Source organism: Lissotriton helveticus, chromosome 1_1, assembly GCF_964261635.1.
Source record: "Lissotriton helveticus chromosome 1_1, aLisHel1.1, whole genome shotgun sequence".
Taxonomy (NCBI): domain Eukaryota; kingdom Metazoa; phylum Chordata; class Amphibia; order Caudata; family Salamandridae; genus Lissotriton; species Lissotriton helveticus.
Genome location: NC_136057.1, coordinates 618,755,335 through 618,899,513, shown reverse-complemented (window position 1 = coordinate 618,899,513; position 144,179 = coordinate 618,755,335).

Here is a 144,179-nt window from a genome sequence, read left to right as displayed (position 1 = left end):
CCTTCCCTCTGCCCCGTGAAGCCCAAAAGACCCATAATAGGAGTAAGCCCTATTCACAATGCGGACTCCTTCTGTGTGGCTGATGTATGTTTTGTCGGGTGTGAATGCATGTGTAAGTGAATAATGTCTCACGCCGTTATTTGATTCACGCTATTATTGCTGTGAGGAGCCGAGCCACGCACATCTAAACGTTGGGTGCTGTCGACTGTTGAAATAACGGCTTATTGACCACAGAGCACGCCAATATTGATATAGTATGCGTGTTCCAGCCTCAGGCAGGCTTTTTATATTTCACATTAAGTGTGGACACCATCATTACGAATCGAATGATGTGTAGTCTTACACACCACTACCGTTTGTAATATCTTCTGAATGGGATGTACAGTAAGCAAGCAGACACGTGAGAATCAGCACGGCACGACGTTACAGGCTTGTAACATGTATATTCGTGACCTTTTTCCTTTTCTTCCACAGGTCTTTTTGCTTTTCTCACCCCAACCTGGGCGTGAAGATTTGACTACGACATATTTTTGTCTGTAGCCTAAAGGAACTTTGGACTGGCAGGTCGTTAGTGTGTCCTGACCACCCACCTTCCTACTTTTGGTCCTGATGAAAACCCGGTACTCCCACACTACGGGTTGAAACATGTAGACCCCACACATAGTGATACACATGGTCATAATATACCTTCTCTTGTATCCACACACTTGATTTTAATATTGTCCAGTAACTTGCCAATAAAAATTTTTTCACACAAGTATACAGGACAATTTTTAACACTTTTTTTAACTTCTCACACACGAATACCCGCTCCACTGTAATTCAGGTGTCGCAGCACACCCTGATGGCACTCGGCTATCAGGGTGGACCCCGATGATGAAGCATGTCACCAACTAGGTTGGTGAGTGAGGGGTTTTTAAACAAAAGAAGGACTCTCTTCTTGTTGTAGTCATCCCACTCAGACTGTTGTCTTTAAACAGCTTCTGATGGTACTCCTCTTATGTTTTTGAAAACTTTGGACCTAGGGGACCAGGAGTACACTCCTTTCGCCTTGGCGAATTGATCCCTTACTCTCTCTTTGTTTATTTATATTTGATCAATAAATGGGATCATGGCTCCCTCCTCATATAGGTCTCCTATGTTCGCCAACCCCTGTTCCGCCCAAGTCCCCAACCTCTGCCAGGTACCTCCATGGGGTAGGGCTCTGTACATAAGTAAGGGGATGTCCGGTGCATATTGGGCATCTAGTGTTTGTCCACCGCAGATATCTGTTCCAGCATTTGTGTGCTGTACTAAGTTGACACCCTGTTGCACCCCTGAATAGTGCATGGGTGCACATGTGGTGTCTGCCACATGTGCACCCATGCACTATTCAGGGGTGCAACAGGGTGTCAATGTGACACCCTGCCACACTTGTAAGTCTTCCCCCTTTTACCGATTCGGTAATTCTCATTCATTCCTATAGGCCTCCAGGCCCATAGGAATGAATGGGAATTACCAAATCGGTAATTACCGAATTTTACAGATTCAGTAATATATACCGAATTATTTTCCTACAAAGCATTTACCGATTCTTAAATACCAAATCGGTAAAATTTGGTATTTTAGAATCGGTAAATGTAGATTACCTACATATGGCCCTATGTTACCATTAAGGAAGTCATCCTGACTATGGTATATGTCGTCCAGTTTACATTCAGTCCTGCGACTCTACTGAGGGCTTGAAGTAAGTTTTTCGACCCTCTAAGTTCCGCTCCCGAATCAGCTAAAAAAAGCAGCAGGTCATCAGCATACAGTGCTATGTGGTGACTCTGTCCATGGAAATTGAGCCCCCAGTATGCTCTCCCCAACCTGGCTCACCTTGCCAATGGCTCCATCGCCAGAGCAAACAGCAGTGGGGAGAGGGGCCACCCCTGTCGGGTTCCTCTACTCACACTGCAGGCATCTGAAATGAGTCCACCAGTTTTAATTCTAGCAGTGGGGTCAGCATACAGGAGAGCAAACCAACTCACAAAATCCTTACCCAACCCCATTGTCCGCATCACATGGAATAGGAAAGCCCACTCCAGGCTGTCAAACGCTCTTTCTATAACCACAGCAAATATCGTTGCAACATCAGTGCGATAAGAGTCAGCTTCTAGGACTCGCAGTAGTCGCTGTACATTCAGTGCTGTGTTTCCAGTGGGGATAAACCCAGATTGGTCTCCGTGTATCAGGGTAGTCATATGGGTGAGTAGGCGGGTAGCCAGGATTTTACTGAGTATTTTATAGTCTAAATTGGGCATGGACAGTGGGTGATATGCAGTTTTATCCCATGCCTACTTCCCCGATTTGAGCAAAGGGGTGATAATTGCTTCTCTGGTCGAGACCAGTAGTTTGCCTATTCATTTAGCATTGCTGTACAGCTGCACTAATTTTGGATTCAGTAGATCAATGTATGTAAGATTGAATTCTATCGATAGACCATCAGAGTCTGGGGTTTAGTTTTGGCCAAGTTCTTGATAGCCCCCCACACCTCTCTAACTTCAATCTCTCACCCCACGGTGATTGCTGTGTCCTCATCTAGGGCTGGCAGTTCTACACCCTGCGTGAGCTCATGTAGGTCCTCCTCCGTTGGGGACAGCTGACTTCGGTAGAGGTCAGTGTAGTATGAGAAAAAGAGATCATTGATTCCCTGATGGTCATGCCTCGGTACCCCATTCTGATCTCTTAACTCCAAGATCACGAGCCTCATCTGGCCGGGTTGGTCAGACAAGCAAGAAGGCCCCTGATTTATCCCTTTCAGAATGCGCTTGGGCTATGTATTTTTTTTAATCAAAACAGCGTAGCCGCTCAACTTGTGTTGCTATTGCTCCCCTGGTCTCTAGGATCACGTTCAGACTCCTCACCCACGCACACAAGGCTCTCCACGACATGGGCCCCAAATACCTCAACAGCCGCCTCACATTTTGAACACCCACCCGCCAGCTCCGATCCGCCAGCCTCGCCCTCGCCACCGCCCCACGAATTCGCAAAACCACTGCCGGAGGAAGATCCTTCTCCTACCTGGCAGCCAAGACATGGAACTCCCTCCCCACCCGCCTACGGCTGACCCAGGACCATCTCTCCTTCAGGAAACAACTCAAGACCGGGCTGTAGCGACTCCCCCTCCTCCCAGCGCCTTGAGACCCTAGCGGGTGAGTAGCGCGCTATACAAATTTGTTGATTGATTGATTGATAGTAACTCCTGTTGCTTAGCTGGGTGTTCAGGTCTATCTGTTTCAAGGGTAAGCAGTTGTCAGTCATCCCCCTCTATGTGTAGAAGGATTGTTTTCCGCCCAGACATCTTTGATATGCAAATCCCCCTAACGATTGCCTTAAATGTGTCCCATTCTACTAGGGAGGATGTGGCAGTGCATTTGTTAATTTGAAAGTAGGAAATGATAACTTAACCTATTGCTGCGCGAAATACTTGGTCATCTAAAGCATCGGGGTGCAGGCGCAAGGTGGGGATCTTGGGGCGCGAGCGGGACCATTGCAATTGTACCAGCACAGGGTTGTGATCAGAAATCGTCCTGGTGAGGTATTCACTGTTACTGATCCCCTTGTGGACTTCTGGGAAACACAAAATGTCGTCCAGCCTAACATGTAATTCATGAGGTACTGAGAAGAAGGAGTAATCTTGAGCCTATGGGTGCTGTGCCCTCCAGGAATCCACTAAGCCCCATTTCTGTTGCCAGCTGCGACGTGCCTCTGCCAGCTTGTGTACGGGTGCGTCAGGGAGTGGGGGGGTGTGAGAGGTTCAGATTAACATCGGGCGTGCAATTGAAGTCGCCCCCCAGGAAGATCGGACCTGTGAGGATGGTCACCAGTCTTCCAGAGAGATGGCTGATCCGAGTTGGGTGCATATATACTAACTAGCGTAAGGTTTCTACCATCCAGCCGCCCGGTCACTACCACATATCTGCCCTCTGGGTCGATCAACTGTGAGAAGTTGGCCTGGTATATGCTGTCCACTAGTTACAGTGAGCACCGTGCACCAGTCCAAACGACCCTTACAGATGATTAGGTTAAAGACAATCTTTATTGAAAGCTATCCTAGTGGTAGCTATGGAGAGCAGCCTTCAGGCTTAGAATCGAAGGAATGTAAAGCAGCTTGGTTTACCAGAGTATAACCTCCTGAATCACCAAATGAAAGGAGAACCACACAAGGTATATTTAAAATATATGTATTTATTACTAAACACTCTCTACTAACCTCTTTATGAGATTAGAGAGCAAGGCACACAATATTACTGTACTAGAACGACAGTAAATAGCACAATACACAGCGGGCTCCAGGGGGGACCGAATCATATACTAAGAAAGTGGTATAACAACCACGACTTGACTAGACACAGTGCCTAGAGCACGTAGAATCACTGGGACCCCAAGGAACCACCCAAGGTAGTGACACAGGGGACCCACGGGTACATGTGCAGTGTGAGAACACAGCCGCGAGCTCCATCCAACTCTATGGGAAAGTTGAGGTTTGAATTTTAAAGATTAAGTACACTTAGGAGAGGACTTTGAGCAAACCCTTTCAAAGATAGAAGGTTCTAAGGCCAGCACCCATGTGAGCACCGGAGTACTCATGTTACCTAAACCAGGGAAGCCGGGTGCATAGGTGTCAAATGGTGTCGGGAATCATCATCGTTTTCAATGGCGTGATGCTGAAAATTGCTGCTGCCAGGAAGATGAAAAGTGTCTGGTGTGATTCAAGCCTGGATCGAAGCTGAGAAGAAACTGAAAGCAGAGGGGACAGAGTCTGGGTCACTTCAGGGTGACCAAGGGCAAGCTAGACGAATGCCCACCGATATCGGGTGTTTCAGGTGAGAAGAGGCGAAGCTTGACTCTGCAGCCAGGGGGACCAGGAGACATCGAGGATGACCAAAGTCTGCAGGTGAGCTGTCCCACGGAGGATGTCGACTGCTGGGGTTCAGTGTCCGGATTGGAGACCAACAAGCCTTGGCAACTGCAACCCACGCGGTCAGAGAAAAGATGCTTCGGTGAAAACCCGCAAGGTTCTGGGGACTTCCCAAGCGATGGAGAGTCAAGGCACATCTGGAGCAACCAGAAAAGCACACTGAAAGTTAAAGTTCCCTTCTCAGGGACCAACAGGTCGACGGACCAGGGATCGCGAAGGGACCTCGAGAGGAATCACAAAATACCAGCCCACGGAACACTTGTGGAGTGTAGGCCGGTAATCTTCTGTGGAAACACTGCTCAGGGTCAGGACTACAAGTAGCCCAAGGCACAGGCTCAGGGGTCGCCAAAAATCATATGCTGCTGCAAATGTACACGGTGCCCAGGGGTTCGGGTTGCATGGTCCCCACAAGGGATGCGGATCTCAGAATTCCTGGGAGCATGGATCAACCTCAGAGACCACGGGAACCCCCCTCCTGTGTTGCAGAAATCTTCAGAGTCCTTCAGGAGCTGAGTAGATGCAAACTGGTCAGATGCGTTTCAGGTGCCTGCCTTGCAGGGGAGTAACTCCTTTACTCCAAGGGAGATTCTTCAGTCATCCAGCATAGTATAGATTGTCGAAGTACTTGGTTTCTGTAGCAGAGTTTAGTCCAGGTAGAATCTAAAGTCTTGTAGTCAGGGGTTCCTACTTTATACCCAAGGAAGGGATGGGACAAACTCTGGGGACCTACCTATGGGAGGGTCAGGACAGAGGGGTGGCTACACCCATGTCCTTTGTCCAATTTTGCACCGGAGAAGGAGCAAATGGCTCCTGCACCCGGTTTGAGCTAGGCTATGCACAGGGACCACAAATGTGCCCGCAGTGCAGACCTCCCTGTGACAGCAAATCTATTGTCCAGCCATCCCCTGCCAGAGTTTCGTCCAGCAGCAGGAGGGAAGACTCGTGTCTGTGGCTGGCAGCATCCATCTTGTGATGCCAGGGTTGAGAAAGCTGGTACTGGGTGTACCGGGGTTGTCATATTTCTCCCTCAAAGAGGGTGGAATCATACCTCCCCTGCCAGTTACTGGCGGGGAGGCATGATTCCAAGCTGTTTGACACCAAACATGAAATTGTTACTTGCAGCTGTTTGAAAGTTAGCATTTACCACGAGGTTATAATGCACTTAAGAGTATATGGTTGGCTGCATCACAGAACAACGCCGTAGAATAGATTCCGAAGGCTGCAGATGGGCTCTGCTCATGCATGGGCACCCTCTCACACAAAACCCAGCACCCTGCCTTCAGGATTGGTAAGGCCTGCCATAGGGGTAACTGATAGGTTTATATACATTTTTCCTCTGATGCTCAGGAGATGCACTAATCCTATGGAGTTTCGGAGAGCCTTGAAGACCTGGCTATTCAAGCAAGCTTCTGGATAGGTTAACTGCTTTCAATGTCCCTCACTGTCAGCGCCATGAAACCCTTGGGTGCCCGTGCGCTTAAAAAGTTTAGACTAACATAACATATATGCAGTGATATAAGGTAGATATGGTGAACCTATATCTAAGTAAGGGGTGCATGCGCCACCTTACACAGGCTGCAGTAGCAGACCTGTTGTGTTATTTTGAATTTTCTCCCAGGGGTGGCATAATACATGCTGCAGCCCCTGAGAGGCCTCTGGGGTACCTAAGCCCTGGGTATATACTATACCATATACTAGGGACTTACAAGGGTACCCCAGAATCCAATCTGGAGTGTACCTAAAGTACATGAACAACAAAATTAGGGAGAAAGCAGATAGACTGGGTTCCTGATTAGCAGGATCCCAGTCAAACTAAATAAAAAAACAGCAAAACACCAGGAAACAAGCATTGGCATAGCCAATAGGTCTCGCCTTTGGGACCTTATAAGTATTTAGTTATGCAGCAGGTCCCAAAGGTGAGACGTATTGGCTATGCCAATGCTTGTTATTTTTGAGAGGGAGAGTACCTGCACTTCTCAAGAGAGATGTAATACTTTTAATTGGAGAGTACCAACACTTCTCAGAAACAAGTACCTGCACTTATGTTTTTCCATTTCAAGCCCTGCATAATATTATTGGACGTCAGTAATAAAAAGTCAATATTTTGAGAAAACCCCCTTGTACAGCTCGAGACCAGAGCAGGGGGACCATCCTGTGCTGGTGGCCATACTGCTGTGTCCTAAGGAGGTAGGTTCTCTCTTCTACCGACCACTGTCGCCTCTGTAATGTTAGCATAATGTTTAATGTACTTTGCCACTGGAACGTTATCTAAAAGTAGTACAAAGTAGTGCTTGTGCTATTTTGCATTAAGGATCGTTCTGTGAGTGGTGCAACTGAGGGTTTTCTACGAAAGCCCTATCTAATAATAATGGTATACATGTGTGCTAAGTGGAAACATTTTTTAAGTTAGTCTAGGCATAGTGTTTTTTACTGGAAGCCGGATTGTGCGCCACCGCTTGGAAAAAGAGCAGCAGCACCAGATCTCAGTAAGCATGAGCGCAAAATCCGCTAGGCTCGCGGATTTTGCGAATTTTCGGTAAATCCGCGATCCGCGAACTCTCGCGAATTTACCGGAAATTCGCAATCCGCGAGCGGCGGATTTCGAGGCCAAAAGTTCAAGCCTTCCTGGCCTGTTGTTGTAAGTGATTTACGATGGCGCCGGCAAGCTGCCAGCGCCATCGTAAAATAGTAACTAAATTAGCTTCAACAGGAAGCACTAATAGATAAAATCAAGTAGGCACTCGTGCATCTGCTTTATTTTATCTATTCGAGCTTCCTGTTGAAGCTAATTTAGTTACTATTTTAGGATGGCGCTGGCAGCTTGCCGGCGCCATCGTAAAATAGTTCACAGGCCAGGCAGCTGTGCCCTCTTCCCAAATATACCATCGAAAATCAGGCAAAGGAGATTATCCCCGTCTTCTTGAATAAATATGAAGGGCAGGGTTCATTCTGGCACTGATCGGTCTCTGACCTTTTCTACACACAAGAGGCATGTGCACTCGCATGGAAGCCTCTTCCGTTTGGCCCCGCCCACACACTCGTGGTGTGCACCGTCTTCCCGCCATTTACCCACTATAATAGCTCACTCAAGGGACCCCTGCGCCCTTCGGCTCGATTGCATAGTAACACACACCTGGTCGCTGTAGACAACTCTCTGGCACTTTAGGCAGCTGTAGTGTAGTAAAAGCACTATACATTTACCCAACGAGGTAGCACTTACTGATTATACAGTAGAAAGTACTCCAGTTGAGTAGAGGTATGACACAAAACGGTGGCGTCTTCTTGAATAAATATCAAGGGCAGGGTACTTTCTGGCACTGATCGGTCTCTGACCTTTTCTACACACAAGAGGCATGTGCACTCGCATGGAAGCCCCGCCCCAAATCCGCCAATCCGCAAATACGCAAAATCCGCGGATTTTGCAGATCCACGATCCGTGAATACGCAAATCCGCGAATCGTGGATCCGCAAAATCCGCCCATGCTTAGATCTCAGTGGACCTGGCACTGACCTCCTCTCTCCCCCACTCACCAGGGCAGTTATTAGTAAATCTGCCCCTGCGTTTGAGGGATCGGAGCCACCCACATTCTGCGGAGGTGCTCCTGCACCAGGAATCGTTCCAGGACTAGAATATTCTCCCGCCACTTTTGTAGGATAGTGAAGTCATAAAATGCCAACAGAAAGGACTCCTGTGTCACCCCATGAATGACAGTGAGAGGCCACAAGAAGGGATCTGGGGTCACAGGGCTGGCTATATGCAGAACACGGAACCTCCAGGAGGCGCCTATTTTACCTTGTTGTCTGTCATTGCTGGGGAACGATGAGAGTCCTCAAAATGCGGTGAATGCGTTGAGGCACTCCGTGAAGCCTGGGGTCAATGGTGCACAGTCCAGAGAGGTCTGTGGGAGGAATGTACAGACCTGTCCTTAGTCTCGAGCCCAGACCTCCCTGAGTGCTGTTGTGGCGAGGCCCCAGCGGGCAGATGTGGGTGGCAGTCACCCAGCCGGTTCTTGGATTCCTTGTGAACAGATTGGGAGCATACCACTGTCAGGTGTCAGTAGCGCCAACGATACTAAGCCACTAACCTCTAGAACAGCCAGCAGGAACGATGCCGTGAAGAGTAGTTCCCAATGTCCCCTAAACACTACACACACCACAATGTATCCACTCACTGCGGGTAGTGAAGCATTCGAGGGAAAAGGGGAATGGGACAAAATAATAAAGAAGCCTGTTCCGTCACAGGAAGAGAAGACCTTTTCTATCCTCCCTCTGGGACCCCTGCATAGGAGAACAAGAACAGAAATTAATAGCACCGCAATCACTCCCCCCTATGCACAGTAAGACACACTCCGTCTACACTTACGGTAAATGGTACTAGCTGAGAGTCTTGTGAGGGCGTGGGGCGAGAAGAACTCTGACATCCGCCTTCTCCTTCTCTCCAGTTGCTCCTATCTCCGGAGCGACGTCACCAGAAAGAGGGGCTTGCCAGGTCCTGGGTTTCCCCAGCAAATGCGGAAGTAAAGTAAATAAAAAACCCTTTACAGTCAGTTTAGTAGTCCCTCGGTTCGGTTCCAGAACCGGGACAAGGGATGGATGTGCTTCCGTGTAAACACGGGTCTGCTCGTCGGGAGGTTAAACAACACGCTCCCAACCAGCGCGAAAGTGTCTGCGTCCCCTGTTCTGTTCCTAGGAACAGTGACACGGCTCTCCTTTTGTTCCGCGGAAATAACCGCGAACGAGGAAAAACTGCCTTCAAGTCCATCAAGGTGACGCGTCCTTCAACTCCGGGTAGTAACAGCCGGTCCCTCGGGAAACGTAGCACAACAACGGGAAACCAGGTACTAGCTCCGCTGGCAGTTTGTCAAGCGCCGTTTTCTCCGGAGGCGGGACTTAAATAGGAGTGTGCTCCTTCCTGTCGGCATGCTCCTTGTCCCTTGGCCTTATGGGAGATGTAGTCCCTGCTACTTTCACACGTGTCAGGCGCAACCTGGAAAGGTGAGGGTTGGGGGCTGTATGCTGCCTCGTGATCATGACAACCACTCCATGTGAGGGAGACGCGAGATGGGCTGTAATTGGTGCAAGTGTCAAGGCCAGCGTTTGACATCTTGAAAAATGCGTTCAGCACGTCCGGGGATGTCTAATACGTCCCCCGTGGCTAGGGTCAGGCGAGTGGTTGTGCCTGGTGTTTTAAACGGCAAACTAAAGGGATTCAAGTGGACTGCAAACTATAGTTAAAGAGAAATGGGAATTCAGGTGAAAAGACGCAACGTAAGCCGGATAGGGGGTCGTGTGTAACATGGGATAAATGTGATGGGAGGAGATTAAGTGATGGTAAAATAAACAAGCATTGGCTGCGCGGCCGTAAAAGTAAAGCCGCGCGGCCGGGAAATGAAATTTAAAAAAAACTCAAGTGGTGACACGAGTGGTGCGCGCGCGTATCACCGCAAGTGCTACCTTGCCGGCCACCAGCTTGCTATTACGCGCATGCGCGCTCTCTTGTTCACGTGATAGTAAGCTGGTCGCCGCAAAAGTAGCACTTTTCAAAGCAGCTACTGAATGTCTCAGCCAGACCAGGGCATGCGCTTGATCAGGCCGAGACCTAAAAAGTGGGGGTAAACATGCAGTCAGATTCCACCTTCCTACATCAACTGTGTTGTGCATTGAAATGGGAGACCAGCCCTTATCCACATTAACATTTCGCTCACAAAAGCGGAGTACATGGTGAAATAGGCTTGGCCCCTCTGGCGGCGTTGCAGCGCCATCCCCTCCTTCCCCAATAGATGGGTTTCCTGAAGAAATGCAATCTGAATGCCTCTGTGGACCAGACAGGAGTGTATATTATGACGCCGGATCATGGAGTGCAAGCCCCTCTCATTCCACAAGAGACAGTTCAAGCCTAGTGGACACACCTGGTTCCCCATACCTTTTCTCACCTGAAAAAACATCCCCAACTCCCCTTCCCCAGGACAGGTATTGAGAAAAGAGTCCCCATCCAAGCAGGACAACAACGTAACATTATCTAGTGATAGTGGTAAGGGTGATCACCTGACAACTACTATGCTGACTTTCCCGCAATGCCGCCTCCCCAGTAACTGACCTAGGCGGCTATCCACAGAGCTTTTAAACATTACCCATAGTGCAGTGGGGGAGAACATCTCCTTTGCGGAAAGTCCGCCGATATCATAGACTTCCTAGAAGTGTATTAATTTGATTTAAGAGTGTACACTGTGAGAATTTTTTGTGTTTTCTTAGGGTATATATGTTTTATGTATGTATTGTATATATTGTACATGTGATGTATATATTTTGTATATTGTACTGTATATAGAGATGAATGCAATCTAGGGTGTTTCATTGTTGTATAGTCCTTAGTATATATGTATTAATTTTTATATATTTTTTTCTGTGCCTCACCTTGTCACTTGACACGTATATATGTTGTTGTGATCTGTGAATATAAATGACCTAAATACCTTTTTGAACATCAGGGTAATTAGTTATACCCTGTATGTAAATAAATATTGAATTGATCCCTCTGTACTATTTTTTGTTTATACACATCGTTTGATGTACCTTGCTCATGTATAGGAGGGTGATTTGGGCATAACCCCTGTTTTTTTCTAAAGATATCATAGAGACAGCAGGCCCCTGGAATCAGCTGTAGCTGCCACTGCAGGCGGGCCCTCATATGAGATCATCGGCCATTTGGGTTGTAACTTGAGGCAAGACTGTTCCCAAGCTATCAGTGTCACGGTGGTCCGGAGAGGTTTCCGATCTGTCAGTGTGACGTCCACTCCTACTCGGAGAAGGGCTGGAATTCGTTCGGCTACGCGTCACCACGGCCTGTAGCGCTTTGCGGCATTCAAGGCTAAGTTCCGTGGGAGAAGGGGAATTAGATCCAGGTTTACAGCTGCAGGGGCTCAGCTGCGGGGAGCTCAGAACGGAGGCACGAAGTTCCTTCGATCCCCGTTCTTCAAGCCAGTTCCAAGGTGCTTGTGGCGTGAGGAAGAAGCGAGTTCCCACTGGGTCCACCACTTGCAGCCGCGTGGGGACATCACATTGCGTAAGGCAAGTGTAATTGTCATAATTTGACCTTGACAGCGGTAAAGGACGCTATGTTCCATTGGACATCCCTCGTAAAGTTTGGGAATATCATAATGGTATTATTATCAATGTGGAGATCCTCTTGTTAGCGGACTCTTTGCAAAATGTGGTCCCGGTCCCGAGAGTGCAACAGGCATGCCACAATCTGTCGGGGAGAAGCCCCTGGTTTTGCAGGATTAGCTGCGACCCTGTGCACCCCCTCCAGGGCATAAAAGGGCAAAAGGCCCATTGGGGCCACCACAGATCTGATCCAGTCCTCCAGGAAGCGTACCATGTTCGTTCCTTCTGCTTTTTCTGGGACTGGATAACGCGGATATTGTTCCTACGTGATCTCCCTTCACTGTCCTCAGACCTCATTTCCAGAGTTTTTATTTTAGCCTCAAGGTCCGTGAGGGATCAACGCATCTCATGCACTGTCTTCGGGAGACCTTTCAAGTTTTTTTTTATTAGTGGACTCTCGGTCTTTGAGTTACAATGTTCGTCTTCAGTAGGCCCAGGTTAGTGCCAATGGCGTCAATTTTCCCCTCCAACCCCTCTCTGGAAGCCGTAATCGCCTGCATCAAATGGAACAAAGTGGGTTTTCGAGGGGTCGAGTCCCGGCCTGTCTACAGTACTTCATCTTCCTCTTCTGATTGGGGACCAGAGGTGTCCACTCTGAAGACAGTGAACCCTCTTTCCTTCTGCGTTCTCCCCATCGTGGCGAAGCTATGCTTTAGTGGCTGATCACCTTTGGCATACGTCTCACATCTAGGGGCCTGTGTCCTCAAGATGGGTCAATCCTTTAGGATGATCACTATGTCCCACCAGTCAGCGATGATCTTCCAGCCCCCAAGGAATCAACGGCTGCACAGAACAATTACCCCCGTAGAGCCACAATTAGGTGTCACTCTTCGTGGTAGTCCACACTCCATCTGAGATGTATGAGGTCCGCTGCCACCCTTGGTTCCAGAGCCTCAGCTTAAGGGCAAGGGGCCACAGCCGGCGATGGCATCAAGCCTGGCTTGGCAGTCGGGATGGACTGTTCCCATGAGGCACGAGGTCAAGACTGATTTGCATATAGCTGGATCTGAACTGAGGCGGCGAAGGGAGCTAAAGAATGATGATGGATCCAACCCAGACCAGTGAATTGGGGTGAGTTTTTGAAATGTTTCAGCACTCCGTCCATCATCTCCTTGTGTTTGCTTTGTTCGCACTAAGTTGGCGGGGTATGCCCAGACATAGGTACCTTGCTCACTTTGCCACTGGATTCAAGTTAGCCTGGCAGATGAAGGGTGTTACCCAGAAACCAGTCCCAGGATGCTTGTTTCCGGTTCAGGAAAGACCTGGCTTGGCAGTTCGGGCTGGACTGTTTCCATGAGGCACAGGGTCGAGACTGATTTAAATATAGTGGGTCTGAACTGAGGTGTCGAAGTGAGCTAAAGAATGATGATGGATCCAACCCAGATTTGTGACTGGGGGCGAGTTTCTGAAAAGTTTCAGCACACTTGTGTTTGCATCGAGCTTTCAGGGACACCCGGGAAATGACTAGTCCTTCCTCTCTTTTCTTGGCAGGCGGGGTAGCAGAAGGATTCAGCACCACTGGCCCAGCAAGGGAAACAGCCGCGATCCAGGATGTGTATGAGGGGGCAGGTGCAGCCTCCCCCCTCAAGCTTCAGTGTTCCCAACAGTCTATTGGCCGCTATCACCGCATTGGAAGGAGCTTATGCAAAGCGCAAACTACTTTACTGTTCAACGATTCAGAAAAGGGGGTGGTGATGAACAGAGTGTCTGAATTAAGCAGACCACTCTTACCCAGTCCAAAGATCAGGGCTTGATCCATCACCGTTATTTATCTCACTGCCCCATCCCAGCTCAGAACCTGGCTATATGAAAATTAGTCTGTCCCTGGCCCAGTGCATCATGGGAACAGGGCAGACCAAACTACCAAGCCAATTCTTCACCAGAAAGGAGACAAGCTACCGGGGACCGGTTTCTGGCATTTCAGCCTCTTCGGCCCGGCTTGCTTGAATCCTGATGGAGCAGTGAGAAAGGGACTCATGTCTGAGTATACCCTGCCACACCTATAGTGGCCAAAAACGATTCAGAAAAGGGGGTGGTGATGAACAGAGTGTCTGAATTAAACAGACCACTCTTACCCAGTCCAAAGATCAGGGCTTGATCCATCACCGTTATTTATCTCACTGCCCCATCCCAGCTCAGAACCTGGCTATATGCAATTTAGTCTGTCCCTGGCCCAGTGCATCATGGGAACAGGGCAGACCAAACTACCAAGCCAATTCTTCACCAGAAAGGAGACAAGCTACCGGGGACCGGTTTCTGGCATTTCAGCCTCTTCGGCCCGGCTTGCTTGAATCCTGATGGAGCAGTGAGAAAGGGACTCATGTCTGAGTATACCCTGCCACACCTATAGTGGCCAAAAACGATTCAGAAAAGGGGGTGGTGATGAACAGAGTGTCTGAATTAAGCAGACCACTCTTACCCAGTCCAAAGATCAGGGCTTGATCCATCACCGTTATTTATCTCACTGCCCCATCCCAGCTCAGAACCTGGCTATATGCAAATTAGTCTGTCCCTGGCCCAGTGCATCATGGGAACAGGGCAGACCAAACTACCAAGCCAATTCTTCACCAGAAAGGAGACAAGCTACCGGGGACCGGTTTCTGGCATTTCAGCCTCTTCGGCCCGGCTTGCTTGAATCCTGATGGAGCAGTGAGAAAGGGACTCATGTCTGAGTATACCCTGCCACACCTATAGTGGCCAAAAACGATTCAGAAAAGGGGGTGGTGATGAACAGAGTGTCTGAATTAAGCAGACCACTCTTACCCAGTCCAAAGATCAGGGCTTGATCCATCACCGTTATTTATCTCACTGCCCCATCCCAGCTCAGAACCTGGCTATATGCAAATTAGTCTGTCCCTGGCCCAGTGCATCATGGGAACAGGGCAGACCAAACTACCAAGCCAATTCTTCACCAGAAAGGAGACAAGCTACCGGGGACCGGTTTCTGGCATTTCAGCCTCTTCGGCCCGGCTTGCTTGAATCCTGATGGAGCAGTGAGAAAGGGACTCATGTCTGAGTATACCCTGCCACACCTATAGTGGCCAAAAACGATTCAGAAAAGGGGGTGGTGATGAACAGAGTGTCTGAATTAAGCAGACCAATCTTACCCAGTCCAAAGATCAGGGCTTGATCCATCACCGTTATTTATCTCACTGCCCCATCCCAGCTCAGAACCTGGCTATATGCAAATTAGTCTGTCCCTGGCCCAGTGCATCATGGGAACAGGGCAGAACAAACTACCAAGCCAATTCTTCACCAGAAAGGAGACAAGCTACCGGGGACCGGTTTCTGGCATTTCAGCCTCTTCGGCCCAGCTTGCTTGAATCCTGATGGAGCAGTGAGAAAGGGACTCATGTCTGAGTATACCCTGCCACACCTATAGTGGCCAAAAACGATTCAGAAAAGGGGGTGGTGATGAACAGAGTGTCTGAATTAAGCAGACCACTCTTACCCAGTCCAAAGATCAGGGCTTGATCCATCACCGTTATTTATCTCACTGCCCCATCCCAGCTCAGAACCTGGATATATGCAAATTAGTCTGTCCCTGGCCCAGTGCATCATGGGAACAGGGCAGACCAAACTACCAAGCCAATTCTTCACCAGAAAGGAGACAAGCTACCGGGGACCGGTTTCTGGCATTTCAGCCTCTTCGGCCCGGCTTGCTTGAATCTTGATGGAGCAGTGAGAAAGGGACTCATGTCTGAGTATACCCTGCCACACCTATAGTGGCCAAAAACGATTCAGAAAAGGGGGTGGTGATGAACAGAGTGTCTGAATTAAGCAGACCACTCTTACCCAGTCCAAAGATCAGGGCTTGATCCATCACCGTTATTTATCTCACTGCCCGATCCCAGCTCAGAACCTGGCTATATGCAAATTAGTCTGTCCCTGGCCCAGTGCATCATGGGAACAGGGCAGACCAAACTACCAAGCCAATTCTTCACCAGAAAGGAGACAAGCTACCGGGGACCGGTTTCTGGCATTTCAGCCTCTTCGGCCCGGCTTGCTTGAATCCTGATGGAGCAGTGAGAAAGGGACTCATGTCTGAGTATACCCTGCCACACCTATAGTGGCCAAAAATGATTCAGAAAGGGGGTGGTGATGAACAGAGTGTCTGAATTAAGCAGACCACTCTTACCCAGTCCAAAGATCAGGGCTTGATCCATCACCGTTATTTATCTCACTGCCCCATCCCAGCTCAGAACCTGGCTATATGCAAATTAGTCTGTCCCTGGCCCAGTGCATCATGGGAACAGGGCAGACCAAACTACCAAGCCAATTCTTCACCAGAAAGGAGACAAGCTACCGGGGACCGGTTTCTGGCATTTCAGCCTCTTCGGCCCGGCTTGCTTGAATCCTGATGGAGCAGTGAGAAAGGGACTCATGTCTGAGTATACCCTGCCACACCTATAGTGGCCAAAAACGATTCAGAAAGGGGGTGGTGATGAACAGAGTGTCTGAATTAAGCAGACCACTCTTACCCAGTCCAAAGATCAGGGCTTGATCCATCACCGTTATTTATCTCACTGCCCCATACCAGCTCAGAACCTGGCTATATGCAAATTAGTCTGTCCCTGGCCCAGTGCATCATGGGAACAGGGCAGACCAAACTACCAAGCCAATTCTTCACCAGAAAGGAGACAAGCTACCGGGGACCGGTTTCTGGCATTTCAGCCTCTTCGGCCCGGCTTGCTTGAATCCTGATGGAGCAGTGAGAAAGGGACTCATGTCTGAGTATACCCTGCCACACCTATAGTGGCCAAAAACGATTCAGAAAAGGGGGTGGTGATGAACAGAGTGTCTGAATTAAGCAGACCACTCTTACCCAGTCCAAAGATCAGGGCTTGATCCATCACCGTTATTTATCTCACTGCCCCATCCCAGCTCAGAACCTGGCTATATGCAAATTAGTCTGTCCCTGGCCCAGTGCATCATGGGAACAGGGCAGACCAAACTACCAAGCCAATTCTTCACCAGAAAGGAGACAAGCTACCGGGGACCGGTTTCTGGCATTTCAGCCTCTTCGGCCCGGCTTGCTTGAATCCTGATGGAGCAGTGAGAAAGGGACTCATGTCTGAGTATACCCTGCCACACCTATAGTGGCCAAAAACGATTCAGAAAAGGGGTTGGTGATGAACAGAGTGTCTGAATTAAGCAGACCACTCTTACCCAGTCCAAAGATCAGGGCTTGATCCATCACCGTTATTTATCTCACTGACCCATCCCAGCTCAGAACCTGGCTATATGCAAATTAGTCTGTCCCTGGCCCAGTGCATCATGGGAACAGGGCAGACCAAACTACCAAGCCAATTCTTCACCAGAAAGGAGACAAGCTACCGGGGACCGGTTTCTGGCATTTCAGCCTCTTCGGCCCGGCTTGCTTGAATCCTGATGGAGCAGTGAGAAAGGGACTCATGTCTGAGTATACCCTGCCACACCTATAGTGGCCAAAAACGATTCAGAAAGTAAGAATTGGCTTTTGTAGTCTGGTCTGCCCTGTTCCCATGATGCACCGGGCCAGGGACAGACTAATTTGCATACAGCCAGGTTCTGAAACTGGGATGGTGCAATGAGCTAAAAAACGGTGTTGGATTTAGCCCTGATCTCTTGACTGGGTGAGAGTATTCTGCTTAATTCAGAGACTCTGTCCATCACCACCCCTTGTTGTAAATATTTTTGTCCACCCTAAGCGTGGAAGGGTATACTCAGATGTGAGTCCCTTGCTCATTGCACCATCAGGATTCAAGCAAGCCGGGCCGAAGACGGCTGTAATGCCAGAAACCGGTCCCCGGAAGCTTGTTTCCTTCCCAGTGTAAGAATTGGCTTTTGTAGTCTGGTCTGCCCTGTTCCCATGATGCACTGGGCCAGGGACAGACTAATTTGCATACAGCCAGGTTCTGAAACTGGGATGGTGCAATGAGCTAAAAAACGGTGTTGGATTTAGCCCTGATCTCTTGACTGGGTGAGAGTATTCTGCTTAATTCAGAGACTCTGTCCATCACCACCCCTTGTTGTAAATATTTTTGTCCACCCTAAGCGTGGAAGGGTATACTCAGATGTGAGTCCCTTGCTCATTGCACCATCAGGATTCAAGCAAGCCGGGCCGAAGACGGCTGTAATGCCAGAAACCGGTCCCCGGAAGCTTGTTTCCTTCCCAGTGTAAGAATTGGCTTTTGTAGTCTGGTCTGCCCTGTTCCCATGATGCACTGGGCCAGGCACAGACTAATTTGCATACAGCCAGGTTCTGAAACTGGGATGGTGCAATGAGCTAAAAAACGGTGTTGGATTTAGCCCTGATCTCTTGACTGGGTGAGAGTATTCTGCTTAATTCAGAGACTCTGTCCATCACCACCCCTTGTTGTAAATATTTTTGTCCACCCTAAGCGTGGAAGGGTATACTCAGATGTGAGTCCCTTGCTCATTGCACCATCAGGATTCAAGCAAGCCGGGCCGAAGACAGCTGTAATGCCAGAAACCGGTCCCCGGAAGCTTGTTTCCTTCCCAGTGTAAGAATTGGCTTTTGTAGTCTGGTCTGCCCTGTTCCCATGATGCACTGGGCCAGGGACAGACTAATTTGCATACAGCCAGGTTCTGAAACTGGGATGGTGCAATGAGCTAAAAAACGGTGTTGGATTTAGCCCTGATCTCTTGACTGGGTGAGAGTATTCTGCTTAATTCAGAGACTCTGTCCATCACCACCCCTTGTTGTAAATATTTTTGTCCAACCTAAGCGTGGAAGGGTATACTCAGATGTGAGTCCCTTGCTCATTGCACCATCAGGATTCAAGCAAGCCGGGCCGAAGACGGCTGTAATGCCAGAAACCGGTCCCCGGAAGCTTGTTTCCTTCCCAGTGTAAGAATTGGCTTTTGTAGTCTGGTCTGCCCTGTTCCCATGATGCACTGGGCCAGGGACAGACTAATTTGCATACAGCCAGGTTCTGAAACTGGGATGGTGCAATGAGCTAAAAAACGGTGTTGGATTTAGCCCTGATCTCTTGACTGGGTGAGAGTATTCTGCTTAATTCAGAGACTCTGTCCATCACCACCCCTTGTTGTAAATATTTTTGTCCACCCTAAGCGTGGAAGGGTATACTCAGATGTGAGTCCCTTGCTCATTGCACCATCAGGATTCAAGCAAGCCGGGCCGAAGACGGCTGTAATGCCAGAAACCGGTCCCCGGAAGCTTGTTTCCTTCCCAGTGTAAGAATTGGCTTTTGTAGTCTGGTCTGCCCTGTTCCCATGATGCACTGGGCCAGGGACAGACTAATTTGAATACAGCCAGGTTCTGAAACTGGGATGGTGCAATGAGCTAAAAAACGGTGTTGGATTTAGCCCTGATCTCTTGACTGGGTGAGAGTATTCTGCTTAATTCAGAGACTCTGTCCATCACCACCCCTTGTTGTAAATATTTTTGTCCACCCTAAGCGTGGAAGGGTATACTCAGATGTGAGTCCCTTGCTCATTGCACCATCAGGATTCAAGCAAGCCGGGCCGAAGACGGCTGTAATGCCAGAAACCGGTCCCCGGAAGCTTGTTTCCTTCCCAGTGTAAGAATTGGCTTTTGTAGTCTGGTCTGCCCTGTTCCCATGATGCACTGGGCCAGGGACAGACTAATTTGCATACAGCCAGGTTCTGAAACTGGGATGGTGCAATGAGCTAAAAAACGGTGTTGGATTTAGCCCTGATCTCTTGACTGGGTGAGAGTATTCTGCTTAACTCAGAGACTCTGTCCATCACCACCCCTTGTTGTAAATATTTTTGTCCACCCTAAGCGTGGAAGGGTATACTCAGATGTGAGTCCCTTGCTCATTGCACCATCAGGATTCAAGCAAGCCGGGCCGAAGACTGCTGTCATGCCAGAAACCGGTCCCCGGAAGCTTGTTTCCTTCCCAGTGTAAGAATCGGCTTTTGTAGTCTGGTCTGCCCTGTTCCCATGATGCACTGGGCCAGGGACAGACTAATTTGCATGCAGCCAGGTTCTGAAACTGGGATGGTGCAATGAGCTAAAAAACGGTGTTGGATTTAGCCCTGATCTCTTGACTGGGTGAGAGTATTCTGCTTAATTCAGAGACTCTGTCCATCACCACCCCTTGTTGTAAATATTTTTGTCCACCCTAAGCGTGGAAGGGTATACTCAGATGTGAGTCCCTTGCTCATTGCACCATCAGGATTCAAGCAAGCCGGGCCGAAGACGGCTGTAATGCCAGAAACCGGTCCCCGGAAGCTTGTTTCCTTCCCAGTGTAAGAATTGGCTTTTGTAGTCTGGTCTGCCCTGTTCCCATGATGCACTGGGCCAGGGACAGACTAATTTGCATACAGCCAGGTTCTGAAACTGGGATGGTGCAATGAGCTAAAAAACGGTGTTGGATTTAGCCCTGATCTCTTGACTGGGTGAGAGTATTCTGCTTAATTCAGAGACTCTGTCCATCACCACCCCTTGTTGTAAATATTTTTGTCCACCCTAAGCGTGGAAGGGTATACTCAGATGTGAGTCCCTTGCTCATTGCACCATCAGGATTCAAGCAAGCCGGGCCGAAGACGGCTGTAATGCCAGAAACCGGTCCCCGGAAGCTTGTTTCCTTCCCAGTGTAAGAATTGGCTTTTGTAGTCTAGTCTGGTCTGCCCTGTTCCCATGATGCACTGGGCCAGGGACAGACTAATTTGCATACAGCCAGGTTCTGAAACTGGGATGGTGCAATGAGCTAAAAAACGGTGTTGGATTTAGCCCTGATCTCTTGACTGGGTGAGAGTATTCTGCTTAATTCAGAGACTCTGTCCATCACCACCCCTTGTTGTAAATATTTTTGTCCCCCCTAAGCGTGGAAGGGTATACTCAGATGTGAGTCCCTTGCTCATTGCACCATCAGGATTCAAGCAAGCCGGGCCGAAGACGGCTGTAATGCCAGAAACCGGTCCCCGGAAGCTTGTTTCCTTCCCAGTGTAAGAATTGGCTTTTGTAGTCTGGTCTGCCCTGTTCCCATGATGCACTGGGCCAGGGACAGACTAATTTGCATACAGCCAGGTTCTGAAACTGGGATGGTGCAATGAGCTGAAAAACGGTGTTGGATTTAGCCCTGATCTCTTGACTGGGTGAGAGTATTCTGCTTAATTCAGAGACTCTGTCCATCACCACCCCTTGTTGTAAATATTTTTGTCCACCCTAAGCGTGGAAGGGTATACTCAGATGTGAGTCCCTTGCTCATTGCACCATCAGGATTCAAGCAAGCCGGGCCGAAGACGACTGTAATGCCAGAAACCGGTCCCCGGAAGCTTGTTTCCTTCCCAGTGTAAGAATTGGCTTTTGTAGTCTGGTCTGCCCTGTTCCCATGATGCACTGGGCCAGGGACAGACTAATTTGCATACAGCCAGGTTCTGAAACTGGGATGGTGCAATGAGCTAAAAAACGGTGTTGGATTTAGCCCTGATCTCTTGACTGGGTGAGAGTATTCTGCTTAATTCAGAGACTCTGTCCATCACCACCCCTTGTTGTAAATACTTTACTGTTCAGCCACTCCGTTTTACTCCCCACCACGCTAGCAGCCTTGCTGGGGATAGGCCGCCGCGCCAGAGGAGAGGAGCGGGTGCAGGGGTTGTCAGTTGTCAGTGGGGCTGTTCACAGAGACAGCCCCATGTCCAGGGTAACTTCAGAGGAGGACAATGTAGCCGACTTCGGCGAGATCTTCTCCTCTTGGCAAGGCTTGGTCACACAATGCAGGGCCCCCTTCTGCGTGGGTCATCTCCTGGCCGCTCACCCCATGACTCCCAGCCTCTGTGGCCGCTGCCAGGTGCCAGCCGATTCTGCTTAGGCAGCGCAGGCACTCACCCTTCGCCGGCGTCCCCTCAATGCTCACTGTGATTTACGGAGTCTCGGAGACCCTCAGGGAGTCAAGGCCGCTCAGCTGCTGCGGAAGCCATTTTGCAACTTCCAGAGCGCAGGCGCCATTTTGTGGCCTCTCCAGCAGCATCGAGCGATCCACTCAACTGCCCCGTAAGAGTTTCCTCGGCAGTCCCTTTACAGTGCCATGGTGCTCGTACTCCCCATGGTGCATTATGAGCACTGCCGCTGGGCCCAGCGCTGTCAGCTGTGCGATGAGGTGAGCTTACCAGGCCAGCTCCGACATGGGCGCCATCTTGTCTTTTGGCCTCGCGGAATCCGACCACAACAGTTTCAGCACTTTCCGGTGTTTCCCAGTTGCTCCACTGCTTCCACCTCACTGCTGACAATATCGGGTGCCATCCGGCTAAAAAATCAGCTTCCCCAGGCGAGCCAGAGGGTCAGGATGAGTGATTAATGGGGAGCGGCGGTCAGAGCTCCTCAGCTCGTGTCTGACTTCATCGGCTGCAGGCCATGCCCCCCATTTTTGCCGACATTGTTGTTGCTGGCTGTAGTACTCTGTGCTCTTTACCACAGATCACCAGTGCTAAATACTTGTGCACTTTTCCTAAAACCTGGTAGAATTGGGTAACACCCAATTGGTCTCTTTAATTTATTTGCAATTCCCTAGTAAAGTGGTACTACATGTAGGAGAGTAGGATCTGCTTACTATGGTTACCCCCACTGTTTGCTGGTGTTTCACTGTTTTTCGACTTTAGTCTGTCTGGGGCCCTGCTATCCAGGACCCCAGCCTGGATGCTTCCTCTCTAAATTGATTGCATGTACATTAGGTACACTCCAGATTGGTTACTGGGTTACCTTTGTGAGTCCCTAATATATGGTACCTTAGGTACTATGGGCAAAGGTATCCCAGAGGCCTACCGGGGGCTGAAGCATGTATAATGCCACCCCGGAAGCCTTCCAACATGGCACCACAGGACTGCTACTGCAGCCCTTGGTATGGTGGTGCTTGCACCCCTTACTAAAATATAGGTTACCTATAGCTACCTTAAATCACTGACACATATAAGCCTATCAGTCACTCCTATTGCAGGCCTTATCATTCCTGAAGGCAGAGTGCTTGGTTTTGTGTGAGAGGGTGCCCATGCATGAGCAGGACCCCTCTGCAGCTTTCGGAGCCTATTCTCTTAGGCTGTTCGGTGATGCAGACAGACCATATTGTCTTAAGTGCATTATAATCTCGCGGTTATGCTAACTTTGGAATGGCGCACCATACCGCACATGATCGTGGCGGTTCACAGACAAGTTATCCTGCCAGAGATTTTCATGCCTCAAGATCCTGAGCGCACACAATTTCTTTGTGTGACCCGGACACCCTCTGCTCCGGCGATGTCCTCCTGGACAAGGCACTCTTCCAATTCTTCACGAGACTTCGAGCGTCCTTCCTTTATTGTGATCCTTCCAATTCACTGCCGTCCTCCTGAACAGGACAGCCCAACCAGTCCTTTCCTTTCAGCACCGTTTAATCCTTTCAACCCGGTCCTGAAGATTATCCTAAATTATTGGATCAAAACGTCGATGACCTGTCAGCGCAATTGATGGCGCACCCATGTTGTGGTTCAATAGAAACTACTATCAAATTGTCAAATAAGATTGTAAATTATTGACTGGAACCACCATATTCACTGTACATATGGTTTCACCTTGCTCCTTGCGCCATTCCTTGCTGATAACACATTGTCACATGCGTTGCCTCCACTTGTGTCACATACACAATCAAGTCCAATTCGGGTTGCTTTTTGCACGTCTTGCCTACAGTGCTGTTACAACTGTTTATCTTCTTATAAGTTGTACTTCATTATATGATGCCATGTTCACATTCTAAAAAACTGACCGTGAGTCTCCCGTTCTTTCATGTAATGTATTGCACATGTGTGTCTAACTGTCCTTTCTAATGAGATTTGAGAGTTGAGATATTGCTACTGCTTTCACGTACCTACCCTGATCTCAACGTGGTTTATGGGTTTCACTCCTGTTGTTTAACAAAACTTTGGAATGGCTGCCTAGAAACATGTCGTGTTGGGTGTCAAACACTTTGGTATCCTACCCCCCCCTCCACCCCGCCAGTCCTGGCGGCGAGGGCAGAATTCAACCCTTCTAGAGGGAAAAGACATGTACACATTGGTCTGCCTGGTAATAGTTTGAACGAGCCCCAGCAACTCAAAATGTATGCTCCAGCCACAGACACGAGCCTGGCCTCTTGCTGTTGACCGAAACTCCGGTAGGGGAGGCCTGGACAATAGGTTTCCTGTCACAGGGAGGGCTGGGTGGGTGCACTCTCAGAGTGCTTTGATGTCCGCACTGGGGGCACATTTGGTGTCCCTGTGCATTGCCCAGTTCATATCGGTTGCAGGGGCTACCAGCCCCTGCTCTGGCATGAAACTGGACAAAGGAAATGGGTGTAGCCACCCCTCTTTTCAAACCCTCCCATTGGTGTGTCCCCAGAGTATGTCCAACCCCTTTTCATTGTGTAAATATGGGATCCCTGGTAACAGGACTTTAGAATACACCTGGACGAAACTCTGACACTGAATCCTGGAACTTTGACACTCTACACAAGACTAGAGGACAGAAGAATCTCCCTTGAGGTCAAGAAGTGACTCCCCTGTTCAAACATGCACCAATAAAGCATCTTGCCGGTCTGCATTTCCGAAGCTCCAGCCAAACTCCGAAGTATTTGCGACACAGGACATGGACTTCCAGACTTCTCAGAGGCCGACATGAGATCCTAACAAAGATGAGACCCACAGCCCTCACGAGTGACATGGGACTGGAACTCCTGGACACAGTGCACATCTGCTAGTGCATCAACTTCCCAAGCTTTCCCGAAGTTGTACATTGGGTTACTTGTAACCCACACCCGAGCACCATCTGCACTGAAGATTGTGGGCCTACACTCCACGAGTGTTCTGTGGGCCTGCTTCTAGCATTTCAGCTTGAGGCTCCTTCGCGATCACTGGTCCGTTGACTGGTGGGTCCCCTCAAAGGTAACTCTACTTTTCCATGGGCTTCCCTGGTTGCTCCAGACGTGCCCTGACTCCCCACCAAAGGGTGAGTCCTCCAGACCTTGCTGGTCTGCACCAAACCCAATCTCTGCTTTCTGCATGGGTTGCTGTTGCTAAGGCTTGGTGGGTCCAATCCGGGCACTAAGCATGAGCGAAAAATCCGCTCCGATCGCGAATTTTGCGGATTTTCGGTAAATCCGCGATCCGCGAACTCTCGCGAATTTACCGAAAATCCGCAATTCGCGAGCGGCGGATTCCTCGGTCAAAAGTTCACGCCTTGCTGGTCTGTAACTAATTTACGATGGCGCCGGCAAGCTGCCAGCGCCATCCTAAAGTTACTTAATTAGCTTCAGCAGGAAGCTCTAATAGATAAGATAAAGCAGGGGCTCGAGCGCCTGCTTTATGTTACCAATTAGAGCTTCCTGTTGAAGCTAATTTAGTAACTATTTTAGGATGGCGCTGGCAGCTTGCCGGCGCCATCGTAAATTAGTTACAACAGGCACGAAACGGTGGTGTCTTCTTGAATAAATATGAAGGGCAGGGTTCATTCTGGCACGACGGTCCTGGCACAAAAATTACACCTCAACAGGAAGCACTTACAGATATCAATACAGCATGTGCCCTAGTTGAAGCTTTAATTCAGTGACTCATTCATCAGCCCAAAAACAATCCTGAGCGTTGTGGAGGCTGGGCAGGTGTGCCTTCTTCCCAAATATACCGTCGAACATCAGCTGTGACGCTGGATACAGGCCTTTGCATCTTTGACCTTCACGAGCGCAATCCCCGTGCTGTTCTGTGACCAGGAGCTTCTGTCTCTACATCTGTTGCTCTGATCTGTCTCTGACCTTTTATACACACAAGAGGCATGTGCACTCGCATGGAAGCCCCGTCCGTTTGGCCCCGCCCACACACTCGAGGTGTGCACCGTCTTCCCGCCATTTACCCAGTATGATAGGTCACTCAAGGGACCCCTGCGCCCTTCGGCGCGATTGCATAGTAACACACACCTGGTCGCTGTTGACAACTCTCGGGCACTTTAGGTAGCTGTAGTGTAGTAAAAGCACTATACATTTACCCAACGAGGTAGCACTTACTGATTATCCATTAGAAAGTACTCCAGTTGAGTAGAGGTATGGCACAAAACGGTGGTGTCTTCTTGAATAAATATGAAGGGCAGGGTTCAATCTGGCACGATGGTCCTGGCATGGAAGCCCCGCCCCCAAATCCGCCGATCCGCAAAATCCGCGGATTTTGCGGATCCACGATCCGTGAATACGCAAATTCGTGAATCGTGGATCCGCAAAATCCGCCCATGCTTACCGGGCACCGACACTGGAGAATTTGACATCCTTTGTGGGACAGCTCGTATCCAGTGCCTGGTCATCATCAACACCTTCTGGTCCTCGTGGCTGAAGAGTCAAGCTCACCTTCTTCACCTGCAAGCACCCGACATCTGTGGGCATTCGACTATTGTGCCCCTGGTCACTGGCTAGTGACCCAGACTCTGTCCCCTCTTCTTTCAGGTTCTTTTCATGTTCGATCCATGCTTGGATCACTGCGGACACTTTCCACTTGGTCGCCAGCAGTACTTTTGCAGCAGATCGCCATTGAAATCAACAACGAAACCCGACATCAAAAGACACCTATGCATCTGGCTTCCCTGGGTGAGGTAACTCAAGTACTCCGGTGCTCATTTGGGTGTTGACTCTAGAACCTCCTAGTTCTAAAGGGGTTTGCTCCTAGTCCTCTTTTTAGTGTCCTTTATCCTTAAAATTCCAATCGCGACTTTCCCCCTAGAAGTTAATGGTGATTCACAGCTGTGTTTAGACACTGCACGCGTCCCCCGTGGGTCCCCTGTGTCACTACCTTGGGTGGTTCCTGGTGGTCCCAGCGGTTCTGAAGGCTCTAGGCCTTATATCTATGCAAGTCGTGGTTCTTATACCACTTTATTGATAAATGGTTTGGTACGCCCCTAGGGCTCAACGTATATTGTGCTAATTTACTGTGTGCTAATAAGTTTGTTGAATGTACTTTTGCCTCTAGCCTCATAAAGAGACTAGTGGGATGTGTTTAGAATAAATACATATATTTTATATATATACCTGGCGTGGTTCTTCTTTCATTTGATAATTCATGAGATTATAGACTGGTAAAACAAGCTGCTTCACATTCCTCCAAGACTTAGCCTGAGGGCTGCTCTCCACCGCTACCACTAGGATAGCTTTTTATAAAGGTTGTCTTTCATCTACTCTCAATAAAGGTCATTCGGACTGGTGCAAGGGGCCCACTAGAATAGTGGACAGCATATGCCAGGCCAACTTCTCACACTACATATACTCAGTTGTGCAAATTAAATACTTCTTGCGGGCCTGAAGTGCTGATTGTGCCACCCATGTAAGTAGCCCACTAAACATGTCTCAGGTCTGCCATTGCAGCCTGCGTCTGCAGTTTGAATATGCCATGTCGACCTAGCAAAATAAGGACAGGGTGAAAGGCTATGCCTGACACCTCACGGGATAGAAACCTTTAGACGTTTTAAAGTGGACACCAGGTTTGAATATTGGACCCTTAGACCCAACTCTTGAGTAAATTTCTGGACCCATGGACTTTTCCAGGAAGAAGGACAGATGTATGGCTGAAAGAGCTGCCACTCTGCTGGACTTTTGCCCTGCTATGCTGGCCTGCTGCCCTGCTACCTTCTTGCCTGGGTAAGAAGGACTAGAACTGCATCTTTAAACCAAGGACCCCAGAGTGACTCCAAGCAACAGTAGCTGGCTCACCTCCTGATCAGAAGCCTCAGGGACAAAACAGGCTTCCAACAACATTGAACCCATCACCTGGACTCTGCCATCTGTGAGTCCTGCCCTCCCAAGTAGTGCCACCCCAGTCCTGGTCCCTTGGAAAGGGGTCTGAAGGTGATCTCCCTGCCCATTTTTGCATTCTGAAGACCTGATTCATCCCCTCCACGGAACATTTCCTGCAGAATCACAGCATCACCTCTGCTGCTCATTGCATTGCCCTTGGAACCAATGCATCGCCTCTGCTGAGGTGATGTTCCTGATGCAAGGACTTTGCATCACCCATTACAGCCCCTCGGAACTGCTGCTACCCAATGCATCGCCACACAAGCATCACATTTCGTATCTCCCTGGACCCGCCGCTGCACGACAAAACTCCTAGTTCGAACCTTGCATCGCCTCTGCTGCACAATGCATACTCAGTTCGGACCTGCATCTGTTTGTAACCAGGACTAAGGTGCTGTGTTCAGCAGACCTAAGTGGGTCCTGTAGGAAAGTGCCATTTTTGACATGGCCACTGCCCCCTTTTAGCCTGGTAACTGATGCAATCTTTACAGAAGTGCCCTGGGTTCCTGCTAACCATGTCGCCAGTGCCTGATCTCTTTCCCTACACACTGTACAATAGTTGCCCAATTGCCAATACCTTTAGCACCCCATTTAAGAGTCTAGTAAATGGTACCCCTCGTACCTAGGGCATGAGGTACTAAAGAGGGTCGCTGAGGGCTGCAGCATATATTGTGCCACCCTAAGAGACCCCTCAGCACCAACATGCAAACTTCCATCGCAAGATGCGTGCCATGATGCAGAAAAAAGTGAAGACATGACATGGCACACCCTCTGTGTGCCGCGCTTGCAGACAATGCAGGCTGTAAAGGTAAGTCACCCTTACAGCATGCCTTATAGCCCTAAGGCAGGGTGCTCTATACTACATGTGTGAACATATCTGCATAAGCAGATATGCCACTGTGGATTCTTAGATATTACAAGTGAACAGGGGCGACAAATTTGAGTACATGTGCTGGACACTGGTAAATACGAGTTCCCCAGCTACTTGATGACTTCACTGAATCCAGAGATATTTGGTATCAAACATCTCATATTAATAAACCCACACTGATTCCAGTGATAGATTTATTAGTATATGCACCTTAGAGGTGCCTTCTGAAAACTTACAGACTACTAGTATGCTGGCAGACTGATGTAGACCAGCCTGCCAGAACAGGCAGGGTTCTGACCCTCTGCAGATGAGAGCCCATGCTCTCTGAGGGCAGAAACAATGCCTCCTCCGGCAGGAGTAGTTTTAACCTCCTCCAAAGCAGATGGCAAAGTGATCAGCATATCAAGGCAGGAGTCTTCAAATCATCTGCTGCCTATGATATGCGGCCCCAGGCTTCACCGGACAGGGGAAATGCCACCACCTGCCAGTTGGGCCCATTTGGCACCAGGACAGTTAAGACAATTAGCTAGTCAGGGGCATTTCCCCTTCTCAGGCTAGTGCAACCCCTAAGGTGGCCTACCTAAAGTAGACATGACTTTTAGAATACTGCTATCTTACTTTTGGCAGAATTAGGCTTTCTGGGTCAGGGTTATGCCCACTTCCCAAAGGATGCAGTCTTATAGAGTGTGTAGAAACCCTAAAGGTAAGTAGTCAATTGGCTACCACCTGTCATTCCCTGTAACACCTCTAAATTGAGTAAAATTAGATGGCACCCCATACACTAGGAACTCAGATTTGATGGACCAAAAGAAGAAGTGGACTGAGAAGTTTGCTGACCAGAGAACAGAGGAGCACAACTGGCATTGGGACAACTCTGCCAGACTGTCCGCTGCACCGGACCCTCGTGGTGAAACCAACTCATCCTGTCACTGTGCAGATTCCAAGAATCTGGAGGGCTGCCAGTTCTTCACAAATCATCAGAGAAGTCCCTTGGAGTGGAGGAGTTACTCCCCTGCAGCCAAAGGCACCAAAAGAAACATGGACCTGCTCACCAACCTACTACTTACCAGGACATTCAACACTGCAGCCACCAAGGAAGAAGTAGCCATGCTCTCCTAGGACAGATCATCCTCCCTCCAAGGTGGGGACGCCAGGACTGGCCAGAGCTGCATAGGATTCATCCCTGGGGTATTGGACCCCTTGCAGCAGCCAAGGCTTGTTGTGTCAAGTCTGGACACCAACGCCAAGAAAAACCAGCCTGCACGCTGAGGGACTTCAGAGACATGAGACCAATATCAAGAGTGGACCAGCTGTCCTGTTTGCCCCTCTTGATCAGAAACCAGGACAAAGAGAGAGCCTCCAACCGCTGCTACCCAACTCCTTAAAGTAACTCTGCACCAGCTCCCCACAGCCCGAGCTCGAGGGGGAGGTGATGGTGTGAATGGGGTCCCCAGAACCTCTAAGGCTGAACCCATGTTTCGGTTTGCAAAGACTGAACTTCCAGTCATCGCCTGCAGCCTCTTTCTGCAGGCCCCCTCCAACCGCAAGTGACTCCAGCACCAGTCCCGATGCCAAGAGACACCACTGCACCCGAGACCCACAGTCCAAAGAGAAGTGTACCAATGGCGTTCCTACATGCCCGATCATCTCAAGAGTTGAGCACACCTGTGGGTTCTCCTGGACTGGTCCCCCAGTCCCAGCTTGCAGCCTCTTTCTGAGCAGACAGTTCCCCATTGAAATGAATCGAGCACCCAACGCCATAACACATCTCTGCACCCGTACATTCCAGAGCTTCCAGAGGTGACCTGTTGGAGTCCCCTTGGACCTTGCACCATTGTAGTGTAGTTCCTATATCCCTAACAGGCTCTGCATATTGGAATAATATACACTATAGTTTTGACATTGGACTGAGGTCAGTATGTCTCTATCGAGTACATTAAACTTAATTACTTGTGTGTGCCAGCTAACTCAGAGGTCACTAGAAACACGACAACTTTGTTTCCCTTAGATTCAAACAATATCTTCAGAGTCATGGGATCAATAGATAACCATTTCACTCAGTCAATCGTGCATGCTTCGTTTCTACAGAGTTGCATAGAAATAGAGGGACGGGCATTAAAAAAAAAGGTTTATTGAACAGTCTTATTTCTCATGCAAGAGATAGGAGCAGCTACAAACGTAAGACAGAATGCAAAGTATAATGTGTACAGCATATAATAACTAACAGCCCGCCCCGACCTTGTCCGGGAGCAATCAGGCTTCCCTGACCCCCGTCCGCCCCGACATAGCTGCCCGGGCCCCGCCCGCCCCGGCCTTGTGCAGCAGCCCGACCCCCCGCCCGCCCCGACATTGTCAAGCAGCCCGGGCCCCCGCCTGCCCTATCCCCCGCCTGCCCCGACCCCTGCCTGCCCCGGCCCCCGCCTGCCCCGACCCCCGCCTGCCCAGAGCCTTACCTCATCCGCCGCTCCTCCCCACGCTCCTCATTTCACCGCTCCGCCGCTCCTCGCCGCTTACCGCTCCTCCCGCCTGTCCGCCGGTCCTCACCGCCATTCCGCCGCTCGTCACCGCTCCTCCTCCACGCCATCTCCGCCGCTCCTCCTCGCGTTCCTGGACGCTGCTCCTCCCCGCGCTCCTGACGTCAGCACGCAGGTCGCGGCCGGTGCTACTTCGAAGGGACTACTTTTTTTTTATGTTAATTTTTTAAATAACGCATATTTTTATACTTTATATAGCCTATGTCCATCTGCACACCCTGATGATTAAAATGATGTATCGGGTGTGTGGATTGGCGCTGTGGTTCCTGAGTTTACCCGCCTCAAAGGTGCAAAGTTCTTCCTTTATAATAGTAGTATAGATACTGTAATATTATGGTCTGTAGCTATGACATATATAAAAATACATACATAAATAACACAGGCTAAAATACTCAACTAGTGCTTCTAAAATAATCCTACCCCCACTGTACCTAACCTAAGTCTAGTACAAAGGAAGAAGTAGGTGCTGTTTTAGCTATAGTTTAGTTTAGTCAAGAGTTCTCTATAGTTTAGTTTAACTATAGTTGCCAAGAGTCCCTCTAGGTTCTAATCAGCTCCATACCTTAGAATGAGAGAAGTTGGTATCTCTTTCCGGGACTCAATCTCTAACACCCCGCTAGGGGAGTCAGAAACACTGGAGCTGGATTCTCGGCGAGGAGGATGACAGCGTCTGGTCAGTGCATCTGTTGCGAACTGGCTTCCTTCAGGACTTGCTGTTGCCAGCCACGTGCAAGTAGGTAGTCGAACAGCACCGTGCCTTGCCATAGCAAGTGAAGGTATATTTATACCTAGAAGGTGTTTAGAAATGCCGGTATTGACGTAAAAGTCGGGCATGTGAACGTCATGGATAAACCCCTAAGGAAGAGATGTGCATGCAAAATAAATGAGTTCTTGGAGAAATCAATATTCAAGCAGGGGGAAAGTCCCAACGGCTTAAGAGTCTAGTTTTCCTAGAACTCGATGTGACGTAGATGAACAGATGTAAGTAGCCATGCCTGTATTTGGGTAGCATGGATTATGCCTAAATAAGGGCTGGATTTCTATGCCTATATAAGGGCAATGTGAATTGTACCTATATAAGGGCATAAATCGGGAAATGAATTCGGAATCTAAATCGTAATACAACACAAACTCCACTTTCATATGTATGACGTTACTAAACATGTTTAAACATATCTAAAATAAATCTACACATGAAGTGCTAAAACCCATCCAAAATACATAAAAAATGCATTAGAACTGGTTGTAAGCATAAACATGCATAGGTGCTGTACACATTAAAGCAATGTTTCATTCTAAGCATATGTTGACATTTGAAATGCAAAGTGAATGAATCATAAAACATACATTTATGAAATGGCTGGTAAATACAGAAGAAAAAGGCCAAAACCATTTCATGTCAGATTACATAAAAATTACATAAAAATGTTTTTCTGTGGACAAGGTCATATATTGTCCCTTGGAAGTATTCAAAGAATTCTTGTTCTCTATGAATAGTTCTACTATAAGCAGATTACTTATACCAAAAAAAAAAAAAATACAAATTTGGAGAAAAAAAATTAATCATAGGAAAAAGTTTTCATAAAAATTAAGGTCAAATTCAAAGTCTCTCAGAATACTGCGTGCCAAAATCAAAAGCCAGTGTTCGGGCCTGGAGAAAACATGAAATCTTCTATGTATGTAGACAAAAATCGTCTGTCATTGTAGGTGAAAGTTGGATTACCTTGTGTAGAAGATTAACCGCAGATAGATGTGAATCATCGCCTTCAGCATTGTTCGCATTAGCAATGTTCATATCGGATGTTACCTGCGTGCCTTTTGTTTCCTCTCATACTTCAGCAGTAGCTGTGAGATCTCAATGAAGGCCGTCATCAGAATTGGTAGCTGCTGGGGACAAAACAGAGCATGGGCTATTACCGGTTCAAGCACAGTATCGATATCCGTAGGCATGACTGACGGGAGTGTTAGACAGATGTCTAGCACGTATTCTTCACCGCATAGCAGGCAGCGTAGAACAGGTAAGATGCAATCTTGCCAGATTGCAAGATTGGTCTGAATGACAGAAACCATGTGATATTTAATTCTAGTAGACAAGGTAAACCCAGAATTTGAACGATGCGCTCATGGCACTTCATCTCCAATAGAGCTCTCTCTATGGTGCTTGGATTGACGCTGGTGATTTGGCTTGCCATATCGCAGCAGTAGGAGCCAAAATAGTATCCCTGCAATGAGTCCCAAAAGGAGGGGCAGGCCGCCAAACACAGAGTGCACGAAGTTTGGAAATATTCTGAGGACTGCTTGAAAAGATGCTAACAGTCCAGAACATACGTTCTTAAATAGATGTACAATACCGCTCGTATCAGACATGTCTAAGATACAACTTAACTTTTCTGAGAAATGTATAGGGCCGTTTGTAGTCAAAAGGGCATATATCTCGGCAGAAGTCCTTGTGACTTGTAGATCATAGGTTTCTTTGGCCGAGGTCAGTGGCACAGTTTTTTGCAAAAGAATGGCTTTCATTCTGCTTAGAATATCAATTCGTATAGAAGAGATGTTCAATGAAGGCAATAAAGGCAACTCCCTGTCTATCTTGGTCTGTCGAAACAATACTTGCATACAGCAAGTGAACCTGGATGAAACAGTGACTAGCTATGGAATACCTGGCAACATGCCACAGCAGCTGTGATCGTTCAACACAAGGTAACTCCCATTTGAAAGTTGTCCAAAAATTGGATCAATCACCGCAGCTGGTGAACCTTGCAGGCCCTGTGTAAATTAATTCCCTGAGAAAGAAGAGAACCGCTTAGTGCGTTTTCACAGTTTGGACCGCTAAGAAACACTTCAAGTCCCCCACTCCAACATCTGTGTATGTATGGTAAATTCCAGGATGTCTTGATGTATTCTTTACCCAACCTTTTATATTTGCCTGCTGATAAGTGTTTTAGGCATTACTGAAAATGGAAAATTGTAACATACTATTGTTCCATGTATTATCCATTTAGTAGCTGGTATTTCCGTGACTGTTAAATGGCAATCTTTCCAATTTTACAATGCTCAGCACCATGTAGTCTGCTCTCTTCTATGCCAATTTGATCTGTTTATCAGTGAGATTGAATTCTGAAAACAGTGACGTAGTATTGATTAAACGCCTAGGCACATTGCCTGAACGCGGGTTTTGGAGCGTCCAGCCCTATAGCATGATAGAACATAGCTGAGACTAACCATGTTGCTGCATGACCAAGTCTTGTTCCATGATGTCTATGGCAGAAGACACAATGCTGTCCAATGAATATATTCTGGACGACAGAGTCGTTAACCCATTGTCAACTACAGAAAGAGATTTCTCTAAATTAATATGATCAATTTCTCGTATTCGTTCTGCAGTCTCTGCATGCGTAATCTTCCATATTTCGTTATATGCAGCATACATACCGGCATATATGAAACGTTTTTGACGTGGTTTTCTTGGTCCTAGCAAGAATTCCCTATGGTCTGCACCATCTTTAAGTAAAGATAAGTGTTGTTTTACATCCTGTAGTGTAGCTTTCTGTAGCCAATCAAGGCATAGCTTCTCTACACTTTATGTTGTTATTACCCCAGTATGCTGTCTTTGAACATATCTCGGCTGTGGCCTATTGCCTTTGAAACATTGTGTTTTGTTCAGGAATCGATCTTGACAGTTATTTGTGTCTAGGGGCCAGAGCAACCATTTGTGCCAATCTGGATCTGATCTGTTGTGATGCAAAATAGTATGTACGTCGATATCCCTGTGTAGTGCTATTACTCGTAAGTGTAGGTGTGGTCGGTGTTTTCAAGTCCTTGATCTTGGCTAACCCAAGGCAAGAAGTTAGTTGGATAGTGTCATCCAAAAACATAATTTGCTAAGGGATAAACATAGCTTCTACACCCTGCACTTGTCAATCTTTTGAAACCCAGACAGTTTTTGTCCCAATATTGTCTTTCCAAAAGTCGAAACCTTGACTAGACAGTTGGGCATAAAAGGCTGTAGAATAAATCTGTTTAGTATTTGTTAACATAGTTTTCATTCCTGTTCTGTTCACATTTTTTAGTAAAATGATTCAGAATTGGATACATTCAACCCTGAAAAATATGGAAACGTCATAGCAAAAGTTTTTGAGCTACCCTTTGGAGATGTAGGACAATGTTCCCATTGGTTATACATATGTACATTGCTAGGCATTGTAGATTTGTGCAAGAAATGATGACCATAATGGTTATAACAATACATTTGTTCAGAGTCTGATGAACCTTCTAAATATTCATGGTTTGTGAATACTGCTGACATTTCTAGATCAGACATCATGTTATTAACAGTCTTGAATTCCCAATCATCAGAAAAGGGTACTAGAGGTAATAAAGTTACTTAATGAAATCTTGAATAAGTGTGGAATCTTCAACAGCTCCGACGGGCCAAAAATGTCATATTCTGTTTTGTCCCAAGCTATACCACCAGGTATGGGAATGGCTGTGATGTTTACTGCTGACAAATCTCTTTGTTCACAATGGGATGATTTGTGTGGCTTCAGGAGTAAGTTCACTTGTGCACTTGCATCCATTTTTACATATCTTCCATTTATCAGCATACCCAGAGTTATTACTAGAGCTAACCAAAGTAGAAGAAAAAAATATTCCCAAAACAATCCATAGTTCAATCCATGGTGAAACCAGATAAGTCTTTTTCAGGTGATGAAAAAAGTCTGTTGCTTGTTATTTGAATGTTCTTTTTGCTGGCGTTGTTTCAGGTTTGCTAGGATCCTCAGAAAACTTATCAAAGGTAATGAAATAGCCAGAGGCAGTTCTGACAATGGTTGGAATTACATCTGGATTTGTAGAAATCGCTGGAACCACTTGATCACTTGTTACTTCGTTGTAGACTTGTGCATCAGGACGAACTGTTATTTGGGTCTCAAGAGGAACGAGTTTCATAGCTTTGTTGCATAGTCCTTCTTTTCTCACTGCAGATTCTTCAATGGTGATGAGTCTCTCAGTTTGAACCTCTTGGATTGTAGCTAGAGGAGTATGTCTGCTACATTGTCGAAGCCCACTTGGCCTACTGCTTAGTATCTGCCACATAGTGTGGTTTGACCAGGTCGATGGACATGAACCTGTTCTCCTTTTTACCAGCAAGGGCCGGCAGTAAAACTGTTCTTGATCCGTGGATTGCAAGGACAGGTACTGGTTGTCTGTAAGAAGGCCCAAATTCCTTCTTGTCCACGATCTTTTCTCTGACTAGATCACCAAGCTTTGGGATCCAAACAGGTCTTGCTGGGACGGTTGGTTTTTCCCCAGTGGTGGTTGGCTTCAGGAACACGTTGCTTTGCTTCGTTCTTAGTTCATTTAAGTCCTGTAAAACAGCCCAACGATCTTTGATATCATATTTTTTTCGTTTCCACCACTGCTGTTTGACAATCAAATTCCGGGATCAACATTCTTGTCCCAAATAGGACCTCATATGGAGTGATACCCCCTAGAGAAATTCTTGGCAAGTTATTAAGACTACGTTGGACACTTATTAGATGTCTGACCCACTCGTCACCCAAACCTAATACCCTAGTTGTTATACACTGCGTTATGTCCCGTTTTTTTCTTTCCACTACAGAATTTCCCTCAGGATGGAATGGACTAGAGTAACACAATTCAAAGCCTAACTGGCCATGGCTTCTTTGTAAGCTCGAGAGCTAAACGCAGGGCCCTGGTCAGAATGTAGTGTGTCCATTGCATATGTGCCGATAAAGACTCGCAAATCTTTTATAACAGTTCGAGAGTCATCCGAGCGCTGACGCCACATCCAAATGAATCTTGATTTAGTGTTTGTGCGACTGCATTCGTCCATAAGGACGCCTGCATGTAGATAGTCTAATGCTGTCTAACAATGGTGTCTGTACTGGGCTGGCTACGCTGTAGTCAGGTATCTGGCGGTGTTCTGTGCTGCGATCTCTATGAGTTTGGGGATTTCTCGATCCGTATTTTCAAGTGCCATTATGAATGCTTGTTGTTCAGCTCAATGAGCTGTACAATCTCCTAGAGATTGCATTTTAGTGACCATAGGTCTGAATTTTACATCACGCATACAACCTTTAACGATCTCGCATGCTGCACTATAGGCTTGTTTACCCCCGTAGAGGGTTGTGCTGATCCATCAGTATAAATTATACATTCATACTTTTATAGAGGTAGAATTTCACTAGGCAGAGGACATTCTTTTTTTTTTAAATGTATTTATTTGCATTGTCTCAATCACATTACAAGACCACAGCAAATATACAAAACATTGTGTTTCAATTTTCTTTACAGATATAGCTAAGTTGTACGATATTAGCACATAAATATTCAACAGCACCGGCAGTTGTCTATCAACGGAATCCCCCATCTCTCCTCCCCCCTCCCCACATATTGTAAGTGTCAAACCATAGTAGGTTAGCCATGGCTTCCATATTTTCCAAAATTTCTTCGGGCACCCCTTCGCTTGGTATGTTGTTTTCTCTCCCAGCATATACATGTCCATCCCTTCCCGCCAGTCCTCCAGTGTCGGATTAGTGATCGCTCCCCAAGCCTTTGCCATATCTCTTTTGGCTACAAGCAGACCAAGATGATGAAAAGTCAGTTTTGTTTTGGGGAGGTCAATCTCTGTGGGAATACCCAACAGAATGAATATGGGTTCTGGGGGTATTGGTGCATTCAGTAAAAGTTCTAGTTTCTTCAGGAGTTTGCCCCTATATAACGGAGCATTGCACATTCCCATACCGTATGGAAGAAGGTCCCCTCCATAGCTTTACATTTCAAACATTTGGGGGATTCCAATCTGTCCATCTTATTGAATCGAGCTCTATCATAGTACATTCTGTGTAGATACTTAAATTGGATCAACCTCAGCCTAGATTTAATGGCCACCTCCCTGGGGTGCATCTAGGCCATTTTCCAGTCCAGATCTTCTAAGTCCCCCAGATCCGCCTCCCAGTGTAGTCTCAATTTTAGCAGTGGGTCAGGTGTGTTGTTCATAATTGTCTTGTAGGTCCATGACACTGCTTTCCTACCTATGTTGCCCATAAAGAATCTCCCTTCTAATGGAGCATATTCCGGGAGGCCTTCCATATCAATATGTTGTGCACGGCAGGCATGTCTCAGTCGCAGATACTTAAAATATTGTGTAATGGTCATATCGTATTCTAGTTGTAGGTGCTAGAACGTCACCAACTCCTTTCGAAATACTATATTCTTAAGCTGGGAGATACCCACCAGAACCCATTTCTGAAAAGCTTGAGAAATTCCTTAAGTCGTGTTCCCACCCAAAGCGGGGTCTCCTTAGTCACCCGGTCTTCCCACTTCATGCGCCTTTCTGCCTTTTTCCATGCCATTATCACTATTTGTGTGGTCGGTAGCATTTTGCAACCCCCTTCCCTCTTTAAAGGTAGTGTGTATATGGCCTGTGCAGAAACTGTGTGTGTTCAAGCGCATAGGCAGGATGGTCCCTCTCCCCAAAGGCCAATTCATTAATTACTATAAGGTGAGCCGCCCAATAATAAGCCCGTAGATCTGGTACTGATTACATTGCAGCTTCCCCAGTTCTACCCTGGGGGGCTTCCCTCCCCAAAGAAATTTCCCTAGAATATTGTCAGTTTTACTAAACACTTCTTCTGGAATCGGATGATAGGTATTTTGCATGGCATCTAAGAACTTAGGGAGGGCTACCATTTTGAAGGGCGCAGCTTTCCATAGCAGCGTCAGAGGTAAGGAGGCCCAGCGGTCTGCGCCTGAATGAAATTCCCCCAATACTCTATACGAATTTCGTTCAAGCACCAGTTGTCTGTCTAGCGTAATGTGGATACCTAGGTATTTTATCCCATTTGTTGCCACCTGTAGTTGGTTAGGATAAATACTGTGTTCGACCTCGCGACATAACGGGTACACACTTGACTTCTCCCAGTTAATTCTGTACCCCGCATGTCTGCCATATTCCTCGCAACTCTCTATAATACTGGGAAACGTTGTTGCCGGGTGTGTGACATACAGCAGTATGTTGTCGGTATACAGCGAAATGCATTCATCTGGGTCATCCCTGTCATTGACCCGAAAACCGCTTATGTGTGGGTGTGCACGTATGACACATGCCAGGGGTTTCAGGACTATTGCGAATAAGAGAGGGGACAGGGGGCAACCCTGTCTTGTACCCCGCTCGATCCCGAACTTCTGGGACATCACCCCATTAACTCTGACCCTGGACAGTGGTTTTTCGCACAGAGGAGCTATCCATCTTCTGAACTCTGGACCAAATCCCAGTCTCTCTAGTACTGCCATAAGAAACGGCCAGTGGACCGTGTCGAATGCCTTTTCGGCATCTAGAGATAATATTAGGTGGGGATCAGTCCTATGTTGCACTCGCTCCAACTAATTGGTGACCGGTCTAAGATTGAGTCTCGTCGACCTGCCGGGCATAAAACCCTATTGGTCCCTATGAATAAGTTCTCTTATGGCCGTGGTCAGTATGTTGGCCAGAATTCTGACCAAGATCTTCGTCTCCATATTTATTAGGGAAATGGGCCTATACAAACCACACTTCTGTAGAGGTAGCCCCTCCTTGGGTATCACTACGATAGTGGCAGTCCTCAAATCTTCTGGAAGTGCACCCCTGTCCCTCGCTTCGAGATACATCTGCAGGTGATGCGTGCTAAAAAATGTCCCATGCTGTTTAAAGAACTCCGGCGGGAGCCCATTAGGACCCGCAGATTTCCCTGTTTTCAACTGCCTGATGGCTTCTACTATCTCTTCTTTTGTCAATTTTGCGTCCATCGCTTGCACGTCCTTTGATTCTAGTCGGGTAAGTTACATAGACTGTATGTATGTGTGTATCTGGTTGGAACTCTCTAGGGGTCGCTTTGCATAAAAAGCTTTGTAGAATCCTGAGAAAACCTGCGCTATTGCGTCTGGGTTCTTGTGGACCTGGTCCCCTCCCGTTTCTATTTGGGCTACCCATCTGCTTTCTATCTTTTTCCAGCAGAGCCATGCAAGCAATCTACCTGTTTGGTGGCTGGCCTCATAAAGTCACCTATGCATGGCTTGTATCGCGAACTGCATGTCTTTTTTGGCGAGCGAGAGATACTCGTGCTGCAAAAGTTTAAGCTGTCTTAACCTGGTGACATCACCACCTGTGCTGGTTTGTGACTCGGCCCACAGGAGCTGCTTTTCCACTGTCTCTATCTCCTCTGTCTCCTTACATTTCTTATGCGTGATAATGTTTTGTGCCCTGTCCCGGAGGACTGCTTTATAGGCTTCCCATAGAGTAATGGCAGAGTCTACCGATCCTACATTTTCCTGGAAGTATAACTTTGTATCTACTCATTCAACTTCCAGTCTCTATGCTGGTGTCGTGACTGTGCACCAACCGTTAGCCACAGAGACGAGTGGTCATTAAGACCACTTGCTAGATAGTCAATCTTCTGTATTTCCCCTACGTCTCCAGCTAGGGTGAATATGTAGTCTATCCTTGAGAATGCCCTGTGAGTCCCTGAATACAAGGAGTATGCGTTGGTCTGGGGGTGCTATTTCCGCCACAGATCAGTAAGCGTCAGTGTGCCTACGAATCTTTTAAGTCAGGTTTCCCTAGTCCTCCCTTGGTGGGTCATTGTGCGGTCTTGTGCAGGATCCATCACATCATTAAAATCACCCCCTATGATATGGGTGTGGGAACCTGCTTCTGGGAGAACGTCTGCCAGATTATCCATTGTCTGCTCCTGTAGCCGGGTGGGGGGGCATATACGCTGATAAGCGTAATATGTCTCCTGCCCCGGAGACCTTGCACCGCCACATATGTCCCGTTAGGGTCACCCCAGGTGCGTTCTGTCCTGAATGGCAGGTTCTTCTTCATTAATATCGCCGCCCCTCTTGCTGCTATGGAGAAGCCTGCATGCGCCAGCATGGTATATGGTCTGCGTACCAGAAAGTTACATCTTGTGCCCTTTAAGTGTGTTTCCTGTAGGAGTATTACATCAGGTTTCAATCGTTTGCAGTATGCGGCTACAAGTCCACGTTTTACCTTGTTTCCCATCCCGGTGACATTCCATGATAGAACCGAGTAGGAGTCGTGATTAACAGTCATTCTTGCACTGTCTGTTTTCCTCCCACACCTCTTCCCACTGCGTGCCCTCTCTTCTAACCGCCTTGAATGGCCTCAATCGGTACATGCTCACGTAAAACATTCCTCTGTTTTGTCCCCACCCCAAACACCCAAAAACAACCCCCCAAATGAGCTCCCCCTTCCCTCCCTTCCTCCCCCCCACCCCACACTCCACCCCCACCCAATTGACTCCCCTGTGGGCCAACGTGACCAACTGTGTCGCTGGGAGCAGGAGAGGTCTATCGCCCACCCTCTTCAACTGTTAAACCTACAGATTAAATTGCTCTCGAATACAGAACACCCAAAAAAAGGAAAAACAATAAAACCCTTTCCCCCGTAAAAGAAAAAGTAAAATTGGGAAAAGGATATACAGCACTCGCGGGGCGGCGTGCAAAGCAATGTCTTAAACTGTCTGTGTGCCACTCCGGGCGGGTTTCTGCACATCATTCTTCCACGCCTGCTTGAGCAGTCCCGGTATCTACTGTGGTCTCAGTGTCTGTCTCCATCTCAGCCTCCAGGAGGTTGATGTTCTGCAGCAGTGGGTGTTCCCCCTGCGAGTCTGTCGTAATATCCTGATCAGTACATTCCGTTGAGCGCCGACGTGCCGTGTCCCCGATCCGTGATGACCCCTGTGGTTCTCCGCATGGTGCAAACTCTCAGAGTCTGATGCCCGGGTCGCTGATCCTGGTATTATTCTACTGCGATACGGCATCGCTCTCAGCATTCCACTATTGGGCATCTCTGTGTCCCTGCCTTTGAGATGCCGTTGTTGGGGCTTAGTATTGTCTCTTGGCGGGAGTCTCCTCGAAAGAGCCACTGCGCCACTCAATGTTCTCGGCAAGGGGCACTCCTCCAGCCAGTGCCAGGCCTCCTCTGGAGTGTTAAACAATAGGGTCTTACTTTGGTAGATCACTTTAAGTTTGGCGGGGAACAGAAGCATATACGTAATCTGCATTTGGCATAGCTTGTCTTTTTCAGAGTCATTTGTTTTTTAACCTCGCGGGAGTAGTCCAGGAACACCATGATCTTTGTATTGTCCAAATGAATGCCTCTTTTTGCCTAACCTCCCTGAGGATAAGGTCCCTATCCTGGTAGTTCAGACATTTTGCGATCAGTGGTCTTGGCAGGGCCCGGCGGTGGCCGTGCTCCTGGTATTCTATGCGATCTATCGATAATGAAGCATTGCGAGAAGCGGGCATCAGGGAAAGTGTCCCTCAACCATCCCTGCAGGTAGGCCCCGGCATTCGTCCCTTCGATGGCCTCTGGAAATCCAAGAAAGCAGAGCTTATTTCTGTGGGCCCGATTTTCTGCATCGTCAACCCTCCAGAGCACGTCTTTCATGGCCACCGACAGGGCAGTGACTTCATTTCTGAGGCCGGTCGTCGTGTCTTCCACCTCTGACATACGACGTTCCGCTTGTGTCACCTTTTCCGACACTTTACGTAGGTCCTGACGGAGTGGGTTAACGTCAATTTTGATCTCATCGACTTTGCCCTCCAGTGCCTCCCTGGAGGATTGGATTGCCTGAAGGAGGACGTTGTTGTCCAGTGGGCCCGTCGAGACGCAGGGTAGGGGATCTCTAGCCATTAGCGGTTTAGTGAACTTATCCATCGTCCCCTGTTTCTGTGTCTTGGAGACTATGACGTGCCATTTGGAGCTGCCACCCACATGGGCCGACCAAGCGTATCCCGCAAGAACCACTGGGCGCTTCCGGACACCGCCTGCCGCCCACCGCCCTCTATGGTCAATAGGCCGCCGCCTCTCTCAATGGGTGCACACCCCCGACTGCAGGTCTTGGTGCCCACTTCTTGGCACTCAGTGGGTGTGGGGCAGCAGAAAGGGCGAGCGTTGGTTACCCACGGCTGTTTTCCCCAACAGGCGATTGTCTCACCATGGGTCCCGGGAACGCAACAGCCCCCTGCTCCTCCATGTATTCCTCCTCTGGTGCCACCTTCCTCAGATTGAATCTCTCGCCTTGCGCGGGGTCTCAGGTGCAGATGTGGTCACTGGGCGAATGTCCAATATCTCGCCCCCAGCCGCAGCCTAGTGCCCCACCAACTGAGAAGTGGGGAGGGATCCACCCCACTACAGTGCTCTTTCTTCTCACAAGTAACAGGGGTGTTGTGTTATGGAGGACCCACTACCAGTTCTTCCCACTTAATGGCTCACTGGCATCTATTCACTTCATTCAATGTTCCCCCGATGGGGCCGATTCTGGGAGGGGGGAGGGAGGACTCTCCTCCCCACGTGCTCCCTCGTCGCTGGGAGTCCTGCCAACCCCTGCACTACCCTCTGCGTTGGCCCACTGGGTTCTCCGTTGTTGTCCCCAGCGTTGCTGCGCTCTCCCTTCCTCCAAACAGCTGCGTCTTCCGGGCCGTCACTACACCAGTGGCGGAGTCAGGATCCCTACTGCCCCAAACCCACATCCGGGCAGGCACGCATCGGTGTCCGCGACGTAGGCTGGCACCCCACTAAGACGTCTCCACTGCCCACCGCGGGACTCCGTCTCACTGCAGCGCACCCGTCGCGGACGGGGAGGGAGGCACCAGAGCCACGGCTGAACGATGGAGAAACACCCTCCGCTACTCACAGCTTCCCGCTCCCCACCACACTTGTCGCCGCCTTCCAGCCGCGAGTCTTCCGGTGGGCTATCCCCTGCAGCGGTTACTGGTTTCACGGCTTTATTGAGTTTGCCGCCATTTTATCCTCAACCCGGCCTTCAATCCCAATCGGGCTTCACTGCAATTTTGGAGGATTTCAGCAGGTTGGAGGTAGTCGGAACACGGATCTTGTGTTCTGACACGTTGTTATTCTCGCAGAGTGCAGATTTGCATGCCAGAATAGCCGGGATCAGTGTAGAGGACATTCTTGTTTGTATTGCAGGAATGCTTGTGTTTTCAAATAAGGATCAAAAACGAATTCAACATCAGTTGCAGCAAGAGAATTAACCCATTGTATCCATCTCGGAAGTCAAACTTTTGCATTTGGAATGCTAGCCTTTGTAACTGCCTCTAAGGCAGGTACAGGAGTAACGACCATTATGCATTCCCCTGTGCTAGGGCGCTTTCTTTTGCTACAGCGGTTTGAACTGCTGTCAGAATTTTTTCTGTAGAAGTGAATTTCATTTCTGTTTCTGTGTACAAATGTGATTTGTATGCGATTGGTACTTTTTCACCTTTGTTAAAAGTTAAGTAGGTGAATCTGCATTGACCCGGAATGATTAGGATCACTAAGTTACGTACGTTTATGCGTGTTTGTAAATGTTTTGTTGCTAACATGTCTATTTGGAGTGAACGCAAAATTTCTGTGTGTTTTTGTGTCCAATTTACTGTTTTAAAATCAGGTTTGATTAATTTGAAGAGAGGTTTAACCCTTTCTGCATAGTTTAGAATTTAAGTTCTTCCAAAATTCGGAAATTCCGAAGACTGAGGTGGCGCTAGAGAGCAGCGTGAGCGGTCGAGCAGTTGAGTTGTGTCCAGGAGACCTCGGAGCTGAGCTGAGCTGGGCCGGGCTGCGGTGGCTAGCAGAGGAGATTCACGACTGACGGCGGCGGCGCCAGCGCCCTTCAGCATACCGCGCTTGAGCGATACCGTGCAATACCTCGCCTTGTCTTGCATAGTGACTCTGTGTGACCCTGTATCCCAGTACTAGTACCGGTACTGGTCCTGGCCCATCGCCCCCCCACGCGACTTCTCAAAGCTCTCACAGCTGACGGCTCCGGTGCAGACAAGAGATAGGGGTAGAAGGTGGGAGAGGTGGGAGCTGAGGAAGAAAACCCCAGGGCCCGGCCCCGGCCGGCCTCCCCTCGCCGCCCCTCTCTGTCCATCCCCGCTGGAAAAGCTCGAAAACGGGGCTCAGCAGAAGAGCGGGAGAGTGGAATGGAGCTGAGCTGAGGAGTGAGCCGACTTACGGACTTGCGGAGCTCAGCGGAAAAGACCCGAGTCTTGACAGTAGCTGTGGAGTGTGGAATGAGTCCTGGCTGCAGCATACCAGCAGACCTGCCCTTCCCTGTATAGGAGTGGAGGAAGCGGAGCAGCGAGGGTGAGTCTTGATTCGCGAGTGCTAAGCCCCTTTAGGAGCTCCCCCCATGGAAAAGATCATAAAGGGAAAGGGAATAAAAGGGAATAAAAGGACTTGGAATACCCATAGGAGGTAAAGAGACAACTTGAGTTTGACTATCTTGACTGTGTTCCTTTGCCAGGTTAACTGCATCGCACCTAAAGCCCTCCGCTATCAGTCTCCGACGGCAGGTGTTTTATACCCTTGAAATAGCCCTTATGGCCCTGGAGCTGAGTGATTTGCCAACTTGCCAACTTGCCTATCTACCAACTGAATGTTACACGGCTCCTTGTTTCATTCTGTGCTGAGCTGTGTTGACATTGGCAACGATTCTGTTCAGCCTGGTGATATGGCACTAGCAACGTCAGTACTGCAGTAGGCTGCGGCAATAAATTGTGTGACGGGATCTGGGCGTTGGGCTTTGAGCCCATAGAGGAAACAAGCATACAGGCTGGAGCAAGTGGAGGGAACTTATTGAGGGTGTGTTACGACGGTGCCACGGCAGAGTGGGCCCAGAGGGAAACAGGAACCAATTGTGGAACTACACCCTTTGGACAACTCCCTCTCAGGCTCAAATTGAATAAACGGGACATTGGTCATGAAACTAGCACAAGTGAGAGGTTAAAGAGTTACCACTATTATAAAAACGGTTTTCATTGAAACAATCATCTTGTGTTGACACATCAACTATTACATCAGCGGTGTAGAATTCTTTGCCAAGCATAATAATAAAAAGATAACTGAGGATGCGTTCTGTGAAGGAAAGAACAATAGGTCCCCTGACAAAGCGGATGCGGAAAACTCAAGCACCTAAGGTACAAAAAAAGGTAAAAGCACAGTTAAAAGGATTAAACCAAACCCTAATCTCACCAATTGCTCGGATGTTCGAAAGATCGACAAAAATACCACAGAAATTTGACTTCCTGGTAGATCCGGCCGGAGTACTCAAGTCAATGGAATCAGATACAACCAAAAACCGATTACAGACCCCAATTGAACCAATAAATACCTTAGAAGGGAAAAAAAGTGAAATATTAGAAATCAGCGATGAAAAGAATATCATAAGTAATATAAAACAAAAGGACTCATTATGTGAAATCATGGACCTAAGAAGGGAACTACTAGATCATTCCCCATCGCAGCCAATACAAGTAGAAGGAACGAATATGGATAAAAGTGAGATGGAAGAGATAACACAAAACTTGCAACTACAAGAAAATTTTTCAGGAACATTAACTAGGGATATTCCAATACCCAAGCAAGTTAAAATTGAGATAACAAAAAAGCGGAAACTAGTAGATGCAATTAATACTGACACAACGTATGCGGTAGTAGTGGAATCCACACCATTGGAAAAACTTGGAAAAAGCAATGAACTAATAGACGGAAATCAAGAATGTCTCATCCCAAAACTTTTCAATTTCACGGAAAAAAAATGGGGACGTAAACTACGTAAAAGCAGATCATACCATCTCAAAGAGAACAAATGTTGAAAGTGGAGGCCAATGTGAACACACTGCATATGGTTTAGGTAATTATGATCACTTAACTAAAAAGAAAAAGTCGGAAGGAGATCATCACATTGATGAAATGGATAATAAAAACCATCCTACTAAGATAAATTGTGATCAAAACACAAAAAATACAATAAGTCAGGATCTAGGAGCCACATGGGATATATTTTATCAAACATCAACCTTAACATTAGAGGCATTGACATATCAGTCAAACAAAATGGATACACAAATTGAAATACTTGGAGTAATGGCCAATGCAGTCAGTGGAATAGACCGAAAATTATCAGAGTTAAACAACTTAATTAACAAAGCCCAAAAAAATGCAGCTTTCAACTACCTTGAATGCGCTTGTGAACCAATCATAAACAAACTTTCAACTATCCCAGAAGTAGTAAACACCATACTGGAAGACGTCAAAGACCTGGGGCTAGATGTAGGTAATTCCGATTTCCCTACTCTTAAATACCGAATTTTACCGATTCGGTATTTAAGAGTGGGTAAATAGGAAGGAGGCAGATGTAGGTAATTTTAAATTCAGAATTACCGAATCTGTAACATTCGGTATTTACCGATTCTGTAAATACAGAATCGGTATTTCCCATTGATTCCTATGGGCTTTGAAGGCCATAGGAATCAATGGGAAATACCGATTCTGTATTTACAGAATCGGTAAATACCGAATCCTGCAAGGGTGCAGGGGGTATCACTTTGACACCCTCTAGCACCCCAGGTACAGGCTTGTGTGACATGTACAAAAGGGGTAGGTGATGGACGGAGCATCTGAACCAATCAAACACTCACACCAAGTCAAAAGATCTGGGTTGGATCCATCACCGGTCTTTAGTCCACTCTGCCACCCCAGTTCAGACATGGCTTTATGCAAATCAGTCTGACCCTGTGCCTCATGGGAACAGTCCAGCCCGAACTGCCAAGCCATGCCTTCCCTGGACCGGAAACAAGCTTCCGAGGACCGGTTTCTGGCATTCCAGCCGTTTTCAGCCCGGCTTGCTTGAATCCAGTGGCAAAGTGAGCAAGGGACTCACGTCTGAGCATACCCTGCCACACTTATGGCGGCCAAAGCGGTACAAAAGGGGGTGGTGATGGACGGAGCATCTGAACCAATCAAACACTCACACCCAGTCAAAAGATCTGGGTTTGATCCATCACCGTTCTTTAGCCCACTCTGCCACCCCAGTTCAGACATGGCTATATACAAATCAGTCTGACCCTGTGCCTCATGGGAACAGTCCAGCCCAAACTGCCAAGCCATGCCTTCCCTGGACCGGAAACAAGCTTCCAAGGACCGGTTTCTGGCATTCCAGCTGTCTTCAGCCCGGCTTGCTTGAATCCAGTGGCAAAGTGAGCAAGGGACTCACGTCTGAGCATACCCTGCCACACTTATGGCGGCCAAAGCGGTACAAAAGGGGGTGGTGATGGACGGAGCATCTGAACCAATCAAACGCTCACACCCAGTCAAAAGATCTGGGTTTGATCCATCACCGTTCTTTAGCCCACTCTGCCACCCCAGTTCAGACATGGCTATATGCAAATCAGTCTGACCCTGTGCCTCATGGGAATAGTCCAGCCCGAATTGCCAAGCCATGCCTTCCCTGGACCGGAAACAAGCTTCCGAGGACCGGTTTCTGGCATTCCAGCCGTCTTCAGCCCGACTTGCTTGAATCCAGTGGCAAAGTGAGCAAGGGACTCACGTCTGAGCATACCCTGCCACAGTTATGGCGGCCAAAGCAGTACAAAAGGGGGTAGTGATGGACGGATTATCTGAAACAATCAAACACTCACACCCAGTCAAAAGATCTGGGTTTGATCCATCACCGTTCTTTAGCCCACCCTGCCACCCCAGTTCAGACATGGCTATATGCAAATCAGTCTGACCCTGTGCCTCATGGGAACAGTCCAGCCCGAACTGCCAAGCCATGCCTTCCGTGGACCGGAAACAAGCTTCCGAGGACCGGTTTCTGGCATTCCAGCCGTCTTCAGCCCGGCTTGCTTGAATCCAGTGGCAAAGTGAGCAAGGGACTCACGTCTGAGCATACCCTGCCACACTTATGGCGGCCAAAGCGGTACAGAAGGGCGTGGTGATGGACGGAGCATCTGAACCAATCAAACACTCACACCCAGTCAAAAGATCTGGGTTTGATCCATCCCTGTTCTTTAGCCCCCTCTGCCACCCCAGTTCAGACATAGCTATATGCAAAACAGTCTGACCCTGTGCCTCATGGAAACAGTCCAGCCCGAACTGCCAAGCCATGCCTTCCCTGGACCAGAAACAAGCTTCCGAGGACCGGTTTATGGCATTCCAGCCGTCTTCAGCCCAGCTTGCTTGAATCCAGTGGCAAAGTGAGCAAGGGACTCACGTTTGAGCATACCCTGCCACACTTATGGCGGCCAAAGCGGTACAAAAGGGGGTGGTGATGGACGGAGCATCTGAACCAATCAAACACTCACACCCAGTCAAAAGATCTGGGTTTGATCCATCACCATTCTTTAGCCCACTCTGCCACCCCAGTTCAGACATGGCTATATGCAAATCAGTCTGACCCTGTGCCTCATGGGAACAGTCCAGCCCGAACTGCCAAGCCATGCCTTCCGTGGACCGGAAACAAGCTTCCGAGGACCGGTTTCTGGCATTCCAGCCGTCTTCAGCCCGGCTTGCTTGAATCCAGTGGCAAAGTGAGCAAGGGACTCACGTCTAAGCATACCCTGCCACACTTATGGCGGCCAAAGTGGTACAAAAGGGCGTGGTGATGGACGGAGCATCTGAACCAATCAAACACTCACACCCAGTCAAAAGATCTGGGTTTGATCCATCACTGTTCTTTAGCCCACTCTGCCACCCCAGTTCAGACATGGCTATATGCAATTCAGTCTGACCCTGTGCCTCATGGGAACAGTCCAGCCCGAACTGCCAAGCCATGCCTTCCCTGGACCGGAAACAAGCTTCCAAGGACCGGTTTCTGGCATTCCAGCCGTCTTCAGCCCGGCTTGCTTGAATCCAGTGGCAAAGTGAGCAAGGAACTTACGTCTGAGCATACCCTGCCACACTTATGGCGGCCAAAGCGGTACAGAAGGGGGTGGTGATGGACGGAGCATCTGAACCAATCAAACACTCACACCCAGTCAAAAGATCTGGGTTTGATCCATCCCCGTTCTTTAGCCCACTCTGCCACCCCAGTTCAGACATGGCTATATGCAAATCAGTCTGACCCTGTGCCTCATGGGAACAGTCCAGCTCGAACTGCCAAGCCATGCCTTCCCTGGACCAGAAACAAGCTTCCGAGGACCGGTTTCTGGCATTCCAGCAGTCTTCAGCCCAGCTTGCTTGAATCCAGTGGCAAAGTGAGCAAGCGACTCATGTTTGAGCATACCCTGCCACACTTATGGCGGCCAAAGCTTTACAAAAGGGGGTGGTGATGGACGGAGCATCTGAACCAATCAAACACTCACACCCAGTCAAAAGATCTGGGTTTGATCCATCCCTGTTCTTTAGCCCCCTCTGCCACCCCAGTTCAGACATAGCAATATGCAAATCAGTCTGACCCTGTGCCTCATGGAAACAGTCCAGCCCGAACTGCCAAGCCATGCCTTCCCTGGACCAGAAACAAGCTTCCGAGGACCGGTTTATGGCATTCCAGCCGTCTTCAGCCCAGCTTGCTTGAATCCAGTGGCAAAGTGAGCAAGGGACTCACGTTTGAGCATACCCTGCCACACTTATGGCGGCCAAAGCGGTACAAAAGGGGGTGGTGATGGACGGAGCATCTGAACCAATCAAACACTCACACCCAGTCAAAAGATCTGGGTTTGATCCATCACCGTTCTTTAGCCCACTCTGCCACCCCAGTTCAGACATGGCTATATGCAAATCAGTCTGACCCTGTGCCTCATGGGAACAGTCCAGCCCGAACTGCCAAGCCATGCCTTCCGTGGACCGGAAACAAGCTTCCGAGGACCGGTTTCTGGCATTCCAGCCGTCTTCAGCCCGGCTTGCTTGAATCCAGTGGATAAGTGAGCAAGGGACTCACGTCTAAGCATACCCTGCCACACTTATGGCGGCCAAAGTGGTACAAAAGGGCGTGGTGATGGACGGAGCATCTGAACCAATCAAACACTCACACCCAGTCAAAAGATCTGGGTTTGATCCATCACTGTTCTTTAGCCCACTCTGCCACCCCAGTTCAGACATGGCTATATGCAATTCAGTCTGACCCTGTGCCTCATGGGAACAGTCCAGCCCGAACTGCCAAGCCATGCCTTCCCTGGACCGGAAACAAGCTTCCAAGGACCGGTTTCTGGCATTCCAGCCGTCTTCAGCCCGGCTTGCTTGAATCCAGTGGCAAAGTGAGCAAGGAACTTACGTCTGAGCATACCCTGCCACACTTATGGCGGCCAAAGCGGTACAGAAGGGGGTGGTGATGGACGGAGCATCTGAACCAATCAAACACTCACACCCAGTCAAAAGATCTGGGTTTGATCCATCCCCGTTCTTTAGCCCATCTGCCACCCCAGTTCAGACATGGCTATATGCAAATCAGTCTGACCCTGTGCCTCATGGGAGCAGTCCAGCTCGAACAGGCAAGCCATGCCTTCCCTGGACCAGAAACAAGCTTCCGAGGACCGGTTTCTGGCATTCCAGCAGTCTTCAGCCCAGCTTGCTTGAATCCAGTGGCAAAGTGAGCAAGCGACTCATGTTTGAGCATACCCTGCCACACTTATGGCGGCCAAAGCTTTACAAAAGGGGGTGGTGATGGACGGAGCATCTGAACCAATCAAACACTCACACCCAGTCAAAAGATCTGGGTTTGATCCATCACCGTTCTTTATCCCACTCTGCCACCCCAGTTCAGACATGGCTATATGCAAATCAGTCTGACCCTGTGCCTCATGGAATAGTCCAGCCCGAATTGCCAAGCCATGCTTCCCTGGACCGGAAACAAGCTTCCGAGGACTTGTTTCTGGCATTCCAGCCGTCTTCAGCCCGACTTGCTTGAATCCAGTGGCAAAGTGAGCAAGGGACTCACGTCTGAGCATACCCTGCCACAGTTATGGCGGCCAAAGCAGTACAAAAGGGGGTAGTGATGGACGGATTATCTGAACCAATCAAACACTCACACCCAGTCAAAAGATCTGGGTTTGATCCATCACCGTTCTTTAGCCCACTCTGCCACCCTAGTTCAGATATGGCTATATGCAAATCAGTCTGACCCTGTGCCTCATGGGAACAGTCCAGCCCGAACTGCCAAGCCATGCCTTTCGTGGACCGGAAACAAGCTTCCGAGGACCGGTTTCTGGCATTCCAGCCGTCTTCAGCCAGGCTTGCTTGAATCCAGTGGCAAAGTGAGCAAGGGACTCACGTCTGAGCATACCCTGCCACACTTATGGCGGCCAAAGTGGTACAAAAGGGCGTGGTGATGCACGGAGCTCCTGAACCAATCAAACACTCACACCCAGTCAAAAGATCTGGGTTTGATCCATCCCCGTTCTTTAGCCCACTCTGCCACCCCAGTTCAGACATAGCTATATGCAAATCAGTCTGACCCTGTGCCTCATGGGAACAGTCCAGCCCGAACTGCCAAGCCATGCCTTCCGTGGACCGGAAACAAGCTTCCGAGGACCGGTTTCTGGCATTCCAGCCGTCTTCAGCCCGGCTTGCTTGAATCCAGTGGCAAAGTGAGCAAGGGACTCACGTCTGAGCATACCCTGCCACACTTATGGCGGCCAAAGTGGTACAAAAGGGCGTGGTGATGGACGGAGCATCTGAACCAATCAAACACTCACACCCAGTCAAAAGATCTGGGTTTGATCCATCACCGTTTTTTAGCCCACTCTGCCACCCCAGTTCAGACATGGCTATATGCAATTCAGTCTGACCCTGTGCCTCATGGGAACAGTCCAGCCCGAACTGCCAAGCCATGCCTTCCCTGGACCGGAAACAAGCTTCCGAGGACCGGTTTCTTGCATTCCAGCCGTCTTCAGCCCGGCTTGCTTGAATCCAGTGGCAAAGTGAGCAAGGAACTCACGTCCGAGCATACCCTGCCACACTTATGGAGGCCAAAGCGGTACAGAAGGGGGTGGTGATGGACGGAGCATCTGAACCAATCAAACACTCACACCCAGTCAAAAGATCTGGGTTTGATCCATCCCCGTTCTTTAGCCCACTCTGCCACCCCAGTTCAGACATGGCTATATGCAAATCAGTCTGACCCTGTGCCTCATGGGAACAGTCCTGCCCGAACTGCCAAGCCATGCCTTCCCTGGACCAGAAACAAGCTTCCGAGGGCCGGTTTCTGGCATTCCAGCCGTCTTCAGCCCAGCTTGCTTGAATCCAGTGGCAAAGTGAGCAAGGGACTCACGTTTGAGCATACCCTGCCACACTTATGGCGGCCAAAGCAGTACAAAAGGGGGTAGTGATGGACGGATTATCTGAACCAATCAAACACTCACACCCAGTCAAAAGATCTGGGTTAGATCCATCACCGTTCTTTAGCCCACTCTGCCACCCCAGTTCAGATAAGGCTATATGCAAATCAGTCTGACCCAGTGCCTCATGGGAACAGTCCAGCCCGAACTGCCAAGCCATGCCTTTCGTGGACCGGAAACAGGCTTCCGAGGACCAGTTTCTGGCATTCCAGCCGTCTTCAGCCCGGCTTGCTTGAATCCAGTGGCAAAGTGAGCAAGGGACTCACGTCTGAGCATACCCTGCCACACTTATGGCGGCCAAAGTGGTACAAAAGGGCGTGGTGATGCACGGAGCATCTGAACCAATCAAACACTCACACCCAGTCAAAAGATCTGGGCTTGATCCATCACCGTTCTTTAGCCCACTCTGCCACCCCAGTTCAGACATGGCTATATGCAATTCAGTCTGACCCTGTGCCTCATGGGAACAGTCCAGCCCGAACTGCCAAGCCATGCCTTCCCTGGACCGGAAACAAGCTTCCGAGTACCGGTTTCTGGCATTCCAGCCGTCTTCAGCCCGGCTTGCTTGAATCCAGTGGCAAAGTGAGCAAGGAACTCACGTCCGAGCATACCCTGCCACACTTATGGCGGCCAAAGCGGTACAGAAGGGGGTCGTGATGGACGGAGCATCTGAACCAATCAAACACTCACACCCAGTCAAAAGATCTGGGTTTGATCCATCCCCGTTCTTTAGCCCACTCTGCCACCCCAGTTCAGACATGGCTATATGCAAATCAGTCTGACCCTGTGCCTCATGGGAACAGTCCAGCCCGAACTGCCAAGCCATGCCTTCCCTGGACCAGAAACAAGCTTCCGAGGACCGGTTTCTGGCATTCCAGCCGTCTTCAGCCCAGCTTGCTTGAATCCAGTGGCAAAGTGAGCAAGGGACTCAAGTTTGAGCATACCCTGCCACACTTATGGCGGCCAAAGCTTTACAAAAGGGGGTGGTGATGGACGGAGCATCTGAACCAATCAAACACTCACACCCAGTCAAAAGATCTGGGTTTGATCCATCACCGTTCTTTAGCCCACTCTGCCACCCCAGTTCAGACATGGCTATATGCAAATCAGTCTGACCCTGTGCCTCATGGGAATAGTCCAGCCTGAATTGCCAAGCCATGCCTTCCCTGGACCGGAGACAAGCTTCCGAGGACCGGTTTCTGGCATTCCAGCCGTCTTCAGCCCGACTTGCTTGAATCCAGTGGCAAAGTGAGCAAGGGACTCACATCTGAGCATACCCTGCCACAGTTATGGCGGCCAAAGCAGTACAAAAGGGGGTATTGATGGACGGATTATCTGAACCAATCAAACACTCACACCCAGTCAAAAGATCTGGGTTTGATCCATCACCGTTCTTTAGCCCACTCTGCCACCCCAGTTCAGACATGGCTATATGCAAATCAGTCTGACCCTGTGCCTCATGGGAACAGTCCAGCCCGAACTGCCAAGCCATGCCTTCCGTGGACCGGAAACAAGCTTCCGAGGACCGGTTTCTGGCATTCCAGCCGTCTTCAGCCCAGCTTGCTTGAATCCAGTGGCAAAGTGAGCAAGGGACTCACGTCTGAGCATACCCTGCCACACTTATGGCGGCCAAAGTGGTACAAAAGGGCGTGGTGATACACGGAGCATGTGAACCAATCAAACACTCACACCCAGTCAAAAGATCTGGGTTTGATCCATCACCGTTCTTTAGCCCACTCTGCCACCCCAGTTCAGACATGGCTATATGCAATTCAGTCTGACCCTGTGCCTCATGGTAACAGTCCAGCCCGAACTGCCAAGCCATGCCTTCCCTGGACCGGAAACAAGCTTCCGAGGACCGGTTTCTGGCATTCCAGCCGTCTTCAGCCCGGCTTGCTTGAATCCAGTGGCAAAGTGAGCAAGGAACTCACGTCCGAGCATACCCTGCCACACTTATGGCGGCCAAAGCGGTACAGAAGGGGGTGGTGATGGACGGAGCATCTGAACCAATAAAACACTCACACCTAGTCAAAAGATCTGGGTTTGATCCATCCCCGTTCTTTAGCCCACTCTGCCACCCCAGTTCAGACATGGCTATATGCAAATCAGTCTGACCCTGTGCCTCATGGGAACAGTCCAGCTCGAACTGCCAAGCCATGCCTTCCCTGCACCAGAAACAAGCTTCCGAGGACCGGTTTCTGGCATTCCAGCAGTCTTCAGCCCAGCTTGCTTGAATCCAGTGGCAAAGTGAGCAAGCGACTCATGTTTGAGCATACCCTGCCACACTTATGGCGGCCAAAGCTTTACAAAAGGGGGTGGTGATGGACGGAGCATCTGAACCAATCAAACACTCACACCCAGTCAAAAGATCTGGGTTTGATCCATCACCGTTCTTTATCCCACTCTGCCACCCCAGTTCAGACATGGCTATATGCAAATCAGTCTGACCCTGTGCCTCATGGAATAGTCCAGCCCGAATTGCCAAGCCATGCTTCCCTGGACCGGAAACAAGCTTCCGAGGACTTGTTTCTGGCATTCCAGCCGTCTTCAGCCCGACTTGCTTGAATCCAGTGGCAAAGTGAGCAAGGGACTCACGTCTGAGCATACCCTGCCACAGTTATGGCGGCCAAAGCAGTACAAAAGGGGGTAGTGATGGACGGATTATCTGAACCAATCAAACACTCACACCCAGTCAAAAGATCTGGGTTTGATCCATCACCGTTCTTTAGCCCACTCTGCCACCCCAGTTCAGACATGGCTATATGCAATTCAGTCTGACCCTGTGCCTCATGGGAACAGTCCAGCCCGAACTGCCAAGCCATGCCTTCCCTGGACCAGAAACAAGCTTCCGAGGACCGGTTTCTGGCATTCCAGCCGTCTTCAGCCCGGCTTGCTTGAATCCAGTGGCAAAGTGAGCAAGGAACTCACGTCCGAGCATACCCTGCCACACTTATGGCGGCCAAAGCGGTACAGAAGGGGGTGGTGATGGACGGAGCATCTGAACCAATCAAACACTCACACCCAGTCAAAAGATCTGGGTTTGATCCATCCCCGTTCTTTAGTCCACTCTGCCACCCCAGTTCAGACATGGCTATATGCAATTCAGTCTGACCCTGTGCCTCATGGGAACAGTCCAGCCCGAACTGCCAAGCCATGCCTTCCCTGGACCAGAAACAAGCTTCCGAGGACCGGTTTCTGGCATTCCAGCCGTCTTCAGCCCAGCTTGCTTGAATCCAGTGGCAAAGTGAGCAAGGGACTCACGTTTGAGCATACCCTGCCACACTTATGGCGGCCAAAGCTTTACAAAAGGGGGTGGTGATGGACGGAGCATCTGAACCAATCAAACACTCACACCCAGTCAAAAGATCTGGGTTTGATCCATCACCGTTCTTTAGCCCACTCTGCCACCCCAGTTCAGACATGGCTATATGCAAATCAGTCTGACCCTGTGCCTCATGGGAAAAGTCCAGCCCGAATTGCCAAGCCATGCCTTCCCTGGACCGCAGACAAGCTTCCGAGGACCGGTTTCTGGCATTCCAGCCGTCTTCAGCCCGATTTGCTTGAATCCAGTGGCAAAGTGAGCAAGGGACTCACGTCTGAGCATACCCTGCCACAGTTATGGCGGCCAAAGCAGTACAAAAGGGGGTAGTGATGGACGGATTATCTGAACCAATCAAACACTCACACCCAGTCAAAAGATCTGGGTTTGATCCATCACCGTTCTTTAGCCCACTCTGCCACCCCAGTTCAGACATGGCTATATGCAAATCAGTCTGACCCTGTGCCTCATGGGAACAGTCCAGCCCGAACTGCCAAGCCATGCCTTCCATGGACCGGAAACAAGCTTCCGAGGACCGGTTTCGGCATTCCAGCCGTCTTCAGCCCGGCTTGCTTGAATCCAGTGGCAAAGTGAGCAAGGGACTCACGTCTGAACATACCCTGCCACACTTATGGCGGCCAAAGTGGTACAAAAGGGCGTGGTGATGGACGTAGCATCTGAACCAATCAAACACTCACACCCAGTCAAAAGATCTGGGTTTGATCCATCACCGTTCTTTAGCCCACTATGCCACCCCAGTTCAGACATGGCTATATGCAATTCAGTCTGACCCTGTGCCTCATGGAAACAATCCAGCCCGAACTGCCAAGCCATGCCTTCCGTGGACCGGAAACAAGCTTCCGAGGACCGGTTTCTGGCATTCCAGCCGTCTTCAGCCCGGCTTGCTTGAATCCAGTGGCAAAATGAGCAAGGAACTCACGTCCGAGCATACCCTGCCACACTTATGGCGGCCAAAGCGGTACAGAAGGGGTTGGTGATGGACGGAGCATCTGAACCAATCAAACACTCACACCCAGTCAAAAGATCTGGGTTTGATCCATCCCCGTTCTTTAGCCCACTCTGCCACCCCAGTTCAGACATAGCTATATGCAAATCAGTCTGACCCTGTGCCTCATGGGAACAGTCCAGCCCGAACTGCCAAGCCATGCCTTCCCTGGACCAGAAACAAGCTTCCGAGGACCGGTTTCTGGCATTCCAGCCGTCTTCAGCCCAGCTTGCTTGAATCCAGTGGCAAAGTGAGCAAGGGACTCACGTTTGAGCATACCCTGCCACACTTATGGCGGCCAAAGCGGTACAAAAGGGGGTGGTGATGGACGGAGCATCTGAACCAATGAAACACTCACACCCAGTCAAAAGATCTGGGTTTGATCCATCCCCGTTCTTTAGCCCACTCTGCCACCCCAGTTCAGACATAGCTATATGCAAATCAGTCTGACCCTGTGCCTCATGGGAACAGTCCAGCCCGAACTGCCAAGCCATGCCTTCCCTGGACCAGAAACAAGCTTCCGAGGACCGGTTTCTGGCATTCCAGCCGTCTTCAGCCCAGCTTGCTTGAATCCAGTGGCAAAGTGAGCAAGGGACTCACGTTTGAGCATACCCTGCCACACTTATGGCGGCCAAAGCGGTACAAAAGGGGGTGGTGATGGACGGAGCATCTGAACCAATCAAACACTCACACCCAGTCAAAAGATCTGGGTTTGATCCATCACCGTTCTTTAGCCCACTCTGCCACCCCAGTTCAGACATGGCTATATGCAAATCAGTCTGACCCTGTGCCTCATGGGAACAGTCCAGCCGGAACTGCCAAGCCATGCCTTCCGTGGACCGGAAAAAAGCTTCCGAGGACCGGTTTCTGGCATTCCAGCCGTCTTCAGCCCGGCTTGCTTGAATCCAGTGGCAAAGTGAGCAAGGGACTCACGTCTGAGCATACCCTGCCACACTTATGGAGGCCAAAGTGGTACAAAAGGGCGTGGTGATGGACGGAGCATCTGAACCAATCAAACACTCACACCCAGTCAAAAGATCTGGGTTTGATCCATCACCGTTCTTTAGCCCACTCTGCCACCCCAGTTCAGACATGGCTATATGCAATTCAGTCTGACCCTGTGCCTCATGGGAACAGTCCAGCCCGAACTGCCAAGCCATGCCTTCCCTGGACCGGAAACAAGCTTCCGAGGACCGGTTTCTGGCATTCCAGCCGTCTTCAGCCCGGCTTGCTTGAATCCAGTGGCAAAGTGAGCAAGGAACTCACGTCCGAGCCTACCCTGCCACACTTATGGCGGCCAAAGCGGTACAGAAGGGGGTGGTGATGGACGGAGCATCTGAACCAATCAAACACTCACACCCAGTCAAAAGATCTGGGTTTGATCCATCCCCGTTCTTTAGTCCACTCTGCCACTCCAGTTCAGACATGGCTATATGCAAATCAGTCTGACCCTGTGCCTCATGGGAACAGTCCAGCCCGAACTGCCAAGCCATGCCTTCCCTGGACCAGAAACAAGCTTCCGAGGACCGGTTTCTGGCATTCCAGCCGTCTTCAGCCCAGCTTGCTTGAATGCAGTGGCAAAGTGAGCAAGGGACTCACGTTTGAGCATACCCTGCCACACTTATGGCGGCCAAAGCTTTACAAAAGGGGGTGGTGATGGACGGAGCATCTGAACCAATCAAACACTCACACCCAGTCAAAAGATCTGGGTTTGATCCATCACCGTTCTTTAGCCCACTCTGCCACCCCAGTTCAGACATGGCTATATGCAAATCAGTCTGACCCTGTGCCTCATGGGAATAGTCCAGCCCGAATTGCCAAGCCATGCCTTCCCTGGACCGGAGACAAGCTTCCGAGGACCGGTTTCTGGCATTCCAGCCGTCTTCAGCCCGACTTGCTTGAATCCAGTGGCAAAGTGAGCAAGGGACTCACGTCTGAGCATACCCTGCCACAGTTATGGCGGCCAAAGCAGTACAAAAGGGGGTAGTGATGGACGGATTATCTGAACCAATCAAACACTCACACCCAGTCAAAAGATCTGGGTTTGATCCATCACCGTTCTTTAGCCCACTCTGCCACCCCAGTTCAGACATGGCTATATGCAAATCAGTCTGACCTTGTGCCTCATGGGAACAGTCCAGCCCGAACTGCCAAGCCATGCCTTCCATGGACCGGAAACAAGCTTCCGAGGACCGGTTTCGGCATTCCAGCCGTCTTCAGCCCGGCTTGCTTGAATCCAGTGGCAAAGTGAGCAAGGGACTCACGTCTGAGCATACCCTGCCACACTTATGGCGGCCAAAGTGGTACGAAAGGGCGTGGTGATGGACGTAGCATCTGAACCAATCAAACACTCACACCCAGTCAAAAGATCTGGGTTTGATCCATCACCGTTCTTTAGCCCACTCTGCCACCCCAGTTCAGACATTGCTATATGCAATTCAGTCTGACCCTGTGCCTCATGGAAACAATCCAGCCCGAACTGCCAAGCCATGCCTTCCCTGGACCGGAAACAAGCTTCCGAGGACCGGTTTCTGGCATTCCAGCCGTCTTCAGCCCGGCTTGCTTGAATCCAGTGGCAAAGTGAGCAAGGAACTCACGTCCGAGCATACCCTGCCACACTTATGGCGGCCAAAGCGGTACAGAAGGGGTTGGTGATGGACGGAGCATCTGAACCAATCAAACACTCACACCCAGTCAAAAGATCTGGGTTTGATCCATCCCCGTTCTTTAGCCCACTCTGCCACCCCAGTTCAGACATAGCTATATGCAAATCAGTCTGACCCTGTGCCTCATGGGAACAGTCCAGCCCGAACTGCCAAGCCATGCCTTCCCTGGACCAGAAACAAGCTTCCGAGGACCGGTTTCTGGCATTCCAGCCGTCTTCAGCCCAGCTTGCTTGAATCCAGTGGCAAAGTGAGCAAGGGAATCACGTTTGAGCATACCCTGCCACACTTATGGCGGCCAAAGCGGTACAAAAGGGGGTGGTGATGGACGGAGCATCTGAACCAATGAAACACTCACACCCAGTCAAAAGATCTGGGTTTGATCCATCCCCGTTCTTTAGCCCACTCTGCCACCCCAGTTCAGACATAGCTATATGCAAATCAGTCTGACCCTGTGCCTCATGGGAACAGTCCAGCCCGAACTGCCAAGCCATGCCTTGCCTGGACCAGAAACAAGCTTCCGAGGACCGGTTTCTGGGATTCCAGCCGTCTTCAGCCCAGCTTGCTTGAATCCAGTGGCAAAGTGAGCAAGGGACTCATGTTTGAGCATACCCTGCCACACTTATGGCGGCCAAAGCGGTACAAAAGGGGGTGGTGATGGACGGAGCATCTGAACCAATCAAACAATCACACCCAGTCAAAAGATCTGGGTTTGATCCATCACCGTTCTTTAGCCCACTCTGCCACCCCAGTTCAGACATGGCTATATGCAAATCAGTCTGACCCTGTGCCTCATGGGAACAGTCCAGCCGGAACTGCCAAGCCATGCCTTCCGTGGACCGGAAAAAAGCTTCCGAGGACCGGTTTCTGGCATTCCAGCCGTCTTCAGCCCGGCTTGCTTGAATCCAGTGGCAAAGTGAGCAAGGGACTCACGTCTGAGCATACCCTGCCACACTTATGGAGGCCAAAGTGGTACAAAAGGGCGTGGTGATGGACGGAGCATCTGAACCAATCAAACACTCACACCCAGTCAAAAGATCTGGGTTTGATCCATCACCGTTCTTTAGCCCACTCTGCCACCCCAGTTCAGACATGGCTATATGCAATTCAGTCTGACCCTGTGCCTCATGGGAACAGTCCAGCCCGAACTGCCAAGCCATGCCTTCCCTGGACCAGAAACAAGCTTCCGAGGACCGGTTTCTGGCATTCTAGCCGTCTTCAGCCCGGCTTGCTTGAATCCAGTGGCAAAGTGAGCAAGGAACTCACGTCCGAGCATACCCTGCCACACTTATGGCGGCCAAAGCGGTACAGAAGGGGGTGGTGATGGACGGAGCATCTGAACCAATCAAACACTCACACCCAGTCAAAAGATCTGGGTTTGATCCATCCCCGTTCTTTAGCCCACTCTGCCACCCCAGTTCAGACATGGCTATATGCAAATCAGTCTGACCCTGTGCCTCATGGGAACAGTCCAGCCCGAACTGCCAAGCCATGCCTTCCCTGGACCAGAAACAAGCTTCCGAGGACCGGTTTCTGGCATTCCATCCGTCTTCAGCCCAGCTTGCTTGAATCCAGTGGCAAAGTGAGCAAGGGACTCACGTTCGAGCATACCCTGCCACACTTATGGTGTCCAAAGCTTTACAAAAGGGGGTGGTGATGGACGGAGCATCTGAACCAATCAAACACTCACACCCAGTCAAAAGATCTGGGTTTGATCCATCACCGTTCTTTAGCCCACTCTGCCATCCCAGTTCAGACATGGCTATATGCAAATCAGTCTGACCCTGTGCCTCATGGGAACAGTCCAGCCCAAAACTGTCAAGCCATGCCTTCCCTTTACATATTTTATCTTAACTGCTTGAATATTTGAGTTATTTGTATCCAACTGTTCATGTTCAATTTGAAAGTCAATCATAATAAATATTGCCAATCCTCCACATGGAGGTCCAAATTTGCAATATCTAATTGCAGGCACGTAGTACCCTTTGTACCCTTGTAGAAAGAAAGGGTCCGTTTCCCATGTCTCCTGCAGTAATATGATTTGATAGAGGTTTGGCAAGGAATCTATTTGAGCATTTTTTATTTTTTTGCATAATCCATTTATGTTCCAGGAACATATTCCTATCAGCCACAGATCGTCCCTCCCTTGATCTATTTTATGTTGGTTTCTATCCTGTCAGTGCTCATGTAGTGCTGCCCTAATCCAATTTTCGTTTATTTGTTTTGTTTCTACAGTTTTTATTTCTTCCATGCATTTTTCATCATCCCGATGTATGCTACCTAAGGTTTTTTTTTAATATTGAATACACTGGGTTGTTCTTTTTATCTTTACAGTTTTTTGTTGGAAGTTCTTCCTTTATAAACGGACTCGGATAAGGCTTAGACACAGGTTGACTGATTTTTATCCCCAACTTTGAAAAACTTCTTGTTCCTGCTTGATTAGTTCCACTAAGGAGACTGTTTTTACAGTAAAGAGTGTAATTGGCTGGGTGCCTTCCGGATTTTGTACAAAGCCCACAGTTTCAATATCTTTTGTTGTTACTTTTTCTAATGAAGGTATTGATTTCCTTAGTCGTAGAATATTACTTCGATTGAGAATGTCGCTATTTCCTCTCGAGTCATATAATGGTGTGAGAATTATTTGAGGTGTCATCTTTAAAGGTAACGAGTCTGTCATTTTTATATCACCATTTTGATAGCTTTTATAAGTAATTTGCTTTTCTTGACCAACTTTTGTAATAATTAGTTCTTTCTTGCTACATTTGTAGCCTTTAATGTTGGTCTCTCTTTTTTTTTTGATGAAACAGTGTTAGCCCAGACTCACCTAACTGTTGTTCTATAGGATCTGGATGTTTTCTTTGTTGCGAGAGATTTGAAGTTGGATTGAATAAATTATCTTGATCTTGTTGAATTGTTCTCTGTAGTCTTAAATCTGGGCGATTTTATCCCTGTTTAGTAAAGTCTTAAATTCTACTGAAGTCAACTCGTTCTTTTTTTCCTTCAGGTTACTTTGGATATCACTTACATTGCTCCAAGATATACATCCATTTCCTTTTTGACCGCATGTTACTTTTCTATCTTGAATTCTTTCATCTTGGTGTTGTTTTTTATTACATTTGGTTTGTATTTGGGTCAGCTGTTGTTGATCCATAGTGTCTACTAACGTAGTTGTATTGATTGTGTGTAGTTTATTATCTATCTGGACTTTTGCCGACTTATTAAAGATGTCATAGTATTTTTCATTACTCTCCGCCTTTTCGGACTGGGTCCCCAGTACCGCAATATTTTCTATTCCTGATTCTTCTTGTATTGATCCTTCATGGTTCTTTTCTACTGTCTGCTCCAAATTAGGATATACTTTTACTATATTTTCATTTTTTACCTTATTTCTTGCCTTACGAATTGTTTTCCTTTGTCTCTTCGTTATTTTCTGAACTTGATAATTTTCCTTCTTTGTATTTATTTTTCCATGGGTCTCTTGCTTAGTTTTAGTTATCAATTCAATTTCCACATTCTGAACTATTCTTTTTTCTATTTGCTTCGATTCATTACCTTTCACTAGTTCCAATTGGTTTCTTCCAGAATTATTAAGATGTTCACGTTTATTGTCCAGAGAGTGAGATACCTCCTCTTTTTTATTATCATGTTTTTTGAGTACTAAGGGCCAGATGTAAGAGCCCTAATACCGGTCGGAAACAGCCGATTTCGTCCGTTTCCGACCGGTATTGGGGTTTTCAGATGTAGGGGGCTGAAAAATACAGAATCGGTATATTTCCCGATTTGGTAAAATTACCGATTTGGTAAATTACCGAATCGGTAAATATACCAATTCTGCAATTCCAAATGTAGGTGGCACAGTTTACAGTGCCACATGCCCTTAAGAGTCGGTATTTTACCACACAATCCTATTGTGTGGTATAATACCGAATTCAGGTGTGCATGCACATCTGTGCATGCACACCTGTGCAATGTGACACACAGACATGCCCTTAGGGCATGTATGTGTGCCACATGTCACATGTCACTCTATGTCACTCTATGCAAAAAAATAGAAATACATTAATATTACTCAACATATATATTCCACCAAAGCATTCATCACGGAAGAATATAAGTGTCGCTCTAGCAGGATTTCTATTGGAGCAAATAATACTTGACCCGACTGTTAACTTTCTTGTTACAGGGGACTTTAATATAAACTTGCTGATACAATTAACACGGGACGATTTCATCCAGTCCCAAAATTACGAATGGTCAATCCCGGAACAAACGCTTGACTTTAGTATAAATACTAAACAAGATCCAATTGGAACAAAACTATTGAAGGATGTGGAAGCACTGGGACTAAGAGTATTAAATGGCAGGTTCCCAACCGATCAACCCGCTGGCTGGTCATTTCAAACGCAAAAATCAAAATCAAGAATAGATTTTACATTGTTATCTATAAATATTTTTGAAAAAATTGTCTCCTATAGATTAAAAAAAGTGAACGAGAGTGACCATAGCCAACAAATTTTAGAAATGGAAATGGCACTTTCAAAACACGAAAATTATTTAACTACATATGGCCAGATCGATATGATCAACCATAGGAAAATTATTTGGAAACCGGACAATAAAGATGACATGGAAAAAAAGGCCCAGAAATTAGTTCAAGAGTGCTTTAAAGAACATTCTACGCAGTCTGCACTTAAGCAATGGGAACAATTCACACAGAAGGTAGTCCAATTGAACGAGGTTACTTCAAGTAGTAGGAAAAATCAACGGATTACAATTGAAAAAAGAGACTCTAGTATTAACCTTCCATATACAATTAAAAAAGTCAGGCGGATTCGTAATAAATTGAGGAAGCAGTTAACCAGGCTCCCGAATAAGGAAGAAATTCGAAACCAACTTAAAAGCGCCAACAATAACTTGAGGAAATTATTGTGGAATGAAAAAAATAAAATCCGGCAAGAGTTATGGACAAAAATCTTTCACGCAAGTAATCAAGTAAATTCCAGAGAATTTTGGAAAATTATCAATGGCTTGAATAGACCTAATAAACTTGTGGTAGCTTCACCAATAACGGAAGAGGACTGGACAGAATTCCTCAAAAAGACCCTAGACGCTGAATCGGAACTTAAGCCTCAGGGTGACAAACAGACAATGAAGGTCGATAATAAACAAGAAATTGATCTGGTAAATGCTTTCTCGAACACTGAAGTAGCTAATTTAATAAGGAGACAAAAGGATGGAGCACCGGGACCTAATGGAATTCCGTATGCACTCTATAAGGAGGATCCTGATTTATGGGCTACCTATCTGACAAAGGTGTATAATGTAGTTGTCCAAACACGGCAAATACCGGAATCCTGGAGAGGATCATTAATATCTCCCAATTACAAAAAGGGTAATTGGCAACTACCCGAGAACTACCGTTTGATTACTCTCCAAGACATGGACGCAAAGCTATTTGCAGGTATTTTATAGGCGAGTTTATCAGGTTGGGTCGAAGGAAAGCAAATACTACCCCCAAACCAAACCGGGTTCATCAAAGGATTAGGAACTTCAACAAATACAGTAACCCTATCTGTTTTAATGGATAAAGCATTATTAGCAAAACAGTCCCTCTATTTTTGTTTCGCCGATTTCAAATCGGCATTTGATCTTGTAAATAGGAATCTCCTATGGAAAGAACTTGAGGACTATGGAATTCCGGACTCACTACTAAACCATATCCAATTATTATATTCCAAAAACTGGGTCATCGTGAGGATTGGTGATGGCCGAACAGTATCAGATAAAATACCGGTGACACGAGGATTAAAGAAGGGTTGTGTCCTTGCCCCACTACTTTTTAATTTATTTATAGCCGACCTCACCATTGCACTAAATGAAGTTAACTCACATCCACCGAGGCTAGCAGGAAAACATATGTCAAATTTTCTGTATGCGGATGACGTTGTGTTGCTGAGTCAGACCAAAGTGGGACTGCAAAGACTAATTGATCGAACATCGAGATACGCAAAAGACAATCAAATGGTAATAAATGAGGCAAAGACAAAAATAATGGTAGTTACAAAGAACAGAAAACAAAAAAACAAATGGATGTTGGAACAAACTCAGCTAGAGCAGGTTGATAATTACCGGTATCTCGGCGTCTTATTTAATGATAGTGGAAGTTTTCTCCCACAGAGGAAAGATATCACTAGGAAAGCAAATAGTTTGGTGACTGCATTTAGAACCATACAAAAGAAGTTAACTACACTGTCATATGGTCCTTTATTAAAGATTATATCTGCCAAATTATTACCAACTTTAACACACTGCTCTGAAGTCTTAAATGGTAAAGATACAGAGATAATTAACAACGCAGTGGCGAAAACCTACAAGATATTATTCAACCTGCCAGGTAATGCCTCACAAGCACAGGTGATTTCCCCCCCCCCGTCCTGTAAGGTGTGTGTTTGTCTCTCAGCGCCGGGACGCCCCATTGCTGGGGTAGCTGTTGCGCTTCACCAAACCCAGAATAGAATAGAATAGGTTGGAGTTTGGGATAAAAAAATCAGCAAAATTATCTTGACAATCAATTATCTCGAACATTATGGCAAGAAGTAAAAGACAACCGGAAACTGCAAGCTTGGGCATATTTAAATGAAGCAAAAGAAGAATTTGGAATAATACTAATTTGGGAAAACACAATTACCCAGGAAAGCTTCAAAAGAACAATTAATAAGTTGACTATCCATCTGTCACTCTTAAAAGACACAGAATTATTGGTAAAAAGAAGGCACTCATGGCCAATTATAAATGGATACAAAAAAAAGCAAGTCCAAAAATATCTTGAAACTCCTTGGTCACAGCAAAGTAAACAAACTTTTATAAGAGTACGTTTTGGTCTTTGGCCAGGTTGGTGCCATCGGCCACTATGGAAGACTATTGAGGACAATACGATATGTAGGTTATGTAAATGTGGTCAAGAAGAAATTTTGCATCTGCTATGTCTGTGTCCTGCAATAGAGGTGGAAAGGAAAGTTATCCTTAAGAGATTATTTAATGCTTGAGGAGTAAGAACATGCAGACAAGCGCTAATGGCATGTCTAAACCCAAATGATGTATTAAGGAATTCTGCATGTGTAAAATTTTTATCTGTGATTGGCAAAAACCTTAAGGAAAACATTATTTAGGTCTTTCATTTTTAAATTATATAATACTAGAATAATTATGTGCATGGGGTTTTAAGCATTTTACTGCCGATGATATTTTAAAAAAGTATTTTTGTAAGATTTTAATTAATCAAACAAATAAACTTGACTATGACTAAGTTCTTCCGAAATTCGGGAAACCTAGAATCGACTGTAAGTTTTTAAGCGTTTTTGGAGGTTGGAGCAGCGCACACTTTTCTAAAAAATTGGCTGCCAGGCTTTTGCCCTCACTTGATAGTTCATATCCTAAGAAGAGGCGAATCCCAGTATAATGGTGTTCACCCTGTTCAAATTCCTAACCAGGTCATCGTCTGTCAGATAGATATCATTGTCATATGACAATGCCTCACCATCATAAGTGTGTAGTAACTCTGTTACTCTTGCTGATAATAACCCAGGACTACTCTTGAATCCTTGAGGGAGATGACAGAAGTGACGCTGTGTTCCCATTATTGAGAAAGCGGTCAAATACCTACTTTCAGGTGCAATGTTTTGACAAAAGAAACCGTTTGAAATATCTAATGTGGTTTTATATTTATTACGCACAATGTTATTCATTAATGCTGTACTGTGTACATTTTGCACTGCACGTGTTTTGCAACAAGTTTTTAAGTGTCTGTAATCGAAAACTAGAAGATATGTACTGTCTGGTTTGGAAACAGAAAACAAAGGATTGTTCATTTATAGGGTGCATGTTTCAATCACCCCTTTATATTCAAGTTGATCTAAGATCTCCCTGACCTGTTTTTAGCTTCGTGCTTAACTGGGTACTGCCTTTGTGCAGTTGGTTGATTTTTGAACTGTATTTTGTGGTGAGGGGAGTCCTCACCCCATCCTACATGATTTTTGCATAATGCTGGGGCTTGGGCGACTGCCTATTTCATTTGCAAAGGTATATTTTAAATGTATTGGAATATGATTAGAGAAGGCTGGCATAATGATGTCTTCGCCATGTGGGCACTCCCTGACAAATTCTTGTGGCCAGCCTTTTTCTGCTAGAAGTATATCATAGCCCTTGGAAAGTCGCTCCCAAGAGAGTGGTTTCACTTTTCTTGGTATGTCTCCCTCCATCCGGAGTGTTATTTCATATAACCTATGTGGAGAGCTAACCCTGGTGTCTGCAGTTTCAACTTCAACGAGCTCATTCAAGTCCACTGTCTCCAGAAGTCCCTTCAGGTTCTGGCGAGCTATTGTTACTTCTGCTGCACTGTCCAACATTGTCTGAGCCCCTTCTATGTTCTTGAGTTGTGTCCTCGTGATTCTCGGCATGTCTGATTTTTAGACCTGCTACTTTCTGTTTGGTGAATTGAATTTTTGGTTTACTTTTCTGAACGTGTTGATCGTCTTTGGACTTCACACGTTCTTCTTTGTTGTCTGACCGTCCTCTTCTTTTGGATGTCTGTGACATCTGAAAGGTAGAAGAACGTGTATCAGTATCTTGATACCTGTCTGGTTTTCTCAAATTATCCCAATTCCTGAGGTTATACCTCCTTTCAGAGGGCTCCTTTTGAGGAGACCTACGTCGGGAATTAGAACGCTTCACTTTTGGAAGTGTGTTTGCTATTTGAACCACTTCTTTTTAGAAGAGGTAGGAATGTTTTCAGTAAAGGCCTTTTTAGGACTTGCAGACAGTAGGGGGTTTAACTGGTTTCCCACCCAAACTGTCTCTACCTAATTCTTCATAGGATTTTTCAATTATTCTTGCTAGTTCTTGTGGTTGTTCTGTTACCTCAAATTCCCTTAATTTCCGGTGGATTGCGACTGATGCTGCTTCACCTTTAATACTAGATAATATTATTGTTGAGACCTGGTTGAAATTTTTCAGTAAATTCATACCTAAATTCAGAGCAGGCTCTGCCCCGTATTCGTTTTGAATCTGTTTCAGGACATCAGGTATTACCGCCATAGATGGAACACCATGTGGTTTAGTGTAGATTGCAGCGAAGACTGTACCCCAAGTGGTGCAGTCCTCCAGATGTGGTGTGATCCCCATTGGTAATCAGATTGTTAAAATTCTGTTTCTCATGAGGGCAAGTATTAGGAAATACTGCTTCGATTTGAGTAATTCTTTGAGCTATCTGGAACGGAATCTGTTCATATTTTGTGGGTAATTTACCCATGACTGCGTGTAAAGTCTGTGGTGTGATTTTTAGTGTATTCCCCTTCTGAGAGGTTTGTTGTGGAATTAATATTAGTGGTTGGACTGTAAGAGTCCGCATGACATATTGAAGCATTTGTCTGTAAATTCTGATTAACTCTTTGAGTTGAGTGAGTAAATCTTCATCTGACATGTCTGCAATGTCAGGATGAGGTGTATAACCGGCTAAAATCGGCCATGTTGCTCCTGGTCTACCTAGTGGACCGAGCCTGGTAATGTGATTTAAATGTTTAGGGCACCTTCAAACCAGAGCTCATGCTCCTGGTATGTGAGTGGAATTTCAATATCCTCGAAAGGAATATATTCCTCTGGTGGATCATCTTCTTTGTAGAAGTTAAACAAATGTGTTACTGGATTTGATTCTGGGAATACTATCCATGAATAGAATACCTCTGTCTGGTGATATTCATGTGCCTCTATCACAAAAACTGCTCTATCACCTCTTGATGTTAGGCCATAATTTATAAGTTTTAGAGTGATGGCTCTCCTTAAATGTGGAGGAATGTTTACAGCATTCACGTCGGTTTCATTAAAACCTGTTAAGTTTAAAGCTGGTATGGCGTTTTCACCTGTATCTCCACCGGTTGTGGTGTTGTTTCCCCGTTTATAGACATAGTTTAATGAAAAGTGCAGAGCAAGATTCAAGGAAACAAAGATAAGGTGCACAATATTTTGGAACACTGTATCCTTCAACGTTGAACAAACCCAAAAGCTAATACATAGGATTGTTCGTCCTACTCAGCTATGGTGGATATTATCCCTTACCCACTCCAGACGTCTATTGGAGTATTTTGAGTAGGGGGTCTCTGAGAAAAACACGATTGAGTTACTTCAGTATCTAGCGTTAAATTAGTGCCTTACCAAACCGTTGGGTGCCATGTAGTGTAGTTCCTATATCCCTAATAGTCTCTGCGCATTGGAATAATATACACTATAGTTTTGACATAGGACTGAGGTTAGTTTGTCTCTATCGAGTACATTAAACTTAATTACTTGTGTGTGCCAGATAACTCAGAGGTCACTAGAAACTTTCTCGAATGAACAAGAAGGGATTCATTTCTGACAACCGCATAAACATGACAACTTTGTTTCCCTCACAGTCAGAACATTATCTTCATGTCATGGAAACAATAGATAACCATTTCACTCAGTCAATCGTGCATGCTTCATTTCTACAGAGTTGCATGGAAATAGAGAGATGGCCATTTCAATAAAAAGGGTTTATTGAACAGTCTTATTTCTCATGCAAGAAATATGAGCTGCTACAATCGTAAGACAGAATGGGAAGTATAATGCGTACAGCGTTAACAGTAATATAAAATAATACTGTAATAGCATGGTCTGTAGCTATGACATATATAAAAATACATACATAAATAACACAGACTAAAATACTCAACTGGTGCCTCTAAAATAATCCTACCCCAGTGTACCTAACCTAAGTCTAGTACAAGGGAAGAAGTAGGTGCTGTTTTAGCTATAGTTTAGTTTAGTCAAGAGTTCTCTATAGTTTAGTTTAACTATAGTTGCCAAGAGTCCCTCTAGGTTCTATCAGTTCCATACCTTAGAATGAGAGAGGTTGGTATCTCTTTCCGGGACTCGATCTCTAACACCCCGCTAGGGGAGTCAGAAACACTGGAGCTGGATTCTTGGCGAGGAGGATGACAGCGTCTGGTCAGTGCGTCTGTTGCGATCTGGCTTCCTTCGGGACTTGCTGTGGTGAGCCGCGTGCAAGTAGGTAATCGAACCGCACCGTGCCTTGGCATAGCAAGTGAAGGTATATTTATACCTTGAAGGTGTTTAGGAATGCCAGTATTGACGTAAAAGTCGGGCATATGAACGTCATGGAGGAACCCCTAAGGAATAGATGTTCATGCATAATAAATGAGTTCTTGGAGAAATCAATATTCAAGCAGGGAGAAAGTCCCAACGGCTTAAGAGTCTGGTTTTCCAGGAACTCGATGTGACGTAGATGAACGGATGTAAGTAGCCATGCCTGTATTTGGGTAGCATGGATTTTCCCTAAACAAGGGCTGGATTTCTATGCCTATATAAGGGCAATGTGAATTGTACCTATAAAATGGCATGAATCTGGAAATTAATTCGGAATCTAAATCGAAACACAACACCATACTCACCCTAAGTCCAGGAGAAGGGTCCCATAAGTCACTGACCAGTGCCTGAATGCAATACATGTTTTTCTCCATAGGATAACATTACGCATCCAGCAGTGTACAAAAATTGATGACTCGAAAAGTACTTACCTGATTCCAATGATCTTGGTATCTAAATTCATTTAAAATGAATATTTTTAGGTTGAGCCTAAACAGTGCTTGTGCTGGTAGGCAATCGGTTGTCTGTACTTTGTGGGGCCTGACTCCTTCCATGCTTTGCATTGGCTTTTGTGTCTGTCTTTAAAATTCGTAGCTTGCAAATGGCTAATGGTTGTTGCAAGTTGTAGGAAGGTGGAATCTTACTGCATGGTTGTCCCCACTTTTTTCCTGGTGTTTTGATGGTTTTTGACTTAGTTTGACTGGGATCCTGCTATTCAGGGCGCTATCTGCTTTCACCTCTAACTTGATTCCAAGTACTTTAGGTACACTCCAGTTTGGTTACTGGGTTACACTTGTGAGTCCCTAGTACATGGTATACCAGGTACTCGGGGCATAGATACCCCAGAGGTCTACAGGGGCTTAAGCCTTCCAAAATGACACCACATGACTGCTACTGCAGCCTGGGTACGGTGGTGCATGCACCCCTTACTAAGATATAGGTTACCTATATCTACCTTTAATAACTGACATATAAACCGATCAGTTACTCCTATGGCAGGCCTTATCAATCCTGAAGGCAGAGTGCTTGGTTTTGTGTGAGAGGGTGTCCATGCATGAGCTGAGCCTCTCTGCAGCTTTTGGAGCCTATTCTCTGAGGCTGTTCTGTGATGCAGCCAGACCATATACTCTTAAGTGCATTATAACCTTGTGTTAAATGCTAACTTTTGAATGGCTGCATCGAAACATGTCGTGTTTGGTGTCAACCACTTTGGAATCCTACCTCCCCTGCCAGTCCTGGCAGAAGGGGTAGAATTCCACCCTTCTAGAGGGAGAGACATGTACACACAGGTCTGCCCGGTAATAGTTTAAAAGAGCCCTGCCATCACAAAATGGATGCTGCAGCCACTGGCATGAGTCTGGCCTCCTGCTGCTGACCGGAACTTTGGCAGGGACGGCCTGGACAATAGGTTTCCTGTCACAGGGAAGTGTAACCACCTCCCAGACAGGCTTTAGAGGATTGGGGCTGGGTGGGTGCACTCTGAGAGTTCTTTGAAGTCTGCATTGGGGGCACATTTGGTGTCCCTGTGCATAGTCCAGTTCAAACCGGTTGCAGGGGCTACCAGCCCCTGCTCTGGTGTGAAACTGGTACAAAATTTGGAGGTGATGGACGGAGCATCTGAACCAATCAAACACTCACACCCAGTCAAAAGATCTGGGTTTGATCCATCACCATTATTTAGCCCACTCTGCCACCCCAGTTCAGACATGGCTATATGCAAATCAGTCTGACCCTGTGCCTCATGGGAACAGTCCAGCCCGAACTGCCAAGCCATGCCTTCCCTGGACCGGAAACAAGCTTCCGAGGACCGGTTTCTGGCATTCCAGCCGTCTTCAGCCCGGCTTGCTTGAATCCAGTGGCAAAGTGAGCAAGGGACTCACGTCTGAGCATACCCTGCCACACTTATGGCGGCCTAAGCGGTACAAAAGGGGGTGGTGATGGACGGAGCATCTGAACCAATCAAACACTCACACCCAGTCAAAAGATCTGGGTTTGATCCATCACCATTCTTTAGCCCACTCTGCCACCCCAGTTCAGACATGGCTATATGCAAATCAGTCTGACCCTGAAGCTGAACTCGGACAAGACGGAAGTCCTCATCCTGGGATCCTCACCCTCCACCTGGGACGCCTCCTGGTGGCCCCCCGCCCTAGGCAACGCAAACAAACCAACAGACCACGCACGCAACCTGGGCTTCATCCTGGACTCCTCCCTCTCCATGACCGGACAAGTCAACGCCGTCGCCTCGTCGTGCTTCAACATCCTGCGCATGCTACGGAAGATCTTCCGGTGGATCCCCACCGAGACCAGGAAGACGGTCACCCAGGCCCTCGTCAGAAGCCATCTGGACTACGGCAACTCCCTCTACGCCGGAACCACCGCCAAACTCCAGAAGAGACTCCAGCGGATCCAGAACGCCTCAGCACGACGCATCCTGGACATCCCCCGTCGCAGCCACATCTCTGGACAACTGAGAGACCTGCACTGGCTCCCGGTCAACAAGAGAATCACCTTCCGACTCCTCACCCACGCACACAAAGCCCTACACAACCAGGGCCCAGGATACCTCAACAGCCGCCTCAACTTCTACGCTCCCAAACGCCAGCTTCGATCGACCAGCCACGCCCTCGCCGCCGTCCCCCGCATCAGAAGAGCCACCACAGGGGGACGGTCCTTCTCCTACCTCGCCGCCAAGACATGGAACTCCCTCCCGAACCACCTCCGCCTGACCCAGGACCACCTCGCCTTCAGGAAGCAACTCAAGACCTGGCTGTTCGAGCAGAAGCGGACCCCTCTGCCCCCCTAGCGCCTTGAGACCCTCTGGGTGAGTAGTGCGCTATATAAATGCATTGATTGATTGATTGACACTTATGGCGGCCAAAGCGGTACAAAAGGGGGTGGTAATGGACGGAGCATCTGAACCAATCAAACACCCACACCCAGTCAAAAGATCTGTGTTTGATCCATCACCATTCTTTAGCCCACTCTGCCACCCCAGTTCAGACATGGCTATATGCAAATCAGTCTGACCCTGTGCCTCATGGGAACAGTCCAGCCCGAACTGCCAAGCCATGCCTTCCCTGGACCGGAAACAAGCTTCCGAGGACCGGTTTCCGGCATTCCAGCCGTCTTCAGCCCGGCTTGCTTGAATCCAGTGGCAAAGTGAGCAAGGGACTCACGTCTGAGCATACCCTGCCACACTTATGGCGGCCAAAGCGGTACAAAAGGGGGTGGTGATGGACGGAGCATCTGAACCAATCAAACACTCACACCCAGTCAAAAGATCTGGGTTTGATCCATCACCATTCTTTAGCCCACTCTGCCACCCCAGTTCAGACATGGCTATATGCAAATCAGTCTGACCCTGTGCCTCATGGGAACAGTCCAGCCCGAGCTACCAAGCCATGCCTTCTCTGGACCGGAAACAAGCTTCCGAGGACCGGCTTCTGGCATTCCAGCCGTCTTCAGCCCGGCTTGCTTGAATCCAGTGGCAAAGTGAGCAAGGGACTCACGTCTGAGCATACCCTGCCACACTTATGGCGGCCAAAGTGGTACAAAAGGGGGTGGTGATGGATGGAGCATCTGAACCAATAAAACACTCACACCCAGTCAAAAGATCTGGGTTTGATCCATCACCATTCTTTAGCCCACTCTGTCACCCCAGTTCAGACATGGCTATATGCAAATCAGTCTGACCCTGTGCCTCATGGGAACAGTCCAGCCCGAACTGCCAAGCCATGCCTTCCCTGGACCCGAAACAAGCTTCCGAGGACCGGTTTCTGGCATTCCAGCCGTCTTCAGCCCGGCTTGCTTGAATCCAGTGGCAAAGTGAGCAAGGGACTCACGTCTGAGCATACCCTGCCACACTTATGGCGGCCAAAGCGGTACAAAACGGGGTGGTGATGCACGGAGCATCTGAACCAATCAAACACTCACACCCAGTCAAAAGATCTGGGTTTGATCCATCACCATTCTTTAGCCCACTCTGCCACCCCAGTTCAGACATGGCTATATGCAAATCAGTCTGACCCTGTGCCTCATGGGAACAGTCCAGCCCGAACTGCCAAGCCATGCCTTCCCTGGACCGGAAACAAGCTTCTGAGGACCGGTTTCTGGCATTTCTGCCGTCTTCAGCCCGGCTTGCTTGAATCCAGTGGCAAAGTGAGCAAGGGACTCACGTCTGAGCATACCCTGCCACACTTATGGCGGCCAAAGCGGTACAAAAGGGGGTGGTGATGGACGGAGCATCTGAACCAATCAAACACTCACACCCAGTCCACAGATCTGGGTCTGATCCATCACCATTCTTTAGCCCACTCTGCCACCCCAGTTCAGACATGGCTATATGCAAATCAGTCTGACCCTGTGCCTCATGGGAACATTCCAGCCCGAACTGCCAAGCCATGCCTTCCCTGGACCGGAAACAAGCTTCTGAGGACCGGTTTCTGGCATTTCTGCCGTCTTCAGCCCGGCTTGCTTGAATCCAGTGGCAAAGTGAGCAAGGGACTCACGTCTGAGCATACCCTGCCACACTTATGGCGGCCAAAGCGGTACAAAAGGGGGTGGTGATGGACGGAGCATCTGAACCAATCAAACACTCACACCCAGTCCAAAGATCTGGGTTTGATCCATTACCATTCTTTAGCCCACTCTGCCACCCCAGTTCAGACATGGCTATATGCAAATCAGTCTGACCCTGTGCCTCATGGGAACAGTCCAGACCGAACTGCCAAGCCATGCCTTCCCTGGACCGGAAACAAGCTTCCGACAACCGGTTCTGGCATTCCAGCCGTCTTCAGCCCGGCTTGCTTGAATCCAGTGGCAAAGGGAGCAAGGGACTCACGTCTGAGCAAACCCTGCCACACTTATGGCGGCCAAAGCGGTACAAAAGGGGGTGGTGATGGACGGAGCATCTGAACCAATCAAACACTCACACCCAGTCAAAAGATCTGGGTTTGATCCATCACCATTCTTTAGCCCACTCTGCCACCCCAGTTCAGACATGGCTATATGCAAATCAGTCTGACCCTGTGCCTCATGGGAACAGTCCAGCCCGAACTGCCAAGCCATGCCTTCTTCTCCGTCCATCACCACCCCCTTTTGTACCACTGGTGTGAAACTGGACAAAGGAAATGGGTGTAGCCACCCCTATTACTAAACCCTCCCATATGTGGGTCCCCAGAGTATGTCCATTCCATTTTCTTAGTATAATCAAGGGACCCATGGCAACAGGACTTTAGATTACACCTCAATGAAACTCTGAAACTGAATCCTGGAACTTCGACGCGCTACTAAAGACTAGAGGATGGAAGAATCTCCCTTGGGGTCAAGGAGTGACTCCCCTGTTCAAACAGGCACCAAAGAAGCATCTTGCCGGTCTGCATTTACAAAGCTCCTGCAGGACTCTGAAGTATTTGCAATACAGTGAGAGGATTTCCAGACTTCTCAGAGGTTGACCCGAGTCTCCAGCAAAGCTGAGACCCTCAGCCCTCGTGAGTGACGTGGAACCGGAACTCCAGGACACCTTGCACATTTGCTAGTGCATTGACTTCTCGACATCCCTTGATGTTGTGCTTTGGGTTACTTGCAACCCAGTCCCGAAGCACCATCTGCACTGAAGATTGTGGGCCTACACTCCATGAGAGTTCCGTGGGCCTGCTTCTTGCATTACCGCTTGAGGCTCCTTTGCGATCCCTGGTCCATCAACTGGTGGGTCCCTGTGAAGGTATCTGTGATTTTCTTTGAGCTTCTCTGGTTGTTCCAGATGTGCCCTGACTCTCCACTGAGTTGTGAGTTCCTCAGACCTTGCTGGTCTGCACCAAAGAATGTCTTTTATTCCTGCATGGGTTGCTGTTGCCAAGGCTTGTTGGGTCAAATCTGGGCAATGCCACTGCAGCACTCAACATCCTTTGTGGGACAGCTTGAATCCATCTCCTGGTCATCGTTGACGCCTCCTGGTCCTCGTGGCTGAAGAGTCAAGCTTCACCTTCTTCACCTGAAATCACCCGACATCTGTGGGCATTCGAGTATCGTGCCCCTGGTCACTGACTAGTGACCCAGACTCTGTCCCCTCTGCTTTCAGGCTCTTCACATCTTCGATCCAGGCTTGGATCACTCTGGACACTTTCCAATTCTTTAGCAGCAGCACTTTGTAGCAGATAGCCATTGAAAACGATGACGAAACCTGACACCAAAAGACACCTATCCACCTGGTTCCCTGGGTGAGGTAACTCGAGTACTCCGATGCTCCCGTGGGTGTTGGCTATAGAACCCCTTAGGTCTAAAGGGGTTTGCTCAAAGTCCTCCTCTAAGTGTCCTGTATCTTTAAATTTCCAACCGCGACTTTCCCCATAGAAGTTCATAGTGATTGGCGGCTGTGTTTAGACACTGCACGCGTCCTCCGTGGGTCCCCTGTGTCACTTGGGGGGTTCCTGGTGGCCCCAGCAGTTCTATAGGCTTTAGGCCTTGTATCTATGCAGATTGTGGTTCTTATACCACTTTATTGATATATGGCTTGGTACGCCCCTAGGGCTCAACGTATATTGTGCTAATTTACTGTGTATTATTGAGTTTACTGAATGTACTTTTGCCTCTAGCCTCATAAGGAGACTAGTGGGATGTGTTTAGAATAAATACGTATATTTTATATATATACCTGGTGTGGTTCTCCTTTCATTTGGTCATTCTCAAGATTATAGACTGGTAAAACAAGCTGCTTTACATTCCTCCAAAAAAGGGGGTGGTGATGAACCGAGTGTCTGAATTAAGCAGACCACTCTTACCCAGTCCAAAGATCAGGGCTTGATCCATCACCATTATTTAGCTCACTGCCCCATCCCAGCTCAGAACCTGGCTATATGCAAATTAGTCTGTCCCTGGCCCAGTGCATCATGGGAACAGGGCAGACCAAACTACCAAGCCAATTCTTCACCAGAAAGGAGACAAGCTTCCGGGGACCGGTTTCTGCCATTTCAGGCGTCGTCGGCCCGGCTTGCTTGAATCCTGATGGAGCAGTGAGCAAGGGACTCATGTCTGAGTATGCCCTGTTCCCATCATGCACTTGGACACGAACAGACTAATTTGCATATAGCCAGGTTCTGAACTGGGATGGTGCAGTGAGCTAAAAAACGGTGTTGGATCTAGCCCTGATCTCTTGACTGGGTGAGTGTATTCTGCTTAATTCAGAAACTCTGTCCATCACCACCCCTTGTTGTTAAATAATATGTCCACCCTAAGCGTGGAAGGGTATACTCAGATGTGAGTCCCTTGCTCATTGCACCATCAGGATTCAAGCAAGCTGGGCCGACGACGGCTGAAATGCCAGAAACCGGTCCCCGGAAGCTTGTTTCCTTCCCAGTGTAAGAATTGGCTTGGTAGTTTGGTTTGCCCTGTTCCCATCATGCACTTGGACAGGAACAGACTAATTTGCATATAGCCAGGTTCTGAACTGGGATGGTGCAGTGAGCTAAAAAACGGTGTTGGATCTAGCCCTGATCTCTTGACTGGGTGAGAGTATTCTGCTTAATTCAGAAACTCTGTCCATCACCACCCCTTGTCGTTAAATAATTTGTCCACCCTCAGCGTGGAAGGGTATACTCAGATGTGAGTCCCTTGCTCATTGCACCATCAGGATTCAAGCAAGCCGGGCCGACGACGGCTGAAATGCCAGAAACCGGTCCCCGGAAGCTTGTTTCCTTCCCAGTGTAAGAATTGGCTTGGTAGTTTGGTTTGCCCTGTTCCCATCATGCACTTGGACAGGAACAGACTAATTTGCATATAGCCAGGTTCTGAACTGGGATGGTGCAGTGAGCTAAAAAACGGTGTTGGATCTAGCCCTAATCTCTTGACTGGGTGAGAGTATTCTGCTTAATTCAGAAACTCTGTCCATCACCACCCCTTGTTGTTAAATAATTTGTCCACCCTAAGCGTGGAAGGGTATACTCAGATGTGAGTCCCTTGCTCATTGCACCATCAGGATTCAAGCAAGCCGGGCCGACGACGGCTGAAATGCCAGAAACCGGTCCCCGGAAGCTTGTTTCCTTCCCAGTGTAAGAATTGGCTTGGTAGTTTGGTTTGCCCTGTTCCCATCATGCACTTGGACAGGAACAGACTAATTTGCATATAGCCAGGTTCTGAACTGGGATGGTGTAGTGAGCTAAAAAACGGTGTTGGATCTAGCCCTGATCTCTTGACTGGGTGAGAGTATTCTGCTTAATTCAGAAACTCTGTCCATCACCACCCCTTGTTGTTAAATAATTTGTCCACCCTAAGCGTGGAAGGGTATACTCAGATGTGAGTCCCTTGCTCATTGCACCATCAGGATTCAAGCAAGCCGGGCCGACGACGGCTGAAATGCCAGAAACCGGTCCCCGGAAGCTTGTTTCCTTCCCAGTGTAAGAATTGGCTTGGTAGTTTGGTTTGCCCTCTTCCCATCATGCACTTGGACAGGAACAGACTAATTTGCATATAGCCAGGTTCTGAACTGGGATGGTGCAGTGAGCTAAAAAACGGTGTTGGATCTAGCCCTGATCTCTTGACTGGGTGAGAGTATTCTGCTTAATTCAGAAACTCTGTCCATCACCACCCCTTGTTGTTTAATAATTTGTCCACCCTAAGCGTGGAAGGGTATACTCAGATGTGAGTCCCTTGCTCATTGCACCATCAGGATTCAAGCAAGCCGGGCCGACGACGGCTGAAATGCCAGAAACCGGTCCCCGGAAGCTTGTTTCCTTCCCAGTGTAAGAATTGGCTTGGTAGTTTGGTTTGCCCTGTTCCCATCATGCACTTGGACAGGAACAGACTAATTTGCATATAGCCAGGTTCTGAACTGGGATGGTGCAGTGAGCTAAAAAACGGTGTTGGATCTAGCCCTGATCTCTTGACTGGGTGAGAGTATTCTGCTTAATTCAGAAACTCTGTCCATCACCACCCCTTGTTGTTAAATAATTTGTCCACCCTAAGCGTGGAAGGGTATACTCAGATGTGAGTCCCTTGCTCATTGCACCATCAGGATTCAAGCAAGCCGGGCCGACGACGGCTGAAATGCCAGAAACCGGTCCCCGGAAGCTTGTTTCCTTCCCAGTGTAAGAATTGGCTTGGTAGTTTGGTTTGCCCTGTTCCCATCATGCACTTGGACAGGAACAGACTAATTTGCATATAGCCAGGTTCTGAACTGGGATGGTGCAGTGAGCTAAAAAACGGTGTTGGATCTAGCCCTGATCTCTTGACTGGGTGAGAGTATTCTGCTTAATTCAGAAACTCTGTCCATCACCACCCCTTGTTGTTAAATAATTTGTCCACCCTAAGCGTGGAAGGATATACTCAGATGTGAGTCCCTTGCTCATTGCACCATCAGGATTCAAGCAAGCCGGGCCGACGACGGCTGAAATGCCAGAAACCGGTCCCCGGAAGCTTGTCTCCTTCCCAGTGTAAGAATTGGCTTGGTAGTTTGGTTTGCCCTGTTCCCATCATGCACTTGGACAGGAACAGACTAATTTGCATATAGCCAGGTTCTGAACTGGGATGGTGCAGTGAGCTAAAAAACGGTGTTGGATCTAGCCCTGATCTCTTGACTGGGTGAGAGTATTCTGCTTAATTCAGAAACTCTGTCCATCACCACCCCTTGTTGTTAAATAATTTGTCCACCCTAAGCGTGGAAGGGTATACTCAGATGTGAGTCCCTTGCTCATTCCACCATCAGGATTCAAGCAAGCCGGGCCGACGACGGCTGAAATGCCAGAAACCGGTCCCCGGAAGCTTGTTTCCTTCCCAGTGTAAGAATTGGCTTGGTAGTTTGGTTTGCCCTGTTCCCATCATGCACTTGGACAGGAACAGACTAATTTGCATATAGCCAGGTTCTGAACTGGGATGGTGCAGTGAGCTAAAAAACGGTGTTGGATCTAGCCCTGATCTCTTGACTGGGTGAGAGTATTCTGCTTAATTCAGAAACTCTGTCCATCACCACCCCTTGTTGTTAAATAATTTGTCCACCCTAAGCGTCGAAGGGTATACTCAGATGTGAGTCCCTTGCTCATTGCACCATCAGGATTCAAGCAAGCCGGGCCGACGACGGCTGAAATGCCAGAAACCGGTCCCCGGAAGCTTGTTTCCTTCCCAGTGTAAGAATTGGCTTGGTAGTTTGGTTTGCCCTGTTCCCATCATGCACTTGGACAGGAACAGACTAATTTGCATATAGCCAGGTTCTGAACTGGGATGGTGCAGTGAGCTAAAAAACGGTGTTGGATCTAGCCCTGATCTCTTGACTGGGTGAGAGTATTCTGCTTAATTCAGAAACTCTGTCCATCACCACTCCTTGTTGTTAAATAATTTGTCCACCCTAAGCGTGGAAGGGTATACTCAGATGTGAGTCCCTTGCTCATTGCACCATCAGGATTCAAGCAAGCCGGGCCGACGATGGCTGAAATGCCAGAAACCGGTCCCCGGAAGCTTGTTTCCTTCCCAGTGTAAGAATTGGCTTGGTAGTTTGGTTTGCCCTGTTCCCATCATGCACTTGGACAGGAACAGACTAATTTGCATATAGCCAGGTTCTGAACTGGGATGGTGCAGTGAGCTAAAAAACGGTGTTGGATCTAGCCCTGATCTCTTGACTGGGTGAGAGTATTCTGCTTTATTCAGAAACTCTGTCCATCACCACCCCTTGTTGTTAAATAATTTGTCCACCCTAAGCGTGGAAGAGTATACTCAGATGTGAGTCCCTTGCTCATTGCACCATCAGGATTCAAGCAAGCCGGGCCGACGACGGCTGAAATGCCAGAAACCGGTCCCCGGAAGCTTGTTTCCTTCCCAGTGTAAGAATTGGCTTGGTAGTTTGGTTTGCCCTGTTCCCATCATGCACTTGGACAGGAACAGACTAATTTGCATATAGCCAGGTTCTGAACTGGGATGGTGCAGTGAGCTAAAAAACGGTGTTGGATCTAGCCCTGATCTCTTGACTGGGTGAGAGTATTCTGCTTAATTCAGAAACTCTGTCCATCACCACCCCTTGTTGTTAAATAATTTGTCCACCCTAAGCGTGGAAGGGTATACTCAGATGTGAGTCCCTTGCTCATTGCACCATCAGGATTCAAGCAAGCCGGGCCGACGACGGCTGAAATGCCAGAAACCGGTCCCCGGAAGCTTGTTTCCTTCCCAGTGTAAGAATTGGCTTGGTAGTTTGGTTTGCCCTGTTCCCATCATGCACTTGGACAGGAACAGACTAATTTGCATATAGCCAGGTTCTGAACTGGGATGGTGCAGTGAGCTAAAAAACGGTGGTGGATCTAGCCCTGATCTCTTGACTGGGTGAGAGTATTCTGCTTAATTCAGAAACTCTGTCCATCACCACCCCTTGTTGTTAAATAATTACATTCCTCCAAGACTTAGCCTGAAGTCTGCTCTCCACAGTTACCACTAGGATAGCTTTCTATAAAGGTTGTCTTTCTCCTACCATCAATAAGGGTTGTTTGGACTCGTGCAAGGTGCCCACTAGAATAGTGGACAGCATATGCCAGGCCAACTTCTCACACAAGTCCTGCCTTTTTCCTTAAGTTCACTCCCATGGAGTATTGCTGCGGGAGTGAGCAGGGATCCCCAAGCTACTTGCGTTTGGCTGCGCCCCATCATTTTTATTGTTGTCCTGCCCCTGGGCGAGCGCTAAACTTTCAGCATTACCAACAACACAGCACCACGCTTAATATTTTAGGAGTTGCCTGCTTGATTTGCTGACTTTGTCACTGCTTGTTTGTCCTTTTGCCTGGGCCAGAGAAAGCAAACACAACCTAGTGCCCCCGGGGCACAAGCAGGAGCTCCCTTGAGTGCTTTCCGGCCAGCGTGCACTCAGTAGTTCTCCCAGGGCAAAAGGGGACATCCTTTTCGTGACTTCCTCTGATTATAATGATGGTGTGCTGCTGTTGTCTACTGTGGCTGTCTATACAGCTTGTATATAATTATGTTACAGAGCTAGCTGTTTTTTTAACATTTGTTCGATGCAACCGCAAGGATAATTGCAATGAATCAGCTGGGATGTCTTCCCACAGAGCGGTTTTAGTGAAAGAGCCACGCTGCCCTGGTTCATCGGTTCACAAGAATGCCTGGCCAGGGTACATCGTACACTGCAGCTCCTTGGTTGAGCAGACGGGGCAGAGTATGTAGACATGCAGAAGAAACAAATGTAATTTTCTTTTTCATTTTTCGAGTCTTGCAGCAGTGTGTATGATCTGGTTCAAACAGGCTGCTACCAAAAGTGGTAGGTTAGGACTTTGAACTGTGTTTTATTTATTTTTACTGTAATATTGTTACTGATATTTTATTATTTCTTATATAATAACATTTGAGCTTCAATTGCACTGTAGTTGTACTTTTTTCTGCTCGCCAAGCTTTTCAGCTCCCGAGGTAGGCAACTGCGACTGGTCCACGCGATAGACTAGGGCTGTGATACTCCTGAGGCTGGCACTTAATACTGCCATACGACTGGTTCCTGATTTATTTCCAGTGGAAGACTCTATGTGAGCGCATTTATTTTACAGTAGTCTCCCTCGGATGCTTTTCTCCCTGCGTTGTATTGCTGCGTTGTATTGCTGATAGCACTGTGTGAATCTGTTCACCCCGGCGCTCCACGTTACTAGTTTGTATGTGTGCTTTTGTCCTCCCTTCGGTGTCTCCTATTGCTCTCTTTTGGCCGTTTGCCTCTCTGCCCCCATCCCCTCCATATTCCGCCACGTGCTTTTTCCGCATTTCTGCAGGCCCTCACGCGGCCCTCTTTACTGATACAATTTTTGCAGGAGATCCTTGGGAGCAAGGAGAGCAGACTGACCAGCTCTGTGCCTGGGGTGCTGTCCGGTGAGCTGTGAAGGTTGGCTTTTACAGCAAGCTGTGCCATTGCAGCTGCATGATGGGTCAGCGCTCATTAAATGACATTTTGAGGTTTTATTATTAAAGTAACAGTCTGTTGACTGCATACTATGTCTGGTTGTCCTTTACTTCCCAAATGGCGACCGAGGGCTTGCATTGGAGCCCTGGAAGCTCTACTACAGCAGTGCCTCTCAGACACTGAGTGCAGACCAGGAGGGTAAGCCTCGGTCTACTTGTCATTTCAGAGCAGGGCTGGTACCCAACTCACACTTCCTAGCCCTCTGTTGAATGCACAGTTCTTTCGTGATGGACTCTTCCAAGCTCTATCAGCCTTTGAGCGGCGCCCTGGCATGTGAATGACTCAGTCCCAGCCTTATCTGTCCCCAAAGAGTAGGCCTGCTTTTCCTAATTCCTAATGCCCTCTTACAGGGGAGACTGAAATGTGACCACATCTGCCACTGCTCTGCTGACTTTGAGAGGCATGCGCCTGTTTGGCAGTCTACCTCTTCCCTTAGAGGCCAGCCTGCCATTATTGCCAGCCATACAGTAAGTAGGGTTGTACCTTGTTTTGTCTATTGGTTATTTTTCACTTCTAAATAGTATAATTTCAGTTATTTCATCCCGTGTGTTTTATTAGTATTTACTCAATTCTTAAAACTTCTCATGTTTATCTCAGTTGTCTCCTTTTTCCTTGGGGTAATTTCATTTTATTTTTGTCTATCTTTTGACTTTAATTATTTCTTAATTATTTTTACATGTATGTGTTAAGTTAATATGCTTCCAGGAGTGAATTGTGTTGCACTTTAGTAAGGCCTATGAAGAGGTATTGTGTTGCAAGAACTCTCACAGTTTATCCAAGTAGACAAAGGTTTTGGTGTTATTTACTCCCTCCAACAAACTCTGGGTGAAGAAGATATCAACTGTGATCATCGGTGCTAGCCCCTCATCTGAGGTGTTGTATATTGTTTTTGTAACTGTATGTTAGTACTTAACTGTGGGTGTTCTGGTGTACTTTATAGGTCTTGCTTGACTACTTTAACTGTTGGCCAGGTTATGTAATAAAAACAATCATAAAAATACATAGCCATACATAGACAGGATTCAGGTTAGTCCGCTTCAGCCATTGGTCTGTTTGAGTGTCATTTACATTCTGTATCTACTATTAGGGCAATAAGCTAGCACACTGAGTCACAGCATTTTGCCTAATCACATGTACATGCCTGTCTCAAAATGAGTGCTATTCACTGCTAGGGTTCGAGGGCCATTCTTTTACTTTCCATTTTCATCTTTAACAAGTACCCCTTGATTGTGCCCTTCACTGCTTTTCTGCAAAGAGTAGTTTGTGGCACTTAAATGTGGCGGACAGTGATCTTTGTCTGCCTGAATTGACTGCTTATGTGCAGTTACTCCAATATGTGCTGCAACTGTGTCTAGACCCTACACTAGTCCGTCCCCTCTATTCAAGGGTGCTAGGTGCCACCCAGCTCTTGTAGAAAACTGCACTGCAGCTGTCAGTGTTGCTTTCTGCCTTATCTCAACATTTTTGTTCGAGTCATAATTCAAGCTATCAGTCAAGCAAAAATGCTAGGCTTACGCAGGCTGAGATGAACCCACTGAGAATTTCTGCATCCAGCTCCTAAAGCTTTACTTGTTACCTTGCGACTCTGAATACATTGTTTTTCTTTGTTAATTCATTGCACCCTGCTGCAAGATGCTCCAGACCACACCCACCACTGGGAGCAGATCAGGATGATGTCCATGTCACGCACTTCATACGTTGTGTGACCATGGGAACTGCCTCTCTGTGGTACCAGCAAACCTAATGTAAATATATGTATCATCAAAATCTCCTTATGCCTGTGTGCTGAGATCAGTGTACCCTGTACCAGCCATCTACTTGTTCTGTTTCTTCAAAGCGCCTGTCACCCACAGTTTCGTTCTCCCAGAGAAACTCATACTGCTCAATGAACCAGATGAACCCTTCCTTTTATGTTCCGTATTCATTTATTGCACCGCCACAGTACCATCTCCCTCTCCATCAATGTGGCAATGGGACTGCCTACTGCTTTGGATGTAGTGCACCATTAGACTAGGGCCCCCATTAGGATGGCGGGCGGACTTTGCCCGCCCACCATCCCTGTGGAAAATGGGACCGCCCGCGACATGAGCGGCAGTCCCCCCATGCCAATTATGATGCGCCCGCCAGACTGGCAGGCGCATCATGCATTTTTAACATTGCGGCGGGCGGTGCCGAAAGCACCGCCCGCCGCAATGTTAAAAATGCATGGCATGCATTTTCATACACAAAGCGGCAGGCACCGCGCGGTGCCTGCCGCTTTGTGTATGCAAATTCAGGGGGGTACCACATGTGCCCCCCATGTGCACCTCCCTCGCCTTCACCATGGGGGCCCACAGGGGCCGCCATGGAAAGGCATCTGATTGAGGACATCCTAAAGACACCGCCAGCCATATGAACCCTTTTCCGCCCCGGCCGCAAGGTGACCGGGGCGCAAAAGCGGAGGACGGTGTTTACGTCTGCCACGGTCCCCCCGCCATTGTAATATGGCGGGGGGAAATAGGTGGTGGGTGGTCACGGATGTCGGGCGGATCGCCACCGCCTGAGGTGGCGATCCGCCCGACATCCTAATGGGCCCCTAGGTGTTTACAGGCTGATGTCCTGCTTCTGTTTATACAATGTTAAAGTTGATTGTCTAGTTTGTTCCTGCTCCATTTTAGGTACAGATAAAAAAAAATCTATGCTCCCTAATAATTGAGTTCTCTTTGTTCTCTTTCTCATGGAAAAAAAAAATACTTATTGAGCCATAAAGTTTGGTATTTGTAGGTCAGGGTAAATCTGCAGTTTTGCAGAGCCACAGTCATGAAGGCATATTTACAAACAAATGTGTGTGCGCTGCGCCAAATTTGGCAATTGCATGCTCAAAAATTTTAAAGCACAGGAATGCTCCGTATTAACAAAAATACAGAAAACTCTGTGTTTCCCCTAGAGCTGGTGCAAACAAATCTGCCTAGCGTCAGCTCAGGCACCCTGCTGTCATGTTGCACTGCAGGAGCGATTGTTTATGTGCAGGAAGGGACACCTTCCTTCACATATCATTCAAGGCGATTTGCTCTTTCTATTCAGTACAGTTAGAAAGAGAAAAAACTAGGAGAAATTAATAATTTCTCCTTGTGTCGCCATTCTAAGAAGTATTACCTGGCCTTAGTTTTTGGCACTGCCCTAGCCATGTAAATCTGGGACAGCATCAAAAAGCAATGGGTGTTGCGTGGGACTGCTGCAGAAAGGGGCATATTTACAAGGTGGTGATAAGCCACATTAAGTAGCTTAGAGCCACCTCGTAAATATGGGGAATGGCGCAACACCACCAGAGCGTCAATTAAAGTGACAATCCAGTGGCGAAAGAGGGGTTGTAAATATGCCCCACAGTCTGATGGGGCACACCTGTGAGGCTCTCCACGCCCAGTGGGTGGGAATCACTTCCAATCTGACAATTTCTTCTTACAGTAGACAGTGTGGGAATCACTAAGGAAACGTCCTGAGTACTTCACACTTTTTTCCATCAGGCCCCTTGTTGAGGTCACCTATCTCCTTTCGGACATTCACTGTAGGGTTCGGAGTGCAGTTCTGTTGGCAGTGCTATATTGATGCATTTGTTGCACTCTAGAGCATGTAAGCCCACCCTCTAGTCTTTCTGTACACAGGATCAGACTGGCCTTTAGGGCAATCAGGTTGCGCCCGGTGGGCTGGACTGACAGGCCAATGTGTGGGCCGGCTTTTTAGCAGCTGGTGAACATGTTTTATGGCCAGCTGGGCCGTTGTTTTTACGGTTGATTTCCCTTATAGTTCCAAAGACATTGCCTGCAGCAAACACAAGTGCTTGCAGTCTCCGATGATTTTCAAAATACCATTTAAAGTCTCCAAAATGGCCTTAGTTTGCAAATTTGGACCACCTTTTTAGCTACATGGTTCGTTAATGGGATCCACATTTATTTTGGTGTCCGGGCCTATTTTTTGTCCTAGTCCGACCCTGCCTGTACATTTAATGATCACTGATGACTCACTTCCTGACATCTTGGCTGCACTGCCCCCAGACTACTTCCTGTTAAATACCAACCGCTCAGGAGGTCGTGCTGGGGGAGGGGTGGCGTCGGTCATACGCAAGGACCTGAAGATCATTACTTCTGCGGCTATGACCCTGCCGGAAGTGGACACCCTGGTTCTCAGTCTTGGGACGGAGGCAGGGGCAGTCACCCTCGTGGTACTCTACCGCCCCCCCCACCCGATGCCGTCTTTTCCTTCAGCATTCATTGATCAACTCACCAACATTGCTACCTCCTCCCCCCGCACTGTCATCATTGGCGACTTTAATTATTGGTTTCAGCACGAGGACGCTGGCCCGCATGCTTCCGAATTGTTCGAGGGTCTTTCGAGCCTGAATTTCATTCAACTGGTCAGGTCGGCCACCCATAAGGGCGGCCACATCCTCGATCATATCTGGATCCATGGGGTCAAGTCCTCCCACCCACTAATAACACCTTGTGTGTGGTCGGATCATTTTATGATCGACACCACAATATCGGCGGTTGGCCAGATTAGGGTCCCCCAGCGGGAGGGCGGCATGGCTCGCAAGTGGAAAGCTGTCGATTCCCCCAAACTGCTAGCCCACCTGTCCCAAACCTGTCCTTTGCTACCTTATGACACTGGCACTGATAAGCTCTACGGGTCGGTAGCAGACTGGCTTACGACAGCCAGCGACATCTTTGCCCCTCTAACCAAGTTTCCCCAATCCCGGCATAGCAATTCCCACAAATGGTTTACCCCTCATCTCAAATCCCTCCACCTCGAACTCCGCCAACTCGAGCGTAAGTGGAGGAGAGACTACCACCCCCTAAGTAGAGATGCCTATGTGGCCGCCCGCAATAGGTACAAACTTGCCATTCTTGCAGCAAAGAAAACTTATGCATCAGGAAAAATTCTATCGGCCCCATGTCAACCCAAAGAAATCTTTAAAGTCCTCAATGAATTTACCTCCGACCCCAGGACGCTCCCCACCCAGGTTGCCACAGAGGAAGCATGCAATGCTCTTGGCACCTATTTTGTCGAAAAAATTGTATTGATTAAGGACACCATCCGAGTCACTTCTCCCGGCGCTGGTTCTGTTTCGCCCCCCCACAACCCTTCTTCATTTTCACAATTCCCTCTCTTAGACCCCACTTCTTTGGCCACTCTTACCACCCGCATCAAGTCTGGATCCCCAGACGACTGTTGCCCCCCGTCCATACTCCGGGCTATCTGCCACTCCTTACCCAACTGTATCCTCCCTCTGTTAAATTCTTCTCTCTCTTCTGGCACGGTGCCTGGCTCCTTCAAGGAAGCCGTTCTGGTCCCCCTCTTGAAGAAGCCAGGGGCGGATCCCGCCGTTCCAGCAAATTACCGTCCTATCTCTCTTTTACCTTTCTTTTCTAAAATCCTGGAGGCCCACGTCACCACCTGTCTCTCACAGTTTATCGAGAGTTCCAACTTCCTCGAGGCCAACCAGGCTGGCTTCAGACCCGGCCACTCTACGGAGACTGTGATCCTGGCGGTGCTGGATGCCTTGAGAGACGGGGTTGACAAGGGTACCCCCCAGGCCCTGGTATTACTAGATCTGTCTGCCGCCTTCGACAAGGTGGACCATAACATCCTTTTCCACCGTGTCGAGCAGGCTGGCATCCAGGGCCTGGCGCTGGACTGGGTCAAATCTTTTTTGACCGGCAGGTCTCAGACGCTCAGCCTGGGTACCTTTAGGGCTCCCAGGGAGCACTCACCCTGTGGGGTCCCCCAGGGCTCTTCTCTATCCCCTCTTCTTTTCAATCTTTATCTTCGTCCCCTTCTTTTTTCTTTGAGGCAGTGGGACGTTCGCGTGTTTAATTACGCGGACGACCTGCAACTCATCTTTTCTCTTAACTCCCCCTCTGCTATTCCCAATTTTCAGGCAGTCATGTCCCACATCCTCCAGTGGATGGGCCATAACCAGCTAAAATTGAACCCCGGGAAGACGGAGCTCCTCCTTCCCGGTAGGAGCGCCACCTCCTGGGGGCCACAATTCTGGCCGGCGGAACTTGGTCCCTCTCCCACCCCTGTGGCCTCGGTGAAGAGCCTAGGGGTCACAATTGACTCCGGTTTATCCCTTGGGCCACAGGTGGGGACGGTGGTCTCGTCCTGTATCTACCAGCTGCGCAGGATCAGGAAAGTGGCATCCCTTTTTACATCCGATGCCCTCCTGCAGGTCATCATGGCTCTCGTCCTCTCCCGCTTAGATTTTCTAATGCAATCTACCACGGTCTGCCTAAGACATCGGTAGCTAGACTGCAAGTGGTGCAAAATCAAGCGGCAAGACTGGCCCTAGGGATCCCGAAGTGGCAGTCCGCCAGGCCTCTCCTGGCCAAACTCCATTGGCTCCCCGTTACCGCAAGGTCGGCCTTCAAGATCGGCTGCCTTATTTTCAAATCGCTAACCGGGCCTTGCCCCGCCTTTGTGAAATCTTTGGTTAGACCCTACTGCCCGCCCCGGAATTTGAGATCCTCCCATCTTCACCTTCTGATCGTCCCTTCTTACAAGCCCTGCAGATCCGGAGGCTGGAGATTTGCACACCTGGCCCCCAAGCTTTGGAACTCCTTTCCCTCTTCTCTTAAAGTCTCTAACTCTCTGACTCTTTTCCGTAAGTCTCTAAAAACCTGGCTCTTCCCTCAATCTGGTTAGTCCCTCTGCACTCTCTATGTCTACCCAGCGCCAGGAAACCCATGGTGTCAGTGCGCTTTATAAGCACCCCTTACAATACAATACAATGATCGAGCAACAAATATATTGTGTATCTGAAAAGCTACCATCCGTTTCCGCATAGACGACGAATCATTGTGTACTGTAAACTTTGAGATACCTTTCAGAGATATGTGCAAAAAAAATGCTCACTAAGAAAAAAATAAGCATATTGTTCACTGATATGACGATGAAGGTCGGGTGATAATTTCAGCATCATTCGATCTACACGAACACAAGCTGTTTCTCTAATTTATGAGTAGGCTTCGGATCCCTTTTTGTACTGTCCTTGATGACTGCATTTGTACCCATGCTCTATGAAGAGGCTTCCTCTGAAAACATTCAAAGTAATTGTTCGGGAGTTTTAGTTACTCAGCACTTTGTAATTGGATGTGAAATAAATTGAACCTTCCAAATGCTGACCTTCACCTGACACATATGGCATGTTTGAATAAACTAATGCCGCAGACATTGGTGTGATGCATTTGAGATTAATGGTGTGGATTCGTTGAATGTCACCCCTTCCTAAGCTATGGCACAAAGAGGAATTAAACTGTCAAAGTAATTGCTTGCATCTCTTTGATATCTATTTAGAGTGTGTCAGTGCAAAATCTTATGAAATGTCTATTTCACCGATACTGTGTATATATAACATCATTTTCTCTGAAGAAAATCGTGATGCACTCTAATACCCTCTCTCTGTCACAAACAAACACAATCCACACACATACACACCCGCACACATACACACACACACGCACACACACACGCACACACACACACACACACACACACACACACACACACACACACACACACACACACATTCTCTCTCTCTCTCTTAGAAATTGGTTAATAGTTGAAGAGGGTGAGAGCCCAACTCTAGTAAAAGACAATGTTTCCAGCAAAAATATACATATTTTTTGGATCCATTTCAAAGGGGAGCAAATAAAAAAAAGGAGGAAAGAGAGGGAATACCCGTTTCTGGAATTCTCGGTTTTCCCTAGCTGAGGAGAAGCGAGACAGAAAGAGAGGGAAGAGGGGAAACAAAGAGGGCGTGGGGGGCAGCTGCCAGCAGCAGGAGAACTGCACACTGTCCTTGTCTTCTGTGGGCACAAAGGAAAAGAAAGAGCCCTTTACTTTCTCTGCCCGTTCCGCCCGCCCACAAAAGCCGAGGCTGAACTATCGGCCTTGGCAATTTCTGGCATCCGGGACGCAGGGTCGGATTGGGATAAAAAATGGACCCGGACACCCTGAAAAAAAGTGGCCCACAATTGGTGTTTGCAAACCTTCATGCCAAAAAAAAGGCATCCATTTCGAGTCAGATTTGTTTTTAAATTGTAAAGTTAATATAAACGTTTGTGTTTCTTGTACTCGGCTCTCATTCCATTGCTTCATTCCATTGCACAGTATTTGAATTAGACTCCTAACCTCAATTGGAGAAAACTGGCAGCAGGCACCCGAGGCTTGTCTGTCTGATGGTTGCAAAAAACACAGTTGATGGACAGAATGTAGAACAATGTCATACATTCACCCCAGTACAAGGATCTGGGCCTAAATCCATCGTTTTTTTGCACTCCACACCACCCTGGGTTAGACACTGGCTATATGCAAATCAGCTCTGACCCTGTGCCTCATGGGAACAGTCCAGTCCGAACTACCAAGCCATGTCTTTCACAGACCGGAATCAAGCATCCAAGGACCGGTTTCTGGCTATCAGCCTTCATTCAGCCTGGATAGCTTGACTCCAGTGGTGTGGAGAGCCTGGGACTCACGTCTGAGCATACCCAGCCCACTCGGGATGAAAATTGCAAAAAACACAGTTGATGGACAGAATGTAGAATGGACAGAATGTAGAATGTCTGTCTTATGGACCTGAGGCTTGTCTGTCTGATCCTTGTGACCTGCTGTGGGGGGCAAAAGCTTCCTCCTCAAACTGGCGACTTGTTAATTGCACTGCTCCAAATACACACCTCTCTCAAAGGCTCACTAACACCTTCTGGGGGCCCAGGATGGAAAGAGGTGCACCACGTGATGGGCGTCCTCCTGATGTCGTATTGTCATTCCACAAGTAACAATGAATGGCTTGCTCAAATTACCCTGAACCTGGAATAAAGTTGGAAAGTTGAACCCAGTTATACAAAGTTGCTTGAGCCACGGACTGCTCCAGCGACCTTAATAGGTAATGGGGGGGGGGGCTAGAACGAGTATTGTGGTGCACATGAGTCCCGGGCAGGCCCGGTTCTAGCGGGTGGGCCGGGTGGGCCAGGCCCACCCAAACATCAGCCTGGCCCACTCAAACAGGATCCTTGGCTCTCGCAGTGAGGGCTTGGCGGCAGGCGCGCAATACCTTTAGGATCAAAGTGCTTCAACCCTCCCCCGTTGTGTGTGTCAGCCCGGGCCAAGGGGCGCACACACACAAAGACAGTTTTAGAGATTATCGCAGCCGCACCCCAGTACTTCACAGGTCTTTACAAGACCATGTACATGTTAACGAGGCTTTGTTTATTTTTTCACCCCTTCATCTCTGCAAGGCGAAAGGTGACAAATCCTTTCTTTGACAACGGTAACCTTTGGTAACCTTTTCCTACTGTCCTGCTGCGTTGATATTTATTTTTCTAAGCTCCGCAGAAGTAAAGAAGTTTGTTTATTCCTATTCACCTTTCCTGACCCCTGCAGTGGCTTATCACATACGGCTGTGACACAAACTTTGACTAATGGAGTAGGTAAGAGAATGTTACTATATTTTTTTCTTTTTCAAATCTGCACAGGCCCAGCAGGACACATACTTTGTGTGTGCTTCATTTAAACAGTTTTTATCCTTCTCATGGCCGATGAAGGACAACAATAAGAATATAAAATGCCCAGATAACGCTGGTGATTAATAATCCTGCTGGAGAGCAATCATTTGTCTGTTAGTAGTTTTCAAATGCAGATGAACTGTATTTTATGGGGATAGCTCCAGGGCTTTAAGTGGGATGAAAAAACTGGGGGGTCTCTCAAAGGGGCGTAGCCAATGTAATTGAGGACGTGGCTTAAAAACAGTACGTTAAAAATCTGTGTTAAGCAGTGTGCAGCCCGACTTGTATTTTGCTGTTTCTGTCATTGCATCCAGGTATATGATACAACAAGTAACATCATACCTACAAGTCAGGACTATTGGCTTTGTCAATGGTTGTTAGTTGCATAAGATAAATAACAGCAACTATGGCTAGTATATAATATTGCAAAAGCTTCCACTTAAAGCACTGGTGACATCACAACAGTGTTGCTGTTCCTGAGTTTCAAAAAGAGAAGGGAAATCCAGAGAGAAAATGACTCTCTTTAAAGGATTTCCCTTCCCCCTACAACGCTCACCTAGCATGTCGTCATGCTGTAACTTTCCACTTGTGAGTAGTGTGAGCAGGGTACACCAATGTGCCTGCTGTCTCGAAACGGGTCCCTATCGGGCTCTGTTTTGTTCCCTGGCACTTTTTGGAAAAAAACTGACTACCTGTGACCAGCGCACAAAACAGAGCCCGATAGAGACCCATTTCGAGGCCCCCTTAAAACAGTTGCCGGTGCTCAGACCCAGTGAGACCCGGCCTACTTAAAGCCCTGGATAGCTTAGTGGGTTACTGCCTTTGTCACAGAGATCTTTGTGTTACTTGCAGTTCAGAAGTTACAATCCTAACATAGGACAGTAACCAATGAACTGTCAACAAAGAGCTGCATACAAACATGGATGGTATAGTTAGAACTTCGCTTTTTTTGTTTTGTGATATAGTTAGAACTTTCCCAGTCTTTCATTATTCTAATGTTGCTAAAATTAGCATGTTTGGGCAGATATACATTTTTATCAGTAACGCTGACCCCCATGGAATACTCTTTAAATCCTAAGGTTGTGTTTCCCCAGACCAAACCCTCTTAAAATATCCCACCCACCAGTATGGATGACATGTGATTCATACACCTTGTAATCCTCATTGGCTTATGTGACATTCCCTGTAGACTGATTTACATACTGAGGTACTGGGTTTTTAAGAACCGGCACAGAACTGGTAACCCAGCGGTGTCAGGGTACACCCAGAGACCTCGGGTTCTTCCTGATCCAGACCACAGAAACTCAGAGTCTTCTAGGTGAAGACAAAGATCGATTTATTGGCTGCAACCAAGGTAACAAGTGTCCTAGAAGTACAACACATGGGGAAGTATATTCTCAGGAGACTGCTCGATTTTACAAAGTCAGGCTTCTCTCTTTATACAGAATATTCAGCTTCAGGCAAACATTCTTCGAATTTGTAGTATCTCATTTACAGTTATTGGTTACAAAGGAAAAGCAGAGTCATGATGACATGTACATATTTCACGTCGTGCTGCCCACAACAAATCACCCGGCAAGGCCCAACATTTCATCAGATATCGGTTGACCCCCAATAAAACAGGCACCTCCCCACCATAAAGTAAGTGAAGCAGAAAGAGTAGAGACAGATGTGAGCAAGATACGGCAGGTGTGCGCGCTGAAATGGTTTTATGGCTTGTTGAGCCTTGATGCTATCTTGTTCGGCCACTGGGAGGGGAACTGACCTAACGAGTTCGGCCTGGGGCAATGGTTCCAACTTGCACAGGTCATAGGAAAGTCGATTAAGGAGTATGTGTCCTTGTGGAATTTAATTCAGCTGGATTAAGGCCTATGTAAAGGGCAACACATAAATGGAAGCCAAGGGTTTAGAACGCGAATGACGATTTCGAGATGAAATCGTCACTCAAATCTGCTGAAAATATTTGTACATGGTATGCTTGTCATTCTCGGTCTTTTGATACCAAATTCGTCATGTTTCGACGAAGTTTAATTCTCGACTTCAGAATGATTACACGAGTCCAGAATTTATCAGAACCACAAACCCTCCTTTTGCCCTTACATAGGCAATTAATCTATCCTCATGCTAATCTGAGTCCAGATCTATATTCCTAACGTCATTGAGATGTTGCTGTAACATCATTCTAGTACTTAGTTCGTCTCTTGATACAGGTTTCCTTACACATGATGTGACACAAAGGCCACATATTGCAGGAGCACACTGCACGCATAGACAGAACAGGAAAAGAATGGCTAAGACCATTCCAATGACCATCAGGATTTTCCATCCCCAGGCGGATATCAGTTCCCAGAACCATCCCATTAACGACCAATCTCCTTTATCCACATGAATAGATTAGGAAATCTTATGTAGTTTGGAGATGGCCTGGTACACTGTTGGAGCGTTATCTGGGATGAACACGCAGCAACTTGATTGGATCAATCTGCATACCCCACCTCGGTCTGCAAGTATGACATCTAACGCGACCCGGTTCTGAAGGGTCATAAGTCGACCCGACTGGAGCTCAGCAGTCACGTTACTAAGGGCACCAGCAGTTTCAATCACGGTGGACTCAACTACCCTTGTCAATTGCCTAATGTTCCTGCTGTTAGCCATGGATCCCCAGAATGGCAGAAAACCCTTCGCAAAGTCTCCAAATTCTTGACCTGCAGTGTCTTCTTCACTCAAAACACCTCTAACTATCCTTGTCCTGTGGTAGTCTGCCGCTGCTGTGTAGGTAGGAGGCAACATAAATGAAACAAAACATGAGCCCGAAAAGTCAGGGGGCAACCATGTATAGGCTCTATCGTGGCAGATGAAATAGGTACCCTTAGCTGCTAAAAACGCAGGGGAAGTCTGAGATCCAAAAACATACGTTTCAGTGCAGACACTCTTCCCTAACTGAGCCCTGGGATTCGTGCCATTACCTTGCAGACACAGATGACCCTGATGGGGTACAATCCAAATCGGGGACGATCTCTTAGCTTGCTGTTTCTCACTTAGAGTAGCGCCATATCCAGTCATGTTCCATCCTATGTATAATAGTGTCTCATCTCTAGGGATAGTCTCATAAGAAATACCTTCCTTAATCATGTCTACTATACCCTTGACTAGAGCACTTTTTCTAGGATTGTCTGTTACAGAACGTAGGGGGTAGATTTCGTGTGCATATATGAACATTGTCCTATATGCCCATACAGAACCATTGTGACTGAATGGCAGGACCAGATAAGGGATACCTTTATCCGTGGTGTGAGGCATAAGACCGCACACCCAACAGTTGTTGTGTTCATTACAAGTTGGTGTTGGTGTAACAACTGAACAAAGGAGTTATTAATGAACTCCAATCTCCTATTTGATTCGTGGTCAGGCAGAGGGTGGAAAGAATGAGAGGAAACAGAGGGAGGAGGTATGGGTGATGCAGTGGGTGCAAATGTTACACGAAAAGAAAGTAAAACATAACTTATCAAAAATATCATTACACTGAATAGCATAGAAATACACAATATTGTAAAAGTTTTCCTTGTCATCACGTTGCACAATTCGTGCTTAAAATTCGTTCGTTTGGCAGGTCTCTCCACATCGGGAAACTCCATCCTCTCTAAAGTGCTGCCCGCGGTGGGAGGTTGCCTCTGCTAAGGGATGCTTCTGTCAGTCTAGGGCAACTCCCTTGGACCAACCAGAACTACCGACCTAACGTCGTCAGCTGCACCCCAAAGACTTAAACAACCGCGGCCCTAGCAGCGGAACCCGGATGGCGGTTCGAAAAACAAAAATAAGCAAGTTTCATAGATGGGAGAGCTGCACTTTCAAAAATAGTACTTGGGAGGAAAAAGAAATATCTATTTATTAGTCCATGGATCTTGGTCTCGAATTGCAAAAGAAATTGTTTTATTAGTTCGTTTTTCTCGGTCTCAAATTATATCGTTGTTTCCCAGGTATTGTCTGATCCTGGAACAAAAGTTCAGGCTCTGTAGTGTTCAATCGCTCGGATGGTGGCGCGGCTTCGTGTGAAATGTTCTCTTTCTCCCGTTCAGAGTCAGTTCTTCTTACATGCAAATCATTAAAAGGGGTGACATGTGGCACTGTTTCGGGTTCTGGGTCAGCGACACCCTTCTGGACCCACTGGTCATGGGTCAGGGGAAAAGGGATTTTCTTACAATGGGTCCCGTGGACCCAGTTGGCCTTCCCCTCCACCCGAACGGCTGATCTTGTAGAAAGAAGGACGAGGTGAGGCCCGGTCCACCTGGGCTGGTCGTTCTTCGTTCTTTGAAAGTTTCTGACAAGAATCCAGGAACCGGGGTCAATGGCGTGACCCGGAGTTTCAGAGACCGGAGGCAGGGTGTTGTGGACCTGTTGATGCAAAACACGCAATTTAGCCGTCAATTCATACAGATAATCGAGCAAAACAGGGTGTTCCAGTTCACTAAATTTTGTGGGTCTAGGCACTCCCCATATGTTGGCTGCCTGCCAAAAACTATCTCATATGGACTAAGTTTCACTCGTGAATGCACGGTCATTCTAGTGGACAGGAGTGCTAAGGGTAGAGCGTCAGGCCATTTAAGACCTGTGCTCGCTTGGATTTTGGCCAGTTTAAGTTTTAAAGTGCCATTGTAACATTCTACTAATCCAGCTGATTGGGGGTGATTTGCAGCGTGGAACTTCTGCCGAATACCTAGCCCTTCACACACTCTCTTCATCACACGACCCACAAATTCGCTTCCATTATCAGACCAGACCATTCTAGGCATTTCAAACCTGGGGAAGTACTCTTTCACAAGGGCTTTTGCTGTGGACAAGGCAGTATTATCTTTTAGGGGATAGGCTTCTACCCATCTTGAGAAGGCACAAACAACAACGAGTACGTATTTTAAATTGTTGCACCTCTCCATGTGAATGAAATCTAGCTGCAAAACCTCGAACGGATACGTAGGAGGTGCAAAATGACCAGCTGGAGTTGGGGTTCCCCTACCAGGATTGTGTTTCAGACATACCATGCAATTCTTGACAACATTCTCTGCACACTTGGGAATCCCTGAATTCTTCCATACTGGGGCCAACAACTCGCAAATCCCTTTCACGCTGATATGAGCCATTCCATGAGCCATTGTAACCACTGCAAGCACATATGCATCGGGTAACAACCATCTCTGATGCTCTGATGATTCAATCCAACAACCATTTGCATCCATTCTACCTGTACTTTCTCTCCACGTGCTCAACTCTTTCTCTGTGGCCTCAGCTTGAATGGACTTCACGCTCTCTACTGTGTCTTCACACATTCCAACATCACCAGTCCATCTTGCAGGGCCTGCAACATACATTCGGCTCATTACATTCTTTGCCGTTTCTTTCGCGATCTCATCGGCAAATGCATTTCCACAACCAACATCATCAATCACCTTCTTGTGAGCACTACATTTCACAATCGCATTTGCAGGGGCAAGGTCAGTGATTCAAGAAGCTCATTCACCAACTGACCATGCTGAATCTTAGCTCCATGCGAAGTCAGGAACCCACGTTCTCTCCACAATCGCCCAAAACTGTGAGCCACTCCAAATGCATACTGACTATCAATGTAGATAGTTACTTTCATTGCTTTGGACAATACACATGCTCTCGTGAGTGCAATTAATTCTGCTGCTTGAGCCGAATTATGTGGGACACGTGCAGCTTCAACAACTGTATGCAAAGCCGTAACAGCATATGCTGCAGTCGTGTCACCACTCGGGAGCTTGAAGCATGAACCATCCACCCATAATGTACCATCACTTTCAGCAAGAGGAGTATCGGATAGATCTACTCTCCCTTTCGTCTCTTCCTCTGTTCTGAGGAAACAATCGTGCTGTTCTGAGACATCTGATTCCTCTGCAATTGGCAACAACGTAGCTAGGTTTAAGGTACTGCACCTTTTTATGTGCACATGACTCGCTAGTAATGTCAATTCGTAACTGGACAGTCGAGCACTAGTTAAGTGCTGTGTTTTGGTTCTATTTAATAACGTGTCTACTGCATGTGGGACCATCACGACTAGTGTATTATTCATTACTATGTGGTAAATAAATAATTAATTACCGGTACTATTTTTGAATACATTAATAAAACAGATAGCTCAATAAATAAGAGGCAAGATCCGATGTATCTGAGTCGAACGGGCTTTATTCAGGCATAAGGGAAGGGACAGGATCGGGACAGCCTGAAATAGAATGGCATAGAAGGCAGCTGCAACGTTTCATCAACAGTACATGATATATATAGTAAAACATCACAATTACATTACATACAGTAGGCGTAACTAGTGACAAGCGTACGATAAGAACACATGGGAGTGAAAAGAAGGCGTGCACAGGGCGTGCACGTAGACATGTGATGAAAACGTCACAGAAGTGTCATAAAGTGGGTGGGAACATAGAGGGGGCTACCTGAGCAGCTGGAACCTTTAACCTAGTGGTGCGCGCAAACGGGCTATGACGTGTGACTGGGAGAACTGGGGGCTATGACTTCTGCACTAGAAGAGGAGACGAAAGTCTGCGATGTCAGGACGACATGTACCTATAGCATATCTGGTATCTGGTGTTTTGGAGTACATGTTGATAGAATCTAAAAGTTATCAGGGCAAAGGCTACTTGACACTAAGGCTGGTGCATGCATAGATTTCTACATGTATTGCGTGTGCTATGAATCTTAAATGGATATTAATTCAGTAATTCTCTTGCATGGAGACAGAAAGACTAGACTAGAGCTGGAGCTGTTTATGCGGTTCAGTAGCTTAGGAATGTGAAGACGGAGAGCTGAACTGATAACTAGAGGCATAACATATTCTTGGCAGACAGGCAGGCAGAGCCAGGCCGGGCACCGCGCTGCGCGGCAGGAAGTAAGTGGAGGGTCAGGGATGCAGGTGGGGGCTGCATCGCTCCTCGGAGTGGGTTCAGGAGACTGGAGCTTGAATCTGGTGTCCGGGCCCTTTTGAGGCCTAGAAACGGGGACAATTCAATGAATTAACGTGCATAATGTAAAACGTGGGCAACATAGGCCTAATACTCGTTGCATTCACGAGAACTGGAAACTGGCATACTAACGTTGGACACAACTATAATTGCGTCTTTAATCGATCATAGGGGGATATATGCATATCGATCATGCACATATAACATAGGATGGGGAACACGTAGGCACATATGACAAGGCAAAATTAAATTTTCCTCATTCCCTCCTTGTGCCCTACGTTTCCATCAGGAAACATCAATATTCATGATACCATCTATCTCATTTGCTCGTCTCGAATTGTCTTGGAACAGGACTTAGGACTATGAATACAAGAGGTAGCACACAAGCCGCAAATCGCAGGGCCACATTGTAAACAGAGGCAGCAACTGAATATGATCATTACTACTATACCCAGGAATGACAATACTTTCCATCCCCAGGCAGATATGATACTCCAGAGCCAACCGGACCATGTCCAGGTGCCTGGATTCTGGTGTAACTGATGGGCTATTTTATGAAGTCTGGTTATAGCTGAATAAACAGACGGTGCGTTATTAGGAATGAAAATGCAGCAACTAGATCCGATGACTCTACAAGCTCCTCCCCTATCGGCCAGTATGACGTCAAGGACGAGACGATTTTGGAGCACGACAAATCTCATAGCAGATTGCTCTTCAGTTAAGTTACCTAGAGCGGAAGTAGTCTCATTCACTACTGCTTCAAGGGTTCTGGTTAGCCTACGTATTAGCTTACTATTCTGGACAGGACCTATGAAGAAAAAGAAACCTTTATTGAAGTCTTGATATTGTTCTAAGGCAGTTTCAGTTTGATCGACAATTGGGACTCAGTCTCCCTTCTATGTCTAACGTGTACTAGATGTGTGTTTCTGTGATAATCGGATGGGGCTAGAAAAACGGGTGGCAGTAGGAAGGCAATGTAACATGTTCCATCCCAATCTTGGGGCAGACGTACATATGCGGTCTGGCCACATACAAAATAAGAATGATGTGAGGCTTTGAAAATAGATTTCCCACTGTCACTATACTCGACCACAGTAGTACAATCACTATGACCTACATGTGCGGAACCATTCTTTCTGACACATAATTCACCTTTAACGGGTAGAACTGAAATAGCAGGCCAATCTGGAGTAGTTTCGGACTGAACATTCAAAACCATGAAATTCGAGGAATAATTACCTAGATCATATACTTCATTTTCTAGATCTAACCCTGTTCTATGGGAAAGACCTTCCTTGTCTGGGAAACATGTCTGATTCAGGAGAAACATATCATTTGAGGATGACGTTAACGTGGACCATGCTCCACACGAACCATTGTGTGAAAATGGATAGGGAAAGAGTGGCAGAACTCCCTTCGGTGTCTGGAAAGGGGGGAGTCGACCACACACCCAACAATTAGTGGCATTGCTGGTCTGGTGTGAATAGTGTAACATTCGGATAAACGTATTATTGCGCATGGCAAGACGATAGGATAACTCGTGAGGAGGCAGGTCACTAAAAGTGTGCTCTACTGTAACATTAGAAAACATATGTACATGTGAATTAATAGGAAAACATAAATGTAAGGCATAACTTATGCAGGTAACCATAAGACTCAGAAATAACAAAAGCAATAAAGTAATAATACATCGACTTCGAAGATTCTTACAGTATCGTATTCTCTTAGAGTTTTGACTAACTCTCTCACTGTGTGGGTCTATCTCATACATGTCAGGAACCTGTCTAACCGTTTCACCCGAGAGGGACTTAGACAATTAAACTGGCTGACTTACTAGACCTTAGTTTTTCTTTATACTCCTGCTGCGGAGTTTTCTCTAACAGGGGAAGTTTAGATTCATTGTCTGGGCAGTCGTTGAGAACGGGGCAGTCCTTGAGAAAAGTCTTTGGTTTGAGTCCATGGAATCTCTTTACATGACTAGAGTGCAACCACCCCTTCCTGCCTTCGATCTTCACGGCGGTCCTTGTTGTTAGTAGGACAAGTCGGGGCTCCATCCAGCGGGGCTCCAGCGGACTTGAACGATCAAAATTACGAATCAAAACGAGGTCGCCTGGTATGACCTCATGCGGTTTCACTTCGGTGTTGTCTGGAAAAGCAGCGGCAACCTGTGAACGACAAGAGTGTAGTGCAGACATCAAGGAGGCCAGGTAATCTGTCAGCATATTACTGTCAACATCGGTAATTGTACGTGGTCTAGGTGTACCCCACATGTTTGGGGGACGACCGAACACTACCTCGAAAGGGGACAGACCTGAACGGGAGTGAGCGACCATTCTCATATAGAAAAGGGCGACTGGCAGTGCTACTATCCAATCTACGCCTTTCTCTGCGCATACTTTTGCAATGCGGATTTTCAGGGTCTGATTATGTCTCTCTACGAGACCGGCTGCTTCAGGATGTCGTACACAATGGAACTTCCACTGGTACCCTAACAGAAGGGATACTTGTTTCATGAGTTCGGATGAGAATGGCTGGCCGTTATCTGAATACACGACCCTAGGCAATCCATAGCGGGGGAAAAACTCACGAACCAACTGCCTGGCAGTGGTTGCAGCTGTATAATCTGGGACTGGATATGCTTCTGTCCACCTGGATAAAGCGCATACAACTACGAGGACATACTTGAAACCTCGACATCGCTCCATCTGAATATAATCCATCTGGAGGACTTCAAAAGGGTGGTCAGGAGGATGGAATCCACCTTGTTCCACCGGGACACCTTTACCTGGATTGAACTGACAACAGATCATGCAGGTACGCACTTTCTGCTTGGCTGCTGCTCGTAAATGCTTGTTAAACCAAAGGTTCTGAATACTGTCTAACATGGCCTTTTCTCCTAAGTGTGCTGGACTATGTGCGGTGTTAATAATGACTTGAACCATAGAGTCGGGGAGAAACCATGTGGCTTTTCCCTTCGTCAACCATCCTTGATCTGTCTGGACCCCTCCTTGTTCGGACCATTTCTTGATTTCATCTGGAGTGGCATGTGTCTGTATATCTAGTACGTCTTGTGTAGGGTCCTTAACTGTCATACAAGTAGTCTGATCTGGAATGTCTGTCTGTGTCGTGTTAACTGGAATGTCTGGAGTCCGAGCTGTAAGCTTGGCTGTTCGATCTGCCAGGTCGTTACCCTGGGAAATGATATCAGTGACTTTCGTATGTGCCTTGCACTTCATGATAGCGATAGCTGTCGGTAAATGTATTGCATCTAACAAAGCTTGAATGAGGGGGCCATGCTGAATCTTGGTTCCATGAGAAGTCATAAAACCTCTTTCTTGCCAGAGTACTCCAAAGTCGTGAACGACTCCGAATGCATAACGTGAATCTGTGTATATGTTTACTTTCAGGTTCTTGGCTCGTATGCAGGCTTGGGTCAGAGCGACGAGCTCTGCTGCTGAGCAGACAGGGTGTCAATACGATGTGTTTCTATAACTTCAGTTTCAGTAGTCACTGCATACGCGGCTACTAGTTCTCCTGTACTTGTTCTCATACATGAACCATCCACATAAAGTGTCAGGTCGGGATTAGGTAATGCAATGTCTGTCAAGTCTTGTCTTGGTTTTGTCATGGTGTTAACAACTTCCACACAGTCATGTGTGGCAGGATTTGGGGTAACTGAAGGTAACAGTGTGGCTGGATTTAAAATGTTGCAGCGTCTGATTTCTATATGTGGCTGAAACAGTGTCAGTTCATAACCTGTTAAACGTGCAATTGTCAAGTGCTGAGTCTGTGTTCGGTTTAAAAGAACTTCCACGGAGTATGGAACCTGTACTGTCAGGGAGTGTCCTAACACTGTGGAATCACTTTGTCGGATAGCTAGAGCTGTGGCTGCAACTGACTTGAGGCACGCAGGCAGCGCCTGGGCCACCGGATCTAATGTGCTAGAGAAATAAGCACAGGGCTTGTATTGTCCTGCTTGATCTTGTGTGAGAACAGATAATGCAGTACCATCACGTTCAGTGACAAAAAGTGTAAAAGGCTTACTGTAGTTTGGTGTTGCTAGAACAGGTGCTTGGCATAAAACTTTTTTTAACTCATTGAAAGCAAGTGTATGTTCTTGGGTCCAAGGGAGGACAGTCGATACGGCTGCCTCCTGTGTCGTTAACTGTATCACTGGCTTAGCTAGATATGCGTACTGAGGAATCCATTGTCTGCAGTAAGAAGTGAGGCCGATAAAAGCTCGTACCTCCTTCTGAGTCTTGGGCTGTGGTAGATGTGCTATTAACTGGATACGGTCAGGTGTCAACTGCCTACCCCTCTTGGACAGTAAGTGTCCTAGGTAGACCACTTGCTGGACACAGAATTGCAATTTGGAAGGGGACACCTTGTGCCCCATCTCGGCCAGAAAATACAAGACTGTAAGTGACGCACGTTCGCAGTCACGTTCAGAACGGGCTGTGACCAATAGATCATCGACGTACTGGAGCAGGGCAGTGTCAGTTGGCATGTGAATATTGTCTAGTTGTCTTTTAAGTGCTTGACTGTAAATACTAGGACTTTTTGTGAAACCTTGAGGAGCTCGTGTAAATTTATAGCTCCTTCCATTTAAACAGAATCCGAAAAGGAATTGGCTGTCTGGATGAATGGGGACACTAAAGAATGCGTTCTTGAGATCAATAACAGTGAAGAACGTAGCTTCTGAATCAATGGCAGTTAATAGGGAAGAAATATCTGGAACCACTGGGTACTGGGGTATGATACATTTATTAAGTTCTCGAAGGTCAATCACTAATCGATAAACTGGAGGTGCATTTGGATCAGTACGTTTCAGAATCGGAATGATAGGAGAATTACATACATTGGAGTCAGTTTCTACAACTACTCCTTGAGCAATGAGCTCATCAATAATTTTGGATAAGGCTGCTACAGCCTCAGGTGGCAATTTGTACTGTCGGATTCGTGGTAATACAACACCTTTCTTCAGAGTAACACGATGGGGTGTGATGTGCATACAGCCTACATCAGTTGGACCTTGCGCCCATAAATGCTGTGGTACATTCAATAATCTTGGATCAAAATCACGTAATACATAATGACCTTTAAAATCTCGCAGAAACAGTCGCACCCCTTCTGGGGAGCAGCATATAACTGCTCCTAATTCTTTCAGGGTCCTAATGCCTAGTACATTTTCTGGACATGATTTCGTAAGTAACAAGTCTGTAGTTCGGGACAATGGACCAACTTCTAGAGTAACTGGTTTCGATATTTCATTAACAATAGGCTTTCCTGAAAATCCAAGGGAAACATTTCTAGAGCCTGAGAGCGGAGCCCCTGGAACCTCGTCATGACTGATGGTAGTCCTACTTGCCCCTGTATCAATCAGAAACTTTCTGTCTTTCCCTAATACTTAACTATGCACATAAGGACCCTCTTGATCTACAGGAATCTCGATGAGAGGCAAGCCAACCTCCCTCTCTAGGCTGTTTCATGAATACGGCTGGTAATCTGGATATTCTGACTGTGCGTACTGGTACATCTGCTGTGTAACGTGCTGTGTTGCAGCTATAGGCTGCGGTACTGTAACTGTCTGTTGTGCGTTCTGCGGTGACTGGGAAGTCTGTGAAACTTGTTCTTGTCTAGGCGGACGTGGTCTCTCTTTCGTTTTACCAGTAGCTATGTTGTGTTTCAGAACTGCACATTCGTTTATGTAATGACCTGGCTGTTTACAGTAATTGCATGTCCCTTTAACGGGAGCTGCAGAATGACTGGCTTGATTCGTACCCCTCTTCTGACTGTCTTGCGGAACAGACTGTGCAACTAGTACTTTCATTTTCGTGTCTTTCATACGTCTCCTTTCATGTTCCTGCTCCTCCCTAATTCTGTTCTGGTGATACTGGAGCATCTGGAGCATCTGTGACGGAGTATTAGCTTGCCAGGTACTTTCGACTTTCAGTACTCGATTTTTAACTTGTGGACTTGAATTCTCGACTAGCTTGGTAACAAAAAGATGTGGATACGATTCACTACTTGTTTTCAGACCACTATTAATAATGAAACATTTCTCAAATCTAGAATAAAAATCACTAGTGTCTTCGTCTTGTTTCTGTTTACAGGCTGAGATGGCATCCCAGTCTTCCTTTTTCGTGGCTAATAATCTTGGCAAGACTTGTATCAGTAACTCGGGCAATGCTTTAGCTTTTTCCCCAAGACCAGTACCTGGAACTCGTGTATTATCTTCAGTCTCTAATGCGGTCCAATCTATCTTTTTCTCTCCCACCTCCCATTCTTTTTCTTTGAGTTTTTCATATATGCCCGCAGGCAACAGGACCTTTAACATTTTAATGATATCAGGATACGTGTATTCTCCCATACGGAGCATGTCCTTTAATTCACGGTGGAACCCTGCTGGATCTTTATCGTGACAAGGTATTAACTTTTTCATTTCCAGAAGTTCTATTTTCGTGATAGGGGTGTAAACAAATACTCGTTCTAGATCACCCCCCTCTCCCTTAACTGGATGTACTTCTCGCAACGGATTCTGTCTATCTATGTAGAATGATTTTCTTACTGGGGGTGGAACAGGAACGAAATGCGGATTTAGGAACGTTCTATATTTGTGGCGCTGTTCTAGCATGACACTAATTAAATCGGTACCTAGACCTTTCCATCTGTATTGGAGTAACTCGTTCAATACATCATGTAAAGGACCTGGATCAGAATGCTGATCCTCATACAGTGTAATGAGGTGCTGGATCATATACATACCCACCAGTCGCTGCTCGGCTGGGGGCAGTTTCAGAAACATTTGGGCCACTATTTCATCTGGAAACGTGGTAGAATCACTAGTCCATCGTACTGCTGATCGGGCTAGTTCTTGTTCATGCATGGTACTAAGCTCGCTATAACCTATTCGTGATTTCAGAATTTGATCGGTGGCCTGGAATACTTGTTCAAGAGAACACTGTTCTGGTACTGGAGGAGGAAAAACTTTCTTGTAATCTAGACATGAATGTCGGTCGGAAAGTCTAGTTCTACCTACATACGCTATTCTGGAGGGATTCTCGCTGTCTACCTCTTCACTGGAAGAGTCATTCTCTTTCTTGGTTGCTCTTTTTACTTCCTCCTTCTGGTGTATACTTATAATTTCCTTACGAATTTTCTTGTACATACTTTCTATACTACCTAGTGTCTTGTGTTTTCCCTCGGCTATATTGTCACTCCACCTAGTTAGGCCTTTCATCTCGTCTTGATCTTTATCAGGATAATCTTGTTCTCTTATTAAACAGTTAATCAAGAACTGTAAAATCATATGTTGAATCTCGGCTTTTCTGTGTGCCATAGCTTCGTGAATACTTCCTGGATTCTCTCCTATACGGACAAAACGATATATTCTGTCTAGATGATCCTTCATGTCGGGCAGGGTGACCAAAAAGTTGGCAACCCGTCTTAAACGTACTGAATATAATACCATGTGATCTTCGCCTGGGACTGGATCATATATACAGTCGGTAAGAAGTCTCTTGAGGTCTGCGTATGTAGCCACTTTTGGCGTACGCTGTAACGCTGCGTCTCGCGGCGTCAGTCGTCTTACTTGAGGCGGGGTGATAGGAGCACCTCCCCCCGCACCTCCTGAACTGGAATCGTCAGTTAATACTGTACGTGCTGGTAGAGTGGCTGGCAAAACGGGTACACCTAATGTGGGCTGGTCCGGGGGCACTGGCACATTAATAGAGTCCCCGGGACCAGTGGCTGGAGGAACAGAAATCACATTATTTACAGGATGCTGAGCGTGAGCAGGCGGAATACGATTTACATATGCTGGGACTGTATTGTCTAAGTAGGACGAAAGAAAAATTTCAGCTGCGGTCGGTTTATGACGTAGCTTAATCGGGACCAATGGTGGCGGTAGATTACAGGGTGCTTCCGGGGTTGCCTTCGGCAAGCCCTCGGCAAGAAGAGGATACATGCCTTTAATAAGGTCATTTCTCTGTCTGTCTGACTGTTCTGCTCTAAATCGTTCACCTTCTTCAATTAATTCCCTTTCTTGGGCTTTTTCTGCGGATTCCCTACTTAACTCTGCTTTTCTGAATTCTTTTTCGGTTCTTTTATGAGATTCTTTGCGCCATAACTCGATGGCATCTTTCTGGGACTGTCTGGCTTTCTTTTTCCATAATGCTTCTTCTACTCGCATGATGCACTCGGCATCCCATGTACCTGATACAGGCCATCTATATTTCTCTTCAAGATGTTTGGTGTAATCCACCCATAAGTCTAGATATAATATGGCATTTAAACCATGCTTGTGATACATAAAATGTCCAGGACTGTCCCTAGGAGGGACAGGAACTGATTCTTCGAGTAACCCCTTTCTGGTTCTGATCTGACGTAATTTCGAGAACAGAGGCATGATCGGATCGTACTAGTACTAAACACAATACACAATAATCACAGTAATGAAATGGCAAACAAATCACTCATATCACGACATAGAAATACATTAATAACAATTCGAACAGAATACTACCTGATACACTGAAAACATAACACTTGAATTTCTCGAGAACGGACTTACTAGAATTACTGGATGCATTGCTAAAACAGTACAGAACATACCGGTCTCATAAAGAGACACGTCATACCGTATCCACCTAGATGGACACGTCGGACTGGATCTGTGTACCCAAACCCATCGGACCAGGAACAAACTAATGAACCTGTCTAGATACTTTCCCCGCAACGGTACTCACCGGGAAGCAGAAACTGAAGGCCTCGGACTGGACTGGACTGCTACGACGTCTGGTTACTACGCATGCGCTTCGGACCTCTGTCTTCGGTTACAGGTGGGCCTCCGGATACCTCGGACCTTGTTCTCTCGGCTTGGGCTCTGGTCGGGACGAACCGCATTCCACACCGCCTCGTCTGGATGCCGGACCGCAGTTTCCGTCTCCTTCGTGGGCCTGAGGGAGACTTGAAGCAGAAATATCTGCACGTGCACGGTAGAGTTCCGTCACGGCTGTAGAAGGGTCAGGGGGCCTGCGTTACATCGCCGGCGCGTGGGGAAGGGGCTCGTCCCTGTTCGGGCGCCATTATGTGGTAAATAAATAATTAATTACCGGTACTATTTTTGAATACATTAATAAAACAGATAGCTCAATAAATAAGAGGCAAGATCCGATGTATCTGAGTCGAACGGGCTTTATTCAGGCATAAGGGAAGGGACAGGATCGGGACAGCCTGAAATAGAATGGCATAGAAGGCAGCTGCAACGTTTCATCAACAGTACATGATATATATAGTAAAACATCACAATTACATTACATACAGTAGGCGTAACTAGTGACAAGCGTACGATAAGAACACATGGGAGTGAAAAGAAGGCGTGCACAGGGCGTGCACGTAGACATGTGATGAAAACGTCACAGAAGTGTCATAAAGTGGGTGGAAACATAGAGGGGGCTACCTGAGCAGCTGGAACCTTTAATCTAGTGGTGCGCGCAAACGGGCTATGACGTGTGACTGGGAGAACTGGGGGCTATGACTTCTGCACTAGAAGAGGAGACGAAAGTCTGCGATGTCAGGACGACATGTACCTATAGCATATCTGGTATCTGGTGTTTTGGAGTACATGTTGATAGAATCTAAAAGTTATCAGGGCAAAGGCTACTTGACACTAAGGCTGGTGTATGCATAGATTTCTACATGTATTGCGTGTGCTATGAATCTTCTATGGATATTAATTCAGTAATTCTCTTGCATGGAGACAGAAAGACTAGACTAGAGCTGGAGCTGTTTATGCGGTTCAGTAGCTTAGGAATGTGAAGACGGAGAGCTGAACTGATAACTAGAGGCATAACATATTCTTGGCAGACAGGCAGGCAGAGCCAGGCCGGGCACCGCGCTGCGCGGCAGGAAGTAAGTGAAGGGTCAGGGATGCAGGTGGGGGCTGCATCGCTCCTCGGAGTGGGTTCAGGAGACTGGAGCTTGAATCTAGTGTCCGGGCCCTTTTGAGGCCTAGAAACGGGGACAATTCAATGAATTAACGTGCATAATGTAAAACGTGGGCAACATAGGCCTAATACTCGTTGCTTTCACGAGAACTGGAAACTGGCATACTAACGTTGGACACAACTATAATTGCGTCTTTAATCGATCATAGGGGGATATATGCATATCGATCATGCACATATAACATAGGATGGGGAACACGTAGGCACATATGACAAGGCAAAATTCAATTTTCCTCAACTAGACCAGCAGACTGTCGAATAGAAACAGCTGCTGCTGCTGTGGCTGTTAAACAACTTGGTAATGCTTTAGCTACCAGATCCAAAGTCGACGAAAAATAGGCACATGGACGCTGCCTACCTCCAAACAACTGAGTCAACACAGACAATGCACAGCCCTCTTTCTCGTGGACATATAATGTGAAAGGCTTACTGTAATTGGGGGTACCTAACACAGGAGCCGAACATAATGCTGTGCGCAATTCGAGAAAACTTTTCTGACACTCTTCAGACCAAGGAACGGGATTGGGTGTATTTTTGCACGTTAATGCCACCAAGGATTTGGCTAATAACGAAAAAATCGGAATCCACTGTCTACAGTACGATGTAATGGCCAAGAAAGCACGCACTTCTCTCTGTGTTCTTGGCACACTCAATTTCGCTATTGCCTAAAATCTTTCTGGGGTCAGTTTCCTTCCCTCCTTCGATAAGAGGTGACCTAGGTAGGTCACTTCTTGTCGGCAATATTGTAGTTTGGAAAGTGACATCTTGTGATGAAGTTCACACAGATGACGCAATAATGACAGCGTGGCCTTTTTACAAATTTCCTCAGTATCTGCGGCAATGAGCAAATCATCCACGTACTGTACAAGAGCAGCACCTTTAGGTAAAACAATCGTATCAAGCTGTGTTTTTAGAGCTTGACTGTATATTGATGGACTTTCACAGTAGCCCTGAGGAGCGCGTTTAAAGCGGAAGCTGCAACCTCCTAAACTGAAGGAAAAAATATCCCTGCTCTCCTCAGCGATCGGGATGCTGAAGAAAGCATTCTTCAGGGCAATCACCGAAAACCAAGAGGCAGATGCTGGAATCATAGTCAATAATGTGGTAATGTCGGGGACAACTGGGAATTGTGGCACAACTATTTTATTCACCTCTCGAAGATCAATCACGAATCTGTACACAGGTGGCTGGGAAGGGTCAGTTTGTTTTAAAACAGGTAGAACAGGACTATTGCAAACGTTGCCTCGTGTTTCTTCAATCACATCCTTTTCAATCAATTCGTAAACGATCGCTAGCAAAGCTTTTTCACCTTCACTCGAGATTTTGTATTGGGGAATTCGTGGCATTTTAACGTTGGCTCTCAATGTTACCACATATGGTGGAATTTCTAAAAGGCCTACATCATTAGGACCAGTGGCCCCAAGAATATCTGGAAGAAACGACAATTCTGCTGGGAGTTTGTCCCTTGACAGATACATGGGAGAAACCACTTTCTTACCTAAAGTAAGCTGCACTCCTGAAGGAGAACAGTACAAAGTCGCATACAATCTTTTTAACAAATCCAATCCTAGCAAGTTTTCACCACAACCTGTTGTCAGAATGAGGGGTGCTTCGAATTCGCAAGGACCAACAGAAAGAGACAAAGGGTCAGAAATCGGATTTCTAACTGGGGCGCCAGAAAAACCTACAGAAACGTTCATTTCGCCAGACAAAGGTGCGCCAGGGAGTTTGGAGTGCATAATAGAACTCTTTGTAGCACCAGTATCCAACAGAAAAGGCTCTGACACACCTGATGTAATCACCTCGACGTAGGGTCCACTCTGATCTACTGAAACTGAGCTATTGCACCTTACTTGTTTTTAAGAAAACATTGACCTTTTAAAATTTGCATTTTTCAAAATTGTGAGTTTTTATTAACTGTACAATACAAGAAACCTAAACCTAAACCTACTGGAACTGAAACAACTCCCTCTCTTTGTCTTTGGCTGTCCTAGCAATCATTACCCTCCAAATACTCATTTTCTGTATAGTAATCATCAACATAGTATTGAGCTGTCCTGTCAAATGCGTGGTTCTGCTGATCGAACCTATTAATAGAATTTTGTGGTGGAAGGGGACGTGCGTTCTGAGGGGCGTTTCCACGTCCTCTACCTCTAGGCGCTTGCTGAATACCACGACCTCTTACACCAGAAATACCATTTGCACGTTGTAACAAAATAGGACAACTATACTTGAAATGACCTTCTTCCTTGCAATACGAACACTGGTTGGGGCCTACAGAGAGACGTGGCTGAGTGTACTCGACTCTTTGCGAGTTCCTCTGATACTGTTGAGGCTGCTGAAAATTATTCTGATAGTTATTCTGACCATTATTATTTTGACCACCACCACCACGTGGCGGATATGCTTGCTGTAGCAAAACCTTCGTTTTTAATTCCTTAGTTTTCTTTTCTACTCTATCTTTCTCGTCCTTGTCTCTATTTTCGTAATATTGTGCAGTAGCCAATATCTGGGCTGAAGATGACACAGCCCAAGAACTTTCCGAATCCTTTAACTTTTTACACAATTCCAGAAGCAGATTGTGCACGAATTTATCGACAAACAATCTCTGACCACCTTCTGTGGTCATATCTTGACCGCTGTGGTCGACAAATGTTTCTTCAAACCTGGTGAAGAAATCTGAGACTGTCTCTTCTTTCTTCTGCTTGCATGCAGATAACTTATCCCAATTTACACGTATTGCAGGCATTATCGTTTTCATGTAATCAACTATTCTAAGAGGGAGTTCTGCTATCAAAGGCTCAGGCTTAGCACCACCAACTTGTCGGGCATCTGCAGCAGCAATATTAGCCCATGAGTCACCTAACTCCTGATCATGATCTGTATGACGAATTTTACCCCATAAAGGCTGTGGAACAACATTCCCAAATAACATATCGATATCGGCTAAGTTCATTATACATGATCCAGCAGTCTGTGACAACTCTTTGTAATACCGTGCAGGATTTTTACGCGGATCAGGTAATGTCTGTTTAAGGGCTAAAACTTCAGCTCGCTTCCATGGGACATGTACCCATACACGCTGAAAATGTGGCAGAATAGGTGGGTTAACAGTTGCGTCGCCCTCTCTCCATTGTGGGGGAACCTCTCTCATCGGGTTTTGTCGCGCCTGTTTCCTACTAGATGCACCAGGCTCAGATTGTGACCCAGAACTGCTCCCCTTACTCCGATATGATAACAATATTTCAACCGCTTTCTCTACATCGGGACCTACAATCATGCCCTCTCCAAACTTAAACCGTACGCGACACAACTCTTGCGGGTTGCATTCCAGATCATTGTCTTCCAAATCCTCGCAAAGGAAAACGCACATCTGTTCAAAAACATATCTCTGCGTCGGTGCTTCCCATTGATGGAAGACTTCCATGACAGACTCTACATCATACTTTACGGTGTCCATAACCCATTTCCGTGCTAAACGATTCAATGAGTCTCTCTCTTGATAGTCAGGCAGTCGACTTCGCAACTGTCTTCGTTCCATTTTAGGGGTCGTAGTAGGCGACCCGAAAAGAGGTGAGAAAAGGTTAGTGACAGTGCTGGCCATTTTCTGCCGAACGGAAGGTGAAACTGAAGGAAGAACGGGTGGAAGAACGGGGTGAGATAAGGCAGGAGCAGAGACAATAGCAGAGGAGGCATCAGGAGACATAGAAGGGGCACTGGACAAAATCGTAGAGGGAGCATTAGGAGAAGTAGAAAGTACAGTAGGCAAAATCGTAGAAAGTACAGGTGGAGCAGATGTGGTCGGTGGGCCTGGAGGAGGCTGCACCATAGGGACAGGAGCCAGCTGGAGAACAGCTGGTGAGTGCTGCGGAGGAATAGGAGGCACAGGTTGCACAACTAAAGGTTGTGGGGGTGCCGTGGCATTTTGCGCATAGGGGGGTGGAGAACTTAATAAATGCGACATTAATGGATCCTTTTCACGCTCTTTTGCTGCCTCTTGCTGAAGAGACGGCAAAACTGGATAACATTTGTCCATTGCCATTTTACGTTGCCTGTGCAACTGCTCACTCATCTGCTCTTCTTCATTGTCTTTAAACTGCATAGCAGCTTGCATTACTGAAAGTCCCTCTTCTCTCTTATTTTTCTTAGCTAATTTGATTTCTTTTTGTTTGGCCTCCTTACGCCATAGGCGAAAAGAGTCAAACATCGCCGGCCGGGCTTTCTTTTTGAAAAGTTTAATTTCAAGGTTATCTAAGATTTCGGTATCAAAGCTACCATATTGGGGCCATTTTAAAACACCATCTTTTCTGGTGTATTTGATCCACACTTCATTGTATGTGATGGGACCTACTCCGTGTTTGACATATAACTCGTAAGTTGGAGTTCCAACCGGAGGAACCGGACATGAGTCCTCCAATCGGGAGTCCCTATTATTACAACCAAGACAAAACAAATTTCCAAGTCTAAGACTAGGCATCTTCGCTCTCTAGTCTAGTTCCAAACTTCAAAGGATTATCGATTACGATATTTCTCGTGAATACACGAGTCCTTCGGTTTTGGTGCTTGCAAGTACCAACAATTATCCCAAAGGATACCCAAGACTAAGACCAACTAAGGACTGGGAGACGCTCCACTTATACTTAACTGAGATATCGATGACGTCACCAGAAGACTCGTCTTAGTGTTTCGCTCTACCAAACTTCAAGGGTCCAAATCAGGGCGATAGCCAGGGCAGCAGTCCTTTGTAGCCGTCGGGAAGCGGGGAACCTCGCAGCAAAGACCTTCGGAGCACGTCGACATGCAGGGGTCGATGAGGTGGTTGGCCGTCCTCCGGATTTTTCCCACGAAGCTCCTCACGAACCTGTGGCTGACTGGCACCACTGGAATCACCCCAAACATTGGGCGCCAGCTGAGGTACTGGGTTTTTAAGAACCGGCACAGAACCGGTAACCCAGCGGTGTCAGGGTACACCCAGAGACCTCGGGTTCTTCCTGATCCAGACCACAGAAACTCAGAGTCTTCTAGGTGAAGTCAAAGATCGATTTATTGGCTGCAACCAAGGTAACAAGTGTCCTAGAAGTACAACACACGGGGAAGTATATTCTCAGGAGACTGCTCGATTTTACAAAGTCACGCTTCTCTCTTTATACAGAATATTCAGCTTCAGGCAAACATTCTTCGAATTTGTAGTATCTCATTTACAGTTATTGGTTACAAAGGAAAAGCAGAGTCATGATGACATGTACATATTTCACGTCGTGCTGCCCACAACAAATCACCCGGCAAGGCCCAACATTTCATCAGATATCGGTGGACCCCCAATAAAACAGGCACCTCCCCACCATAAAGTAAGTGAAGCAGAAAGAGTAGAGACAGATGTGAGCAAGATACGGCAGGTGTGCGCGCTGAAATGGTTTTATGGCTTGTTGAGCCTTGATGCTATCTTGTTCGGCCACTGGGAGGGGAACTGACCTAACGAGTTCGGCCTGGGGCAATGGTTCCAACTTGCACAGGTCATAGGAAAGTCGATTAAGGAGTATGTATCCTTGTGGAATTGAATTCAGCTGGATTAAGGCCTATGTAAAGGGCAACACATAAATGGCAGCCAAGGGTTTAGAACGCGAATGACGATTTCGAGGTGAAATCGTCACTCAAATCTGCTGAAAATATTTGTACATGCTATGCTTGTCATTCTCGGTCTTTTGATACCAAATTCGTCATGTTTCGACGAAGTTTAATTCTCGAGTTCAGAATGATTACACGAGTCCATAATTTTTCAGAACCACAATACTTGTATGATTCATTGTCTCTGTACAATGTGTGCGTTGTGTAAAGTACTGCCGCACACTACACTGATATGAGTAGCACTGTGCAACAAATGAAATGCATATGAGAGAGGGGCTATGTAAAGATAAGGGGCACTGTTGGAGGGTGGCAGTGAGGGAATCCGAGGAGGAGATAGTAGAAGGGGCTATGGAGCGATGAGGGGCACTGTGAGGGAATCTGAGGAAGAGGTCATGGGGTGGAGAGGGGAGTCATGGAGAGATGAGGGGCACTGGTGGAGAGTGGCATTGAGGGAATCTGAGGAGGAGGTCAATAAGGGAAGGGACTATGGGGAGATGAGGGGCACATGTGGCGTGTGGCTTTGAGGGAATCCAAGGAGAAGGTCAATAGAGGGGGCGATTGGGAGATGAGGGGCACTGTTGGAAGGTGGGAGGGAAGGTATTTACGGAGACGGAGGTTATTTGTGCGGTGCCAAATAAGACTTTCGCATCAGCGCTAAAGCCGGCCTTTCTGTTTTTGTTTATTTAATTAGCAGTCGGGTCATAAGGGCTACTGTGGAACATACTTTAAAGTGCGTGCTAATTATATTTACTGCTATATTCAATGTTTTAAGTTTGAAGGTGATTTTACTAATGTTTTTACCGGGAAAAATGAAAGTGGAGCCTGATGTTGCCTGTTATGGGGCTGTGGCCCAAGTTCAGCTCTGAGATAAGGTGCACTGAAGAGGAGTAATGGGTAATCAAGCCTGTAAGGGAGTGCGCTGCAGAGTCCAGGGACAGGTGGAGGTAGTAATGAAGAGGGATTCTCCCTGAAGGCTTGCACAGAGGGAGCCCGAGAAGTGTCACTCGCCTGATACTCCCACCTCAGAAACCTCCTCTTCCCATCAAAGGGACATTACATGGGAAAAACACTTTTTGTGAGTGATCACATTTAGAAAGAGATTTGGGAAAGAGTGCGTTTTACTGAGCCTTGTAAGACTAAGAAGAGATAAAGGAGGGCCCTGAAGCAGGCCTGCCTAGACATATATGCGACAAATCGAGCCCGAAGTGGCCCACCCGAATGCACCCTTGGCCCACCCAAATAAAAATTCCTGGAACCGGGCCTGGTCCCGGGCAAGCTGAACAGTTACCAGGCTTAGATAATGGACCCAGAAGGCCCCGGGCCGTGGGGGACAATACTGATGGATGAAGCTAGGAGGGGGCCCGCCCACAATCCAGGCATATGTGGTGACCAGTAAGGGGGATTGCCTGAGAACTGCAGCACACCACCTGTGGCAGGCAGCAACCAGAATTGTAGAGACGCTGGTAACTCCATTGAGGTGGCATGAGTGCCCACGCGCTGACGGTATGGGGGTTGTCTCAACCTGGGCCTCTCCTGCAAGAGAAGGCTGTTGGAAGACGGACCGGAACCCCGGTGGCGGTGGGGTTGGAGCAGGACGGGGTCACTCCCTGCTTGACCGGGAGTGCAGAGCTCCAGTGAGGGGATTGGAGACACGGTGGGGAATGGTACCCAATCAACGGCATGCATTGCAGGAGAGACTGGTGCGGGGGATGCCCTAGAGGGGCCTCGACCGGCGACGATATCGGGCAAGCTTTGGGCAGCGCAGTCAAGATCGCTCACAGCAAGGGGTACCCTCGGTATCTGCAGGATGGGCAAGGATAAAGCAACCTGGCACTAACACAATCACACAGTACACTGCACCACGCCACCCTCCATAGTGCATAAAGAGAAGACAGAGAAGAACCCTTCCACACGGAACTATTGGCGGCTGTGCAGGGTCCTTAGAAGGCTCTGGAAAATCAAATCGAGACAGTGTCGTTTGACATGAACCTTCTGAGGAGGGACTTGGGTAAAGCAGCAGATAAAGAGTCTACGGCCGAGGGTGACATTGTAGAGTGAAAAGGAGTGGTTGCATTAAACACCAGGTGGCCCAGATGACCACGGCCACAAGGGCCCTAGAACATCGGTCTGAGGATGCGGAAGGATGCGCTCTGTGCAGCAATATTCAGGTCATGGAGTTCGCGGAATGTGTGCAGGGGGATCAAGAACAGTCCCTAGAACACTGGATAAACACTCATTTACGCCCAGGAGGACTGTCTGAACGCTTTGTCGTGGAAAGATCACATATGGCCCTGGTGCTGCCACATCCCCCAACCCTCCACCAGTCACAGGCTATCACAGCCAAAATACTACAGAGACTGTGTCCTGGGTCTGTCTGCAAGGGAGACGCTGAACCTTTGCTAGGAAAATAGTAAAATCGCCATATACCCAGACTACACCAAACAGGTACAGGAACTGCATAAACATTTTCAGGGAGTCAAGCAAAAGCATGCTGGGCCTAGCACTGCAGTATATGCTACTACATCTGGCCAAACTGAAGGTTTTGGCGCTAGGCAGGGCCCATTTCTTTGATTCACTGGAGGAGGTGTGGGAATGGCTAGAGATCCATGAATAGCGTAGCCAGAGTGAAGGTGGGGCACCCGTCCCAGGAAAGGAACTGACCCCTCTGAAGGAGCAGAGAGCCACTGTGGGTGAGGATGGCACTATTCACCTTGGGACTGTGAAACTGGGGGGCCCGACATCAATGCTGGAACCTGGGGAACTGCCGGAAACACTGAGCCTATTGGCAGACGTTGTCCAGGAAACTGGAAACTATGCTGGACGCAGCCCCTGATACCGATGTCACAGTGAGGGGTGTCATACATGAAGACTCTGGATAGCGGGTATTTTCAAATTACTATGAGTGAATGTAGTGTGTACAGGTCTTAGACCCAGAATTCAGCAAGTGTGGGGACATGGATGGGCTGTATGCAAGCTGTATGGGACTGCGGAGATAATTGATGAGATGTCTGGGGAGGTGGCTGCGAATGATGACCACTGTCCGTATTGCATGCACCCCTGGGATGGCACTACTTTCGTCCCTTGGTGGGCTTCTGCCTGTTATGTTGATGGATGGGCCTGATCGGGAGGCTTATTGAAATGGGGAGTTAATTTGCCCCTGATAGGCAGATAGGGAAGCTGTGCAGGTCCTTGCACGAACATGGGGCGAGCATTGCTGACTGCACAGTTGCACGTTATTTGTCCGTGGGTGGGGAAGGGGGGAACATGTTACACAATTGTTTGTTTGTTAGTTATGATATGAAGGCATGCAGCAAGAGTTGGCAGCAGGTGGAGGGCAGAGGCATGGGCGACGATTGAAACTGACAGCATATTAGCATGGCGACAGAGGTTAGGTTTCGAAGCTGGAAAGTTAGCGGCATAGGTGCATGAACAAAACGCTTCAGAGTGCTCTCATTCCTTAAATGGCCTCATGTATCTGTAGTGTGCCTACAAGAAACACACCTAGATGACACAGGTACTGCAAGGTTGGTGAAGAAGTGGCGGGGTCAGATATTCCACTTCTCCTATTCATCTTACGCTAAGGTCGTGTTGGTATGGGTGGCTCCCGGGATCCCATTCACCCTGAGGTAGATGGCGGCGGATGATAATGGCCACTTTGTGCTGCTCAGGGGGATCCTTGACGGTTGTGACATTACCATGCTAAACACGGATGCCCCAAATTTGAATGACCCTGCGTTTGACCAGTCCATGCAGGATCTGATAGCCCAAGAACTTGAAATGCCTCTTTTGTGGATAGGGGATTTAAACTGTGTATTGGACCCGAATTTATACAGACACTAGCCCAGACAGAAAACTAAACCGCAGATGATTAAAAGACTGTGAGGTGATGCGGGACATGGGCATATGGGATGCATGGTGGGAGGGGCACCCAATGCAGAAACTGTTCACATGTTACTCGCCCACACCCAACACGCATAGCATACTGGACAGGTTATTTGTGGCAGGGATGACCACCTTCCCAGATGTCGAAGTGACTCATTTGGCCTGTTTTTTGTCCACTCTTGCCCCGTTTAGCAGCATTGTGAAAAGGAATGCCCCCGCGCCGGATCCCACAACATGGAGAATGTCTGCAGACATTCTAGAGGACTCAATAGAAAGAGAGACCCTGTCCTAGGCACTGACCAATTATATGACAATTAATTGAGAGGAGACATCCAGTAGAGCCACGGAATGGGAGGCGATGAAGGCAGTACTATGGGGTGTCTGTGTGGGACTGACATGCTGGGTCCACCGGCAACCACAGCATGACCTCAGGATGGAGGAGCATGCCTTAGATGTAGTCCAGGCAGAGGTTCAGGCTCACCCTTCCACTGACGATCGAGAGCGGGCAAACGTATCAGTGATGAATGGGACAGTCTGAATAAGTACTCTATGCAAGTATCGACAATGACTACACAGAGAAGGCGACAAATCCGGGTACCTCTTGGACTGGATTCTACGGAATGAACAGACCCCACACTTGACAACCAGCTGGCTCACATCAGTGGGCTAAGCAGTACACCCAGGGATGCAGTATTGGGGGTGTTTCAGCAGCACCCACAGCACCTACAGAGAGTGTATACAGCAGCCCAGCGGACCAGGCGGACTGCTACATACTGTTTCTGTGGAGTCTGTCCCTGATGCACCTCCCTTCACAGGAATTGGAGGAACTGGATGCCCAGTTATCACTGGAGGAAATCCGTGCTGCACTGTGGGCGCTTCCCAGAGCCAAAGGCCCTGGGGAAGATGGATTTCCATCTGAATTTTAACAAGCGAACTCGGCCACGGTGGCCTAGGCCCTTCTATAGGTATACAGGGAGGCAGTTGAATGAAGAGTCTTACCCCCACTATGAAGGAGAGGGAGATAGACATGCTCCTAAAACCTGAGAGAGACAGGCTGGATCTGGCCACATACCCCATGCTCACTATGATAAATTCGGACGTTAACATACTATGTAAACTGTTAGAGACCCCCGTTCATAATACTGGCATGAATTTCAGGCGGTTAACGCTTATTATGCACAAGGTGAAACATAGGGATGAGGAATTGGCCCTGTTGTTGATAGATCTTGAAAGATTGGGAATACCTACTGGTAGTGCTGAGGGCAGTGGGATACAGGCTACAGTTTTGTCGCTGGGTTAAACTACTGTATACCAAACCATGCGCGCAGGTCCTCGTGGGCCTGAGGCGGGAGTGTGGTTGTTGGAGCAGGTAACATGTCATGGGTGCCAGCTTTCTCCGCTGCTCTTTGCTCTTGCTAGTGAACCGCTGACAGTCTGGGTGCAGAGAGACCTTGCACAATGGGGTATCCGGATAGGTGGGACATAGCATGTGATATCACTGTGTGGGGATGATGCCCTTTTCTCTATTGCCTCACCCCTTGTGGCGTTGCCTAGGCTGCTGCAGCTCATGGAGGACTTTGGGGACTTCTCTGGTCTGCCTCTCAGTCAGCATAACTCCTTGCTCTTCCCTCTGGCTGGTATGGCCACCACGCCCTTGGAGAACTTCCCTTGTCTTGGGTTACGCTGGGAACAGGTGCATTATTGATATCTGGGAGTGCAGGTGATGCATGAAGATGTCCAATTGTTGCACCTTAATGTGAACAGGGTTGTGGCCATGCTGGGGCATTCAGTGACCTTCTGGAACTTGTTGCCACTCTCATTAATGGGCTGGCCGGCGGTGTCCAAGATGGTGGTATTGCTGCATTGCCTGCATATGTTACATAACTCATTATGCCCTAGTCCTAAAAGGGTTTTTAAGCAAATAAACTCTGTGCTTGTGTCATTGTTTTGGGCAGGAAGTCCCGGCAGGTGCCCTTGAGTACTCTTATCCAAGGGTACGAGTAAGGGGGTCTAAAGGCACCAAGCCTGGACTTATATTAATACGCAGCGCACTTACATCATGCTAGCTGGTGTCTTGGCTATGGGGATCATTGGGAGAAAAGACTGCTGGCGGGAATTGTCCACCGGACAAACTCCCAGTGGCGTTGATGGAGGATATGGGGGTCTCGGATGACATGCCTTACATAGTCTGTCATACTGCAAACATCTGGCAGTTATACGTGGAAACGGTCCTGCGAAGCTCCCCGTTTCATCGGGAGAGTCCTATATGGATACTTGGCCCAGTGCAGAGAAAGATGGCCCACAAGTCATGCAAGGTGTGGAGAGAATGGAACTGCGAAGTGTTAGCCGACCTTTACCTGGGTGAAACATTCATTACATATGAGCAGGCTTGTGGGGACTTTATGCTGGGGCAAGGCCACTACGTACACCACATTCGACTAATGGAAATAGTTGAAGTGATCTGGCCTGCATACCCTGCTGTTCCTCAGACATGCCAAACACTAGATATATTACTCACCTGTGGTTCTGGGTGCAGCTTGATCTCTCTCCTAAACAATGCAATGAGGAAGGATTGGCCCCCCTCCTAGGGCAAGGGCAGCATGAGATGCTGACTCGGCATGGAGGTGACCCAAGGTGAGTCAGTATTGGAGCCATGTGGTGGAGATTGTGCAGAGGCGCACGGGCTTTCGGGTTGAGGGGTCATCACTGTACTGTTTATTGGGACATGTTAGGAAACCTAAGAGGTGCAAGATACATCATATCATGGATGAGACAGCATGCCCCAGATGTGGACGCATGTGGACGCATGGTATAGCGGCATTCATGAAGTGGACTCTGGCGGAAGAAGCACATATGAAGTTAAGCCATCGGGATGATAAATTGGAAGAGGATCTTAGAGAATGGAGGGAGTTGTGTGATGTCTTTTTGAACCCTGAACTGGATATGAGTGAGCCGCGTGATTCAGACACCAGTGTGGGCACGACTGAGGGGAAGGATGAATGATATGCAAAAGATGAGATATTTGTATTTAATTGTACAGTTAACTGAATTGCCATTTACCACTCCTTCCTGATTGTAAATGTGTGCTGTAAACTGCCAATTGCTTATACCATCTGAAAATGTATTACTGCTGCAATTTAAACATAAATAAAGATAATAGATTTCTTTTTAAAATAAGTTACCCTTTCTCTAATCTTTCCCTTTTCCTTGGTTTGGCTCCAAAATGTATAAGGTAACAAAGGGCAGGCATACCTAGGATTGAGGTGCATTTATCAGTGGCAGGGCAGGCAGCCCTTAGAAGTGAGGAAGGATGTGGGAAAGCCCTGAGGATACCCTTTGAAGCTCAGGAAGGGTTGAGTACAACCACTGACTGCAAACAATCCACAAAGCAGCACAAATGAGCCATTCACAGTCATGTGATCCAGGACACCGGCAGAAAGTCTCAGCTGATCTAAGTAAAAAAAAAATTTACTTTCTAAAAGTGGCATTTTCCAGAGTAGTATCTTAAAATCTGACTTTGCCACTATTCCTGAGTGGAAGAAGCATTTGTCTATCTGTTCCAAACTGAAGTTATCACGTCTTAAGGTATTAAGGTAACTCAGTGTTAGTTAATGGGAGAGATAGCCTTACAATAGCGAAAACGACTTTAAGAGTTTTTCTTTGTCCTTCGTGTCTTACTTGCTGCATACCATGCACCCTGCCCTATGAGCCCTAAGGGCATACCTTAGGGGAGGCTGACAAATGCTTTTAAAAGGAAGGTTTAGGCCAGGCAAAAGGTTTATTTTGCCAGGTCAAAATGGCTGTTTAAAAACTGCATTTCAAGGACCAGTGGCAGGCCTCAGACGAGTTTTACAGGACTACTTCAGTGAGCGGAATAATGAGTGTTGCAGCCCACTAACGGCATTTAATTTATAGGCCCCGGTTACATTTAATCAGTTCTACCTTGTTTAAAAGAGAGGGCACAAGCACATTATGACTGATTAGCAGGGGTAAAGTGCAAATAGTCCTAATGCCAACTAAAATAAATGCATCAAAAAACAGGGTATTGAAGGGAAAAAAAGGCTGGGCGAATACTATGCCAAAGGTTTCAGGTCTAACACACACAAACACACACACCCACTCACGCACGCACGCAGGCACACACACAGACACACAGACACAGACACACACACACACACACATATGGTATTGAGTCAGATGCACCAGGGACTCTGCTGCATTCCAATATCCGTGATAGAGGCGAGGCTGGGTGGGTAAGAGACTGCCCTTCTCCGTAGTGGGTCACTAAAAGTAACGCTCGTGATTGTGCCAACTGAAAGTTAAAATCAATCAATCAATCAATCATTTGTAAAAGCGCACTACATACCCGTGAGGATCTCAAGGTGCTGGGGAGTAGGAGGGGGGCTGCTACTGATCGAACAGCCAGGCCTTGAGTATCCTCCTGTAGGTCAGCAGGTCTTGGGTCTGTCGTAGGCTCGGTGGGAGTTTGTTCCATGTCTTGGCAGCGAGGTGGGAGAAGGATCTCCCGCCGGTGGTTGTTCTTCGGATGCGCGGGACGGTGGTGAGTGAGAGGTCAGCAGAGCATAGCTGGCGGTTGGGGATGAGAGAAGGAGAGCCGTCCGTTGAGGTAGGCTGGGCCGGTCTTGTGGAGTGCTTTGTGTGCATGGAAAAGGAGCTTGAAGGATATCCTCTTGTTGACGGGGAGCCAGTGCAGGCTTCTTAAGTGGGGGTTGATGTAGCCATATCGTGGTACGTCGAGGATCAGTCGTGCCGAGGCGTTTTGGATGCGTTGTAGTCATTTGATGAGCTTGGTTGGGGCTCCCGCATAGAGGGCGTTTCCATAGTCGAGTCTGCTGCTGACGAGGGCCTGGGTGACTGTCTTTCTTGTATCTGTCGGGATCCATCTGTAGATCTTACAAAGCATGCGGATGGTATTGAAGCAGGAGGAGGAGACGGCGTTGACTTGCTTGGTCATTGAGAGCGTTGTGTCGAGGATGATTCCCAGGTTGCGTGCGTGGTCGGTGGGTGTCGGGGCTGCCCCCAGTGCCGTCGGCCACCAGGAGTCGTCCCAGGCTGAAGGGTTGGAGCCGAGGATGAGGACCTCTGTCTTGTCCGAGTTCAGCTTCAGACAGCTGTGGAGGTTGGCTTTGGTGGTCATGGGGTCCTTGGTGAGGGAGAGGATCAGTTGAGTGTCGTCGGCGTAGGAGATTATGTTGAGGTCGTGCTGTCGGGCCACGTGTGCGAGCGGGGCCATGTAAATGTTGAACAGTGTCGGGATGAGGGAGGATCCCTGGGGTACGCCGTAGATGATCTCGGAGGCTTTGGAACGGAATGGGGGGAGGCGGACGCTCTGGGTTCTGCCGGAGAGGAAGGCGGTGGTCCATTCCAGAGCCTTGTCTCTGATCCCTGCGGTGTTGAGGCGTGCGCGTAGAGTGCAGTGGCAGACGGTGTCGAAGGCGGTGGAGAGGTCTAGGAGGATGAGTGCTGCGGTCTCACCGTTGTCCAGCAGGGTCCTGATGTCGTCGGTGGCGGCGATGAGGGAAGTCTCGGTGCTGTGGTTGCTGCGGAACCCTGACTGGGAAGGGTCCAGGATTCTGTTTTCTTTGAGGTATCGGGTTAGCTGTCTGTTGACGATTTTCTCGATTACGTTGGCCGGGAAGGGGAGCAGAGAGATAGCTTGGAAGGTCTTGAGGTCTCTTGGGTCTGCCTTAGGCTTTTTGAGTAGGGTGTTGATCTCGGCGTGTTTCCAGCTCTCTGGGAAGGTCGCGGTCTCGATGAAGAGATTGATGACCTTGTGCAGGTGGGGTGCGATGGAGCTGCTTGCTTTGTTGAAGACGTGGTGCGGAGAGCCGGAGTGGATTGTGCTCATGGTCTTGATGGTGTCATCGACGCTCACGCTGAGAAACAGAAGGCAAAAACGGGCAGAGAAGCATGGGGGCAGCGAGGGGAACAGGAGGTAAAACCGGGCAGAGAGGCACGGGGCAGCAAGGGGAACAGAAGGGAAAACCGGGCAGAGAGGCCTGGGGGCAGCGAGCGGAACAGAAGGAAAAACCGAACTGAGACACGGGGGCGGCGAGGGGTAGAGAAGGAAATAGCATCCTGGGCCTGCATTACACCAAGCATTTGAAGTTTGATAGGCGAAGATTGATAGGTGAATGAAAAAGAAAGCTTGCTGTAGTTTTTTCAGACCTTGATGTCGTTTTTTCAGTCCTGCTGGGTGATGGGGCGTAAAAGTTAAATAACGGTTGCCTCTATCAATTCTCACTATTAAAAGAGATTTCCAATAATACATTTTTGATGAAGTCATGTAAAATGACTGAGACAAAAAACGTTAGGTTTCCTACTGCATCATAAAAGCATACAGAAATTTTTTGAAGCATGGAAATGTGAAAATGTCAATAATGAAAGAAACAATGATCATTTACCTATGCATGTAATCACGAGTTTGAGAAACTGAACATAGTTAACACAGAAAATGTGCTGACGGTAACTTCTAAAATGTGTCAAATTAAACTAATGTCTGCATAATGAAACACTGGAAATGGTTAAAATGCTTGATTCAGAGATGATTGATAATATGCAGATTCTCAGTTTTCCTTTAGTAGTGTGATAAAAACATTTATTTCAGAGTGACACGTATATAACTTTGTTTGGAAAATTATACCATGCAAATTATTTTTTTCCTTTTTAGTAGTGCTTAATATTGACATGAAACTTTTAAAAGAAGAAGAATGATTGAATTAAGTAAGAACATTGAAATACTTATATCAATGTGTGTTTATATTAATCATAATGAGGTAATGATTCAGCACATTTTCATGTAGGCCTCAGATGCTTTTATTTCCTTGTTGGAAAGGCAGAATCTAGCTGAAGAAGCCATATCTTGGACCAGGTCTTTTCCTCTTCCCCCATAGAGGTGACAGCATTTCTGCCGGTGCTCTGGACTGACCATCGCCTGGTACAGTTCTATATACCGGTTAATGAGAGACCCCGGAGCAATGCCCCTAAGCAGCTTGGTTCAGAGACAAGGGCGCTGCACCAGGTGACTCCTGAACTGTTGTCTAAAGCACTGCATGCCCATCCGTGCCCGCTGACGGGAGATCTGGATAGTGACCTTGAATCCTTGCAGGACTGGCTTGAGGAGAGGCTAAATGACCTGGCCCCGGTTAGGCCTCCTCGATTATTATCTAAGCGGGTTTCTGCCCCGTGGTTTACGGGTGCACTGCTAGCTTCTCGCAGGCAGTGCAAGGTGGCTGAAAGGACTTGGCGAGCCCAGTACAATCCAGAAGCCAAGCTCGAATATAGAACTATGGTCAAAGCTTACCATCGAGCGATTCTGGTCGAGAAGAAAAACTATTTTGCCAGGAGGATCGAGGATGCCTCGAACTCCTGTAAAGAGATCTTCTCGATCGTTAGGGAATACATCACCCCACGGTCGAACGTGGCCCAGTCCGTTCCCATTCAGAAGTGGGCCTCGGATCTGGCTTGTTTCTTTACCGCGAAGATCAAGACGATACAGGAGTCGTTTCCACCGCGGCCGGTGGCTGTCCTGCCTGGCCCCGTTGTTGGCTCTGTTCCTTCGATTTCTTCGGGACCTGTCCTGTCAGACTTCACGCCTTTATCCATGGCCTCTTCTTTGGCTCTGCTGGCCAATCTTAAATCTGGGTCACCGCTCGATCCATGCCCGGCCAAATTTTTGGCGAGGACGGCGGAGGTAGTTAACCCGCTGGTCAACCCTCTCCTGAATCGTTCCCTTAGCCTAGGTGAGGTCCCTCCGGCATGGAAGCGGGCCATGGTCATCCCTTTGATTAAGAAGCCCGGTCTAGCTCCTGAGATCTTGGCTAATTATAGGCCGATTTCTCTTCTTCCGGCTTTAGCCAAGACCCTGGAGAAGCATGTTCACAGAGTGCTTTCCAACTTTTTGGAATCCAACGACCTGCTTCACTCCACTCAGTCGGGCTTTCGCCCTAATCTGAGTACGGAGACGGCACTGCTGGAGGTTTCTGAGGCCATCAAGGAGATGCTAGATCTGGGTGGTAGAGTGATGTTGATCATGCTCGATCTGTCGGCGGCCTTCGACACCGTCCCCCATGAGGGTCTCCTCATCAGACTTCATGAGAACGGTCTGAGGGGGACGGTGTTTAGATGGTTTGCATCTTTTCTAGCTGGTCGCCGACAGTCGGTCTGGGTTTCCTCGGCTTCCGCCGAGATGCCGCCATTGGGAGTCGGAGTCCCGCAGGGCTCGGTATTGAGCCCGACTCTGTTTAACATCTTTATGACCCCTTTGGCGGCTCTGGCGGAGTCCTATGGTGCCCAGATCGTATCCTACGCGGATGACACCCAGCTGCTCTTCACCTGCCGGAAAGGGGAGGATTTTGACGGAGAGAGTATCCGTGAGTACATAGGGGCTGTTTTTAAATGGCTCCAACTGAACAGCCTCAAGTGCAACTCTGATAAGTCGGAGATACTCTTCTTCGGCTGTCAATCCGACCCGGACTGGCAGATGTGGTGGCCGGCGGACATGTCACCCCCGAGCCAATCTTCGCAGGTTGCGAAGAATCTGGGGGTCAAAATTGACAACAGCCTGACCCTCAGATCTCAGATTCTCACCCTTACAGGCACATGCTTTGGACTTCTCCGCATGCTGCGGAAGTTTTTTCCGCTGCTTTCAGAGGATCACAGGAGGATCACGGTGCAGGCCTTGATTGGGTCAAGATTGGACTATGGTAACATCTTATATCTTGGCCTGCCCGAATACCTCCTGCAGCGGATGCAGGTGGTCCAAAATGCGGCGGCTCGCGCCATTTTTGGTCTGCACAGGCGAGCGCATGTGTCTGGCCTGTTACAGGCACTTCACTTGCTGCCTATCCGACAGCGGATAGTTTTTAAAACCTTGACTCTTGCCCATAAGGCCTTTTATTCCACCGGGGCTAAATATCTGCAGAGGAGGTTTAAGCAATACTGTCCGTCGCGATCTTTGAGATCAGAATCGCAGCTTCTCGCCATTGTTCCTCGTGTGAGGAGGGCCCGACTGGAAGGTCGTTCCTTTATGCTTCGGGCTCCTCAGCTTTGGAACTCTCTGCCCTTCGCGTTACGAAGTAACTCCAACATGCTATCCTTTAGAAAGGGCCTAAAAACCTGGCTGTTTGCTTCGTAGATTTTAAATTCCCTTCTGTTCCCTTCTTTATTCTTTGTGTGTTATGTTTGCTTTCAGGATGTTAATAAAGCGCCGGGACACTCTCTAAGTAGCCGTGCGCTATAAAAGCCACAAAATAACATAACATAACAAAATAACAAGTCACTTTGATGCCTGAGAATTTTTCATGAAGATTCTTTCCTGTGCACTAAGACAAAGAACTCTCCTTTGATTCAGCAACACTTTTGACAGAACTGTGTCAATAGAATTACAAACCCAGAGAGAGCATCTGGGAACGGATGGACAGTGAACAAAGTGAATTTTCTTACTTCCAAGGGAAAGGATGGAATTATAAAATAATTGAATTTGATGACTGTGCAAAAGGATTACTTAATGGTTCGGGATTTTTTGGTGATGTATTGATTACACCATGAGCATCCCACTGTGGATAACTGATGGAAATCATATGGGATGACTAAAAGGATATTTTATAGGCGTGAACTGAAACTTTTTGAAGTATAATTGTCTCTTGGAGGAGAAGGCGGGGCTTGCTGTAATATTGTATTTTCCTTGCCTGGCATGCTGTTGGATTGAACTCTGATTTCTCTTTGATGCCAAACCATTGAACTGAACTTTCCTGAACTGACTCGAACCTGCACTTTGCCAGCTGGTAAAGTGTACAGCAAATAACCTTTTGGCTGAAGGGTTGACTGACACCTTTATCAAGCAGGCTGTGCTTCGTTTTCTGCATATTTGGTTTGTATGATCTAAATACTGAAATCTTGATTTTTCTCATGTTTCTCTCATTTCTTCCTTAGGCAACCAGAATTCTTTTTATATTTGAATCTTTATGGCATTGTGTGGCTAATTGTACTAATTCATTGTTAATAAATCTGATTATGAAATGCGATATCATGTTTCCTGACCCTTCAAATTGAGGCTTTTTTAAATGACTTACATGAGCAAACTTTATCCTATTTGAGTCATTATTGGAGTGAACTCGGGGGGCGTGGCCAGCGGCATGCCAGACTAGACGTGTCTCCCGGGAGCTCCCGGCCGACGACTAAAGATCCGACTACTATCGGCGCCATCACGACCGGACACTTTCACAACGGTCGTAGGAGGTGGTCAGGAGTGGATTGAGTGGTCAGGCGTGCACCACGGCGCCCTTCTGAGCGAGATACGCCGATTTCTGTGGACACTTCGGGAGGCTGTGTGAGCAGCAGACAAAATGGCGGCGAGGTGACCGGTCAGCGCGAGAGACACGCGCAGGACCGGGTGATCCTGACTGGCGGGGGAGAGCGGAGCAGCGGAAAGGTGGATCCGACCGCGCCGGGAGGCACGCATACACCCCTGGGAGAAGTGCACCACAGAGACAGCGGACGGCAACAGGGTACGAGATACCCCTACACAAGAGGGCGGCCGCAGTGTCACACTGCCGAGTTGGGAGGAACACAGAGGCACCGGCGAGGAGAGTGAGTGGTTCCCTACACGCAGGCTCTACAGCGACGGCCCGGAGGAGGTACGGGGAGTAGCCAGGTTAGCGGAGTAGCTGGCGGAGCGGCCCGGCGAGCAGCGACCTTTACCAAGATGGCGGCCACTGTGGGGAAGTCAGGCAGCGCCTGAAGAGAGAGCAACGCGAGCACAACATCGGAGGAGCGGTAGGGCTGTGCGTCGGTGGGACAGAGATCTGGCGGTGAGGTGGGGGTGACCATCCGGTGCCTGGCTGCGGGTGACAGTGGCAGACTACTCACCGCCCCCCCCCCCCCCCATCCCCCAGCACCGGAGGGTCGGCCTGGAAACGAGGGGAAAAGAGGTACATAGCATCCGGGCACTCCCCAGGACGGCGAGAGTTTGCCACCGGCCGTCTGACAGGCGAGGTGGAGTGACTACTACAGCGCAGAGGAGGCACTGACCACAGGCAAGGGGGTTGAGAGACACAACGACGCCTTTACAAGACAGAACCCCAATCCAGCCAGGGCAACACCGGGACAAGAACGAGTGGCCACGTGGCGGCGAGCGCCCGGGTGGGGCATAGCAGACCGGAGCGGCAGGGACCAGGATACCCAGCCAACATACCACCCGGAGCAGTCTTCGAGGACCGGTCACGGTGGTGGCAAGCGGCGAGAAAGTTGTGATCATACGGCAGACGGAGTCCGGCGCAAGTGGTGCACGGTGCGGCGGACTACGCGGGGGTACCCACGAAAGGCCGACCGCCGCACGCCTCCGCGGCAGCGCCACAACCTCAGCGAAGATGGTGAAGAAGGACCAACTCCAGCCCAAGCCGCCCAAGCAGGGCACTCTGGACACCTTTACAGCGCCGAAATCATCCAAGGACAACGCGGGTGCAACGGCGGAGGGAGCCACCGACACAGACAGGTTACTAGCGGCGATTCAGGCATCTAGATCAGATATCCAGGACTCGAGAGCAGCCTTGGAGGTTAAAATTGGCGAGGTGGGCTCTGAGGTCACGCTCCTGCGGCAGGATTTTAAGAACCTTTCCGCCAGAGTGACAGAGACTGAAACACGCATTGGTGAGGCCGAAGACTCGATCACGACGCTCAAGAAGGATATGGCGGAGCTACAGGCGTCGCACAGACAACTTCTGTGGAAGGTGGACGACGCGGAAAATAGGGCCAGGCGCAACAACCTCCGCTTCGTGGGATTCAGAGAAGGAATTGAGGGGAGCAATATGGCGTCGTTCCTCCATAAATGGATCACGGACACTTTCGCAGGGGCCCGCTTCTCATCATGCTTTGTGATCGAAAGGGCGCACAGGGCACTCCTTGCAAAACCTCCGGAGGGAGCCAGGCCCAGACCGGTGATCGCCCGCTTCCTAAACTTTGCCGACAGAGACTTAATACTGCGTGAGGCAAGGAAAATGGGTAACATCAGAGTGGAAAACACGAACATAATGATTTTCCCAGACTATAGTCAAGAAGTTCAGCGGCAAAGGCGCTCCTTCGAATCGGTGAAAAGCAAATTGAGGTCGATGAACATTACATATATGTTGCTCTTCCCAGCAAAGCTCAAGGTACTTTACAAAGATAAAGCTCACTTTTTCACACACCCAGACGACGCATGGCAGTGGTTGGAGGAGAGACCGATCCTCAATAGTCGTGAAACGGTTGGGAGAGAGGAACTGGCGAAAGCAGCACAAGAGAGGGCACGGTGGGGTTCCCCACAACGGCAGCGGAGGAGATCCAGAAGATTGCACTCAAGGTATACGGGGACCCCATACCAGTCACGACCGTCAGCAGGAACCAGGAGGGGTAGATCGGAATCGCCAGGGACGTCGAGCTGGACACGCAAGTCGCCGGGGAGGCATCCGGACCAGGCCTGCTCGGAGGGGGAAGGGGAACGCCTCAGAATTTCAGACGGGAACGATGATCTCTTTGACAGTGATCAACGCTCCTTACATCCACTAGAAGCCGAGATACGACAATTGGAACAGGACAGAACTGATACGCATGGCAGCACGGAGCCGACCACGCAAGATTCGCGCTCCTGAACGTGGCAGTGATGGACGATTGGATGGTCGGTCGGGACACGGACTTGACACGCAAGTGGCCACAACCCTTTCAGTTGTTGTTGTTTTTTGTTTTCCTTACCACCCTTTTCTGTTTTTCCAGGAACAGTACATAGTTTGTGAAATCGTAGTTTCACCACCTGGAATCAAGCTCGGGAGTGGTGCATACCTCGGCTGGGTTGAGCGCCCAGCAGGGGGGATTCACCGCGGGTTGGTCTGGGCGGAGTTCTGTGAGACATAGTTAGATAGAGGGTGGGAGTGGGGGGGATGACAGACCGACTCCTACCAACAGCTTGTACCTTGATGGGGTCGAGTGTGGAGGGGGAGGGAGGTGGGGAGGGGGGGGGGGTAAGGGAGATGGGAGTTATGACATGTTGGGGAAGTTGGGGGGGTAGTTGGGGAAGGGAACACACGAAGGAAGGCAGTCAGACACCTGAGACTCACATAGGCTACACACAGTGGCGGGGGTCTCCTACCAATTGGCAGTGGAACTACACAACATGGCAGGTACATTGACGTCAGCAGGAACATTGCAAAGGGGAATCTCCATCGTGGCATGGAATGTTAACGGTCTGGGGCCCAAAATTAAGAGAGGGCTGGTGAATTCATACCTCAAACGACTCGCCCCGGACATGGTCCTCCTACAGGAGACACACATGAAGGTGGGGACTTGCACATTCATAGCGAGGGGGAGGTACAGGGTATTGGCACATGCGGGCTATACTTCAGGTGCGAGGGGGGTCGCGATACTAGTGGACAAAACACACCCATTTACCATAACACGCACATGGAGTGATCCACAAGGAACATACGTGGGGATACAGGGAACGTGGAAGAGACTAAACATTACCGTGAATTCAGTTTATGCCCCGCCGAAGCTCCAATCACGCACGCTTAGAGAGGTGGCGTCCATACTGCTAGACACGGCAGATACGATGCAAATTGTGGGGGGGGACTTCAATGATGTCATGTCGGAAGAATTGGATCGCTCGGGACCCACACGCAGAGGGGGGGCACAGACAGCGCTGGCGGCGTATATGGCCGGGATGGGACTCATTGACACTTGGCGCTGGCGACACCCGACACAGGAGATGTACTCCTTCTATTCAGGGGCACATAAAGCCTTCTCCAGGCTGGATTACATTTTCATGGCACGGCAATACTTGTCGGAGGGGGATGAATACACCTATAAAGCTAGGGGGATTTCGGATCATTCCCCTCTTTATGCAAGAGTGGGGTTTTCGACCGAACGGCGAGAGACGGAATGGCGTCTGTCGGCTTGGGACATACACACTCCAGATATACAATGGGGTCTGAGGGCGGACATAAAGGTGTATGTGGCCGAAAATGAGGGCTCGGTAGACTCCAAAGTTACCTTCTGGGAGGCCATGAAACCGGTGTTGAGAGACAGACTCAAAGGGAGACTGAGGGACGAACGAAATAGGCAAAGTAGGGAGGCGATGTCATTAGAAACGGAAATCCTGTCCTTGGAAGGTGACTATCTCAGGCACAAGGAGGTAGGCATGTTGAGGCAATTATGCGACAAACAAAGAGAATACAGGGAGCTGGTTTCGAACGAGGCAAAAACACAGTCGCTAGCAACGTTACACCGCCTCTACGATGTTGGCGATAAATCGGGCAAGCTGCTGGCGTGGTTAGGAAGGAAGGAGAGAGCGGCACGGTGGGTGGCCCAAATCAGGAGGGACGAGGGGGAATTAGAAACGACTGACCGGGGCATTGCCGATGCGTTTGCACACCATTACGAACACTTTTACAAAGCAAGGGACCTCGGCACAGTGGACGAGGCCGCGCAATACATGGAACACGTGGACGTTCCATCCTTGGAGGTGGAACTCAGTGCCCCACTCGAGGAGACAATTACTCGGGAGGAGATCACCACAGCCATTAATAACTTAAAATCAGGGAAAACGCCGGGACCCAACGGGTTCCCGGCGGAATTCTTTAAAAAGACAGCTGACTTACTAACACGTCACCTCTTGGCCTTGTACGTCGAAGCCTACGACACAGGGAGCCTCCCGCGAGATTTGGAATTAGCAACCATAGTACCAATCCACAAACAGGGCAAGCCCATAGAGGACTGTGCCTCATACCGTCCCATCTCTTTGCTGAATATGGAGGTAAAAGTGCTGGCCATGGTTCTGGCGGCACGCCTACGTACAGTCACTCCTACCCTTATTCACGCAGACCAATCCGGGTTTTTGCCGGACAGAGCGACAAAACTCAACCTTCGACGGACACACAACTGGCTTCAGGAGGTGAAGGGTAGGATGGAGCCTCACTGGTTCATGTCATTGGACGCTGAAAAGGCGTTCGACGCTGTGCACTGGCCGTTTCTTTTGGCGGCATTGGGCCGGTTTGGCTTTGGTCCGAATTTTCGGAACTGGATACAGCTGCTCTATGCAGCACCGAAGGCGCGGGTGCGAGTGAATGGCTGCCTATCACGGGAATTTAGAATAGAGAGAGGCACTAGACAAGGATGCCCGCTATCGCCGCTGCTCTTCACACTCACCATAGAAATTTTGGCGGCTAGAATAAGGCAAAATCCGGAGATACATGGTTTTGATTGGGGCGAGATAGGGGGGTCCCAGGAGAAAATATCACTGTATGCCGACGATGTATTATTATACATTACGAAACCGGAGGTAACGGTGGGGGCGTTGTTCAGAGAGCTCGAGGGCTTTGGGGCGAGGGCGGGCCACACCATAAATTGGCATAAGTCTGTCCTCTACACACCACAGGGGGGGTTACAGGGGGTAGCACTACCGGCCCGCCTGCTCACCACTGTGGAGGGATTCCAATATCTTGGGGTCTATATCTCAGTGGACGAGAAGGTCTCCTTCCAGAAGAATGTGGGCAGGATAATGAGGGAGGCGGTGGAGGATATGACGCGGTGGAGGCAGTTGCCGCTCACCATCCTGGGAAGAGCAGCAATGTATAAAATGATCACTTTACCCAAATTCCTATACGCACTTCAAAATGAATACTACCCGCTCCCAGCTAACACCATTCCCAGAATTCACGCTGACCTGCGTTCCTTCATATGGCTAGGTAAACAACCGCGCATCGCGCTTCGGACACTCCAACGACACCAATATAATGGAGGGATATCGTTGCCAAACCTGGAGGCCTACTATTGGGCAGAACACCTAACTCCCATAAACGATTGGCTACATACACCAGCGGACCACCCCACATACGCATTGGAAAGACACAAATTGTCTACCCACAATATACTTCACTATCTGTATGGTGGGAAGGCAGGGAGAACGCTCTTGCCGGCAACGGTGATTACAATTCGAGCGTGGACAAAGGCCACGAAAGCCACGGGGTGGGAGGGGAGGTTGACGCGTCAGACGCCAATATGGCACTGCGCTTGGCTCACAGAATTGCGAAAACTGAGAGGCTTCGCCAGGTGGGACGACATAGGAATATCCACTATTGGGGATTTGACAAGGAATGGTGAGCTGAAGTCGTTCGCGAGGCTGAGGGCGGAATATGGCTTACATCACACACAACGGTACAAACACATACAGCTAACGCATGCGTGGAACGCCCAGAAGATATCACTACAAGACATGCCAGAATATGCACCACTAGAAGGGAGACTCCTGCAGGAACAGCTGGTACACCAGGCAGTGTCCCTCACGTACAAAACACTCACGAACAATATATTGGGGACTCTGGCGAAACTTAGAGGGATTTGGGAGGCAGAGGTCGGAAGAATGGAGGACTTAGATTGGGAGCTCATACTGATGCACCCTCGTGAGGTGGCTATTAAATCAAGACTGAGGCTGATACAGTTGAACGTCTTACATAGGACTTACTTCGATAGACTACGCCTCCTTAAGATGGGCAGGATAACGGACGCCACATGCCTTAGATGTAGAGCGGCCCAGGGAGACTTTTTCCACACCATCTGGTCGTGCACAGACATACAAGTATATTGGTCACACATTTTCCACGAGCTGGGGGAGTTGCTGGAGGTAGAATTAACGCTGGACCCGAAACTGGCACTATTGGGGATGGTCACGGAGGTAGACCTGCCACGCCCGCTTCTCACTTTCCTGGTGCTGGCACTAGTGGTGGCCAAAAGGGACATTGCGAAACATTGGGGGGTGGAGGAGGTGCCAGACATAGAGGAGTGGAGGAGAGGGCTGGACCTCTATATGGCAGCAGAACGGGTGACGTACAAGGCGAGAGGCTGCCCCAAGAAATTCCGAAAGGTGTGGAGCAAGTGGAGACAGTACCATGGCTTGGAAGTTGGCGATCAGAGGAGACCCCGGGAGGGAGGGGAAGGCGGTGAGGCGTAGAGGGGAACACCTGAAAGAAAGGTGTGCCTAAGGTGTATCAGGGACGCAGGGAGCACGGAGATACTACACATATTGGGCATTGAACGACGACGTGGATGGAGGGATCAGCAACTGTTTTACCTATATGTACTTGACACGAATGAAGTGATGACCCTTTGATTGAGAGTCGCTAGACCTGAATGTCTTCCCTTCCAAGGGGACCAGCTACAAGTTGATTGTTTCGTGAGGGTGGGGGGGGGGAGAAGGGAGTTGCGGGTAGAAATCAAAAAGCAGGATGGGTAAGAGACATGTGGAGAGTGTCAGCCTTAGCGTTAACTTACATCTCGTGTTGTTTCAGACGTTGCCGCCCGGCCTCAGGGATGTGGGCACGATGGCTGTGGCAGTGTGGCATTACTGTAAAAGTATTCACTTGTATGGGCTTGACACGCCTATTGCTTTTAATCCCTGCACAAAAATAAAGTTTAAAAAAAAAAAAAAATTATTGGAGTGAACTTTCTTGACCTAAGAGTTCGAAATGTTTGTACAACTGTGAATTGGTGATGGGAATTAGTATGTACTTGACATTTCTTATTCCAGGTCCTCATAAGGAATTGCTGCACATTCTCTAAATGTCCAAGTCCCTGGTAGCTCACATAAAAGATCCATTGGAGGACCAGTGAGTGAAGTAAGTTATGGGCCCAGTAAGTGGAAATGATCTAATTGAAGAAATTGAAGTGAGATAAAATTTTGCCCAGCTTTCCGCTTGATGTAGTTTTTTCAGGACTGCTGGGTTATTGCAGTACTGTCTTTGCATCAAATACACTCACATTCCTTCATACCGACATCAATTCATTGAAAAATGGCAAACTATCAGACACAGTGAAAAGATGCAGAGCCATGGCTTTTTTCTCTTTTACCTTCTCCTTGAGCCCTCCCATATCCAGAGGTGTAGCTAAGTATTTGGCCCTCCCATGGTGGTCCCTGCATTTACCACCCCGCGGCAGCTGAAAGTAAGAGCGGGGGAGGGTGTGCTGGCAATTTCTGTGACTACCGCCTGTGACTGCTGCAGGTGAGGGTGGGCGGGGGATGCCACTGCTCTCAAAACTCGGGACGTCAGGGGCGGACCGCTCCCTCCACTGCTCAAATCTGTTTTCCTGGTGAATGCTGACTGGAGCGTCCTAGTACTGCATGGCAAAGTTGTCTACAGGACATTCCAGAGCTGCAACGCAGTCAATTGTTTTTTTACGTGTTGCTTGATAACACACTCCAAATATTTTTTAGCACTATAACAAAGAGATTGTCCTGTTACACAATTGAATGGTACTCACTTTACTGGTCAAACACAAGGAGATGATGGACGGAATGCTGAAACTTTTCAGACACTCACCCCCAGTCACCGATCTGGGTTGAATCAATCATGGTTCTTAAGCTCACTTCGCCATCTCAGTTCAGACCCAGCTATATGCAAATCAGTCTTGACCCTGTGCCTAATGTGAACAGTCCAGCCCGAACTGCCACAGGTCTTCCCTGAACCGTAAACAAGCATCCTGGGACAGGTTTCTGGGTAACACTCCTCATCAGCCAGGTGAGCCTGAATCCAGTAGCAAAGTGAGCAAGGGACCCACGTCTGGGTATACCCTGCCAACTTAGGGCGAACAAAGCAAACAAAAGGAGATGATGGAAGGAGTGCTGAAACTTTTCAAACACTCACCCCCAGTCACAGATCTGGGTTGAATCCACCATTGTTCTTTAAGTCATTTCGACACCTCAGTTGAGACCCAGCTAAATGCAAATCAGTCTTGACCCTGTGCCTAATGTGAACCGTCCAGCCCAAACTGCCACAGGTCTTCCCTGAACCGTAAACATGCATTCTGGGACCGGTTTCTGGGTAACACCCCGCATCAGCCAGGCTAGCTTGAATCCAGTAGCAAAGTGAGCAAGGGACCCAGGTCTGGGTATACCCTGCCATCTTAAGGCGAACAAAGCAAACAAAAGGAGATGATGGATGGAGTGCTGAAACTTTTCAGACACTCACCCGCAGTCACTGATCTGGGTTGCATCCATCATTGTTCTAGAGGTCACTTCGCCACCTCATTTCAGACCCATCTATATGCAAATCAGTCTTGACCCTGTGCCTCATGGGAACAGTCCAGCCCGAACTGCAAAGCCAGCTCTTCCCTGAACTGGAAACAAGCATCCTGGGACCTGTTTCTGGGTAACACCCTTCATCAGCCAGGCTAGCTTGAATCGAGTGCCAAAGTGAGCAAGAGACCTACATCTGGGCATACCCTGCCAACTTGAGCAAACAAAGCAAACACAAGGAGATGATGGACGGAGCGCTGAAACTTTTCAGACACTCACCCACAGTCACAGATCTGGGTTGAATCCATCATCGTTCTTTAGCTCACTTCGACACCTCAGTTCAAACCCAGCTATATGCAAAGCAGTCATGACCCTGTGCATCATGGGAACAGTCCAGCCCGAACTGCAAAGCCAGGTCTTCCCTGAACCCGAAACAAGCATCCTGGGACCGGTTTCCTGGTAACACCCTTCATCAGCCAGGCTAGCTTGAATCCAGTGGCAAATTGAGCAAAGTACCCATGTCTGGGCTTACCCTGCCAACTTATGGCGAACAAAGCAAACAAAAGGAGATGATGGACGGAGTGCTGAAACTTTTCAGACACTCACCCCCAGTCATAGATCTGGGTTGAATCTATCATCGTTCTTTAGCTCCTTTCGCCACCTCAGTTCAGACCCAGCTATATGCAAATCAGTCTTGACCCTGTGCCTCATAGGAACTGTCCAGCCGAACTGCCAAGCCAGGTCTTCCCGAACCGGAAACAAGCATCCTGGAACCGGTTTCTGGGTAACACCCTTCATCAGCCAGGCTAGCTTGAATCCAGTGACAAAGTGAGCAAGGGACCCACATCTGGGCATTCCCTGCCAACTTAAGGCGAACAAAACTACCACAAGGAGATGATGGACGGAGTGCTAAAACTTTTCAGGCACTCACCCCCAGTCATGGATCTCGATTGAATTGTCATCGTTCTGTAGCTCCCTTCGCCTCCTCAGTTCAGACCCATCTATATGCAAATCAGTCTTGACCCTGTGCTTCATGGGAACAGTCCAGCCCGAACTGCAAAGCCAGGTCTTCCCTGAACTGGAAACAAGCATCCTGGGACCTGTTTCTGGGTAAAACCCTTCATCAGCCAGGCTAGCTTGAATCCAGTGCCAAAGTGAGCAAGGGGCCTACGTCTGGGCATACCCTGCCAACTTGAGCAAACAAAGCAAACACAAGGAGATGATGGACGGAGCGCTGAAACTTTTCAGACACTCACCCACAGTCACAGATCTGGGTTGAATCCATCATCGTTCTTTAGCTCACTTCGACACCTCAGTTCAAACCCAGCTATATGCAAAGCAGTCATGACCCTGTGCATCATGGGAACAGTCCAGCCTGAACTGCAAAGCCAGGTCTTCCCTGAACCCGAAACAAGCATCCTGGGACCGGTTTCCTGGTAACACCCTTCATCAGCCAGGCTAGCTTAAATCCAGTGGCAAATTGTGCAAGGGACCCATGTCTGGGCTTACCCTGCCAACTTATGGCGAACAAAGCAAACAAAAGAAGATGATGGACGGAGTGCTGAAACTTTTCAGACACTCACCCCCAGTCATAGATCTGGGTTGAATCCATCATCGTTCTTTAGCTCACTTCGCCACCTCAGTTCTGACCCAGCTATATGCAAATCAGTCTTGACCCTGTGCCTCATGGGAATGGTCCAGCCGAACTGCCAAGCCAGGTCTTCCCGAACCGGAAACAAGCCTCCTGGGACCGGTTTCTGGGTAACACCCTTCATCAGCCAGGCTAGCTTGAATCCAGTGACAAAATGAGCAAGGGACCCACATCTGGGCATTCCCTGCCAACTTGAGGCGAACAAAGCAAACACAAGGAGATGATGGACGGAGTGCTAAAACGTTTCAGGCACTCACCCCCAGTCATGGATGTAGGTTGAATCGTCATCGTTCTGTAGCTCCCTTCGCCACCTCAGTTCAGACCAAGCTATATGCAAATCACTCTTGACCCTGTGCCTCAGGGGAACAGTCTAGACCAAACTGCCAAGCCAGGTCTTCCCTGAACCGGAAATAAGCCTCCTGAGACCGGTTTCTGGGTAACATCCTTCATCAGCCAGGCTAGCTTGAATCCAATGGCAAAGTGAGCAAGGGACTCACGTCTGGGCATACCCTGCCAACTTAAGGTGAACAAAGAAAACACAAGGGCATGATGGACGGAGTGCTTAAACCTTTCAGACACTCACCCCCAGTCACAGATCTGGGTTGAATCCATCATCGTTCTTTAGCTCACTTCGCCACCTCAGATCAGATGCAGCTGTATGCAAATCAGTCTTGACCCTGTGCCTCATGGGAACAGTCCAGCCGAACTGCCAAGCCAGGTCTTCCCTGAACCGGAAACAAGCATCCTGGGACCGGTTTCTGGGTAACGCCCTTGATCAGCCAGACTAGCTTGAATCCAGTGGTAAAGTGAGCATGAGACCCACTTCTGGGTATAACCTGCCAACATAAGACAAACAAAGCAAACACAAGGAGGTGATGGACGGAGTGCTGAAACTTTTCAGGCACTTACCCCCAGTCATAGATCTAGGTTGAATCATCATCGTTCTGTAGCTCCCTTCGCCACCTCAGTTCAGACCAAGATATATGCAAATCAGTCCTGACCCTGTGCCTCATGGGAACAGTCCAGCCCGAACTGCCAAGCCAGGTCTTCCCTGAACCCGAAACAAGCATCCTGGGACCGGTTTCCTGGTAACACTCTTCATCAGCCAGGCTAGCTTGAATCCAATGGCAAAGTGAGAAAGGGACCTACATCTGGGCATACCCTGCCAACTTAAGGTGAACAAAGCAAACACAAGGACATGATGGACGAAGTGCTGAAACTTTTCAGACACTCACCCCCAGTCACCAATCTGGGTTGAATCCATCATCGTTCTTTAGCTCACTTCGCCACCTCAGATCAGACCGAGCTATATGCAAATCAGTCTTGACCCTGTGCCTGATTGGAACAGTCCAGCTGAACTGCCAAGCCAGGTCTTCCCTGAACCGGAAACAAGCATCCTCGGACCGGTTTCTGGGTAACGCCCTTCATCAGCCAGACTAGCTTGAATCCTGTGGTAAAGTGAGCAAGAGACCCACGTCTGGGTATAACCTGCCAACTTAAGGCGAACAAAGCAAACACAAGGAGATAATGGACGGAGTACAGAAATTTTTCAGACAATCACCCCCAGTCACAGATTTTGGTTGAATCCATCATCATTCTTTAGCTCACTTCACCACCTCTCTTCAGACCCAGCTATATGCAAATCAGTCTTGACCCTGTGCCTCATGGGTACCGTCCAGCTGAACTGCCAAGCCTGGTCTTCCCTGAACAAGAAACAAGCACCCTGGGACCAGTTTCTGGGTGACACCCTTCATCACCAGGCTACCTTGAATCCAGTGGCAAAGTGAGCAAGGGGCCCACGTCTGGGCATACCCTGCCAACTTAAGGCGAACAAAGCAAACACAAGGAGATGATGGACGGAGTGCTGAAACTTTTCAGACACTCAACCCCAGTCATAGATCTGGGTTGATTCCATCATCGTTCTTTAGCTCACTTCGCCACCTCAGTTCAGACCTAGCTATATGCAAATCAGTCTTGACCCTGTGCCTCATAGGAACGGTTCAGCCAAACTTCCAAGCCAGGTCTTCCCCGACCAGGAAACAAGCATCCTGGGGCCGGTTTCTGGGTAACACCCTTTATCAGCCAGGCTAGCTTGAATCCAGTGGCAAAGTGAGCAAAGGACCCACATTTGGCCATACCCTGCCAACTTAAGACAAACAAAGCAAACACAAGGAGATGATGGACGGAGTGCTGAAACTTTTGAGACACTCACCCCCAGTCATAGATCTGGGTTGAATCATCATCATTCTGTAGCTCACTTCACCACCTCAGTTCAGACCCAGCTATATGCAAATCAGTCTTGACCCTGTGCCTCATGGGAACAGTCCAGCCCCAACTGCCAAGCCAGGTCTTCCCTGAACCGGAAACAAGCATCCTGAGACCGGTTTCTGGGAACCACCCTTCATCAGCCAGGCTAACTTGAATCCAGTGGTAAAGTGAGCAAGGGACCCACGTGAGGCACAGGGTCCCACATGAGTCACAGGGTCAAGACTGATTTGCATATGGCTGTGTCTGAACTGGGGTGGCAAAGTCAGCTAAAGAATGATTATGGATTCAACCCAGATCTGTGACTGGGGGTGAGTGTCTGAAAAGTTTCAGCGCTCCATCCATCATCTCCTTGTGTTTGCTTTGTCTGTCCTAAGTTGACAGGGTATGCGCAGACGTGGGTCCCTTGCTCGCTTTGCCGCTGGATTCAAGCTAGCCTGACTAATGACGGCTGTTAGCCAGAAACCAGTCCCAGGAAGCTTGTTTCTTGTCCAGGGACGATATGACTTGGCAGTTCGGGCTGGACTGTGCCCATGAGGCACAGGGTCAATACTCATTTGCATATGACTGTGTCTGAACTGAGGTGGCAAATTGAACTAAAGAACAATGATGGATTCAACCCAGATCTGTTACAGGGGTGAGTGTCTGAAAA